Here is a 117,534-nt window from a genome sequence, read left to right as displayed (position 1 = left end):
GGCTCTTTTTCAGTGGTAGTAAAAACGAAACCCTGAAGCAAAGAAATCACCACGGAAGATGAACTAAACACAAAAAGTTATGTATTCACTTTACACTTGATTTCTAATCACTACTTTTTTGATCCAGTTTCCTAATTGTAAGTAATTTACGTTTTTCATTATTTTCCATACGTTTTGACAGTTCTCCGACTACAATTCTTTCATGCGCTTGTGTTGAAAGTTTGAGAAATTTGAGAATCCAGCGTAGCGCGATCAGTAGGAGGAATACAAACAACAGTGTCGTCGCTCGGCGGCCAGTGAAAGAAGTTGAATGTTCGAAAGGTTGTTGCCTGTACTTTTTGCCGCTGGCGCCAACTGTTAGCGTTTAAGGCCGCACGGGACGTCATCATAATCACCCTATTCATTCCAAGAAGCAAATCCCAAGAACCACTCCATATATCGATGTGAAAATGTATCACTATGACTCTATATATGTAGTGCACAACCCGATAAATTTTTAGCTTTATCGGTTCACTTAAACTCGAGATTTGCTTCCACAAAGTTTTGATGATAATTGTTAGAGTGAGACGAAAGATAGGGAAAATAACACGGTCTCCCGTGTCCCCTTAAGAACGAAATAAACAGTCGTTACCCTATTCACTCGGTTCATGGCCGCTTCTCTCCATCCTCGACTGCGACCCACGCTCTCTAGATCAATCCACCTAGCTCGCTGCGCCCCACGTCTTCTTCTTTCGACCGGATTCGTAGCGAACACCATCTTTACAGGGTTGTTGTCCGACATTTTTGCAACATGCCCTGCCCAGCGTATCCTTCCAGCTTTGGCCACTTTCTGGATACTGGGTTCGCCGTAGAGTTGGGCGAGCCCGTGGTTCATCCTACGCCGCCACACACAGTTTTCCTGCACACCGCCAAAGATTGTCCTTAGCACTCGGCGTTCGAAAACCCCAAGAGCTTGCAAGTCCTCCTCGAGCATAGTCCACGTCTCATGCTCATAGAGAACTACCGGTCTTTTGAGCGTTTTGTACATCGCGCATTTGGTGCGAGGGTGAATCTTTCTCGACTGCAGTTTCTTCTGAAGCCCTAGAAGGCACGACTTCCGCTGATGATGCGCCTTCGTATTTCCCGACTAACGTTGTCAGCCGTCAACAAGGATCCGAGGTAGACAAACTCGTCCACCACCTCGAAGGTATCCCCGTCTATCGTAACACTGCTTCCTAGGCGGGCCCTGTCGCGCTCAGTTTCGCCAACCAGCATGTACTTTGTTTTCGACGCATTCACCATTAGCCCGACTCTTGTTGCTTCGCGTTTAAGGCGGGTGAACAAATCTGCCACCGTTTCAAATTTTCTCCCAATAATATCCATGTCGTTTGCGAAGCAGACAAATTGTCTGGATCTCGCGAAATTCGTACCTCGACTGTTAAGTCCGGCTCTCCACATGACACCTTCAAAGGCAATATTGAACAGCAGGCACGAAAGTCCGTCGCCCTGTCGTAGTCCCCGCCGAGACTCGAACGAACTGGAGTGTTCGCCCGAGATCTTCACGCAGTTTTGCACACCGTCCATCGTTGCTCTAATCAATCTTGTGAGCTTCCCGGGAAAACTGTTCTCGTCCATGATCTTCCATAGCTCCACTGGTCAATACTGTCGTATGCCGCTTTGAAATCGATGAACAAATGGTGCGTAGGGACCTGGTACTCACGGCATTTCTGGAGGATTTGTCGTACGGAAAAGATCTGGTCCGTTGTCGAGCGGCCGTCGATAAAACCTGCTTGATAACTTCCCACGAACTCGTTTGCTATAGGTGATAGACGACGGAAGAGAATCTGAGATAGCACTTTGTAGGCGGCGTTTAGGATGGTAATTGCACGATAATTTTCACAAGCGGCCAACCTGTCCGGGCCCATCTTGATGAGTTTGGCTCCGATACCATCCTTACCAGCGGCCTTGTTGTTCTTGAGCTGTTGAATGGCATCCTTAACATCCCCCATCGTGGGAGCTGGTTGGTTTCCACTGTCCGCTGTGCTGACATAGCCATCGCCTTCGCTGTCCTGACCTTCTGTACCTGTGTTTTCTGCGCCATTCAGGTGTTCATCGTAGTGCTGCTTCCACCTTTCGATCACCTCGCGTCCGTCCGTCAAGATGCTCCCATCCTTATCCCGGCAAATTTCAGCTCGCAGCACGAAGCCTTTGCGGGAAGCGTTGAGCTTCTGATAGAACTTCCGCGTTTCTTAAGAACGGTACAGCAACTCCATTTCTTGGCATTCCACCTCTTCCAGGCGGCGCTTTTTGTCCCGGAATAAGCGGGTTTGCTGTTTCCGCTTTAGTCTGTATCGTTCCACGTTTTGTCGCGTATCATGCTGCAGCATTGCAGCCCGCGCTGCATTATTCCCCTCTAAAATCTCATGGCACTCTTCGTCAAACCAATCGTTTCTTGAGCTCCGTTCCACATATCCGAGAATGTTTTCGACAGCGTCGTTAATGGTTGCTTTGACTGTCCTCCAGCAGTCCTCAAGAGGGGCCCTATCGAGCTCGCCCTCATCCGGCAACGCTGCCTCAAGATGCTGCGCGTATGCATTGGCGACATCCGGTTGTTTCAATCGCGGTAGACTGTACCGAGGCGGGCGTCGGTACCGTACATCGTTGATGACGGATAGTTTTGAGAGCCGTAAAATGCATCTAACGAGTTATTTCTCAAAATTTGGAACTAGTTTCAAAAAAATATTCGGTGCCGGTTGTACGTAATGATAATCAGTATCACGCCTACCAAATATTTTTTTGATTAATGCTTTCATTTACGATAAATTGTTAGATGCATTTCCCCATACAAAATAAAACGGGAAAACTTCTGCTGATCAACTATGGACAAGGCAAAACAGGTAATCCATTAGCTCATAATCAATTGATTACTAAACTATTTTCCATTGGCATAATCATTTTGACCCTTTATTCTTGCGATACGCGTGATTTCACAACAAATTACCCACTAACAAAGAATCCGGAAGTGCACTCAGAAACACGGGTAGTCACAGAATTACTAAATATTAGTATTGTATGACTACTTCCTATCTGGCTCTCTTTCATTCTGCGGGGAATTTTATTCCTATTTGTCGATTCGCCTTGGTTGAAGCATCGCTAAGCTTCAACCCAGACGAAAAAACTCACAGCAGTATGAAAGAGAGGCAGACAGAAAATAGTCATTAATGCATAAACTTTAGTAATTCTGTAACTATTTTTATTTCTGAGTGTGTATAACCTATGGGCCTGTTCACAAATTTCACAACGCTGAAGGGGGTGAGTGGGTGTCCTCAAAATGTTACAGCTCATACAAAATTTGTAAAGCATTCATACAAAATGCGTTACAAGAGGGTGGGTGGGTATCAAAAATGACCATTTTTTGCGTTATGAAATTTGTGAATGAACCCTATGGAGCCAAACACAAATTTTACAATTTTATCACACTAATCGTGCATGAGCACTGACTGGATCTGTACATTTTCGAAGGAAACAAAGTTTATCATATTTTTCAATGCTCTCTGATCGTCTACAGAAATAAGTGTAATATGTGTGCTCCTTCTGTAACCGATGGTTTCATGATTTTGATTTGTGACTCCATCACAAATATAATAATATTACGCCTAAATGTGACTCTGGACTATGCTCAGCGTGAGAGACCAACTGTCTCTCACTCATACACTCCCAACCCCTTCCAGCGGTATCACTCACCAAAACTAGCAGTCTGTTCCCTGATAAAAAATACAATACAAAAACAGTATACCGTATTGTAACAGTACTATTCAATATATTGGAAATACAATACAGTATATTGTAAAATGACAATACATTTACAGTACAATATATTGTTTTGAACAGTTCACTGTATGGTATAAGAGATTTTTGCAATATAATGTATGGGTGGTTAAGTATCGTAACAATACAAATATAGATATTTTCTCATACAAACATTTTGAAAATTCAATACGATATATTGTTCATGTATTGTCTTGATTAGCAATTCGTGTATTGTTGTACAATACAAAAACAATTCAACGAACTGTATCATGGTTGCATTCGTCGTTACAGCTAATGTCAAGTGACTTCTAAAAAACTACTTATTTTTACTTTTGTAATATTTGATTTGATTCCTGCTTCTTCTTTTTGCCGTCAGACTGTGAACATGGTCGGCAAGCAGGTCTCGATTGCCTTTCGCATTGTCAGCTCAGTTTTCAATGGGCCGCGAATGGAACAACAACACGCATATCGGACCCGCCGTGACTAAAGCCGCTTGTTGAAGCGCTCATCGTCATCGTCACCGTAAACCTCATCGGGCGAGGAGGATTTCAACCAGAGCGCCGTCAAAATGTGTCCGTTTACGCGAATTCAACAATTCAATCGGGCCTTTCCAGGGCCAACAAATGTGTTTTAAAGAGTTATTTGTGTAATATTCCCTAATGTGTTTACCACATATTTGCTATAATCTCTTAATTCATCTCATAGCATCATACAACAACTGATTTATTACGAATAATTGACAAACGCTGCTGCAGTGCCGTTGGGATGAGTGCTCAACATTTCACAATGATTGTAAAAAAGTGACATTTCAAACAGCGTCTCTTTATGGGAATTTTATGGGAAAACTTCGATTACGAAAATTATTATATGTAACAAAACTGCACAGTCGACCCTGAATACGGCCTTACAGTTGAGGTTGAAATACGCGTATCTGTCAAAGAATACAAACTCAAGTGGAATTTAATGGTATAGTACTAAATTCGGTTTTATAATCTACTTCAAATTGCACAATTGTAATAATTTTGGCAATTGTAAAAATGGATCAGAAATTTACTTTCATAATAAATAAAACTAATGATTATCAATAGTTAAGTATTGAATATTTAGTAAATTTCAACCCTTCCAACAAATCATTCATTTCTCATGCATTAGCATTTTCTGAAGTTTTCAAATAATTCTCAGCCCAACACATCAATGGCACATACCCATTTCCCAGATTGGTCGATTAGAAAGAGGAGAACACGAAAGGGAGGAGCATCATTTGCTATTCTAAGGTTATAAAACATGCTTTCTTCGTCGGATTCGGTTTCATTCCATTTTCGCTTTCGAGCTGGTAAGAGCTCCTCCGAACCTGCTCAGCGAGGAGTACCTGCCAGAAGCCTTCTGAGCTGTAGATTTTTAAGTTGCCAATCTAGCGTCTGGTTTGTGACTGGGAGGGAGAAACCAATACAAAACTTATGTACGTCATAGTGAGCCGGAATTCCGCTGTCACGAAATGTCACTGTGAGCCCAGATCTCAAACATTGGACTAACATGGAAAAAGCGCGTAACTGATTAAAACACATTTTCGCATTTCATCAAAAGTGATACAAATCGAATGAAAATCAATTCATGCACACAATGCAGGTAATACCACGTGAGCACCTTTCAATCTGATTGAATATAAAGAATTGAAAAACGCATCGTTTTACTTGTTCCAATGAAAATTAATATTTAGTGCATAGAAAACTGTGGCCCTTTTTCCATGTTTGTCAGGAAAGATCGAAAGTACACAACAAAAGAAAACTAGCGATTTTCCCCAAGCCTGCCTTGATTGTTGTTGGCAAGCTGGAGTTATCTTGCAGTTCAAACAAACGTTGTTCTATATTTCGTGTGTAGTATCTGTGCCTCCCTTCCAGGTTTGTGAAATCGAACAAGATTCTTAGATTGGCTCGTGCTCCCAGAATTGGCCCTGCAGGAATCAGTGCGCTAACGCAAAATTTGTACGAGATGACTGAAGAAAATCAGCCAAAGCCGCCTGTAGAAGCGCTCATCGTCATCGCCACCGCAAACCTCATCGGGCGAGGACGATTTCAGCCTGTGCGCCGTCAAAATATGTCTGTGATACTTGAATCTAACAATTCAATCGGCCCTTTTCAAGGCCAACAAATGTGCACTAAAGAGTTAATTGTGTAATATTTCCTAATACCACATACTTGCTATAATCACTTAATTCTTCTCGTAAAATCATACAAAATCTGATATGTTATAAATAATTGCCAATAGGGGCCTTAGCGGAGTGGTTAGAGTCCGCGGCTACAAAGCAAAGTTTTTTGTTTTTCAATATTTTTGCTCTATATTTTCACAAGTTCTCAAAAAACTCTTCTAGTTCTAGGATCTGTGTCGATATTGATTATTGGTCATCTGGTTTTGAAGATATTCCAAAATTCCTTGGGGACCGACCCGTAACTAGAACCCCCCGTTAATTTCTCAGGCTACAGAATTTTAATCGTGTTCGGATATTCACTCTTCGGAACAATATATATTTATGAGAGTATGTTGTGAAAAATGAAGCAATTTGGTGCAGCCGTCTTAAAGTACACTGAGAACAGCGTTGCAGTTGAAAATACTATATTAGAGGGTTAAATTAAATACACAACGCCACTTGATTTGTGCAGACTAAATTTACATTTATTTCAAATATTTTATGCATTCAATTTTACCATGGTACCACTTCGATAGTAAAAATTACTATATCATGGTTAAAAACTTGCAGCTAGCCAAAATCGAACCGAGGATCTTGCGATTGTCAAGCGCGAACGCTTAAGCCCCACGCACAATGTGAGCGGCAGCGCGGTACAACGGCATAACGGCAAGCCCATCTTGAGCTACACTCTACTTGTCAAGTCAATGTTGAAAAAAATTTAGTAAACATGGGATTGATAAGTAAAGTGTAGATCAAGATGGGCTTGTCGTTATGCCGTTGTACAGCGCTGCCGCTCACATTGTGCTTGAGGCCTTACCGCTCGGCTATCGATGCGGTTGGATCGAGAGGGATCCAAAACGCAAATAAAAAGCGTTCTTGATAGCTCAATTGTGATTGAATAGTAAATTTAAAAACTTGTCCATGGTTCTCATTACTTCAACGCTTGTTTCAGTGTAATGAGCATTTAGGTTTCTGGAAGCACGCTGGTCAAATAAAGATCTTAAAAACTTCAAACAACATCATATCGTAATTTTCAGATATCTCCAAGAATACTGAACCGATTTGTATGATTTTTTCAGAGTAGCTCCTTATTACCTGGCATTATATAGCCCACATTTTATTTTTATTTTTTGATAAATTGATCAAAAACAAAATGGCCGCCAAAGACATTTTATATGGAGAATGTCGGTCCCCCAAGGAACATCGAAATATCTTTAAAACCAGATCACTAGAAGAGATGTTTGGGAACTTGTGAAAAAATGGTGCAAAAATATTGAAAAACAAAAAAGTTATGACGATTTGAATATTTATTTTGCGGTAAAAATTGAAGCAGCCGGTAGAGGGGTTAATAACTTTGGAAGTGCTCATTGAACACTAAGCTGAGAAGCAGGCTCTGTCACAGTGGGGACGTTATGCCAAGAAGATGAAGAAGAAGAAGAAATGACAATACGACAAATTGATTTTTACGGTGGCAATGACGATATCTATGACTGGAGCACTTCTCCGACCGGAGAGCTCCTCACTGTTCTTAAATTCACAAACCATTACATTCTGAATCAGAAATTTACTTTCATATCATATTTAACTAAAGGAAGATTGCAAATATGACAATAGGGCGATATTCAAAACTGAAAAGGCAATAGATGGCTCTTTTTCAATGGTAGTAAAAACGAAATCCTGAAGCAAAGAAAGCACCACGGAAGATGAACTAAACACAAAAAGTTATGTTTTCACTTTACACTTGATTTCTAATCACTACTTTTTTGATTCAGTTTTCTAATTGCGAGCAATTTACGATTTTCATTATTTTCCATACGTTTTGACAGCTCTCCGACTACCATTCTTCCATGCGCTTGTGTTGAAAGTTTGAGAAATTTGAGAATCCAGCGTAGCGCGATCAGTGAGAGGAATACAAACATCAGTGCCGCCGCTCGGCGGCCGGTAAGAGAAACTGAATGTTCGAAAGGTTGTTGTCTGCAATTTTTGCCGCTGGCGCCAACTGTTAGTGGTTATGAACGAAATAAACAGTCGTTACCCTATTGACTTAAATTCAAATGCAGCAAATCACATGGCGTAGTTAACGTCATGCGGTCGTGTCTTGTACACAACCCCCACTGATTTTTTCAGAAACGTTGCTGTTGAGCCCTTTTTAGCCCGCCCACGCAAACTATAAGAAAGATTGGTGTTAGCTCTACCTGATAGTGGTATTGGTGAGCGTGATCGAGTTGAATAATAATTAATAGCGTCTTGGAAAGCCAATGTTTACCAATGTCGATATGCCCTTTTGAAATGTTTGTCCAGAATTCAACAATGAGCCATTTTACGAGACGTTTCGGAACAGCTGATCGCCGCAACGGCGTCATTGACAGGAGACCTGGGATTAAATCCAGCGTGATTTTCAACAACGTCTCATCTTACCAAACGAGGACATGGAGAAAATGACAAAAATGAGATCCAAAAATGTTCGTTACTGCAACATTACACATAGTTATTGTATCAGCTACCTCTTTGTTACCCATATTGCACATAAAAAAGCACTTTTGTGATCAGAAATATTTTAATAATTTTTCTCCATTTAAGTTTTCGCCTGGATGAAAAGCTACGCTAGAAATGCGCACATAGTCATCAACCATCATCATCGCGAAAACTGACGACGATGATTGAAAAATCCCAGGTCTCCTGTCATTTGACCAGGCTTCGTAAAAAAATGGCTTATGAGCCGATTAGTCAGCCAGGTTATATCGATTGACCGAGGAAATCTGATGTTTGGTAGGTCAACTTGCTAGGATTTTACTTAAAATACCGATTTATCCACCTATTTAGTAGGATTACGTCGGCCCACCCTATTGAATCGGGTAATATTCGGTTGATCCCTGTGTCAATCTTCCATAAGCGTCGGTGCAACAGGCGACCGATATTTTTTTGTTGAACTGTCAAATGTTTAATGGGGCTCAACAGCGTCTTGTTAAGCCAATGTTTACCAACGTCGATGTGCCCTTTTGAAATGTTTGTCCGCGAAAATATTTGCTGTACCTCTTCATTGTAGATACGTTGGGTGCTTCGGTTTTGCTTGCGTGATGATGATGACACAAGAGTGTTTTGTTGTCATTCTGGTTGCAATTTCATCAAGTACAGAAATAAAACTGAATTTTGTGAATGTTGCGAAATAAGTGAAAAATAATATACATTTTGTTAAAATAATAGTCCCGAAACGTTTTACTGGCAGTAATATAGTGATAAAGTTCAGGTATGTCGTCGATTTATTGATTAAATGGCTATTTTAAGAGAATATTCCAAATTTAGGTGAGGGTATTTTTGGATAAAAAGATATTTTATAGTTTTTAAAGCCTTTTGGAAATGTTTTACCATAATTACATAATGATTTTTGCAGTTGAATACTTATAACGCCTAAGATTTAAGTTCTCAGTTGAATCCTCAAATGTTTGAATGATCGATGAAGCAGTAAAAACAATATCCCGAGCATCAATAAATATTCAAATGGTATTGGAATGCCAATGCCTGCTGTAGGATAATCAGTAGGGTAGGGTGTGGTTAGTGTTACCAAGAAAGGCTAACCGCATCGTGTTAAGAAGTGTGGGTTCGATTCCCGCTTCAGTCCGGAAAACTTTTCAGTCCGGGATACGGACTGTGCCACTGGGCGTTGCATGCTAGTCTGTTGTCCGTGTGGTGCTCCCTTCAAAGGACATAATCGTCCACTGGAAGCCTTAACGTGTAGGTGTCGTTTTTAAACAGGTACATGCCCCTCCCGTAAAAAAGTTTCGCAGCGTTGTAGAAATGATTCCAAGCAGTCGTCTTCCGATAAAAGTTTTTGTAATAAATACAATAGTAAAGCATGGGCTTCATTTACAATGAAGCTTGTCTATCGGACCCAAATTTTTACGCCAAGGAGTTATTTTTTTATATTTTTGTGTATTTCTATTGGTTGTTTATATTACGCGTTTCAAGAAAAAAATAGATTCCTGGAAAATCCAGCTTAGTTTTTTTGAAAATTTCTCATCAAATTCATCGTAGTCACCTCTGACTGTATTTATGTTAAATCTCCAATCTCTGAGCGGTTCCTGCCAATATGCCACAACAATACCTGTAGGGTGACTAGATGTTCAAATTAAAAAAGAACCCCGATGGTTTGCATGAGGTACCGTTCAAATTAACGGGGGTGTACGGTACCAATAGTTGCGGTAAAGTGTTCCTACACTGAGAACAGCATTGCGGTAAAAAATACCATGTTGATGGTTTAAAATAAATACACTGCACCACTTGATTTGTGCAGACTACGTTACACATTCATTTCAAACGAAAAGTGTAGTATTTTTTACCATGTCGTTGATATTCGAGACATCAGTCAAAATTACTATGCTACATGGTAATCTTGAGAACGCTTCCTAGTGGAGGATCCCATAAGAAAACAACGGATACCGCAAGTATAGGAACACAAATTAAAAATATACCGCAACTAAAGGAACAGTGTACCAATAGTGGAGGTATTATTTTTCACTGGCATGCCGTGGATTACTATGATGAAATTAGTTTTTTTTTTTACTTTCCGTTACAACATAAACATGTACATTAATTGCGTTTCTTGAATTAAGGCGGTTAAATGAAGTTCAATCGTGCTTAGTTCGTCCACTATTGGTACATCTACCCTACTGAACAAATATAAACCGTCATACCTACACTCCTTCCCAGCCCTTTCCCAGAAACAATTCCGGGCAATTCCCCAACGCTTTCACAAATTTGACAATATTCAAAGGTACAGGTTGGTATCCGCATGACTAAAGGGAAACTTCTGATTGGTTTTCATTGGCTTTTGTTATTCATCGATTCATAAGGCTTGACCAACTACCCACCATTGCCAAATTTAATTATTGCAATTAAAACCAAGCTCGATGCCAGCAAAAGGAATGCATTTATCAGTTCACGAGAGGAAACTTCAGCCATCCTAATGTTCACTTGTTGAGTCTGCAATTCCAATGCAATGCTTACTGTGGTTCATTTGTTCTATGCGGGGATTGCTCACTGTGCGTTATTTCCGCGGAGGAATCCAAATTTTTAAATTTCCCCGCAATACTTCTCAAAGATCTAATATGTAATCGTATTTACGTGTTAAAGAAGCCTCAATCCCTTTAAAATGAAGTGGACGTATTGCCCGGTTGGGGCGCATTATACCGATTTACCCTACTATTTATAGGAGTATAAATATTCATAATAATGTGTGATTGAATATAAACGACGTCTACTTTATGCCCTTAACTATTCGAATCAATAGTAAAACTACATTGCTTAAATGTTTATTTTCGACGGTTTTTTAGATACGTCAGATTATTCAGGGTGCCATTTCAAACGTTTTGATTTTGTTTTCTCAACGTACGAGAATTTTGAACAACCGGGAAAACGACGAGGTAATCTGGGAACTCGCAGACGGTCACCGTAAAAATTGCCTTCAACTAATTTTTGAAACTTAAAATTTGCTACCATACAATAAAGTTGAAAATTGTTAAAGCGATGTTCTTTCTTACTTAGACAGTCCTAATAAATAATGTCTATATTCACATATTTTGTCACAGTATAATATATTATGTCTTATTTATATTTTCAGAGGTTGGGGGAAAGCCCATATGGCATACATGTAGTAAATATAACGATCAATTTGCACTTTTAACTAAAAATAAAGGGATACGCGTCTAGATGATAACTTCGGATATCAAATATCGAATTTGAACCACGGCGAATAAATTCAATACTTATATTCCACTAAATTCGTAATACGTCCGATTGATTACGTTTGTTTGTTCCACTCGATATGCTGATGACTCAAGAGATGATGTGCTGTGCAACTGGGAGAGCTTGCAGGGATGTGTAGTGGATGGAATGGAAATAGATCAAGATGATATTCCTAGGGTTCGTTTAAATCAGGTCTGCCCAACGTACGGCCCGCGGGCCGCATCCGGCCCGCCACTTCATTTTGTGCGGCCCGCGAAGAACTTCAAGATTCTTCTTACATCTGGCCCCTTCACTGCTCTAGAAACTATAGAACTAGATGTTTGAACATTCCAAGGCGGATTATCAAAGCTTTAGATTCTTAAATTTTATTTCGAGAAATTTTATTTTGTGGATTATTTGCAAGTTTTTTATCCATGCAAATTCACTTTATTTCATAATTGGTTGAACATGTTCCATTTTAGAAAGTACCAAATTTTATGTGGAGTTAAAATGTGCGAGGAATCCTTAGTGAATTTATTACATAAATCTGAGTAGGACTGAGTTCTCCAGATTCTAGATCAGGATTTTATAATAATTTTAGAGAGTTGTTTTGCGGAATATTAAGGAAAATTTTCACAGAATCATGCACTGGACTATCGTAATATCCATGGCTTCAAATTTATAACATTATCTTCAATTTTATAAAACTAATCAGGTTTTCAAACAATAGTAGATGAGATTCTGGTAGAATCTTACGTAAATTTCTGATAGAATTCAGAGAACGATTCTTATAAAATCCTGGACAACGATCTTACAGAACTGTGCTGAATTTTCAAAGCAGGATATCACATTGCTCACCGAATTATCGAGATTATCACATAAGCAAGTATCTATTCAAATTTCTCCAAAAGATATTTTAATAAATTTTATTTCACATTGGATCGCTACATTAAAAAAAGTTTGGCCCGCCGTACAATATTGTTTCTGAGATTTGGCCCGCGGTTCAAAAAGGTTGGGCAGGCCTGGTTTAAATATTACGTAACGCAAAAATTGCCAATTTTAAACCCCATCCCTCCCCCACGTAACAGCTTTTGTATGGAAATTTTTTTTTTTTTGTCGGGGAATCTTCCCGGATGTATGCAAGCGACAGAAAATGGTGCTACTACCAAAGAAAGGCGGGGAAACCACCAGGTGACCCGTCGGCATCAGTTACTGCGCGGTTGTCACTCTGGGTGTGTAGAATGCGTTCAACAGCGCAAGCTGGGAAGCGATAGCCCACGCACTTTATCGCCTCATGGTACCGGTGCAGTTGTGTAAGCTATTTTGATGGTAGGATTCTACTGTATGACACAGAAGAGGGGAAGAAAAGCGTTTACCGCGAGAGTACCTCAAGGTTCAATCCTGGGCCCGATGTTAGGGAATGCGATGTACGATGACGTACTGGGGCTGCCCCTTCCGACGGGTGTTAAGATTTTTGGCATCGCCGACGATATCACCCTAGTGGCCTATGGCGAATCGATGGAGGAAGTAGAGTTGACAGCAGCGCACTCTATCTCCATAGTTGAGGAAAGGATGATGTCTAGGAAACTAGGACTGGCCCGTCACAAGACTGAGGTGGTGGTGGTCAACAACCGCAAGTCCGAGCAACGGGCGTTTATCCGCGTAGGTGATTGCACCAGAGTCCAAGCGATCCCTTAGGCATCGTAGGGTAATGATCAATGACAAGCTCAGCTTCGCTAGCCACGTTGAATATGCCTGTATAAGGGTATCTACCGCAATAGCGGCGCTTTCGAGGATGATGTCTAACAGCTCTGCTGTAATTGCCAGCAAACGCAAGCTACTGGCAAGCGTGGCGCTATCCATACTTAGGTATGAAGGACCAATTTGGTCAAAAGCACTAAGAACGAGCATAAACCTAAAGCGGTTGGAAAGCACGTACAAGATCATGTGCATACCGAACGGTATATAAACAGGCCGTGTGCATCATAGCCGGGATGACGCCCATCACCAAGGAAAATGTTCAATGCTTCAACCAAAGAGGTACCAGAGAAGTCCGTAACACGTGTAAGGAGGCAACGCTCAGAGGTTGGCAGCAGGAATGGGATAACTCCACTAAAGGTAGAAGAGTCCATCGGCAAATACCAATGTGTCAGATTGGTTTAAAGCAGTGTTTCCCAAACTTTTTTGGCTTTCGCCCCCTTGAGGTCAGCATATTTTGGAATCGCCCCCCTGATATTGACTTTACATTTTAGTTTTAAAAAACGGCTATACTGTATTGAGATTATGATCAATATTGTACCAAATTTTGACCAAGTATCAATGTTACAGATGGAGTATATTATATGTGATGAATATGTAAAACATTTTCGATTTTTATGCATATGATCGGTTTGAAACAGACAAAACTAGGGGACATTTTGGCTTTGACAAGTACTCGATCAATTCTGATCTTTTTGAAGATACATCCATACATATTTTCTTCGAAATGGGTAAGTTTAAATATTATAAGAAATAATTCAAGTATCTTGTTATTATGAATGCTTAGAGTACGTTTTCTAGAAATCACTAAGAAACACTTAGTCCGGTCTATGTCAAAAACAATCCCCGACTTGCATATCCATAGAAGAGTCGTGGAATAAGTATCATACTAAAATAACTTTTCAGTATCAGCAAATCTATCTATTCAATTCATTTTCTATCATCAAGGAAGCTTTCCAACATATCTCTTGCGACAATCGATAGTTATTAAAATGATCAATTGATTAGTGACTTTTAATTGCAAATTATCTTGCGTTCATTACTGTTTTCTAAATCAGTTTTCACTCAACGACGCCCATCGATATACTTTTGGTCGACTTCCTGCTTTACAAATCTTCTAAATATTTGTTAATGCTTTATTTTTAATAACCTGTTTATTCTGAAATTGTTGATATAAATTTCAGATTTTTTTCATATATGTTTGACGATTCTTAAAACTCTTTTTCATCCTTTCCAAAACATGAAAGATATATACGAAAAGCCAGAAAACCACTTCTTTTCCACTACAACATAACGACAAAATTGTGTGTGAAAAACCGCGACCTAATCCTAAAATTTCTCTTGGTTAGAGGTGTATCAAAAGAGAGAAGTGGAATTAATAATTCTTAAAATGTATAAGCGTATAAACATCCATTGGAATGAGGTCTTCTACAAATACTTAGTCGTTGCTTTAAATTTTTCACAAACTAGTACTTTCGCCCCCTTTCTGGATTATTCGCCCCCCAAATTTAGTTTTACAAATTTTCGCCCCCCTGGGCTTGAAAATCGCCCCCAGGGGGGCGAACCACTTTGAGAATCACTGGTTTAAAGAATCCATGGGGAAGTGAACTTCCACCTGAAATAGTTTCTGTCAGGACATGGTTACTATATGCAATACCTGCATAGGTTCGAGAACTCATAAACTTCTTCTTCTTCTTCTTATTTTTGACATAACGTCCTCACTGGGACAGAGCCTGCTTCTCAGCTTAGTGTTCTTATAAGCACTGCCACAGTTATTTACTGAGAGCTTTGCCAAAGTTGCCATTTTTGCATTCGTATATCGTGTGGCAAGGGGCCTTCCTTAGCCGAGTGGTTAGAGTCCGCGGCTACAAAGCAAAGCCATGCCACATATACGAATGCGAAAATGGCAACTTTGGCAAATAAAGCTCTCAGTTAATAACTGTGGAAGTGCTCATAAGAACACTACACTGAGTAGCCGGCTCTGTCCCAGTGGGGACGTTAATGCCAAGAAGAAGAAGATATTGTGTGGCAAGAACGATGATACTTTATGCCCAGGGAAGTCAACACGCAAAAAAATTGTGCGGTAAAAACTACCATTTTAGGGGGTTAACTTAAGCGCTCGCACCGGCAGTTTTCAGCAGACCAGAAATGCGCTTGATTTTACCATGTCTGTTGTCGAAATCAGATTGTTGTAAATTATTTCTGTCAAATATACCATTAATGTGGTGGGATGTACCGTAAACATAGTAAATTGGTCTGAAATTGCATGGTAGTTTCAAGAATGGGCGTAGTCAGCTAAAATAGTAATTTTTACTACAGATTTTTTTTCCGTGAAGGAAATTTCCATTACGAAAAGATCCTGGACCGACTGGGAATCGAACCCAGACACCTTCAGCATGGCTTTGCTTAGTATCCGCGGACTCTAACCACTCGGCTAAGGAAGGCCGCAGAATCAGAATCTCCTGTGTGCCCCAATTGTGCTGGTTTGGAGGAAGCAGGGGAACATGTCGTATTCGATTGCTCCCGTTTCATTGTTGTGAGAGATCGCATGCTCGCTACATGCGGAGAGGACACCTCCCCCGACAATATAATAGAAAGAATGTGTGCGGATACCGAGTGCTGGAATGCAGTAACTACGGCTGTCACTAACATTACGTTAGAATTGCAGCGCCTATGGCGTGCCGACCAAGAGTTTGCTGCAGATGATTAGCCCTGCCGAGGCTGGTCCCTTGCGACATTGTTTGTGTCGGCTAAGAGAAGCAGTTTGTGTTGTGTTGTGTTGTGCAATATGCACTGGCCCCTCCTCGAAGAAATACCCTAACGTGGTTCCGGCGAGATGAGAGTCTGAGGCCAAGGGTAATGTCGGTGCACTCTGTATACCACTTGAGCAATTCAGCGAGAATTGCAACGCATATCCAGGCAGGACAAAGTGAGTCATCATTCTTTCGTAGTGACAGCGAGGTAAGATGGAATCGGGAATAACTTTCCACCGGCTCACTGATTGGTTCCTCAATACGCAGAAATTCACAATTGCCCTTTGCACGGTGACGTCATCAGAAAACCGCTCTCTTTCCCTCCTCATGCGTGGTATGCACCTGAACCGTAAAGTGTCATTTTTACTTGCGGAATAATTGGCGATCAAAAGTGAGGTTAGGTTGCGAATGTTTTTCAAATTGAAATGAATATTTACGGTTTCCTGTGCCTCAAATTGCTAAAAATCTTGTCATTGTGATTGTGATTGTGGTGATTTTTCTCCCAAAGTTATCACTAGACATTTTAATTAAGATGCATTAATCCCTATTCTGGAAGAGCACCATCTACGCATTTTAGCTTTGCGTTAGATCACCAATGAGCCTCTGTACGTGCCATAAATTCTTTTGTTCTGATGACTTTTACTGTGCGCCGTGTGTTGGTGCTGTCTTGCTCTCTCTCACGGGCAACTTGAAAACAGGGCGCACAGTAAAAGTCAAACGTTTTATAGCATGCATAGGCTCATTGAGCAGCACATTTTTTCGTACCGAAAAGTGACAGCTCCATTTGATATGTACGGCAGGCGTTACCGACGTTATGAAATCAGCTCTACTACTCAGCAGCGTGCAGCTCAAGTAATTTCGGTAGCGGAATCATTCCTTGACCGTTCTTTCTTATCGTCCATTCAGCTTGCTTTCCTCCATCAGCAAACGTTTTGGTCATTTTGAACAGAATGATGGTCTACATAAACGAAAATTCATTTTTTGTCAATGAACAGCTCGGATTCCACAATGGACATTCGACCTTATTCAGCTTTTACGTGTAACATATTTGATTTCTTCCAACAAATCAGAATGCTATTCTACTGGTCTTACTCATCCAGACATAGAAAAAGCGTTCGACAGTGTTTGGCATGAAGGCTTGATTATATAATTAAAAAACTTTAATTTACAACATACGTCATTAGAATAATACAAAGTTATCTGTCAAATCGTCCACAGGCCTCTCCGCCAAAAGACGAAGCATGTGTGTCGTCTGTAGGAGATTGTAGAAAAGTGTGGATAGTTTATCTTCATACTTGCAAAAATTAAATTTCTCCTAATGCTTCGAAAACTCAACTTATAATATTCCCACATAAATCAAAAGTTCTCTATTTGAATCCTTCAAGTAGAAATTTTGTCACGATGAGAGGGATTCCAATAGATTGGTCAGATGAAGTTAAATATCTAGGGCTCATGCTAGATACAAGTTTAACTTAATTTAACAAATTTAACAAGCATCCCATTGAGGGCATTTAAGCCAAATGTAACAAATATATAAAACGTCTTTATCTACTCATTAACAGATACTCAAAACTTTGTCTTAAGAACAAGTTTTGATCTTTAAACAAATGTTGTATGCTGTACCAATATGAACTAGCTGTTGTAATACCAGGAAGAAAGCTCTGCAGAGGATTCAGAATATTTTTTTGAAAATGATTCTGGAGCTCCCTTCCAATGACTTATACAAAATATCCAATGTTCAAACATTGGAACGAATGGTCGGTGTTCAGACAGAGTAGACCAAGTGTTTTTTAAAGCTTGCAGAAAAACGTACCACAAGCATTCGAAATATCAAAATATATGCATTATTTGCTGTAATAATGGAATATATCTATTTGATGATAACTCTGTATTTAAATAGCATCATAAAAATCAGGATTGACGAAGTTCTCAAAGTATCTTTAGAACGCCAAAATATCTCCTAGTCCGGTCTGTATGAACACCGACCAAATGTCAACCAAAATTATTTATAAGTTTGGACAAAAAACGTTCCAATTTTCTATTGCCACGATTAATGCGTTATATATTTAGGTTAAAGTGGAACATCTCGGAATCCAAAGATGGTCGACAAAATGGTCGACTTGTACCCCTACTCACGATTTCAAGGGCACAAAACTGGAGAAATAGTTGGCAAACATTTCTGATCTTCTTATTTTAAGGTTTCTGCTAGTGCATAAAAGTAAAATAAAAAGAACATTGTTGTTGGATGCGTTCATCGCGAGATTTGTGCGTTTGAAGTTTCAGTGCAATCTTAAAAGTTGGTTCCAAACTGTTTCACCTTAAGATAGGTTAAGTTAATTTCGGGGGCCTTCCTTAGCCTAGTGATTAGAGTACGCGGCTTCAAAGCAAAACCATGCTGAAGGTGTCTGGGTTCGATTCCCGGTCGCAATGGAAATTTCCTTGACTTCCCTGAGCATAGTGTATCGACGTACCTGCCACACGATATACGAATGCGAAAATGGCAACTTAAGCAAAGAAAGCTCTCAATTAATAACTGTGGACGTGCTCATAAGAACACTAAGCTGAGAAGCTGGTTCTGTCCCAGTGAGGACGTTAATGCCAAGAAGAAGAAGAAGAAGGTTAAGTTAAGTTAAGTTAAGCATTGTATTTTCTTTTATAAGCAGGTGAAATCAACTCACCTGTAAAAGTTCTGAACTGCTGCGACAAATGAAATGTAATAAGTTGTTAACAAAATATTAATGAGTTTACCAAATTAGGATGATAGTGTTGTCTAACACAGAACCCCTAGATATAAGAAATGAATGTAACGTAAAATGACACTAATAAAAAAATGGAAAAACAACACTGGACATACACACATACACAGCACTAAGAATTATGAAATAGATCGTAAATTCTACCCAACATTTTTGGGATAGGTAAATATGTTACTATTTACATTTATTCTCGATAGGGTGACCATCTCCTGAAAACTCAAAATCAGGACATTTAAAAAAATTTACAACTCACGGTGCTTTGGCATTGGGGGTTTTTCTCGGCCGGTTTGTCTGAAACTTTGCAAGAAGAAGCATTTTAATACGATGCATGTTGTGGCCAAATATGAGGTCAGCAGCTTTCAAAAAAACCCACTGCCAAAGTGAATCAAACGTGCAAATAATAGGATCCTGCCTTACCTGTGCAAGTTCTGTTTTAGCTCAAATTCCAAATGTGACTCATATTCCCGATTCCCAATAGCATTTTCAAAGATTTTTTTCTCAATTTTTAATGTCGAGGACTTTTAATATAAATTCACGAGACACTTCTGATTAACAGGTATGAGTATACGAACAAATTCTTAAATATAACTAGGTAGTCTTTTGCTAAGACAATAAGAATCCTTTAGGAATCTGCCGAGGTTCTCAGAATATTAATTTAGATATCCCACGAAATCCTTCAGATTATTGCAGCAATTTACCGATAATTAAAAAAAAATGTGTCAGATCTAGATTTTGCTAGGTAATAACTAAGAATGTCAAAAACAGCCTAGTATATTTCATAGAGTCTAATAAAAGCTTAAATGAAATCCACCTAGAACCTTTTGGGAGATTTCTTCTTCTTCTTTCTGGCATTACGTCCCTATTGGGACAGAGCCTGCTTCTCAGCTTAGTGTTCTTATGAGCACTTCCACAGTTATTAACTGAGAGCTTATACTATGCCAATGACCATTTTTGCATGCGTATATCGTGTGGCAGGTGTCCGCGCACAGTGCGAACGTTGTATAGTTATATGTTTATGTTATTCCTATTTATCCTCACCCTTAATCCAACATCCCAAAATTCCACCCTACTAACCCCGAGTCGGCCACGGGTTTTTTGGCCCACCTCTCACTAACACATTTGTATCGTAATGGTCTGGATGCGCACTACCCACCCGAATGGCAATAAGTATGTATTGGCTGGCGGCTGATGAGCGATGAGCGGCGGCTAACCACATCAGCAGATGCGACGACCAACATCACCCGGACTGAGCGTGGAGGGAGACGAACATGTCGCAACATGTTTGTTACGTTCCACCGACCAATGACGACGAGGCATGAGCTGATTGGTGGGTGGCGAATCGAGGAATAGTATATAAGAAAATGAGTTTGTTCGCAGTGTATCAGTTTTCTTTTAACCATCGACGAATAAACATCGGTTAAGTTGCAAAGTGAAAAGTTTCTCTTTTATCTTGGACAGCCGAAATAAAAACAGCCTTTTTGAAGGCTTTTGAGTTGTTTTGGAATAATTCACCGAGTCGAGCTATCGTCAGCTGCTGTTCCCGCTGGCACTCTCTTCAGAGGAAGGAGTTGCCCATCCGTCAAGTGTCCGTGATCGGACATTTTTGGTCCATTCGAGCCGGATCCCCGAGCGATCCGCATCTGCGTGTCGTCAATCTGACGATTGAGACACCCGTACCGATACAGTCCGCTTACCTCTGTCGCCAATCTGACGATTGCGACAAAATTGTTGCTGTGACGATAGCCGACGGAGTCGTTGGAAAAAATATTCCTTGGTTGTCCGAGAGTGAATCGAACGAAGTGAACGAAAGTAAGTCGCGCGCGAGTGTGTCACAGTGCTTGTCCGATATTTTAACCCGCAAGTAAACCGCGCGCGAGTGATCCCGGCGTGATCGCCTAGTGATATTTCCTGGACGTGTCCGAACACGTTCTGTTGCGTGGTGCGAGGGAGCGCATCACAGTACCTGTGTGAAAAGTGAAAGTGAACCAGTTGTCCGAAAAGTTTTAACCCGCAAGTAAATCGCGCGCGTGTGGTACAGTGTATGTCCGATACTTTCAACCCGTATCAGTTCGCGCGCGAGTGCATCGAAATGCCATTGGATCGCACACCGTCGAAAAGTGATAAGCAAGGCACGATGCAGGACATTTCGACTCTGGTGTTTCATCGTGGACAGGCGAAGGCGCAGGTTACGAAGATTCGTAAGGCGTTGGATGGAATGGCTGGAGCTGGATCCGATCCTCCGAATATGGCTATGCTGGCTGTTTATTCAAAGAAACTGGATCGATTCTACGAGGAGTATCGCCAGTATCATGAGCAAATTATTGGTCTCATTTCCGACGAACGGATGGACGAGCAGATCGAAGCGTACGATTTGTTCGAAACGCAACACACTGAAACGTGTGCGTTGCTTGAAGCAATTGTGCAGTCTACTGCCACTCCAAATTATGCACAAGGGAATACACACCAGGCACAGGAACCTCCACGCATAATTGTACAGCAGCAGCCGTTGAAGGCACCGATTCCTTCCTTCGACGGGAAGCCAGAGAACTGGCCACGCTTTAAGGCCATGTTCCTAGATGTCATGCGAACATCAGCCGATTCGGACGCCATTAAGCTCTATCATTTGGACAGAGCTCTGGTCGGCACTGCTGCCGGGATAATTGATTCGCGCACGCTAAGCCAGAACAATTATGCCCATGCGTGGAAAATCTTGGAGGACCGATACGAGGACAAGCGTGTCATAGTGGACATCCACATCAATGGCCTGCTGGAACTGCCGAAGATGCATCGGGAGAACGCGAAGGACTTGAGAGCGCTCATCGACAAGGTCACTCAGCACGTTGATGGATTGAGTCTACTCGACGAAGAGATGACCGGATTCTCCGAACGCTTCGTGGTCAATCTTCTGGCAGCGGCATTAGACAAGGACACGAGGCTTCAATGGGAAGCTTCCATACCCCACAAGCAGCTGCCAAATTATAAAGATACAATCGATTTCCTGAGCAACCGCTGTGCTGTGCTGGAGCGCTGGGAAGGATCGTTGGCCAAGCCGGCCGCCACATCCAAGTCATCAGTTCCGGTGAAGTATCCTGGACATCAACAGAGGAACACGACATCGAAGTCTTGTGCTGTTACTACCAAGGACCGAACGTGTGAGCTGTGTGAATCCGGAAACCATCCGGGGTACAAGTGTGAAGCCTTCCGAGAGATGACAGTTGCTCAACGCCAAGCCAAGGTAAGAAGTATCAGAGCTTGCTTTAATTGCCTTAGGGTGGGTCATGTGAGTAGTGCGTGTTCTTCGTCGTATACTTGTTCGAAGTGTCAGGCAAAGCATCACACTCTTCTTCATCCTGACAAAAAGGTGTCGCAGCCCTCTCAGTTTGATTCGCAGTCAGCTTCGAAATTGGTTTCGCAGTCCTCTCAGTCTGACTCGTCGTCTACCTCGAAATCAGTTGTGCCAATCGCTAAAAACAAATGTAATTCCGTTGAACCTCAATCTACTCCAACAGTTTCATGTTCTATGAAGCAAGTTCCTCGTGTATGTACTAGCTTGTTAATGACAGCAAAGGTTCATGTGAAAGATGCGAATGGAAATCTGAAAACTTGTCGTGCATTTTTGGATTGTGGTTCTCAAGCTCATCTTGTGTCGAAAGGTTTGGTTAAATCGTTGAATCTGCCGTGTTTTTCCACCAAGGTTGATGTTGTCGGTGCCAATGGTCAGCAGTCTTCCATCTCCGAAATGGTCACGCTGGAATTGCGTTCATGTTACTCTGATTTCCAAGGTCAATTGCAGTGTCTGGTTGCTGGTAGAGTTGCAGGTTTAATGCCGTCCGTGCCTATCGATATTAAGCAATGGAATCTACCTCCTGGCCTGCCTCTTGCAGATCCGGATTTTCACATTCCAGGTGAAGTCGATTTGTTGATTGGGGTACAATTGTTTTTCTCGCTTATGATGCCGGGACAGTACAAGATAGCTGATAATCTTCCCATTCTACAAGAGACTCGTTTGGGATGGGTTGTCGCCGGTTCCTTTGAAGATGTTGATACCTCTCGTGTTGAACAGCATTGTTACACCGTAACTCTGCAGAATCTTGCTGATACTATGGAAAAGTTTTGGTCGGTTGAATCAGTGGACTCTTGTAACCTTCTGACCAGTGAAGAGCAATTATGTGAAGAAATTTTCTGCTCCACTACGCGTCGTGATCCAAATGGTCGCTATGTCGTTCAATTACCGTTGAAAGAATCCGTTCACCAGATGGAAAGTAATCGTTCTGTTGCCTTGCGTCGTTTTTTCATGTTGGAACAGCGGTTCCAGAAGGATTCTGATCTGAAAAGACTTTATGTTGATTTTATTAATGAATACAAAGATCTCCACCATTGTGAACTCATTGATGAATCTCAGGATCCTCCCAACCTTTTGAAGTATTATCTTCCACACCATGCGGTGTTGAAGCCAAGCAGCTCTTCAACGAAATTGAGAGTTGTTTTTGACGCTTCATCGAAGACAAAGGGCCCTTCGCTCAACGACTCACTCATGATCGGCCCAGTAATACAGAATGATCTCTTCTCGATAAATCTTCGCTTTCGCTCACATCGTTATGTGTTCTCTGCCGATATTAGTAAGATGTACAGGCAAATTCAAGTAGACCGTGCTCACACACCACTACTTCGAATTTTCTGGAGAGAGAATCCTACCGATCCGTTGCAAGTCCTTGAATTAACGACGGTGACGTACGGTACATCTGCTGCTCCATTCTTAGCTACGAGAGCTCTTCAACAGCTTGCCTTCGATGAATGTACTCGTTACCCGTATGCGGCTCAGATTGTGCTCGAAGATTTTTATGTTGATGATGTCCTGACGGGTGCTGAGACCGTAGAGGAGGCAATTCAACGTCGTGTTGAACTCACTGAACTCCTTAGCTGTGGAGGTTTTCCCATCCACAAATGGTGTTCGAATGAACCAACCATTTTGGATACGGTTCCGGAGAAAGACAGGGAGAAGTTTCTGTCATTCGAAGACTCTGATATAAACCAAGCTATCAAAACGCTTGGCCTACTTTGGGATCCAGCAGAGGATGTTTATCGCTTTCATTTGGATCTCCCAAGCCTCAACAGTTCTCCACCTACCAAACGTAACGTTTTGTCGCAGATAGCGAAAATTTTTGATCCTCTGGGACTAATTTCACCTGTTGTCGTATTTGCGAAAATCATCATGCAGCAAATTTGGATGAGCAAATTAAAGTGGGATGACGTTCTGGACGGTAAACTATTGCAAGCTTGGATTATGTTTCGGGACACGTTGAGTCATATACACGAAATCAAAATTCCTCGATATTTTGGTGCAGTGAATTCCACTCGTTATGAGATTCATGGATTTGCAGATGCGTCCAGTGTAGCATATGGAGCGTGTCTGTACATTCGAGTTGTTACTCAAGATGGAGTAAAACTGTCGCTCATTTGCAGTAAGTCAAGGGTTGTCCCCATCAAGGGATTGACAATTCCTCGATCTGAACTTTGTGCAGCCTTGCTACTCGTTCGTTTGTTTTTGAAGCTCCTTCCGGCTGTAAAGTTGGAGTTTCAGTCCATTCATTTTTGGTCGGACAGTCAAGTTGTCCTGGCATGGTTAAAGAAACCACTACCGCAACTGAATCTCTTCGTTCGTAATCGAGTATCAGAAATCGTTGAAGGTTCGTCTGATGCCGATTGGAATTACGTCAAATCTGCTGAAAACCCAGCTGATATCGTTAGTCGTGGTCAACCTCCTCAGTTGCTGGTTTCAAATGACCTCTGGTGGTATGGACCACAGTTTTTGCGTAATTCTACATATCGAATCGATGAGCCAGAGCTTATTTCCGATGACGAACTTCCTGAATGGAATCCAGTTGCCAACACCTATGCAATGTCTGTGCCGGAAAGTCTGCCAGTTATGACCGCTTTTGAGTCTTTTCGGAAACTGCAGCGTGTAATAGGATATGTGCGAAGGTTTGTAAGAAATGCAAGATCCGTCAAATCTCAGCGGATCACTTCTCGATATCTGACGATACAGGAAATACGTGAATCGATGAATGTGATAGTGAAGTATGTCCAAAAAAGCGAGTTTTCTGATGAAATCTGTCGTCTAATGTCGAATGAACCATTGCGTCGTCTTGGTAGTCTGGGTGTAATGTTAAAGGACGATATTTTGCGAGTTGGTGGAAGATTACGTAATGCCACTCTGCCGTTCGGTGCAAAGCACCAGATGTTGTTACCGGATAAAAATCCGATTGTCGAATCGTTGATCAGAACATTGCATAGAGAAATGTTGCACATTGGTCCGTCTGGTCTCATCGCGTTTATATGTCAAAGGTTTTGGTTGTTGAACGCCCGATCTGTAGTTCGAAAGATCGTCCGTAGTTGTGTAACATGTTTCCGTCATAGTCCGCAATTGCTGCAGCCTTCGATGGGTGATCTGCCAGAAGTTCGTGTTGTTCCATCTCCGCCGTTCGCCAAGTCCGGCGTTGACTTTGCCGGTCCTGTCTTCATTCGTCAAGGGGGTAGAAAGTCCACTCTGGTTAAGGCTTACATTTGCCTTTTTGTTTGTATGTCAACAAAGGCAATTCACCTCGAATTGGTTTCGGATTTATCTGCCGCGGCTTTCGTAGCAGCGCTTCATCGATTTGTCGCTAGGCGCGGTCTCGTCGAAGAGTTGTTTTCGGACAATGGGTCAAATTTCGTTGGCGCCAAGTCCGAGTTACACAGTTTGTACCAATTGTTCAAAAGTGATCAATTGCAAGGAAAGCTGAACGAATTTTGCCATGCCCGTGAAATCAAATGGAGCTTTATCCCTCCGCGTGCTCCGAACTTCGGAGGTTTGTGGGAGGCGGGTGTGAAGAGCACCAAAACGCATCTTAAGAAGGTACTCCGTGACGCTTCTCTGACTTTCGAAGAATATTACACCGTTCTAACTCAGATCGAAGCAATCCTCAACTCGAGGCCTCTGTTTTCCTCCTCATCCGACCCTAGTGAGCCTGAAGCAATCACTCCGGGGCATTTTCTTATCGGTCGTGAGTTAACGGCTATCCCAGAACCGACTTTGGAAGATACTAAAATCAACAGATTGAGTCGTTGGCAGCTCGTTCAGCAAATTCGCGATCATTTTTGGAAACGTTGGTCTCGGGAATATTTGAACACTCTTCAAACGCGGCAAAAATGGACGAAAGGATGTAAAAACGTTTCTCCAGGGATGGTTGTTTTGTTGAAGGAAGACAACATTCCGCCGCAATCGTGGAAGTTAGCTCGGATTGTTAACGTGTTTCCAGGGTCTGACTCCGTTGTTAGGGTTGCAGATGTCCAAACGGTTAACGGTGTTCTCCGTCGTCCAATTTCTAAACTCGCCCCTCTACCCATTGAACAAGATCTCCAATTGAATGCGTAGATTCTTTTCGCCCGGGGAGAATGTCCGCGCACAGTGCGAACGTTGTATAGTTATATGTTTACAACCCGGGAGCATCATGACAGCTGCAGTACAACGTCAATGTACCGAAAAATTTTGGTCCGTGGTACTGTCAAACTCAATGAAACCATGGAGTGTGCTCAAAATAGGGCGTAAACTAAAATTATGCTTGATGGACATAAAAATAGTTTTACATTTTTTGTTTGGCATTTGTAACATCATTATAAACGAGTGATCACCAAATAGCGATTCTCTAAAAGGATTTGTATGGTCATCGGGAAGATTTTGTATGGCCCACGAGCGAGTTTTGAATAGTGGTGTGATGTGGTCCGCATGCTGAAGGTGCTTATAGCAACCGTTCCTTTGTTTACGAAATTTTTTTTTGACCATTGCATTTGTCAATTCTAAAGCCCTCAGTACACTGTTTGTCAAGTGTGCAAATTTTTCCGCACGCATAAACCAACATGCAAACATCGGTCTCAACAATGACAAAACATCTGAAGTGTCAAGTGGGTATTGAAGTGATAGTTTATGCGTGTGGAAAAATTTGCACACTTGGCAAAGAGTGTACTGAGGGCTTAAGCAAGACAAATTTGTTTGGGATCGTTCAAATATTACGTAACACAACAAGGGGAGGTAAGGGATATTTTGTAGTGTTTCGGTCCATACAATAAATTGAAATTTTCCATATAACACCTGTTACTTCAGGGAGGAAGGGGGTTTAAATTGGCAAATTTCTTCGTTACGTAATATTTGAATCATTCCTTAGATATTGACGATAATCATTAATTTATGGGAAATTGACTGTAGTTATAAGCTTGAAATCAATCTGAGATCATATCAACTCGCAGTACATTTTCTTTTGCGGATTTGAACACTTTTTTCTCATACTCATCACCAGATGTCTAGGTTTCAATCAGATAAGCTTATTGGATGAAGTATCCCGCTTTTACAAACGCTAATATCACCAAAAATTAGCCCACTTTTACAAAAATGGATCTAGTGATCTGACGTTTGACTCGGGTCGCTTGAAAGACTTATCCACCGGTGCACTAAATTTACTCAGTCCAAGAATTTTGACACTTGACCGTAACACGTAACACGAAAGCATCTACGTGACCCGTTAAAGTGTCAACATTCTTTATCCCGTATAGGCCTGAGTGAAAGCAAAAATACTAAAACCCTTAACACTCAGCGAATAATTAACGGATTTAAATATTTTTTTGTCAGTATACTGGCCCACACATCTAAATTCTAGAAATGGCCGGAGAAACTCGATAATACTCCTGTTTGCCGGAGTTATTGCGATGGGTCACTGGGTCAAGTCGGGTAGAAAAAGGCGATTTTTTGGGACATTCTAAATAATCATTATTTATTTCCAATTACATTTATTTTATTTTGCATAAATTTAATAAGATCTGATATTCAACATAATAAATTAATAGTTTTGCACCATTTAGAGTGAACCAGATGCGGCCACTCGGGCTTAATGTCCTGAAGAACCGGCTCTAGATTTGTTAGGTATTAAACCGTTTCAAATCTCTAAAAAAAAAATAGATCGAACATAACAGTTCACTAAAATGCATTCCCATAAGCTTGACACAGATGTTAAGATACAAGTTGTGCACTTTATCAGGCATTATTAGGCATCCCGAGACCCGAAAATTGTCATTTGTAGGATCAATCAAATGCAGTTGACATAATTATTAAATTAAATCGATTATCAGAAGGTTTACGCTGATGCGTTTTTCTTAAAACTTTTCGATATAGTGGCCACATTATAGCCGATTCTAGAAATTATCTGTGAATTGAAATTTGCCTTCCTTCAGGGGCACAGAAGCACAAAACCCTTGTCACCCGACCTGGCCCAGAGATTCACCGCAATAACTCCAGCCACAGGAACATTCCCGAGATTCTTTGACCACTTTTATAAACTAGATATGTGTACGAGTATACTGCCAAAACATAATTGAAATCCGTTTAGTATTCACTGAGCGGTGAGAGTTTTAGTAATTTTTCTTTCACTCAGGCCTATACGGGTTAACCAAGTGAATTTATCACACCGGTGGATAAGTCAATTGACCGGACCAAAGCCAAATGTCAATATGTTGGATCCCTACCAGAAAGTAAGCTAACTTTTGGCAGGCATTACCGCTTTTAAAGAGCTGGATAGTTTATCCATTAGACTTATCCACGGTCTTCTTTTCATGTTGATTTTTTCCGATCTAAATATGTTTACATAAAATGACATCCACGCCAACACGAATGTTCACCGGATGAACAATGCGTGGATGAATGTGCAACGAAATCGTTTATTTTTCTGTATACATCGCCCGCAGTAAAAGTTTTCTTCACGCTGAAAATTGCAGCGTGACGTCATTGTATATTAGTTCATAGGCTTATTTTATTGAAACTTAGACCTCTGGTGGTGAGTATGAGAAAAAGTGTTCTAATCCGCATAGAAAAAAACTGCAAATAAATATAATATCACTTTTCGACTTGATTCGATCTCAAATAAAAAGATAAGGACACCGTCTTCAGCCATTTAGCTGTTTGGAACTTAACACTAGATAATGGATAAGGATGCTCCAGTGGCACAGTTGAAAAACATTCCTTACGAAAAGTTTCAATGGCTGAAGTGGAAATCGAACCCACACCCAATGACACGATGCGCTTAAATGCCTAACGACACTAACCGCACGGCCACGAGGCCCACAATATTTTATTTTATGTTACGGCCAGCGCTTTCTTTTGAGGGCATAAAAGCGATCCACAAATCAGTTAGGCTGTATTGTAAGTAATTTCTTATAGATTACTTTTCCGTAAATAAAGCAGTAACACGTCATTTAATCTTTTCACCGAACGAATTGGTACGCTCTTAAGTTCATTTGGTGCTTAAACTTGACGATTTCATTAAATTTATTTCCATTGGCAGACGAAAATATCAGACTCGCCCTTATTTCATTTCATTCCATTCGTTGTTTTGCACCCGTCAACAACGAAACAAAATTCTGATCTGCCATAGTGAAAAATTGTGCCGGCAGCGGTGGATGGCCCCATTGTTTACGTTGAAAGTAGGTACGTGAAAATTGCGTTATCTGTCACTTCGCGGGGGGGTTGTATGTTTATGTTATTCCTATTTATCCTCACCCTTAATCCAACATCCCAAAATTCCACCCTACTAACCCCGAGTCGGCCACGGGTTTTTTGGCCCACCTCTCACTAACACATTTGTATCGTAATGGTCTGGATGCGCACTACCCACCCGAATGGCAATAAGTATGTATTGGCTGGCGGCTGATGAGCGATGAGCGGCGGCTAACCACATCAGCAGATGCGACGACCAACATCACCCGGACTGAGCGTGGAGGGAGACGAACATGTCGCAACATGTTTGTTACGTTCCACCGACCAATGACGACGAGGCATGAGCTGATTGGTGGGTGGCGAATCGAGGAATAGTATATAAGAAAATGAGTTTGTTCGCAGTGTATCAGTTTTCTTTTAACCATCGACGAATAAACATCGGTTAAGTTGCAAAGTGAAAAGTTTCTCTTTTATCTTGGACAGCCGAAATAAAAACAGCCTTTTTGAAGGCTTTTGAGTTGTTTTGGAATAATTCACCGAGTCGAGCTATCGTCAGCTGCTGTTCCCGCTGGCACTCTCTTCAGAGGAAGGAGTTGCCCATCCGTCAAGTGTCCGTGATCGGACAGCAGGTACGTAGATACTCTATGCCCTGGGAAGTCGAGAAAATTTCCAACTCGAAAAGATCCTCGACCGGTGGGATTCGAACCCACGACCCTCAGCTTGGTCTTGCTGAATAGCTGCGCGTTTACCGCTACGGCTATCTGGGAGATTTATAAAACATAATAATGCCATTAAATAACGGTAGCATTCCTCGAATCGTGGTTATACAGAGAATATGGTGAGACTCTTTTTAAGAATTTCATAAAAAAGTTTCCGCTAAGTTTCCATAAAGGTCTCGTAAGAATGGCGCTAAGTCCTACAAAATATCAATCAAAGTTTTTGGATGAAATCCATCAAAGATTTTCTTTGGAATCCGACAGTTTTTTCTACACGATTCTCTGAAACATTCGTAAAGGATCTCACCAGAAACTTTGATTAGACATGGTGTGCAGCACGAGATGTTAAATGGAGAAAATCCCGATGCATCAACATATTGAAACGAACATAGGAAATACTGTGGTTGCTACTATCTGTGCTGAAAAAGCAGGACAAATCTTAAAATATGAAAAATAATCAGGACGCCTCAAAAGAAACTCAAAATCAGGACATGTCCTGCTAAATCAGGACGGATGGTAACCCTAATTCTCGATTACTCTCGTCCTTAGAGAAACCAAAGGTTATTTCTTATTTTCAATGTTAGTCTATAAATCAAAATAGATTTGTTGGACGAAACTTCTATATTGAGGATCTAGTAAATGTCATGTTTTTTTTCTTTCAGACAAACATTCATGTAGTGCTACCAGAAACAACAACCATATTTCGACGTGGATGTGATGCCTAATAGATTATTTGGTGGAACAGTTATTCAGATTTCAAAATGCAATCTACATCATCAGTTCCTTCGAAGGACCATTCTACGACAGCACCCCATCCAGCTCCAGTGATTCCCATCGAGAAACCTAAGAATGATTATTCATGCATAAGAGGGAAGACTGTTCTAGTCAGCCCAACTGAAGAGCAGTATGAGGCACTGGGCAAACGATTGGAAGAAAGGATCGCAGATAGTCGTGGCGAAACGGTCTATGAAATTGGAGTTGGAGAAGGTATTAATCTTATTTTTAATTCAACACAAATTATCAAATGACAGCAAATTACTCTACAAAATGACAACATTACTGATATTATTATTTTGCTTTTACATGAAATAACCTTATATGTGCGTATACAAAAGCCGTCCTTATGAATGTGAAATTTTATTTTAAAAACACCCTATGAGCAATTCTCGCTGAAGCCAGGCCGCCATCGGAACCCATCGTTAGATTTCCAATGCTATGTCACTGATCGCTAGTTTTTTTTTATAAAACAAGGGCGGTCGTTTCGGTTTTCTCAAATTGGTGGACCCCTCGTACGCCTATTTTTTTTCTCCTTAGAACACATAACAAACTTAGTGGCATCGTATAGAGAATTGATATAGCTTTCATTTGAAGCTTAAAAAATTTTGGCGATCATTTTAAATTTGGCCGCCAAATGAGAAAAATTGTTTTTTCACCATTAGCCGCTCGTTTTGAATTCTGTAAATTATTCCATTCAATTCCGCAATCTCAAAGCATGTGTAGCAACCTCTGAAGCTAACTGCCAGTAGCTTTGTAGTAAATGCTACATTTATTTATATCAACGCGTTATTTGTTGTATGTTCGAAAGGTGTAGAAAGGAAAATGACACAAACATGTTCCACTCGTGTTCCACATGTAGCGTTTATTACCGATAATGTAGTAAACTCAACTTTACTACATTTTATTCATACCGCCCAGTGAAAACAAACAGCGAGTGTTGGTTCGGTATTTTCGGATGCTGTCGTGCCGAGGCTGTACATTTGGAAAGCCTGCTCTACACATCCCGCAAAGACTTCATGCCGCGAGCTGAGATATGCATGGATAATGATAGAATCATCTCAACTGACAAATTTGAGGAGGTCGAAAGGTGGAAGCAGCATTTTTATGAACACCCTTCTTCTTGGCATTATGTCCTTACTGGGACAGTGCTTCTCAGCTTAGTGTTCAATGAGCACTTCCAGAGTTATCAACTAAAGCCAAATTTAATCGTGAAATTTCAACCTAACTATATCCTACACGAGAGTTCAAATCCATAGTATAGTGGATGAAAACACTGAAAAATAAAAAAAAAATCATTATTTTAATTTTATGCGAACATACCATTCACAAAACCGGTATTTTATATAACTTTGGAGAACTGTTGCTCAAACTTGTGACGTGCAGGAGCAATTCTGTAACAGGCAATGGATTCAGTAATCCCTATCATACTAGAGACACATGATTTGATCCTTGAGAAACGCAAAAATTTGGTTGCGCTATGCTATGGAAATGCTCATAGAACACAAAGTTTGGACGTAATGCCACGAAAAAGGAAAAAATACCTCAAATTCAAAGGGTGCTCAATAGTGTATTATGCTGTTTTATGTTTATACTTAAAATAGGGAAACGAGAAGCTCATTGTGCACCCTCTAATCTACTGGATATCGTTTTAGATGGCAGTGAGAGCGGACTAGATCAGGAAGAGTATGCGGCATCTTTGGCGACGTTACAATCTTTAGCTGCGATGCTCAACGCCGAATGCGTTGAGCTACGGACAAGAAAAGGCGAGAAAGGATTGACCGGTCAATATCTGGTTCGTACGAAAGTGGACGATGATGATTTCACTGAAATACGCGTCGCGGTGGTAGGAAATGTTGACGCTGGAAAATCAACGCTTCTTGGGGTACTGACGCATGGCGAACTAGACAACGGGCGAGGCTTCGCCAGACAACGGCTCTTTCGCCATAAACACGAAATTGAAAGCGGTAGAACTAGTTCCGTAGGAAACGACATTTTAGGATTTGACAGTGTGGGCAACGTGGTGAACAAACCTGATCATGGAACTCTGGATTGGGTGAAAATTTGTGAAAAATCCGCTAAAGTAATTACATTTATCGATCTTGCCGGTCACGAGCGATACCTTAAAACAACTGTGTTTGGAATGACTGGTCATGCCCCTGACTTTGGAATGTTGATGGTAAATGATGATATTTTTGATTTAGCGATTTTTCCCACTCTAATGAATCTTCTTTTCAGATTGGTGCCAATTCTGGAATAGTGGGAATGACTAAGGAACATTTGGGACTGGCATTGGCTCTCTCAGTACCGGTTTTCGTTGTCGTAACCAAAATCGACATGTGCCCGCCAAATGTGTTGCAAGAAAATTTGAAATTATTGTACAAAATTCTTAAATCGCAAGGGTGCCGAAAAGTGCCTGTCATGGTTAAAACTGCAGACGATGTCGTCCTCAGCGCAACAAATTTTGTATCCGAGCGGTTATGTCCGATTTTCCAAGTATCAAATGTTACAGGCGAAAATTTGGATTTACTGAAAATGTTTCTTAATCTACTGACGGTACGCACAACGGGAAACGACAACCTGCCAACCGAATTCCAAATCGACGATACTTACGCAGTACCGGTAAGTAAACTGAATTTCATATAATTGTTGACGTTCTTTGTAGTATCACTTTGAATAGAATATACTTGGGCTCGTATATTTTTCATGATTGTTTATTTTTGATCGGTTGAATTACAACAAATTTTACAAGATTTTTTTTGTGTTAAGTCCTAACTTGAAAAAAGATGGAATTTCAACACACTATACTCTCAGCATAGGCCACACTATATGCAAATGCACAGCTGGTGTACCTAATGACCAGCAAACTGTGGAAGTGTTCATAAAACAACTTAGCTGATAAGCAGGCTTGTCCCATTTCGTCGCCTCCAAGAAAGTGGCAATTCGAAGAACTTACTTGCAGCACAGCCACCTGGTACTTTTCCGGTATTATCAACGTCAGGATTCTGATCACTATCTGGTGATGGTTAAACTGCGCTTAAAACTATCCGTCATCAACAATGTTTGGTACCGGCTATTGACTATAGCTATTGCATAAGTTGTGGCTGCATCACCGGATGAAAGTACGCTTGATCAGAGTGCTGTGAGAGCAACCAGGCAGCATCAGGCACTTCCATGATTCATTTTGGCATGTGAGGTTTTTTCGGCTGAATTATATGATACTTTGCAATGAGGAGCATTTTAATACGACGCATATTGTGGTCAAATATGAGCTCAGTAGGTTTTAAAAAACCACTGACGAAGTAAATCAAAAGTTCCAAGAATAGGATCCGGCTCCTTACTTATGACGAAGTCGATGGAACGATCAGTTCTACGAAGAGTGCAAGCAGATTTTCGAGAAGAAGAATGCAGCACGGATGGTCGTGCTACAGCGTTGAACCCGACAGGTTGTAAACGAAACGAATACATTAGCAACGGCTAATTCGGGATAAAAACAGGTCTTCTGACGGAAGCGGAGTGCGAGGAAATGGGACAGCTGAGTCGAGCTCAAGAAACGCAGAAGTTGTATCAGAAACACATCCAGCAAAGACTTCATGCCGCGAGTTGAGATATAAATGGATGATGATAGAATAATCTCAACTGACAAATGTGAAGTGATCGAAAGGCGGAAGCAGCATTTCTATGAACACCTGAATGGTGCTAAAAGTGCAGGAAATGAGGGTCAAGACAACGAAGGAAATGTTCATGTCAGTACCGTCAGTACTGCGGACGATAAAAACCGACCAGCCTCAACTTTAAAGGAGGAGATTGCGAATAAAAGTGTGGGATTACATGGGATCAATTTGGTGCCTTCACCGCACTTATTCAGCATGAGATGACGATTAAGTGTTGTGAAGACACCAGATCGGTCCGATGTAATCCCACACTTCTATTTCCGATTTCGCACTTATAGGGGGACCAGTTAGCAATGCAATTTATAATATATAGTCAATTAGTTAGCTTCGTGTATCATACACTGTCAGGCTGAACATTTGGAAAGATTACAGACTTGTACATCCACCTAAAACGCGAGTAAGGCGTTTCGCTAGTAAGTGGAACCGAGCACGGCAAGGTTCATTTAGGAAGACATGTGACGATAGACGGGGATACGTTCGAGGTGAACAATGAGTTCGTCTACTATGGTTCATTATCATTGCTGACAACTTTTAATGGCTCCACCACCAAATCCACCATGTACAAAACGCTTAAAAGAGCCACAATTCTCTATGGGCATGAAATGAAGACTATGCTCGAGAAGGACCTGCCCGGTCTTGGGATTTTCGAACGCTCATCTTTGGCGTGCTGGACAACGGTGTGTGACGGAGATGGATGAAATACGAGCTCGCCAAACTCTACAGCGAACTCTGTATTACATGAACTTGCTGATACACTGTTATCTGTATAACGGATGTTCATTGAAATATAAGAATGATTTCAATACCTTTCTGTAATTAGAGTGTAGAGCGATTTTTTTTACTCTCCCAAGTGAATTGCTCTCTGGACTTCCGAAAAATGGGTGGCATATTTCTTTTCGACCGGGTGCAGTCAGTTCAATCGAAGATGGCGTCGCAACAAGCACTTCGCGAACGTGTTATACGTTTTTACGAACCCAACCAACTTGCCCCAGTGCCGTCTTATTGAGGATTTTGTCGGCTCCTTCAGTGCCTTAGTGTACACAAATAATTGGGGGGCAACGATACGAAGCAGTTGACCACGAGATGGACCGGAAGATGGACGTCAGTGCCATCCAGCGCTCTTGCGAGAGTGAGAGAGGCTGATCAGGACCACGATTGTATAACATTTTGCGGTAATCCACTTCGCGATGTACTATTTCGTGGTTTGTCATTTCGCGGTTTGGACCGAGATGTTTCATCTATCTTAACAGTGCAATTTGAAAGACTGCCTGTGTTCAAAAGAAGGGTAAATCACCGATGAAAATATTATTAGTAATGATGCCAACAATTTTCAGTGCAACTCGTAGGAAAAACCACACCGCGAAATGGTATAGACCGCGAAATAGTACTAACCACAAGTCGATAAACCGCAAAATGATACAAACCGCGTAATGATACACCGCGAAATGATTGACCGCGAAATAGTTTACCGCGAAATGTCGGACAACCCAGGACCACTTCTCCAATATTTATTGACGTTTTTTTTTTTTTTTTGAAGAGTAAACATTATCACCCCTATTCTTGTTTGAGCCTGATTTACTACTGAAAAGGAATCGATAAAGAAATTTCTTGCCAATTCCTTGCAAAAATTTTCTACAGCGACTTCCATTTGAACTAACATTTTTTGTCAACTGCGTACTGCGATCAGGAAAAAAGCGCATTCTTGATCGATTCCTTGCAGAAATTTTCCATGCATCGAGATAGGCCAAGAAATTACAGTCGAATTTCGTTCGTTGCACTATCTTTAAGTGGGCTACGTTTTAATTGGGCTCCCGTTAGTTGGGCTATAGCCCATCTAAAACGAAAGCAAACGTCATTTTCTGACATTAAACACAATTTATCAATGTTGGTAGCTCTGTTTTTCTTTTGTTCTATGTTATTTGACAGCTCGAAACTCAGCCCGATGAGTGAAAGTCTTTCACTAAGTGGGCTACAGGTTTAGTGCAACGAACGAAAGTTGACTGTACTTGTTAGCAGCGAAACAGGCTTTATCTAGGACAGGACATGACAGCTCAACGAAGACTGCCCCGTAGTTTTTCAGTCGATAACCTTGACGATGCAAAAGCCAGTGCTACCAGAATCCTTCTTAAGAAAATCTTGTGAAAAAATTCAAATATCAAGGCTCACAATTTGGTAGTTTCTTGCACGCTTCATTCATTCAATGCTAGCTTTTCATAAAATCAGGTTTATTTTTAAAACCGACTATATGTTTGGAGAAACGACACCATTTCCATTATTTTGCTCTCAATTAAGTATTCTGTATTTATTCTAGCCTTGTAGGAGCACATGCATTAAATTTAACATCACATATTATTAGTTTTGAAACAAAAAGATTTTATGAAAAAAGTTTAAATTTTTGGTGAAAACTCTAAGTTATGAACTAGCAACACGGCCTGGCTAGCAACAAAGTGCCCTGTTGCAACTCAACTCAACGATGTGAAAAAAGGCCTTTGCCAAAATGACCAATGAGAAAAGTGGTCTTTTTTGACAGTCAATTGGTTTCGTTTTTGTACTTTTACCTGACACGTCTTGTCTTAGGGCTTTATGTTCAAATACGAACGAGAACCGTTTTGCATTTCCTTTTACGCCAGCAAAATCAAGTGGGCCGTGATTTGAATGAATGGGATTTGATCGAAAGTTGGACCGTCGTAGACAAAAATAAGCGTGTATCACCGTGTATGTTTTAAATAAAAAATACTGAATTCGTTGAGAAAACATTTTTTTTTACTATATGACTGAAAAAAAAACATTTTTATTGAACACCCGTTAGATATTAATTGTATGAATGAAGGAAAATGTTTGATCAGCAGTCCAATAGCAGTCAAATATTTGACTCCTATATCAATATATTCATGTCCTCTTATGGGCTGCTTGACTAGATGTGAAACAAACACTCAGGCAATACTCAAACTTTTCTTTCCGCAGGGCGTCGGAACTGTTGTCTCAGGCATTACTCTGCAAGGTGTGGTCCACCTAAATGATATCCTTCTTTTGGGACCAAATCCACTAGGAGACTTCCAGCCGATCGCGATTAAGAGCATTCATCGTAAGCGAATGGTGGTTCGTGAAGTGCGAAGCGGGCAAACCGCCAGCTTTGCTTTGAAGAAAATCAAGCGATCCCAAATTCGCAAAGGCATGGTTTTGGTTAGTCCAGAAATTAATCCACAGGTATGTACTTTTAAAATATATATTTCAATTAGCTTCTATATTCATTAGTCAGGACTGCTGTTGTTTTATTTTTTCTTAATATAGTTACTTATTTATCGATGCATTGAATCATTACACCGACATTCGTGCAAGCGTTCCTGCCTTCCACATTGCCCTGCCCGCATTTCGCAACCGCTCTCAAAAAATGTATCAAACATAGAATCAATTTATTTATTTGTTTCCGATGCGACCATCGATTTAGTCGAACAGTCTGAGTAGTGTGTATGGCAGTAACGCATAACATTGCCAGGCGTGTTGTACCGTGAACGTACCATGATACCATATTTAACGCAGGACCAAACTTGACGCATTTTCTAATTATTTTATCATAAATTAATTCTAGGCTAGACTAGCACTCGACAATTAATTGATTAATCTTCATTTACATGTTATTGAAGGATTCCAAATCGTAAAAAAAAGTGTAATTTTGATTATTAATACAGTCAACCCTCCATGAGTCGATGTTCCATTACTCGATATCGACTCATGGAACCATACTAAATTCAGAAAATCATGGTTACTATGATGGTCCCCTCAAACAGCTTTCCAAGGAATACCTGTTCCATGACTCGATGGTCCCTTCAATATCGACTTATGGAGGTTTGACTGTAGGCAAAAAAAAACAAAATTTCTTTGAAAATGCATTCGACAAGTGCGTCAATTTTTGTCATTCCTTAGTGAATGTGCTAATTATTGTTGATCGATTTTCGTGAAAATATTTTGCTGTTTTACATCAGTATCATCAGTAACAGTCAGTAATATTCTTTAATTCAAGAATTGACGTCGAATTGTTTTTTAAGGGTTAAGAAAAAAATCCATCCGCAGGGTAACCCAATTCTTTATGCAATCAAATGTAAAGGTCCATCGGTACATTACGTAACGTTTTTAGAAAGGGTGGGAAGTTCAATAAAACACAACAATTCATAAAAAAAAATCCACGCTTTCTATACAAAAAAATTGGGAAAGGTGGAAAGGGGTTGAAAACGGTAAGATTTAGCGCGATTTATGCACGTCCCTATTGTTCAAGATCAAGGGAGCTTCAATAAATCAAGTCAGGAGGCAAGGTGTTGGTTTGATGGTTGGTTTAGTAAAATTTAATCTGAACCGTCTTCATATTGTTGAATAAGTATTCACGTGAACTGTGAATAGAGATTCTCAAATCGCTTAGTTATTCATACCCGGTTCCGGAAACCCGGAACATCCGAAAAGTAAGTTTCCATAGCAATTTTGTATATGTAATTCACATCGGTACTATTCGGTTGATGGATATTTTGGCATATTTTCTATCATAAGGAACCAATTAGAGGCGCACATCCCCTGAAAAAATCGGTCCATTATGGTCCATGCGGAACCGGTTCATGGAGTCCCGGAAAGTGGCCAATCTGGACAATTCGATGAAATTACTCAGATTTATACCCCCAAAACCAAATGAATTGTGCCTAATTCTTTACGATTTTTTATGTTTGGTTGTATTTTGCCAAAAGGATGAACGGATGGTTATTCTGGTCCTTTTGAAGCACCGAAATAGCCACCGGGAAACCCGTAATATGGGACCACAAAGTTTTAGCACCAAAAGAAGGCATGCGACGGCTTAATCTTCATGATTTTGAATACCTGTGACTCTCCTAGTTCAATTATAGATAAATGGCCATATTGGTTCTTCTGGACCACCGAAATAACTCAGGAATGACCACAGGAGATACCCGTAATGGGAGACATTTCAGTTTTTGTACCAAAACTAGGCATGCGACCGCTCAATCTTCATGATTTTGAATACCTGTGACTATTCTAGTTCAATTATTGAAGAATGGCCACTTTGGTTCTTCTAACCCACCGAAATAACTCATTTGGTACACAATTGATTTTTTTGATTGTCGAGGATTGTGATACTCGTATTTAAATACGTTGGACAGCGTGTCCACACTCCAAGGGTTCAGGTCACTAGACTGTGTCTTCGTTTATTTACCTAAGGTCTTAAATACTAGATTACATTTGTTCAGGTAACTGTTTATTGTGTATTGTTTGTGTTTATAAATAACGGTGCTCAAGAGCGGGTAGCTCTTGGCATTGGATGGATGGTTTGGGTTTTTTCTTGAGGCTGTCATAAACAAGCGGTTTATGGCGGTCGGGGTTTTTTGGTAGTTTGCAAAAAAATGGTTTGTTGCTGATGGCTTGGAAATTACTGACCTAAACGAGGTAATTAGTGCTTGCTAAAACTAATCAGTATTTATTGATGCTAAACAGTATTTATTACTCTACTTGGTATACTACACCTCCCCCCTTTAGGAGAATGGTGTAACCATTCGGAAAAAAGAAAATATAAGTCTTAATGTATCGGTAAAAGTATTTAACTAGCTTTTAAGCTTTTATTAATCTATTTTTATGGACTTTGGTAACTTTATTCGTTACAGTATGTTTGATGAAGCAATTTGGCTCTTCTAATTTTACAATTTCGTATGGACCTATATAAAAGGGATCTAGTTTCTTCCTGTTTTCGTTTGTGATGTATACTTTATCTCCTGCATTCAATGTGATGGGGTTTACATTTGTATTTGCTGTATTTTGCCTTTTGTGTTTATTTTTAATTAAATTGTTTCTTGCTATTTTGTTTGAATTTTGAAGTCTAAATTTTAGTTCTGCATCATATTGTTCGAAGTTATACATTGGTTCGACTTCTAAACTTAAGTTTTTAGACTCTTGCGGTAATCTTGCCTTTCTTCCAAAAATTAATTCATAAGGAGTATAACCATGTTCTGTGTGAGGTGTTGTATTAAATGAAAATTCATAGAATTTGACCCAATCATCCCAGTCTGTTTGATGAGCATTAGTAAAACATCTCAGATATTCGTTTAAACATCTGTGATTTCTTTCTAATGTTCCAATAGACTGTGGGTGATATGCGGTGGAAAAATTTTGTTTTATTTCTAGGAGTTTACAAATCCGTTCAAGAATCTCGTTGTTATATTCTGATCCTTGATCGGTTCTGAGCTCCAAGAATGTCCCATAAATCAAAATAAAATTGTATACCAATGCTCTAGCTAATACTGCTGCTTCTTTGGTTGGTACCGGTACTAGTACAATGTACTTGGTAAGGTTGCATTGTATTGTTAAAATATATCGGTTACCATTATTTGTTCTTGTCAGTGGTCCTGCAGTGTCCACTGAAAGTACTTCAAATGGTTTAGATGGAGTTGTAGTGACAACTTCTGGTTCCTTAGTGTGTCTTGTTATTTTGTTGATTTTGCATTTTTCACAATTTCTGACGAACTTGGATATTATATGTTTCATGTTTTTAAATTTGTAAATTTCTCTTAATTTCAAATAGAGCCGATGTTGGCCTACATGACCTCCCGTAGGTGTCATGTGATACTGTGATAAGATTTTAATAATTTCTTCTTCGTTCTCTATAAACGTCGGAGGTTTATAAAGAATTATCTCATACGTGGAAATGGCATTGTTTGCGATTTCCTTTAGTGTATGTAAAGAGATGAATTTGAAGATTTCGTTTTCCATTGACAATGCAAGCTTGTCTCTTTTGTAAAATTTCATATATTTCATTAATTCTAGAAGAGCAAACTCTAAGGCTTGACTTCCATTATCGCGCGTAAATTTTGTTGTAAATTGCTTGAGTATCTTTCTGCTGTTATGATTTAATAATATTATCGTTAATTGATTATGGTGCACTACACAATCAAGTTTTAAAAGTTTCTGGACCTCAGAAGGATTTTCAGTTTCACGCACAACCAGGTGATCAGTCTGTAAATGTGGTTCCACTAATTTTTGAGGTGTCACTTTATCTTGCCCTAAATTTTGTTTCTTAAACATGGATCTAGTATTTACAAATAAAATGGATAGTTGCTTAAGTTCTTCGGAGTTTAGGACAATTCGTGAAAGTGCATCTGCACCCACGTTTGCTTTTCCAGGAACGAATTCTATATCGAATTCAAATTCCTCCAAATCTAATCGTATTCTAGTCAGCTTAGATGTAGGTTTTTTCATATTAAATAAATAAACTAATGGACGATGGTCTGTACGGACCTTAAATCTTCGTCCATATAAATAAGGTCTAAAGTAATCGATTGCCCAATGAATGGCGGTTAATTCTTTTTCTATAATTGGTTTATTTCTTTCGCCTTTTGTAAAACTTTTACTGGCGTATGCTATGGGTAAGTCTCCTTCTTCGTAGCGTTGCGAGAGGATTGCTCCGCACGCCACGTCTGAAGCATCGGTAGTCACTATGAATTCTTTAGTGAAATCCGGGTATCGTAATATTTGGGGTGACATTAAATACATTTTTAGTTTATTGAACGCTTCGTGGTGTACTGAATTCCATTCAAATTTTGTGTCTTTTCGTAACAGATCATTCAGTGGTTTTGCTATGTTTGCAAAATTCGGGACGAATTTGCGGTAATAATTGCAGAAAGCTACAAATCGACGAACTTCGTCTGCATTCGTAGGCGTGGGAAAGTTTTCCACGGCTTTGAATTTGGAATCATCTGGAAGAATGCCATTGCTTGTTATTTTGTGACCGAGATAAGTCACTTCCGTTCGGAAAAAATTGCATTTGTTCGGGTTCAACTTGAGGTTGTAATATCTCAGTCGTTCGAATATTTTTCTCAAATTGTCAAAATGGTGATTGACAGAACATCCTACGACAACAATGTCGTCAATGTATACAAATGCGCATTCTGGCGTTAAGCCTGCCATTGCTATGTTCATCATCCGTTGGAAACTATTTGGACTAATATTCAGTCCAAACGGTAACCTTGTAAATTGGAAATGTCCGGATGCTGATGAAAAGGCTGTATATTTGCGAGAGTCTTCATCTAGTGTTATTTGATGAAAACCCGCCATCAAATCTAATGTACTGAAATACTTGGCTCTTCCCAATTGGTCAAGTATTGTGTCAATACGTGGAAGTGGAAATTTATCTGCTAAGACTTTTTTGTTTAACTGTCGGAAATCGACAACAAGTCTCCACTTTTTTGTATCATTGTCCGATTTCTTCGGAACTAATAAAATTGGTGAGTTGTATGATGAAATAGATGGTTCTATTATTTCATCATTCAACATTTTCTGAATTTGGGCTTCCATTTCGCCATTTTGTGAGTGTATATTTTTGTAGTTGGGGATATACACAGGGATTTTATCGTTAACATGTATACTTTGGCTGTAAAAATTGTTCGTGGGTAGTTTTTCATCGGGTAGACTGAATATATCTTGGAATTCTGTGATGAGCGCTTGGAGATTTTTCCTTGCAAATTGTGGTACTTTATCGAAATTTATTTGTGAGATAACTTCCTGTACTCTATCTGAGTTCTGCGTTTTACTCAAATGATTGTGTTTAATGGTCACATAATGATTTAACGGTTCAATTTTTGGTTTAAAATTTTGTATTAGTACTTCTTTCTCAGTAGTGTTAATGAATTTTACACATGGTGAATTTTGGGAGACTAAAGTGTTTCCACAAAAAACACCGGGAAGTATCTCTTGTGAATGCACTAAGGTATCCTCTGAGACATTGAAGTTTGGAATTTTTCGTACTACTTCGCACCTTGCTGGTATAAGTATTTTTCCGTTGTAGTTGTCTTCAATGGGAATCGATATTTCCGATTGTTGAAATTTGAAATTTAGCAGCCAATGCTCGTAGTCAATGGTGCACTTAAATGTTGTCAGGAAATCACGTCCGAGTATGCCATCGGTTGGAATGGGGAAGTTAGATTCTACTAACTGGAAATTGTGGTTAACTATTAATCCATTATTAAATTTTAGAGGCGTAATGGCTTCGGCTAATGTCTCTTTTACGCCATCGGTAATTCCGGTTATTCGATAGTTTTTGCTCCTGTCTACTACTTGGTGTGGTAGGAGTTTATCTACTTTCATGATTGATATATCTGCTCCACTATCGATTATAAATGAACATATTGAGTTGGTCATACCAACAAATACGTTTACGAAGTTTGCTGCACTTAGATTTAGTGCATATATTGTCCCAGATTGGCTTGGGATGCCAAATTCCCTAAAAAAGAGTTGTTGTTTGTTACAGGTTGAGATTGCGGGATTTGTGCAGAATTTGTAAATTGTTGTTGCATTTGTGGTTGATTTTGATCTGTTTCTATGTTTGTGGCATATATCCGACGGAAGGAGTTATGTCCGCCTCTGCCGTGATAATTGCGATTGGATTGTACGTTTTGTGGGTGATGTGAGGATCCATTACCTCTTTGATAATTTCTGCCAAAATTTTCCCTTTCTTGAGGTTGTTGGCGTCTAAAATCGTTATTTCGAAATTCACGTCTGTTATTGTTGTAATTATTGTTGTAGTTAGAATTGTAATTATCATTATAATTGTAATTGCCGTTAGAATTGTAATTACCTCGGCTCCGATTAGTGACACTCCGGTTCCTATTGAACTGCCGATTGGTATGAAAGTTTAATATTTGGGAGTTGTTAGTGTTGCTGTTTGCATTTTCAGCAACTTTCTGTATTGCCTGTTTCACGTCTGTGAAATTTCCGGCTTTTAAAATAATTCTGGTCTCGTGGTTGGTTACTCCGGTTGCGAGTGCATCTACGCCTGCTTTTGTAGCCATTTTCTTTGCTACGTTGTCGGGAACTCCGCTTGCTATGTAAGTCGCACGGAGTTGACTGCAGAGGGAATCGACATCATTACAAAGACTGTCGATATCCCCTTTTTGTTTTATTGTTTTTAGTTTTGCCAAAACACTTTCAGGTGTTACTATTTCTTCGCACCTTGACTTTACGTTGTCAATTAAAGCATCGATGGTTGTAAGATTGTCAGGCAGACCTAGTCTTGCCTTGCCAGTTAGTCTGGTACGTAAAAATTTTATTGCTGTTTGTAAATTTGTTCCGTCGACCGATTCTTTTAATAGATTGGCCGAGTCTATGAATGTATCTAGTCCATTGGGCGAACCATCATACGGCTGTACAATGGCGGTAGCCAATTTGATATCGAGAGGCATGGTGGTGGTAGTAACCGTTACGTTAACTTCTTGATTTTTGAGGCTCAATCGATTGCAAATAATTGCTGCTTTGGCTATTGCCTTAAATGTTGGTAGTATTTTGGATCTGTCTAGAATTGTGTGACATTCCTCAAATATTAACTTTAGTTTCTCGTAGTTTGTTACTTCAAGGTCCCAAACTTTTGGTGTTAGTCTATATTCGTATGACTTTAAAATGGTTTTGTACTCGTTACGAAAATCTTTTAATTTTTCGGATTTTTGTAAGATTCCTTGGAGAGTTCTAGCCCTGTTAATACTTTTCTTTAGGTTTTGGTGTTCCCTCTTTGTTTCTTCTTCAATATCTCTTAACCTATTCATTCAAGAGGCTTTTAATTTACTGAGTTTCTCGTTAGGCTAGTTTGCAATTATTATTATTGTCGTTTTTTTTTGTTATAATACTAATAGTTATTTAATCCGTTTAATAAAACATACCGTTTTCTGCCAGTTCCATCCGGGTTGCTCATTGCTCATTCCTCTGCTAGCTGGTTAAAACATGCCTGTTTCTGTTAGTCTCGTCTGGTTTGCTTATTGCTCGTTCTGCTGCTCGTTTGTGACATCTGCGATAATCGATCGATGCGCTGTCGCGATGATGATCTGCATTAATTTCCTGTTCGCACTTTGCTTCTTTCTTCTTTGTCTGTCATAGTATACTAGCGCAATTGCTAAACAAGCTAGTGCTATCACTATTATTACCGTTAGCACAAGCTCACTGTTAATGTTCGATTCAATTTCGTGCACTGTGGTCGTTTCGATCGAGGTGCTGCTCCACGATGTTGTTGGTATCGTCGTTGTCGTCGTTGTCGTCGTTGCAGAAATTGGCCAGCAGCCACTCATTCCACACACTATTTCGAACATTTGCGTATTTTACGGGTTTGGTCACTTTAAACTTTAGCCTGCCACTTCGTTTCCATATTGTTCATGCGGATTTCTTGTTGCATAGTGTTTTGTAACGATTTCTTCTGATATTTGTTGTATAGACGTAGGATCAGGTATCCAACAAGCACGACACTGATGGTAATGGCAACACCGACCATAATTCGGATTTCTGTTGTCGGTATTTCGACGGTGTTCGAAATGAAATTATCCGACGTGAACCATCCCATTGTGTTTGACTTTCTTTGCACACAAATCACTGGAGTTGGGAGTTTATTGTTGCGACGATAATTGTTCAAAGTCGTGATTTTCACTTCACTTCACTATTCCTCGAGCTGTGTTGAGAAGAGGCTCAAGTCACAGGTCGCCATTTGGTACACAATTGATTTTTTTGATTGTCGAGGATTGTGATACTCGTATTTAAATACGTTGGACAGCGTGTCCACACTCCAAGGGTTCAGGTCACTAGACTGTGTCTTCGTTTATTTACCTAAGGTCTTAAATACTAGATTACATTTGTTCAGGTAACTGTTTATTGTGTATTGTTTGTGTTTATAAATAACGGTGCTCAAGAGCGGGTAGCTCTTGGCATTGGATGGATGGTTTGGGTTTTTTCTTGAGGCTGTCATAAACAAGCGGTTTATGGCGGTCGGGGTTTTTTGGTAGTTTGCAAAAAAATGGTTTGTTGCTGATGGCTTGGAAATTACTGACCTAAACGAGGTAATTAGTGCTTGCTAAAACTAATCAGTATTTATTGATGCTAAACAGTATTTATTACTCTACTTGGTATACTACACTCAGGAATGGCCACCGGAGATACCCGTATTCAGAATTTTTATAGAGGACAATGGGCGAACTCTGGCAATTTTTCTTTGCAAAAGTAAGTTTTCCCATAGTAAATCCCATACGCATACAAACTTTGAACGACTGGCACGTAAATATAGTTTCACCGTTCGAGCTGAAATTTTGCACAGTTATGGGACCTAAATGTAATCCAAAAAGTGGACTGGAGCGAGAATCTAATTTTTTCATATAACCGTGTCTCAGGCTAGTGCACAAGTCCGCCATTGTGACCGTCATGTTTGGAGATTTCCAGATGTTTCCCCGTAAACACTCATGGTGTCAGTTCAATCTTCTAACGTAGGTATTAGGAAACGATTATAAGTTTATTAGAACACTCATACATTCTACTTGTTAAATAGTGTAACTATTGATAAACAACCAAAGAACTATTGATTTACGATCAAAACCTTTTTTATGGTTTCGATAAATTTTAACAATTTCCAACAAATTTTGTTCAAGCAAATCTTGTTTAGAGCATTTTTCCCATCCAAAACGTTGAAAGAAGTCGCGGCGGAAAGTAATTATTATTAAGTTTTTTTTACCGCAAGGCAACTTTGTCTGATGGAAGCAATAATTGAATAAATAAAACTATGTATATGCCTATTACAAATTATACTACAATTTTAGGCATGCTGGGAATTCGACTGTGAAATACTGGTTTTACACCATCCTACAACTATCTCCAGCAAATACGGGCGATGGTCAGCCATGGTACATTGCGGCAGTATTAGACAAACTGCTCAAATTCTTCAAATGTCTAAGGAATGTCTTCGGACAGGCGATAAAGCAGTCGTACGATTTAGATTCATTAAGAATCCAGAATACATGAAACCGGGCCAAAGAATGGTAAGATGTTTTGTTCAGTATGACTTCAAAGATATAGTATTAGTATGACTTTAAATCTCAAATCAATGCATTCCGTTGCAGGTTTTTCGAGAAGGCCGTACGAAAGCCGTAGGGAATGTGATTACTCCTCTGTACACGCCAGGTTCCGTTCAACAGCGGACAAAGCCGAACAAAATGCAAGGCCGTGGTGTAACCCAAGCTTCGCAGTCTAACGCTCCTAAACCGCTATCAAAGAGTACAAGTGATGGTGCTGCAGCACAATCGAGCCTGGCTGGCAATACTATGGTGTTGGACATCGGTACTGACAAGCGGAATAATCGTCCAAGTAATACACATAAAAAAATCCGCGGAATACCATCCACTGGTGGACATGATACTTCCCCATCGACTTCTCAACAAAGCTCAACGTTTTGTAATGATTCGATCCCCGTTGTGTCTAATTGATTTTGGTCTCAGCTAGATTCGATCTGAAGCAAATTGGCAAGAAATGGGTTTGTTTATATACCTATTACCTACGAAAAGAAATGTTCAAAAAGCATTTTACGTGAATTCGATTTGATTTTGTTTTTGTTTCGGAAGAAGAAGCAAGTTTATTAAAAATAATAAAAAATAAAAAATGATATCAAAGATAATGATTTTTGTTGCATTAATTTGTATCACAAGTATCGGTAGCAGTAGGTTGGAATTAGTATAGTGTCTATTTTTCATATTAAGTTGGACAATGATTTGTTCTTGTATTTCAAAATTTTTAATTGATGGCAATCATTCATATAATTATTATGGAAACTTAGACTGTACAATCCCTTCGAAGTTTGTATGAGGATTACTATGAAAAAAGCAAGCAATTCATTCAATCGGTCATAGTGTGTGCCCATTTACTCATGAGGGTCAGAGCAACGTTGATACTATTAGATACATTCGGTAGTTACTGCATTGGACCGTTTTTTAATCGGTCGCCTCAGTTATTGATTTTTTGTATTAGTTAAAAATCTTTGGCTATAATATTTTAGCGGAGCACGCAGGCATATGCGCATTAATACATAGTAGCCATAATTTGTGTGTGCTAGTGCTATCTTTCGCGCCAGATGCAACAACGTTGCCTGTTCAGAAGGTAAATGATTGTATATAAATTACTAACTAATAACTAATTTCGCTTTTGTTTTTAGGAACTGGGTCGGTGATCAACACATAAAAAAAGCCAACATTAAGCAAATTGTACTTCTGTCGACCTGAATCGGGTTGGGGTTGAAACTGTGATTCAGAACGGGTTTCGCCAGTCCCAACCTATCACTCAAAATAATCTAAACGTCAAGGCTACGTGAAAACATACGTAGTTTTTTTTTCCATGGCACTTTTCAGGTAACAGCTACGTGAATGGTGAGTGCCGGAACTCAATTCCACAAAGCTCGAGGTGACTAAGATTTTACGTAACAGCTACTTGATTGTTTCGATAGCTTTCATAGGCATGCAATAGTGGTTTAAATTTCTATTGGGTTTTCATTTCGTTTTACAGAAATTCAGGAAAATAAAGCAAAGCGATCGATCAATAGATCAAACACTACTAACGATCCGCGGCGCTTTTTCATTTCACTACGCGACCGACGCGGGACATGTTTGATCCTGCCCTCGTCACTCGCTCCCGCAGGAGCAAGCGTCAAGGTCGAATTTCGCAAAAGTTTTTACAAGTGCGATAAAAGTGCGCGAGTGCATCAAATCGAGTCTGTGTCTTTTATTTGCATTTTCGCACTTATGGAGCCGCATTTCGCAGTCCAGTAGTGAAAGAAATTCTCAACAATTTAAAAAGAAATGCACAAAACTGAAATGTTACAATTTCTACTCGATGTTAACCACCTGTACCAACTGTCAGAGGAAATTTTACAAAATTTGAGTGGCAATGAGCCACTCAGTGCCACTAATAAACAACGTCACCCTTACATGAAACGTAATTAGAAATCAGCTACGTGAAATTCACGTAGGCTTTATGCAACACTTCGGTGACTTATAAACAAGTTTTGGGTATGGCTAACGCAGCGGTTGGTGAGTCTTACCTTGGTCAGGTAAAATTGACTACATTGATATAAATTAGAACTTACGTTATGCTACGTTTGGATTATTTTGAGCGTAGGTTCAAAAACGAATTCAACATAAGACGTACGATTTGAATACGTTCTTCGGCTTAGTTTTAACTGACGATTTTATCTAACATTACCCGCGTTGCTCTAACCCTCAAGGATCGAATGAGCTGTGTGGAGCAAAAACGCTTGTTGCGTGTAATATACATTTTGTTTTCGCACGAAATCTTTCAACAACATCAACAACTTTCAAATCAAGTCGTCTGACATTATTTAATTCCTTTTATTAATTCCTTTTATCAAAAGCACATGACTCTCTGAGCGGCTTTTGGCTATTGAGCTATGTCTGGTTTGACCATAAAAAATATCAGGATGTTTATCATCAAATCTGTGACGCTGAGAACGGAAAAAGGAACACTTCGATGCAGTAACAAACGCAATTAAATATTTCTTTAGGAAAGTTTTTCAAATTATTTTTGTTTGTTGTTCCTCGTTCGCTGATTAGGTATACTTTGAGCTACATCGTAATATAAAAATAGTATTAATCGACTCAATAGTTGTTTTATAACAAACACTTTAACACATAACTTCCCTTAAGGTGAAACAGTTTGGAATCGACTTCTAAGATTGCACTGAAACTTCAAAGGCACAAATCTAGCGAAGAAGCATCCAACAACAGTCTACTTTTTATTTTGGCTTTGTGCACTAGCAGAAAGTTTAAAATAAGAAGATCAGAAACGTTTGTCAACTATTTCTCCAGTTCAGTGCCTTTAAAAACGTGAGTATGGGCACAAGTCGGCCATTGTGGCGGTCATCTTTGGATTCCGAGATGTTTCATCTTAAATGAGCGGAATCAGGTGCACTGATAGTACACTGCTTTTTTAGGCAACCGTTCGGTATGCGTTAGCTACTCTCAAGCACATAATCCTTGTGCTTATTTTAAATTCACATCCAGCGGCGGCGGTAACGCGCAGATAATATGCGCGCAATTCAATCACAACGTTAAACTTTAAGTAGGCTTTGATTTGTTCGTTCTTCTAGGACGCAAATGTTCTAAATTATAGAAATCTGGCACATTTGGTGATTTTTATTATTATTGCGACGGTATATCGACATTTTAAGATAATCGCATTCGGTGGCTTTTTCTTGCAAAGCACAATATGCTCCTATATGGTGAGCGACGGAATCAAGACCAATAGGCCTTTTCATGTGACAGGTCCGTCTATGCATTTGTTTACATCGGTGTAGGACCGGTGCATACACGAGGCTGTCATTTTCATAGAAGAACTGTCAAAGAGCTTCCCGATCAGCTGTTTTGGAACGTCATGTGAATAGGCTTATATTGTTCGGTTTACGTGGTGAGAGTGCGAAAAAAAATCGCGTCGGTAGTGTTCCTTCAACGTACCAGTACCCGCTCATGTTCCAGTAGCCCGCTCACGAGTTAAAAATGTAAGATAATTTGAGTAAATACGCAAAAGATTGTCCACAGTATAACTCAATTTGTCGATTTGAATCGTCTAGTAGCTATAGCTTTCATATTTACTTTGTTTAAGGCCCAAGTAAAAATGGTGAAAAAGTCAGAACTGAAAAGGCAGTTTTCTCTTTTTAAATAGACAAATCAAAGAAAATAAAAACACACAGCTCTTTTATTTGCCAAATAAAAAGGCTGTGTGTTCTTATTTTCATCAATTTATTGTTTTAAAAGGAGAAAACTGCATTTTCAGTTCTGACTTTTGAGCCATTTTTTCTTGCACCTTAAACTTATCTTTTTTCGGTGTGAGCGAGCTACTGGAACATGAGCGGATACTGGTACACTGATGGTATGGTCTTTCGACTCCATAGCATGCTCCTGTAGGATGAGAGACGGAATCAAGACCAATCGTGTTAGGTTCGCGTTGCACGAATGCGAAAAAAGAATCGCGTATCTCAGTTAGTCTGTATGCTTTAAGTAAAGTTGAACTGAAAGTGCATTGTGGCTGATCAATCGCGATTGAAAGATCAATTGGTGAGCTCGTTTCATGCTTTTGTTTCAAGTCTGTAAAATATGTATGATTCATTAATTCATTCATTTATTGGTATTACATTGATATTACAATAAAACAGCGACAACCTCGGCTACAGCTCACACTCGTCAGATCTTGCAGCACTTGGTCAGCCCATCGTGCCCGCTATGCTCCTCGCCTTCTTGTACCTGCCGGATCGGAAGCGAGTATCATTTTTGCAGGGTTGTTTTCCGGTATTCTTACAACATGCCCCGCTCAACGCATTCTTCCAGTTTTTGCTGCCTTCAAAGTTCGTCGTAGAGTGCAGCGAGCTCGTGGTTCATCGTGGGACGAATCTTTTTTTACCACAGATTCTTCTGGAGCCCATTGTAGACTCGACTTCAACAGATGTGGCGTCCCCGTATTTCAAGGCTAACATTGTTGTCCGCCGTCAGCAAGGATCCGAGGTAAATGAATTCATTTACCACCTCGAAGGTATCCCCGTCAATCATAACGCTGGTTCCTAGGCGAGCTCTGTCGCGTTCGGTTCGCTCGAAATCTTTACGCAGGTCTGCACACCGTCCATCGTCGCTCTAATCAGTCTTGTGAGCTTCCCGGGAAAGCTGTTCTCGTCCATGATTCTCCATAGCTCTATGCGGTCGATACTGTCGTATGCCGCTTTAAAATCAATGAACAAGTGATGCATAGAGACCTGATATTCCCGTCATTATTGGAGGATTTTCCGTACTGTGAAGATCTGGTCTGTCATCGAGCGGCCGATCACGAAACCGACTTGATAATTTCCCCCAAACTTATTTGCTATTGGTGATAGACTACGGAAGATGATCTGGGATAATACTTTGAAGGCGGCATTTAGGATACTGATCGATCGATAGTTCTCACATTCTAGCTTGTCGCCCTTTTTGTAGATAGGGCATATAACCCCTATCTTCCACTCCTCCGGTAGCTGTTCAGTCTCCCAGATTCTGACTATCAGCCGATGCAGACAAGCGACTAACTTCTCCGGGCCCATCTTAATGAGTTCTGCTCCGATATCATCCTTCTCAGCTGCCTTGTTATTCTTGAGATGTTGAACGGCATCCTTAACTTCCCTCAAAGTGAGAGCTGGTTAGTTGCTATTGTCCAACATTCTGACGTAGTCATTTCTTCCGCTGTCTTGAACCTCCGAGTCTGTGCTCTCAGCGCCATTCAAGTGTTTGTCGTAGTGCTGCTTCCACCTTTCGATCACCTCGCGTCCGTCCGACAAAATGTTCCCATCTTTATCCCTGCACATTTAGGCTCGCGGCACGAAGCCTCTGCGGGATGCGTTGAGTTTTTGATAGAACTTTCGCGTTTCTTGGGTGCGGTGCAACAGATCTATTTTTCACATTCCGTCTACTTCAGGCGGCGCTTTTTCTCCTGGAACAAACGGGTATGATGCTTCCACTTCTGTCTATAACGACCCACGTTCTGTCGAGTACCTTGTTGCAGCATTACTGCTCGCGCTGCGTTCTTATCCTCCAGAATCATTCTACACTCCTCGTCGAACCAATCGTTCCGTCGACTCCGTTCTACTTTCCCAACAAAGTTCTTGCCTGCGACGTTGATGGCTACTTTTATTGTACTCCAGTTTCGGCGAGCGAATCCTCTTCCGGCAAGGTTTGTTCCAGATACTGGGCGTATGCTGTGGCGACATCCGGCTACTTCTCGCTCAAGGTCATACCGAGGTGGGGGTCGGTACCGTAGGTTGTTGATAACGAAGAGTTTTCGGCGCAGCTTTACCATAACCAGGTAGTGGTCGGAGTCGATGTTACCGCCACGATAGGTCCTGACATCGATAATGTCAGAGAAATGCCGTCCATCAATCAAAACGTGATCGATTTGTGATTCTGTTTGCTGTGGTGTATCGGTACGGCAGGCTATGTTGGAAATAGGTGCTACGAATGGCCATATTATTGGAGGCGGCGAAATCAATCAGTCGAAGGCCGTTCCCGTTTGTCAGCCGGTGGACGCTGAACTTTCCAATCGTCGGTCTGAACTCATCCTCCTGGCCAACCTGAGCGTTTGAATCTCCTATGATGATCTCAATGTCGTGGCTTAGGCAGCGATCGTATTCACGTTCAAGCTGCGCGTAAAATGCATATTTATCATCATCAGTGCTTCCGGTGTGAGGGCTGTGCACGTTGATTATGCTAATGTTGAAGAATCGGTCCTTGATCCTCAACCTGCACATTCTTTCATTGATCGGTCACCACTCGACCTCGCGTTTTTGCATGTCGCCCATCACGATGAAAGCTGTTCCCAGCTCGTGTGTGTGTTGCCGCAGCTCTGGTAGCTGGTATGATTACCTCTAAACGTTCACACCATTGAACACTTCCAACAAACCTCCTGCTGTGCTACGATGCCGAATTCGCAGTCCTTCAATGCATTGGAGAGTATGCGGGTACTTCTGATGAAGTTGAGGGATTTTCAGTTCCACGTACCGAGTTTCCAATCGTTAGTCCCGTTACCCAAGTAACCAGTAAGCACGATATTGCGGCACGGTAACAGCATTACATGCGCATATACGGTAATCATTTGATGCTTGTCAGTTTTATATACGCATATAATGCTATTATAATGCCAGAAAAGGCGAAATAGCGTGCCATTATAATGCGAAGATATAACCGTGCTTCTCGGCATCACTAGTGCTGATATAAGACCACGTGAGAAACGTCAGTTGTTTTCGCCAGGTTTTTCGGGCGAATATTTTGTGCTTTCGCGTATGCGGCCAAGCAGCTGGTACACGAGGTAAATAAATAAATGAATGAAAACGGAAACCTCGAATAGTATGCAAAATGTAATAAAATGATTGAGATAGTACTTCTCCGTATCAGACTTATTCATTTTGGTGGTTTTCATCCTTTTGAGGACTTGAAATTGCCACATATTGATCCTTGTTTTATGATGATGAAATTCCTCATTTTGCGTCCCGAACCTGCGACACCTGTATTGTTGAGTTGTTGAAGTTCTGCTCCTTTGCTCCTTCGCCCACATAAGATGAATAGTATTGGAAAGAAAAGTGACCAATTTAAACCACCACTTTTCCCCGTCATAAAACCTGCAATTGTAGTAGTGAGAATACTTATGTTTGACTCCCTCTCACCACTATATGTAAACACAAAGCACGTGGTATATCTGTCAAAACACTGGATGACATTTAAACAGGCCCTGTATGCGAATATAGAGCCAATATAGTGCTTATTTAATGCCCGTATACATCAGGCTTAGAAGCATTAATGATGCTGTAATAGGGTTTCTATGCAGCGGAAGTGCTGTTATAAGGTGTGTAAGCATTTGTGGTGCTATTATAATGCATGTACGCATTTATGATGCTGATTAAGGGCTTATTATTAGTGCTTATGGTTACTTGGGTCATAAGCATGCTTATGTCTCACAAATAATTGTTTATCATGCAGATGTAAACATCAAACATCTCTCCCAGTAAACTTTGTGGAGATGCAGAGGTAAACACGGTCTCTAAATAGCAAAGGTTACACACTAACATTCCTTCCAACAATCCCACCTGTCTGCAAGGACGTGGTCGGCGCCGTTATTTACCCTATATAAATAGAGGCACTGAATTATGCACACTGAAGAAGATTATTGCAAATCCAAGCCCATCTTCTAGTTGACGTCTTATCTAGCAGACAGATAGAGGGTACAAGAAATACAACCAAAGCTATTGAGTGATTGGTGATTGAAGCCGGTGTTATTTTTCCGTTCCTTCGAAAAAGTACAAATTTAACGTGTCATAATGTGTGTACTATCCTTCATTTCCTTTATTGTGCATCCCGATAAAATTCAGAAAAAATAAATTTGCTCAATTTCCTCTTCTTTATCAACGAACTTAAGGTAACACACGATAGACTCATCGTGGCATCCATGAACAATCTATGTTCAAACTATCGTTGAAAAGAAAATATTTCTGTTTTATATCATATCGATCATTCGGTGATCTATCCCCGGATCATATGCTTGCTAACAACAGGCATGTTGATACACTTTCAGTTCATCTATGTCCGGTAGAAACGATATTACATCCCCAAAACTACAAAATTGATCATCATTTATGGATAGCAAACAGTTGCACCTTAAGCACCGCCAACACATTTTCAATCGGAAGGGTTTTGGCGCGCTCGAACTGACACATCCTCCGTTGTGGTGAAACTTCTTCCGTCGACGTGATGTTGGACAGTTTTCTAAAACAGTCGAGATAAAAGCCGAGCTGGCAGAGCAATGACAGTTAGTTCGTTCAAAACTTCGCTTCGGAAGTCCAACTGGCGAACTCCAGATTGGTGCTGCGAAGTCAATATGCTCCTGTGTGCGCGCTGTAATGTAATGTTTGTCTATTCCGAAAACGAAGATTTACAATTCAATACAGTACCAGATTTACGGCCTAACTGACAAATGTAAACAAATTGAGTTTTATTCACCTAACAGTTTATTTGATAAAGCAAAGTCCACCTCACAAGTGACCCCTAATTCATGCGGCTTTAAGCTTACCGTGCCTAAGAATGAATGGTTAGTGGGGTCTTAATAAAACCTAACCGCAAACGGAGCCTGTGGAGTATCAGGGCGCCCTCTACAGTATTATGTCCTTCCTGTGCTACCCGGAGCAATGGTGCAGGTGACCTTGTGTTTCTCCGAGATAATCGGCTGCCCTTCTTCAGTCTCAAGCCTGAGGCTAAATAAGGGTGGGATTATTAATACGTTGTAATTTAGTTTAAATTTTCACCTTTATGGTTTCGCATTATGCGTTTTACACAGTGTATTCTGTGCTTTTCGCCTTTGGCGACTTTTAAGAGATACCAATCTGGTTTTTTCGCTGCTGGTCTTTTTCGTGCTGAGATTTCGAAAAGCTTAATCCTGCCTAGTTTGGGCAGTGGCCCATTGTCTGATCATCGCTACATCTCTATGAACATATGAATGTAAATTCTCAGATTTTGCTTTTTTTTTATACTCCACAAAGTGGGAATTGGTTGTGACCAAATTCAATGGGTTCTCTCCGTCCATTGGATGTCCTAATGATTTGGATGTTTCCACTTCCGGTGAATTGGGACACAATTGTCCTTGCTTCGAGTGATCTAACAATTGCTTGTCACTTTGCTTATAGGAGATGTTCCTCACAACTCCCTTTGGGTTCATTCAAATATTACGTAACGCAAAATTTGCCAATTTTAGACCCTCCCCCACGTAACAGCTTTTGTATGAAAAATTTTAAATTTTTGTATGAACCGTAACACTATGTCAGACCCCCTCCCTCCCCCTGTTGCGTTACGTAATATTTGAACAATCCCTTTGCGGGACGAGTGGACGTCTGGCTATTTGTAAAGGAATATGTCAGATAGTCAGGCTGTTTTTAAAGCTCTTGCTTCGGCCAACTCAGGATCTAAGCTTGTTTTCGCATGTCGAACTCAATTTGAGAAACTGAATTCAGTGAGCTCTGTATACATTGTATGGGTCCTGGCTGTTCTTCCATTGCTGAGAATGAATTGGCTAATGAACTAGCTCGCAATGGAACATCGCATGACTTCATTGGCCCTCAGGCAGCTATTCCAATTTTGAAGTTCTGGGTGAAGCTTCAGAAATTCTTGGGCGGCAACTCAGCACAAGAAACAATATTGGAATAATTTTGAGTCATGTCGTCAAACAAAATTGTACATTACTGAGCCTTCCCCAAAGGTGGCTAAGTGTTTAACAAATCTGTAAAAGCAGAATTGCAGTCTCTTGGTTACAAGTTTGACTGGCCACTGCCGACTCAACTATCACATGGTAAATATTCAGCGTGCTGACTCATTTGTGTGTGATAGTTGTGACTCCGATTATGGAACTTCGTATCACCTGATATGTAACTGTTCAGTTTTTGCGCAAATGCTATTCCAATTACTTGGTAAACACTTTTAGTGAAACTGAATTCAGAAGCCTGAATCTTCAGGACATTCTGTTATTCTTAACCCGCTGTGGAAATGAGCTATAGGCTCTCTTTACTCTCATGCGTTTTGCAGTGCCCTTTTTAGGGCGCTATTCGAACCCATTGTGGTATGGAGCTACATGCTCTCATTTCGCTTATGCGATCTTCCCTCTTCAAAGAACTCCTATTTCCTCCCATCTTTCCCTTCCCTCTCCTCTCCCATCGGGTAGATGATGAAATAGGCTCAAATATGGCGATGGCACAAATCTCCCAAATGGCGGTGCCTCTGGAGCCGGCCTTCTGATACCTGATACCTGATACCAACCCGATTCAGGTGTGGACCTACCCAGTTCCTAAGAACGAGAACGACATATGAGTGTAGCCATTATCGACGCGCCAGTTCATTAAACAGTCAACGCTCCCTAAATCGATATTGAAGGAACAATCGAGTTACAGAACACAAAACTAGTTCACAAAGGCTTTGGAAAATTTAACGATCATTGACACACGAGCCATAATTTCATCCCATTTATCCGCCTGCATTCATACAACACGCATGACATTTATCGTTCGTGGAAGATAACTAGCTATGAACGAAAACAAGACAGACACACACCACCCACTGTTTGGCACCGATCACTTGTGTCAACACTTGTAACATTCGCTGAACCACTCTCATTCTGATCAAGAAACAGAGGCGAATATTTTCCATTTTCTGTGCTATGTTTGCAACCAAAGGGGTGTCATTGGTCCAATAGATCATAATTAGGTTGGTCAAGGCTGACAATATGAAAGTAATTAGCAATTTTATGCAAAACATAAATCATCCGAATGGCTCGATACTGTTGCAGTCTGTGAGAGTTGCTACTCTTGAACGCTCTCGTGCCACGTACCAAACGAGAGAGTAAATGTTTACACTCATAGGGCTCTCCGAATGCGATGTGCCACGAACTGTTATGGTTCGCGAGCTGTTACACTCTCTGAATATGGTTCAATCAGCTAATTTTTTTTTTTTTTTTTTTTTTTTTTTTTTTTTTTTTTTTTTTTTTTTTTTTTTTTTTTTTTTTTTTTTTTTTTTTTTTTATGGTGTACTCAGCTGGAGCTGTATGACAGCTTCGTTGTCTGTGCTGGACCCCGTAGTGCAAATTTTAACCTCTACTTTTGCCAATATTTAGACGGAATAACCTATGTTGCCCGCTTTAACACTATTTTGGATGAATATTGTGCAGAAGTAGTTTTATTAAATTGTTTTTGCTTCAGATTCCTTCCCGTAGTCATGTTTGTATAGTCATCCTTTAGTTCTGAGCAATCGGATTCTTGTTTACGCATGGAGAAGCGACATGAAAATATATGTTATTAATTAATGCATTTCTTGGAAATAACATACAGAGCTATGTTGTAGTAGTCTATGTTGACAAATTGTAGCACAGATGTCATCTCCAAGCATCTTTTGACAATGATAGACAGAAAATGTTAATTATACATAATGCGGTCGTATATCAAACGATAGCGATAGGGAGATCCTTTTTTCCCGAATGGAATGAAGGTTATTGAAGTGAAAAACATGAAATGTACTTCCATTTATACGCGAACAAGAACTATCTGAAGTGCCTCGTCATTGTACGTCATGTGTTCTCTAGTATTTTAGTCGTTTATGCTACTAGTCTGAAACGTGACGTGTTATACTATATGAATAAATTTCAAAATATGAATCAAGTGTTTGGTTTTAAATAGTCTTTAGCTTCCGAAGGTCGTACTGGAATGCTTATCAATACAATACTTTTCTAGGAGAGATGACTGTCTATGTTGCCATCTTGTAGTACCGTATCCAAGTTGTAGATAATTAATATGAGGAGAAGTATCAAATCTAAATGTACTGTAAATGTGTTTGGTGTGGTCATCGATGTGCTTTATGTTCGTCTTATTGTTATTGTTCTGAGGTCTTCTTAAAATGAGAATTCAATTGAATAATGTCTCAAGTTAGTTTACAGTTTGGATATACAAAGTTATTGGTACGGTATTATGAATATATAGGGGGGCTGAAATGATATACAATATGTGTTCGCTAAGAATTAAAAATGTTACTTACCCCTTGCTTAGTATACCCACCAACGCATATGGATCGTTTTTACCTCAGTTTGATGGTAATTCGATCCGTGTCCGTGCTGAACTATGTGCTTCGGCTCCTAACACGACGTTTGATACATACGACAGACCACTTGCTCCCTCGTGATGGTGTTGTTGTTAGTTGTTATACATGAAAAGAAAGAAAGAAAGAAAGTTATTAGTATTAGAATAAACAGGATTTAGTGAGTTTTCATTGAATTACATTTGACTAAATCGCTGATTATAGTCAACGACATCGGAAACTTTATGTGTTGACTGTTGATCTAGTTTTTCCTCAGTCCCGTTGGTCAGTATTGCTAAAGGTCCTTTTTTAACATGTTTATTAGTACTTGGACAAGTTGAGTATTTTAAGTTTACTACTTTTGTCATGTTGGTCAATAATGATTTTGATCAGTTTGTTTTATACAACTATTCATATTCAAATCTGGACTCGTCTGTTTTCATTTAGAATCGTCGTAAATACATTTCTATGTGTTAAAAACTATACTAGAAATAATAAAGAAATAGAAAGTCATTTTTTATTGTCCGGATCCACTTTTCGGTGACAAAATAAAGCTTCATCGCGCCTAAGCCCTATCTATTTATTATAATTTTGCGAGAATGAAGTTGTTGTAGTTTTATGATACCAACATAATAAATGTGGTTTTTTATTATGATTCTAATGAGAGAAGCATAACAAATTAACGTTTGTGTCACATTCTACTCGATGGATCCTCAGTCATTCTCCTCATTAGTCAATATTATAACCATTTAAACAAAATCTAACCTATCTGCATCAAAGCGTGGCTACGGCTCCTGTTACCCCGATGCCTGGTCACAGAATAATCGTTGGATCACATCCGTAAGATTGATGCATCTATGCCAGATGGTTGATGACGCGGCATTAAACAAATATTTCCTGATGTGATACCACCACGACTGGACATGTCTTTGGTTCCCATATAAGTGCTAATGGGGTAAGCCCACCCATCGCGGCAAGATTACACGTCCTAGGGGAGGGAATATGGTTCAATCGGCTTATTCGGATCAAAATCCAAACACTGGCAACTACGATCCAAGGGGCCATCGAGTTAGCCATGACAACCAACTTTTACTATGGTTCTCTAACTCGATATCGAGATTCGGAATATCGTGTAAGGGAGAGTTGCCTGTACCTATAAAATGCTAACCGTACCCACATTTGCCAGTTCTATATTTCACGCGGCCAATAGTTGACCTCTTTGTAAGCATATTGCAGCTAAACCATATAAATGATCAAAGACGTGTATTTTAAAATGGTTGTTAATGAAAACTGAGTGGCGTGTAACCAAAGACGAAAAAACCTTCATGCCTCTTGCAATTGTCTAAATTATTATGGCGCGTAAAATAATAATTCAACATCTAGAATGCTGTGAAAAGTGTACAGCGATCTAGGGGTCATTCAAAAATGACGTCCATCATTAGGGGGCGGGGGGGCCTTTTTTTTTTATGGTAGGGTACAAAAAAGCTTCAAAAGCCAGGCATGTTGTGTGTTGGCACGGTGTGGGACTCACGTTAGGCGTGCTTAACCACTAAAAAACTTTCCCTACTGCTCCTGTGCCTCGATCTCCCCCGGAACTACATCAGGCAACTTCATCGGGGGCGGGGGGGACAAAGGGGGCGGGGGGGTCTATGATAGTGTGACAGTACATGTGTTAAGTATTGGAAAAAGCGTGACAGAGGGGGGGGTCTGAAAATCCCGAAAAACGATGGACGTCATATTTGAATCCTCCCCTATCAAGCTTGGATACCAACACTGAGAAAAATCTACACGCCAAGGTCGTGTGTTTTACTTATTTGCGCAATGAGGAAAACCACATGACTTGAGTGTGGTAGCCATATGGATTTCGTCATTGACCTCACGGTATAATAACATGTGTATCAACATTAGGTTGTCATGTGAAACAAACATGAATGTCTAAATATTAAATCATGAAAACCAACTGATTTGCTTATTGAATTCGAAATGTAGTGGCTTTAGATAGTCATGTGTGATAGAACATGAATGTCATGAGACTGAAAGAAGAAATTTGATAGAAGAAATCTTGCTCCCCAAAATATGGATTCGAGGCTCCTCTGCTTGTTGCAAGCTCATTTGAATGTTTTTGACGTTAACTACGTCTTACGGCAATATACTGGGTGTCAATTGAAAATCTAAAATTTTGCGACCGTCACGAAATTTTGAAAGATTTTGAACGCTAATAACTCAGTCATTTATCTATAGATTTTAAAAATTTTCCCACCAATCGGTCGGAAATGTATACAGCAATTTTCTCGAATGGAGAAAACTATTGAATATCAACAATAAACTATTGAAAATTTGGAAAATGTCGACCCCTTTCTTACGCAACCAATCACGTGCAAGCAGTTTTCCACGCTTCTTTTGCGTTCCGCTTCGCACTATAAAAGCAGACCGATTCCTGCTTCTTCGCTCATTCTTCTTTTTGCCGTCAGACATTGAACATGGTCAGCGAGCAAGTCTCGAGTGCCTTTCGCATTCTCAGCTCAGTTTTCAATGGAACGCGAATGGAACAACAACACGCCGCCACGACTGAAGCCGCTTGTTGAAGCGCACATCGTCATCGCCACCGCAAAGCTCATCGGGCGAGGAGGATTTGTACCAGTGTGCCGTCAAAATGTGTCAGTGTTACGCAAATTCAACATTTCAATCGGCCCTTTCCAGAGCCAACAAATGTGTTTTAAAGAGTTGATTGTGTAATATTCCCTAATTTGTTCGAGATGGCTGAAGAAAATCGACCAAAGCCGCTTGTTGAAGCGCACATCGTCATCAGCACCAAAAATCTCACCGGGCAAGGAGGATTGCTACCAGTGCGCCGTCAAAATGTGTCCGTGTTACGCAAATTCAACAATTCAATCGGCACTTTTCAGAGCCAACAAATGTGTTTTAAAGAGTTGATTGTGTAATATTCTTTAATTTGTTCGAGATGGCTGAAGAAAATCGACCAAAGCCGCCAAAATGTGTCCGTGTTACGCAAATTCAACAATTCAATCGGCCCTTTCCGGAGCCAACAAAAGTTTTTTAAAGAGTTAATTGCGTAATATTCCCTAATGTGTTTACCACATACTTGCTATAGTTTCTTAATTCATCTCATAGCAGCATACAATAATTGATTTATTACGAATAATTGACAATGCGGCAATTTGAGGATGTTTCCGAGGACGCTGCTGCAGTGCCGTTGGGATGCAATAACAGCATAATGCTAATCTTGTAAATCCCTTACCCAGACATCAGTTTCATATAGCCTATTTCCCAGATAAGAAAACGAAGAATTTGAAAGGAGGAGCATCACCTGCTATTCTAAGGGTATAAAGCATCCCTTCTTCGTTGAATTCTGTTTCATTCTGTTTTCGCTTTCAAGCTGGCAAGAGCTCCTCCAAACCTGCTCAGCTCCTCGCTACCAGAGGCAAGCTGTTTGTACGAGATGGCTGAAGAAAATCGACCAAAGCCGCTTGTTGAAGCGCACATCGCCATCGGCACCGCAAATCTCATCGGACGAGGAGGATTACAACCAGTGCGCCGTCAAAGTGTGTCAGTGTTACGCAAATTCAACAATTCAATCGGCCCTTTTCAGAGCCAACAAATGTGTTTTAAAGAGTTGATTGTGTAATATTCCTTAATTTGTTCGAGATGGCTGAAGAAAATCGACTAAAGCCGCCGAAATGTGTCCGTGTTACGCAAATTCACCAATTCAATCGGCACTTTTCAGAGCCAAAAAATGTGTTTTAAAGAGTTGATTGTGTAATATTCCCAAATTTGTTCGAGATGGCTGAAGAAAATCGACCAAAGCCGCCAAAATGTGTCCGTGTTACGCAAATTCAACAATTCAATCGACCCTTTCCAGAGCCAACAAATGTGTTTTAAAGAGTTATTTGTGTAATATTCCCTAATGTGTTTACCACATACTTGCTATAATATCTTAATTCATCTCATAGCAGCATACAATAATTGATTTATTACGAATAATTGACAATACGGCAATTTGAGGATGTTTCCGAGGACGCTGCTGCTGTGCCGTTGAAATGCAATATATTGACGTTAACTACGTCTTACAGCAATATACTGGGTGTCTATTGAAAATCTAAAATGTTGCGACCGTTATGATATTATGTTAGAGTTTGAAGGAAGGCTGCAACTATGACAATCGACTAAAATTCAAATGCAGAAAATCACTTGGCGTAGTTAACGTCATGCGGTCGTGTCTTGTACACAACCTCCCCTGATTTTTTTTTTTCAAACAAGTGAGTCAGCAACAAGCGGGGCGCCGCAAATCCATAATTTGGGAAGCCCGGGATTAGCATATTTCATTTTATTCGAAGCTGAAAGCTAGGAAAATCTGTTAGTGGAATCCGATTTTTCTCTAACATCATACATTATATCCAACGCTGGAAGCAATGCATTTTATTTATAGAAAATTAGAATGAACTCCTCATATTCACTAATAGAAAGAAAAACGAATCCGCAAATTTTCCTCTAACACTTTCAGCTTCAGAATTTGCTTCTTCTCTTTGGAACATGATGATGACTGTCGTTCGACACGAGGTGCGACCGCAATTTAGTTCGCTATGGGTTGATCAGAGTGGATTTAGATAAGAGTGGCGTCAATGTCAAAATTGGAACAGCGGCGAACTGTCATTTCCATACAAATCCGCGTTCCAATCGAACAGGAGACCTGTCAAAACTGGAACTTGACGTCACTCTTGTTTACAGGCACTCTAGGGTTGATCACTAATAATTTAGAGATTTGGAACACGGAAATCGACAGCAAGCTCATCGATTTCAAATCGATCAACTTGAACATGATGATCATGACACAAGATAACCATAAGTTAAACACACTGAATCCGTGTTGGCTAATGATCTATGCACCCATAGGTTGACGCATACGAATTTGAAATGGGAAGCTTTAGGAACTTATGTGGAAAACTATGGAATTCATTTTGTCGGTTAATGAATTAATCCATGAAGCAAAACTAAAGAATTGAATGTGTAATACACACGAAGTTTGTAAGAAAATCACAACAAATCGACATAGACGTTCATGAATCGATCCATAATTTTAAACACACGGATCAAGCGTGTGGATTTTTTTCAGTGTGTCATGAGACTGAAAGAAGAAATTTGATAGAAGAAACCTTGCTACCCAAAATATGGATTCGAGGCTCCTCTGCTTGTCGCAAGCTCACTTGAATGTTTTTTTTTTTTTCAAACAAGTGAGTCAGCAACAAGCGGGGCGCCGCAAATCCATAATTTGGGAAGCCCGGGATTAGCATATTTCATTTTATTCGAAGCTGAAAGCTAGGAAAATCTGTTAGTGGAATCCGATTTTTCTCTAACACCATACATTATATCCAACGCTGGAAGTAATGCATTTTATTTATAGAAAATTAGAATGAACTCCTCATATTCACTCGGACATCTTTACTAATGGAAAGAAAAACGAATCCGCAAATTTTCCTCTAACACTTTCAGCTTCATAATTTGCTTCTTCTCTTTGGAACATGATGATGACTGTCGTTCGACACGAGGTCCATCCGCAATTTAGTTCGCTATGGGTTGATCACTACACTCAAAATAATCCAAACGTCATTGTTACGTGAAAACATACGTGATTTTTTTCCATCGCACTTTTCGCGTAGCTCTTACGTGAATCATAGGTAACCCAGAATGAACGCATGAACTTTTGAACTTTGTCCATTCCACCGGCGCTACACGTAAGAGCTACGTGGATTTTCCGGTAGCCTTTACGAAACGTTTCAATACAACCTAGATGGTTTCGCATTAAATTTAACCTTCGGGCTGTCGCGCTGTTGTACTTTGTACAACAGTTGTGATTTATATGCTATCATTTTGCAACAAAGATATCTATCGACACCAAACCAAAATGTATTCCTCAAGAATCTTCTTAAGAACAATACTTGACAGTTTTTGTTTACAGTATGACCCTTTTTAATACGGTAAAATCAACAAATGTACATGGAAGTCGCATAATAATGAACGCACTATGTACGGTTCGAGGAAACCACAGTTTGAAATCGTCATATCTCGAAATCCAGATAATATAGAAACTTGGGGTCTTTAGTAAAGTTTTTCTGGAGGTGAAGCGCTATCTGATGGTACCTCATTTAATTCGGAATTTGACCGCTAGGTGTCACTAGTGGGCATGTAAGTTTAACTTGTGTTTTGTAGATTTTTCAGGATCCTGACCATTTAGAAGGATGTCGTCTTCGGCAAAGTTGTTTAGTAAGTTAAGGACTATCCTTTTTCGAGCTAGTTGATTCAAAATGTTGCCACTAGGTGGCGCTAGTGAGCATGAAACTTTTGTTTGCAGATATCTCAGGAGCTTGACCACTTAGAAAGCTGGTGTCTTCGGCAAAGTAGTTTGGTAACTCAAGGGCTATCATTATTTGAGCCAAGAAATACAATATTTTGCCATCAGGCGACGCTAGTGAGCATGAAATTTTTGTTTTGCGGATACTGCAGGATCTTGACTTTTTAGACAGGCAACTTTGGCAAAGTTGTTCAGAAGCTCAGGGACTATCATTATTTTAATAAAACTCTAACTTTAAGGATTAAACAAAGAAAGAATTTGAGCTACTGAACAACTCTGCCGAAGACACCATCTTTCTAAGTGACCAGGCTCCTGAGATATTTTCGAAACAAATGTTTTATGCTCACTAGCGCCGCCTAGTGGCAACATTTTGAATCAACTAGCAAACAATGATAGTCCTTGAGTTATCGAACAACTTGGTCGAAGACGCCATCTTTCTAAGTGGTCAGGATCATGAGATCTGGGAAACAAAAGCTTAATGCTCACTAGCGCCGCCTAGTGGCAAAATCCCGAATTTCTTGGCTATAATAATGATAGCCCATAAGCTACTGATCAATTTTGCCGAAGACGTCATCTATCTAAGTGGTCAGACTCCTGAGATATTCGCAAAACCAAGGGTGTTGTACAAAGTACAACGCGCGACTACTCGCGTTACAAAAATTTGCGCGACGACCGAAAGGTTAACTGTAATAAAGACCAATCTAATTTCTAATAGGCTTTGGAAGAAAACTAATTCCCAATTGGAAAATGCAAACAAACTTAAAAGATTGTGATATTTTTATTGTCAATCTGAGCATTTTGATTCCTGTTTTCCCAATGTTGTGAGTTTCTTGTCGGTCTTGTTGTAGCCTTCGCGTGCTATAATTGATAGAGGTTATAAATCAGGTGTAAAATATGAAGTAATGCAATTTACCTTGAGATCAATCTAACACAGGGTTTAAAGCAGCAGTAGCTTCTGAAGTTCTTCTAAAATCAAGCGGGCGCCATCTTTTGAGCTCAACACCGAATGTATGTACAATATGCAGATGTCAAAATGAACCTAGGCACCTACGTGAATTTAACGTAAGAGCGATAGGTAACCTCAGTAAAAACTAACGAGTCACTTTTTGGTGGCTATGAATGATTTAGTGATCTTTATCTTAGTCAGGTGAAATGGAGGTAAAATGAACTTCGAATGATCTACGTGATTTTTCACGTAGCAATGACGTTTGGATTTTTTTGAGTGCACTCAAAATAATCCAAACGTTATTGTTACGTGAAAACATACGTGATTTTTTTCCATTGCACTTTTCACGTAGCTCCTACGCAAACCATAGGTAGCCCAGAATGAACGCATGAACTTTGGAAGTTCGTCCATCCCACCATCGCTAAACGTAAGAGCTACGTGGATTTTCCGGTAGCCTTTACGAAGCGTTTCAATAGGACCTAGATGGTTTTGCATTAAATTTAACTGTAATAAAGACCAATCTTATTTCTAATAGGCTTTGGAAGAAAACTAATTCCCAATTGGAGAATGTAAAGAAACTTAAAAGATTGTGATATTTTTATTGTCAATCTGAGCATTTTGAATCCTGTTTCCTCAATTTTGTGAGTTTGATCGGTCTTGTTGTAGTCTTCGCGTGCTATAATTGATAGAGGTTATAAATCACGTGTAAAATATGAAGTAATGCAGGGATTCTTCGGTATTCAAAGCATATTTACCTTGAAATCAATATTACACAGTGTTTAAAGCAGCAGCAGCTTCTGAAGTTCTTCACAAATCAAGCGGGCGCCATCTTAGGATTTGAGCTCAACACCGAATGTACGTACAATATGCAGATGTCAAAATGAACTTAGGCATCTACGTGAATTCCACGTAAGTGCGATAGGTAACCTCAGTAAACATTACCGAGTCACTATTTGGTGGTTATGAATGGTTTAGTGATCTTTATCTTAGTCAGGTGAAGTGGAGGTAAAATGAATTTGGAATGATCTACGCGATTTTACACGTAGCAATGACGTTTGGATTTTTTTGAGTGAAGTGTACTACTAAGGGATCGAATGTAGTAGGGGAAGAGCACAATTTTTTGACCCATCACTAATTTTCGACCCATTCATACACATCACAATATTATTGATAGCAAATGCTGAATATTTGTGCTGTATATTCAGCAATCGATCCAGCAAAACGAAATTTGCAGTCAGCAAACCAAATTCTCATAAAAATGACAGCTGGTTTACTGACCAGCCAGTACAGTACATTAAAACTTGCTGAATTATCAGCATTTGGTTATTCATTGCTGTAGTGGTGTTTCTTGCTGTTTTCCAGCAATTTCGTCAATTATTTCCACAATAAAAAATAATCAAAAATTTTCTGCGCTTTGGGAGGAAAGGGAAAAGTCCCGTTTGCCGTTCCGGTATTGTTATCATCCTAGGAATAAAAACTTGAGTATTTCATTTACAAGTACAACAATCCATTCCTTGTTGAGCTACCGTGCGAGACAGTCGATAGTTCTCGTGTGTCCGGGTTCACCCCCGTTTTTCCAAATCTTTGGTATTTCGACGCCTATTGCAAAGTGTTTTTAGTGCAGTGAAGAGCCTTAGTTCGGCTTGGAAGCGGAACACTTTTGGCGAAGCCATTGTGTTGCCGATTAATCGAGTTTTGCGCAAAAGTATTGAACGTTTTCGCCATTGCGTGGTTATTTTCCGATCACGTGTATCGTAGAAGACAGCTTGCACCTCGTCCCGTGTGCTACCTGAGTGATCATCGTTTGTGGTGTGCATATAGCGTGCACAGCGGTGCGCTCTCCACACCGACAGTGGTCACCATCGTTATCGACGCCTGTGTTGGTTGGTGGCAGGCAGTGAGAGACCAACCACACATACACCGTACCAGCGAACCAGGAACCAGACCGTCCTTTTTTGATCACGTGTATCATCGAAGGCAGCTCGCACCCCGTCCCGTGTGCTACCTGTGTACAGTGCAGAGTTCATCAGTGCGATCATCGTCTGTGGTGTGCGTATAGCGTGGACAGCGGAGATCAACCACACATCTACGCGTCCCAGCGAATGGTCGTACGTTACTTGCTACCTCTCCCCAAGCGTAGACGCCCATCGGTTACAGCATCGACGACGCCAGCGTGGATAGAGTAAAAGATAAGTACCTCTCGTTGTCCTTCTCCTCTTCACGTCTTTTTTGATTAGTTTTTACTGCGTGTGAAAGTTTTCCCTCTTCCCTCTCCCCTTTGTATGTTTTTTTTTTTTTTTTTTTTTTCAGTTTGATTCAATTTCCATTTCTGTGAATAGTGTTAGTTTGAGTTATTCGTGCGCCCTTTGCGGTGTTAAGCTACCGCAATGGGTGTAGATGATGATGGCGGGGTAACGTCGTATCCCCTCACTGAGTCTTCGAATGTGTTGAACCAACAAAATCCATGTGTGTCCCCTCAATCTGATGTGTCTCAAATGGACACCAATATTCTACCATCTCCGACGTCCCCTCGCCTCAAGGCCTACCCGCCCGACTCTGGTGGGCCTTTTGTTGTTTTCTTTCGATCCAAAGGCAAACGGTTGAACACTATTCAGATCAGTAAGGATCTGACTAAGCGATTCTCTTCCGTTGTCGCCATTGACACAGTGGGTTCTGGTAAGCTGCGCGTCACCGTCAGTGACCGTAAACAGGCCAATGAGATTGTGGCCTGTGAGCTCTTTACTCGTGAGTACCAAACTTATCTGCCAAGCCATCGGGTTGAGATTGCGGGAGTGGTCACCGAAGGCAGTATGACCTGCGAAGAATTGATGCAGGGTTGTGGTCGCTTCAAAAACCCTTCTCTCCCATCTGTCCCCATACTGGAATGCAAGCAATTGCATTCCGTATCCCTGGTGGGAGAAAAAAAGATCTATTCACATTCTGAATCCTTCTGTGTGACCTTTTCCGGATCTGCTTTGCCGAATTTTCTTGTAATCGGCAAACTTCGTTTACCTGTGCGGCTGTACGTACCGAAGGTAATGAATTGCACAAATTGCAAGCAGCTGGGCCATACTGCCCAGTATTGCTGCAATAAACCTCGCTGTGCTTCTTGCGGGGAGAGACATGTGGATGGTGCATGTAGTATACCGCCAAAATGCGTTTATTGCAACGAAACCACCACATGCCCTCGAAAACTGCCCAACGTACGTACGCCGGCAGCAACATCAGCGACGATCATTAGAGCAGCGCTCTCGGCGTAGTTTTGCCGAGATGTTGAAAAAGGCTGCTCCGTCTGCTGAATCCCAAAATATCTACTCTTCTCTGTCTCTTGATGATCAGGGCTCCGACTCTGAGGTTGGTGAAGGAATTTCCTTCGTTTTCAAGGGTTCATCGAGGAAGCGTGTGAGACTCCAGAGACCCACAAAAAAGCCTCGGAATCTGTCTAGCAGTGATGACCCACCAGCCATGAAAAATACTAAGCCTGTCGCGAAAGTCTCAAAGCTTTCACCTCCTGGATTCAAACTCCAAGAGGAAAGAGACTTTCCGCCACTACCGGGAAAATCTAAAATCCCAAATATTCCAAAATTTCAAACTGCTCAGCCAAAAGAAAGTTCGCATTCGGAGCCCCTAGGGCAACCTCAGGGCGTTCCAATGTTTACGCTTTCTGGCATTGTAGATATCATCCTTAATTTCTTCAATGCTTCTGACCCAGTGAAAAACATTGTCAAAGGATTGCTTCCATGTGTGACTCCTCTTTTGAACCAACTGGCTTCTAGAATGCCCCTCCTTGCAACGATCATATCTTTTGATGGATAAATTATCCACAGAGGTCGAAGATATGATTTCTGTTCTACACTGGAACTGTCGTAGTATTATGCCTAAATTAGATAGTTTTAAATTTTTAGTTAGTAATTTACAGTGCGATGTTTTTGCGTTATCAGAAACATGGCTAACACCTGATGTGACCCTTCCTTTCCATGATTTTAATATTATTCGCCTGGATCGATCCGACTCATATGGAGGAGTGCTTTTGGGGATCAAAAAGCATCACTCGTTCTACAGAGTCGATCTGCCGCCGATGTCAGGCATTGAAGTCGTTGCATGTCAGGTGACTATCCGAGGCAAAAGCCTCAGTGTCGCCTCCATATATCTTCCTCCGAGATCGGCGATATCTCGCAGAGATCTCTCTCACATCTGCTCTGTTATGCCTGAACCACGGTTGTTCACTGGGGATTTCAACTCCCACGGAACAGGCTGGGGGGAACTGTATGACGACCACCGATCAACGTTGATATATGACCTCTGCGACGACTTCAATATGACAATTCTCAACACTGGGGAAGTTACACGAGTGGCACCTCCAGCTCAAGATGGAAGTCCTAGGGATAGCCGTTTAGACCTCTCAATATGTTCAAGCTCGTTATCGCTGGATTGTTCATGGAGGGTAATCCAGGATCCCCATGGTAGCGATCACTTGACGATCGTAGTTTCAATTTCCAATGGAACACAACAGTCTTCATCCATCGATCTCGCCTACGACCTCACAAAGCACATAGACTGGGGAAAGTACGCGGAAACGATCATTGATGGAGAACAAGCGGTAGAAGTACTTCCTCCGTTGGAAGAGTATCGCTTTTTATCCGAGTTGATTCTCAACAGCGCTCTTCAAGCCCAACGCCGTCCTGTGCCTGGTCCGTCGGTTCGCAAGAAGCCTCCCAATCCGTGGTGGGATGAAGAGTGTAAGGCACTCTATCGCGAGAAATCCGCCGCGTTTAAAGACTTCCGGAAACGTGGTTCAATTGACAACTATGAGCGCTATTCTTCCCTTGAACGCAAGTTTAAAAGCTTGGTCAAAGCGAAGAAAAGCGGTTATTGGCGTCATTTTGTGGAAGGATTATCACGTGATACCTCGTTGAGAACGCTTTGGACCGTCGGAAGAAGAATGCGTAATACATCGTCGGTTAATGAAGATCGAGAGAGCTCTCCTCGGTGGATTATCGATTTCGCTAAGAAAGTTTGTCCGGATTCCGTTCCTGTTGATCGCGTGCGACGAGATATTCCGGTGGATAGGGACGCCATGGATAGACCTTTTTCGATGGTTGAATTCTCACTAGCTCTCCTTTCATGTAACAATTCCGCTCCAGGAATGGATCGAATCAAGTTCAATTTGCTTAAGGGCCTACCTGACGTCGCAAAGAGGCGCCTATTGAACTTGTTTAATCACTTTCTGGAGTGTAACATTGTTCCGGATGACTGGAGGCAGGTGAGAGTAATAGCCATCCAAAAACCCGGGAAACCCGCATCGAACTATAATTCGTACCGTCCAATTGCGATGTTGTCGTGTATTCGCAAGTTGTTAGAGAAGATGATTCTCTTTCGGCTGGATAAATGGGTTGAATCGAATGGCATGCTGTCAGATACACAGTTTGGTTTTCGCAGAGCCAAAGGAACGAACGACTGTCTTGCGCTGCTTTCTTCAGAAATTCAACTTGCCTTTGCCCAAAAGGAACAGATGGGTTCAGTGTTTTTGGATATTAAGGGTGCTTTTGACTCAGTTTGTGTTGATGTCCTTTCAGACAAACTCCACGCAAGTGGCCTTTCATCAGTTTTGAACAATTTTTTGTACAATTTGTTGTCCGAGAAGCATATGAGTTTTACTCATGGCAACTTGTCAGTTTCACGAATTAGCTACATGGGTCTCCCCCAGGGATCATGTCTGAGTCCCCTTCTTTATAATTTTTATGTGAGAGACATTGATGACTGTCTCATGGAAAATTGCTCGTTAAGACAGCTTGCAGACGACTGTGTTGTTTCTGTCACAGGACCAACAGCAGCCGAACTACAAGGACCCTTACAAGATACTCTGGACAATTTGTCTACTTGGGCCTTAAAGCTGGGTATCGAATTCTCTGCGGAGAAAACTGAGATGGTTGTCTTTTCAAAGAAACACAAACCTGCCAAGTTTCCGCTTACACTCATGGGTAAGACAATCACTCATAGCTTGTCTTCTAAATATCTCGGGGTCTGGTTCGACGCCAAATGCACCTGGGGGAAACACATTGTGTATCTGACACAGAAATGCCAAAAACGAATCAACTTCATGCGAACTATAACCGGAACATGGTGGGGAGCCCATCCGGAAGATCTGATCAAGCTGTACCAAACAACCATCTTGTCGGTCTTAGAGTACGGTAGCTTTTGCTTTCAATCCGCGGCGAAAACACATATGCTGAAGATACAGCGGATTCAGTACCGCTGTCTTCGCATCGCGCTAGGCTGCATGAACTCGACTCACACAATGAGTTTAGAGGTACTTGCAGGAGTACAGCCCCTGACAGATCGTTTCGCGGAGTTAACACTCAGGTTCCTCATCCGTTGTGAGGTTCTCAATCCATTGGTTATTGAAAACTACGAAAAGCTGCTTGAACATAGCCCTCAAACTCGTTTCATGAGTGTGTACTACTGGTACATGACGCTGGAGGTTAGCCCATCTTCGGTTAACACCAATCGTGACAACTTCCTAGAATTCGACTGTTCCTCTGTAGTATTTGATTTGTCCATGAAGCAAGATATCCATGGTATACCAGATCACTTTCGTTCAAAGTTTATCCCTCCCATGTTTGCAAGTAAATTCGGGCATGTCAGCGAGAGCCGACAGTTCTTCACTGATGGGTCAAAAATGGATGATATCACTGGTTTCGGTGTTTACAACGTTTCTCATAGCGCCTCCTTCATGCTTCAAAAACCATGCTCTGTATATGTTGCTGAACTAGCAGCTATACATTACACCTTAGAGTACATCAGTTCTCTCCCACCCGAGCACTTCTTCATTTTTTCCGACAGTTTAAGTTCTCTGGAAGCTGTTCGGTCAATGAAGCCGGTGAAGCACTCAGCGTACTTCCTGAATAGAATACGCCAGGCATTGAGTGCTTTGTCAATTCGCTCTTACACTATTACCCTAGCTTGGATCCCTTCGCATTGCTCCATTCCTGGCAATGAGAAAGCGGACTCTCTGGCTAAGGTAGGCGCTAAAGAAGGCGATGTTTACGAGCGTCAAATCGCCTTCGAAGAATTTTTTGCATTGGCCCGTCGGGAGACCTTGATCAGCTGGCAACAGAAATGGAGAGACGGAGAAATGGGTAGATGGCTGCATTCCATATTTCCACAGGTGTCGAAAAAGCCATGGTTTAAGGGGTTGGGCATGAGCCGTGATTTCATTCGTGTCATGTGTCGGCTTATGTCCAATCACTATTCGTTAAGCGCGCATACCCACCGTATTGGGCTCTCAGAAAGCAATCTCTGTGTTTGCGGCGTGGCTTACCAGGATATCGAACATGTTGTGTGGGGATGCGTTGAGCATCGTGGCGTCAGATCTGAGCTGACTGAAACTCTCCGGATCCGAGGAAAACAGCAGAAACCTGTCAGGGAAGTGTTGGCGGGCCTTGATTTAGAATATATGAATTTAATCCATCTGTTTTTGAAGCGTATCAATATCCGGGTTTGATTGTGTTCGTTCCCTGTCTTTCTTTTTCCCATTCAAATTGTCCTCTTCTCGTCGTGTCTCCCACAAACCGTTTCTGTTTAGTTTCATTACAGATCTGGACATCCTGTCCCTTCAAGCTTCATCAGCTTAGTAGTCTAAGTAGCTTAAGAAATTCCAAAAAATCCTTTCCTTCCCTGTTTCAAATGTATCCACTAACCTTAAAACTTCCGCAAACTAACATAGTTTTTAAAATAAGTTCAAATTTCAAAATGTAAATAATGTAAAAAAAAAAGAAAAGATTTCGGCTCTGTTATGCCCTACGGCGCCTGAGCCTGCCAAATAAACGAGATAAGTAAAAAAAAAAAAGTACAACAATTGCCGAAGGTAAGTAATTATGTTTAGGGATCGTCCACAAATTATGTCACGCTCCAATGGGGGTGTGGTGTTCAAGCTAATCGTGACAAGTCTTACAAAATTTTAGGAAGTCCTATATAAATGCGTCACAAGGGGGGGGGTCCAAAAAGATCAATGCAAATGCAAATCGTTATGATAAAACAAACGTCATTAAGCTCATGGAGCGGAGTGAAGTGAAAATGTGAAATATGACGCAGAATCGAAACTAAACAGCCAGAGAGGTATAAGAAGAAGTAAGATTTTTGATGTTACCCTACAGGTAACTAGAAATTAAAATTAAAAATGAAAAACGTTCAAATTAGGGGGAGTGTATGGTATGTTCTCAAGATTTTTGATCTTGAAGATCTTAAGTGAGCATTCGATTGGTTTTTGCCTTAATCATGTTATTTGGCATTCGGATAAACATAATACTTTCGGTTGTTAAGTTCAACTTACTTAAATTAACGATATTATGTCTAACATGTAAGTTATTGTAGAGAATTTAAAACGAAGACAAATGGTTCAGTAACATTATATGCCATCTCGTCTGTACTCTGGAAGCAGCCAGCTCTGATCATTATCAACTCCCTTAGTACAAACAATGAACAGTTCTTTATCGTTGCTTTGCAGTTGAGTACGTAGATATTCCATGGTTTGAATTTCCTTAAAGTTTTAAATGTTAGAATAGCTCTAGAATGTTTTTTTTTTTTTCTTTTCTAATACTTACGTCTCCTATAGCTTGTGGGGCATCTAGTTTCGAATCCAGATTCCAATATTGACCATTGATCTTCCGCACACTGATCCAATGCCTCCGTTGGATTGGCAGTCTAACAAATCCAATTTTGTAGTTTGATGGAACGTTCAGAATAAAACCAACTATTTTTGAGGTATCGATGCAACAAGGGTCCCTGAAATAATGTAAAATGGAATGAATTATCATGTTTCCAATGTTTAACGTGTTTATACTTTCTCTTATCGAACCAAACAGCTTCACAATCTTTCATGTGCAGTGCTGTTATAATAACATTTATATCATAATTTCCCAGGCCTAAAATCGATCTATAAATAAATAGGTTGTTATAGTTTTTAGTAAACAATACGTATTTATTCACTCACCTATGAGGATTTATGTAATCGTTTGGAGCTAAATTGCGACAAATTGTGTCCAGTTGAACTTTATTGTAACATTCTTTATCTGAAAATATATAATGGAAAATTTAGATAGGTACGTGTAGTTTTTTATATTGAAGCTTTTGTGTAGTATTGGACTGAGCTATCAATTTTTGAGGTATTTCCTATTTTGGTCTACACAATTTTGCCTTAAGAATGGGATAACTCGTTCACGGACGCACGGATCTATTGACTGCAAGATATTTGGTTCGTTTCCAGGTTGCCACAAAATTTGTTTTTTTTTTTCAGGTTGCCACAAAGTCGCTAATTGAGATCATGGCAGTCGGTGGTTCTAAAAATGCTTCCGGAAGCATTGCCTTCAAAAATCTTGATGTTTGATGCCCACATTGATATGGATCCGAACATGATCCTAATTGGTCACTTCCCTCAGGGCACTTGGATCCTTCTTTAGAGTGGTCAATACGTCTAATGATTCTAAATATGCTACCGGAAAGCATCATCTTCATGTTAGATGCTCATTTGGATATAGCTCCGGAATGAAAAACAAACATGACTGCTCATATTTTCCGGAACCTGTTTCACAAAAATTGTCATATTTCTAAAGATTTTCAATGTTTTTTTTCGTCTGCCTGCAAACTTCCTATTAGTTTTAGTTTCTAGGAAAATTGTAAACATCTATACAACTTTACACCGCACAAAAATACAACCGACAGAAAGAATGCCATTTAGACCTAGGAAAATCCGCAACTACTCCGGTGTCTAGTAGTCAATATGCATGGCCGAGCAAGTTCCTGAAACTAGTCCAAATTTGCAGTCGACTACTTCTGGATGCATCTGGATCATTTCATAATTTTTTTATAGAGATAAAAATATTGGAAATAGGTGAAAATTTTGCCTATTTTTCAATTACAGGGCTGGTAGCAGTTAAACAGCAAAATAATAGTGACTTTAGTGACCAAAATGATCAAAATAGTGACCAAAAAGTGACCAAATAGTGGCCAAATAGTGACCAAAAAGTGACTTCAAAACTACAAGTGTTGGTCATAAAAATGGCTAGAAATAAAATACGTTCTATGTGTATATAAACCAATCTACTGCCCATAACTGCATATGTATCACAATCGTCATTTTTGACAATTGGGTTGACAAAAATTACAGTTTTTTGTAGCTTGATCGAAAGAGCACATTTTTCTAAGTATGACACAATTTTATTGCACTTCTAAGGTATATGATAAACGATCCAAAAAGATTTCAATCCGTCGACGTTCCAGGCCACGGGAAATTGTGAAACTTTCAACGTAGATTCATAATATGTTAGAAACTGGATACCCCTTTCGTGTTAATACCGTGGAGAGTAAAATGTTCATACCGGGACAAAAAAAATCAGGGATTCAACAAATTTCGGGATTTTCCGTTTCCCGGGATAGTAGTTCTGAGAATCCCCGAGAATTTCGGGTTTCCCGAAATGTATGTAGAATTTGATAAAAACCACTAAACTTCAATAAAAAACAATGACATTTTTCTTATTAGATAAAATAAAAAACCATCATTGAAAAGAGTAATTATTTTAAAGATAAGACCAATGTACCAAGTAAGAAACATATTTTTATTTGTCTAGTTGCAAAGTTTTAAGGCAAAGTAGACCGTCATTGAAATTTGTACTGGGCATCGATGATTGTGGCTAATCCATCTCACGATTGCGAAATAAAGAAAACCGCTTGGTTTTGCACTTAGATAACTGAAAAAGTATCAGCATACTTTCTGAATGTAGGCGCAAGTAGTAATACTTTTTCGAATCAATATTACTTATGTTGACTGAGTTTTATCACTTTGAAATTGCGAGCTGCAAAATCAACATGGCATGCAAAATCAACGAATGACGGGCTACTTAGCTTTAATGCTTTTCTCTTCATCATTAGCCATTTTTGTAAGCATTCGATTAATAATTTTCAGTTATTAACTTTTAGCATGATATTCTACAATACCTTCAATTACCTTTAATTGTTTCTTTTGTTCTAAACTCATCAATTTGAAATGTCTGAAGCAAATTGCCTCAATATTATGACTTAATTTTTTACCATACTTCTATTGTCCTATGCGAATAGGAATCCAAGCAAACATGATACTGACATGTGTTTATGGGCAGTATAGAGGATTTGAAAAAAATATCACTAGCAAACCCATAATTAGTCATGCTAAGTTTTGATTTTTATTAAGGTGATTATAAAACGAAGCCAAACTTTGAATTTTCCAGTGCACAAGACGAAAGAATCTGACAGCAGTTCGCGTTGAAAACCAATCAAATTGTTTGCTTGCTGGTGGTGACCAATGGGATAGATTTTCAATGCGAAGCGCTATTTGGTTCTCAAGTCTCGTGCTCTTGAAAATTTGAGGTGTGGCTTCGTTCTATAATCACCTTAAGTTACATCAACAGAATACGAAAACCATATATGAAATATGATTTGTTATAGTTATTGGAAAGCTACATTATCTTTTTATTTCATTTAAAAACTTTGTGTTATTTGTAATTCCATTTCTATCAAAACACTAGTTTTATTGAACATTTTATAAATTCCGGGATCCCGGCACTTCCCGAGACAAGCCAAGATTTTTGTCCCGAATCCCGGGATGAACAAAATGGCCGGGAAATGAACACTCTAGTAGAGAGTCATCAAATGATAAACAGTTTCAGTCAACTTACTGTTATCTGTGAGTATGTTCTAGAAAAATTAAAAGTTGTTTTGTCACATTGCTACATGTAGCAACATAACCGTCACATTGATAAAATTCATGAGCCTCGTAATGTAGTAGAAAAGAAACTCCTACCAATATTATTTTCTGACTATTCACCCAATATTGGGTATGTGCTGTATAAAATTTCATCCAATACCCAAGAAACATTTGCCTGTTTTATAATCATTTATTAAGCAATTTTTCACAACTACATACTGAATAGTTGCTTTATTATATTACTTTGCAGCTGCTACGTACACATTGTTCAAGCAAATCTGGCGAAATTATTAGGCTACTTATCATTTAGTGATTGTTTCATTTTTCATTTTCATTTTCATTTTGCAGCGTTTGGTGGGGCAATGAGAGCGCAAGTCAGTCCAAAGCCGGGGTAAGGGATAGGTAATGGCCGTAATAGTCTATGCGGACCACTTGAACACCATCGGAAAGGATAAGAAGGGTTGGGGTAGGGTATAGGGAATGGAGAAGACTTGGCACAGTAATGCGATTAATGCTGCAAAATGTAAATGTGCTGAAAGCAATTTAATTTGAGTTTTTAAGTTTGATTTGACTTATTAAAATTCTAAATAGATCGGCCATTGTACAAGTAAGAAAGAATATGCTGATCGCTTTCTAGAAATTTTATAAACAACAAAATAATAACAATATGAGAGTGATGCTAAGGGCTGCTGATGGCACAATGCGACGCTTTAGGAGATTTTGATACTGATTGAACATTACTATACAGAGCGCAAATTAATCGATGGTAATAACTTTACAAACTTTATCTGTTTTTACACTGATTGACGATGCTGATTTATATAAAAATATTTTAAAAATATTTGATATTAGTTCATTTGTTTGTGTTATCTAGGTGTTAATAATGGAAAAATTTTACATACCCTTGATAAAATACTTCCCTGACCAGAAATATTATATTTTGAGCGCCCTTTTCGAAGCTATTCTATCCAGGTATCCATGTACTGCTTTCAATCCTGAAATTATTCTTATTGTGCATGCTCATGCATTATATCAGTGATGCTCATAATCATGCAACAGATAAGAAGGAGAGAAAAAGAGAATATAGGAACAGTGATTAGTAATGAGTTAATTATGTAGTTTTGTTAGAATTATAAACAATTAAACAGCAGTAATGAATAGCTTATAAAATTACTTTACAGCGTAGCTGAGCCTTTCGGAACATAAGACCGATGTATAAAAATAATTTGTTTCGAAATTGTCCGCGTGGTCTTCTAGTGCCCCTATTAGATAAGAATCAGTCATAGACATACATACCGAATGCTCGCCATGACCCTATGACCAACATTTGTATATGTATAGACTTAGCTGATGTGGCTTTTCGAATAGGTAGTTCTTTCACTCATTGATTGTCTTCAAAACCTTGTCAAGTATAGAAAATTAATTTTATTTCATTTATTACTACATTGAAGCTACATTGTACTTATTAAGTATTAGGTATTATCTTATGTTTTTATCACTATTGATATTATCAAGGCCAGAATTCCCAGTGAGTGAAGAATTTTATAGTACTAGAACACCATAGAAGATCGCTAAACATTACCTAATCATGGAACGGCTTTTTGTTCTATTATTTTAGGTAGATGCTATTGATCTCCCTTTGCTCCTATCCGCAACCCGGTGCACGCGCCCTGTTGGTTTTCGAAAACCTCGTAGAAGATTACAAACCGTCAATGGCATTCCCAATTACTACCCCACATTGCACATTCAAGGGTCTGATTGTGCTCCTAACCCACCCTCAGTCTGTAATCTTCTCGCCAGTTTGAAATTATATTTTCCCGAAGTGAAAGTAATTTTGATGAGTGATAGCGTAGTGCAGCCCAACTGCATAGTACAGTAGTTTAACCAGAATCTTTAGGTCAGAAGATGAAATCTAAATTTTGTAATAAAAAGGTTGCCATTGCTTTGAAATTTACCCAACATCTAATCAAAACTACTAACAACAGCGATCAATTATCAAAATTCATCGCTCCCTGGAAAATATAATCCCAAGCCCAGGGGGCTACTTATCATTTAGTGATTGTAATCATATATTGTAATGATGTTTATTCAGGTTTCACTCAGCCTGTTGATTTAACAACGCTAATTTAACAAACAACATTATTGCAGTTTAATTCAGCATCATGTTTAACAACATTTTAATTATTTCCATGTGAAACCTTTGTTCGGGCGTTGTTCACACAAATTTGGAGAAGTTATAAAGCGTGTCGTTGTATATTGACTTTATTCTAGAACTTCAAAATCGCTTTATAAGCATTTATCTTAGCTTTTATTCAACTGCCACAAAATTAATTGAAACCAAATAAATGACTAAAAATCGCTAACACCGTATGTATCAAATGCAGCGTACACTTTTACCATGAATTAATAACCACTTTCAATAATTACCCGGATACTGAATTCAAACTCGAGACCTTCCCATCGTCAGCAGTATACCTTGCCATCTGCGCCATCCTTGAATTCATGTATCAGTCTTCCAGTGCCCAATATAAACCTCTTGTAGTTGAACATTGATCATACTTGAGCTTCTGTTCAACAATGTCTAATCAACACGTGCTATGCTGATCAACAACTGAACAAGCGCATTACTTCTGCTGCTGTTCAGTACTGATGCAAGCTGAATTTAGTCGGCTATTTATAACGCACAGTGAGAAAATTTATGTCAATGCTGGTCAAAAATAATGTTTAATCACAAAGTAAAACAGTATGAAATGATTAATCAAATTTGATAATAAGTTTTAACATGTGAAAACTTTAATTTATTTTTCAACTAACTATAATAAAATTGATTTATTTCATATATAATATTTTTATTAGATTAATATTTTAATTATTTGTCGTACTTTTCCATATATTAAGCATTATAGAAATATGAAGTATATTTCAACCATTTGTATGTTAAATGTGCTCTTTTTGTTTTTCAAAATAATCCTACACTCAGGCAAATGGACTATCGATAAACCCCTTATGAAAATTCGCCACAAGAAATCGGATTGAAATTCATACATTTGCCTTATGAAACCGAAATTTGAAAACAAAAATAGTTTTCGCGGCAACCTGGAATCGAACCAAGAACCTTGCGATCGATAGGCTCGTGCGTACACCCCGCGCCTATCGACGCCTTGATGTGGGGTGATGCTGAAACGATACATAAAGCGTTCGTATTGCAATAATCGTTCCACCTTTCATCAGGCAAAATGTATGAAATTCGATAGTCCAGTTCGCTGCGTGTATATCAGAAGACTGATTCAAAATATTTTCTAAACATAATTAAATAATTGTATTGGGAAAACATCAGTTATTATTATATCCAATATGTTTTTATATATTAGTAAGTTAGTGACAAATTCGCCAAGGGCGAAAAGCCACTCAAATATATAAATAGATAAATAATAATAATATTAGTAAGTTGAACATTGTAACACATTAGGAATACAACGTAATTTTTAAATATTTTGTCCAATTTTCGAAAATCTGGCTATGGTGTGACCTCTTTTGTAAGGCTTCTTTGTTGCTGAACAATGCGTTTATTAATCGTTATTTTGGCCTTATTTGGATTAACTGTTCGGATAATATATCTATGTTGTATTAAGATTTTATAAAATACCTATTCAGCTTTAAATCATGTTCATGTTAAGCATGGAAACAGCTGAAGTGCGAAGCAACCAAAACGTTAGTTCGTCTCCTGTACATCTGTTCACACAATTATATTTGTTTGGTGGAATATTGGCTCTTTAATAGATGGAAAAATGACTTGTTCAACTCAGTAGTAAAACAATATTGATAAGTCGGCAGAGATTCTTTGGAGAAGTTTAATAAGTGTTGATTCTACTTTTATTCATTCCAATGACAAATGTTAAATTTGGATCTAAATAGCATCTTCTCAGCTCTTTTTAGGGTATTTTTTCAGCTGTCACCATTATTCAACAATAATTAAATATGTATGTTTATTTGTGACTCGGGATTGTTAGTTGGGTAACCACTTTATGTAATTATTGTTAAATTATTATGTATACTTCGATTGTCATTAAACATGTTATGGTTAGTATCTTTTTCCGATATCAATAACGTCGCAGATGATGATCACTACATTTGGAAAATTTAAATTATAATGTTTTTAATCCAATTCGAACTTTACCCTCGTTGATCCATAGTCGCCTAGATGTCTTAGATTTTATTTGAAAAAAATTTGAAACATTTGAAAATAACATAAAAAGACATGATATGTTTTACTTGAATAAAAGCATACTCATATACTGTTATTCGCATTGTTTTTAAGTTTTACGAATCATGCTGGTCAACATTTTAAGTATAAGACACTGAAACTTTTGTACGATTTGTTGTTAATCAAATGTTCAATATTTTACTAAACTGATGGCTACAACCTATAGAAGCTTTTAATCAGTCAATTGTTAAACTTCTTATGTGTTGTAGAATAAAAGCTACTATATTTGCATTTTTGGAGGTTTATTCAGCTCGTATTCAAAACACAAACTTCAAGTGGAATAACAGCTTTTTTATAAGCGGAAATTGATTTTATTCAATTAATGATTCAACTAAAAATGTGTTCAGCAATGGTTGCTGCTATGCAGCTTGTATTAAACACGTAAGTATCTTAAAAGCTACCAATTGTTCCTTGGGTATGCACTTTTGAGCCTCTGGTAATTTTTAGAAATTTTAGTTTCTTCTCATACTGCCATAAAATGTATGGTTTTCCATTTACTCAATGCCTACTTTGGTCGAATGTTACAAATATGGAGTAAACAAACTCCGGATACATTTTTTAGCAAAATTCCTGTTCATTAGCAACCTTACTGGCAAAAAATCATTGAAGATTTTGAAGTAGAGAAGCAAAATTAATTACTTGAAGCATTTCTTATCAAATCTGTGGAATAATTCGAGGGAAAATTTTTAGTAGTAGATAAAATTTTGGCGACAATCGTGAATGAATTTCAAACAAGTCTGAAAAAAATCCTGATAGAATTCAAACTCCAAAAGCTAAATTCGTGGCAGGATGTCTGTAAAATTGAACCATTTCTTCCAAATAAACAACAGTGCAGGCCCAAACGCAATGATAGCGGAACGGCAACGGAAAGCGGAACCGGTTCGCCAGCATGGATCCACCATCTCGACTGAGTTGTCAACGAATGAAAGTGAACTGACACTGAGTCGACAAGCATGTTATAGTTCATTCTAGCGAACCGGTTACGCTTCCGTTGCCATTCCGCTATCAATGCGTTTGGGCCTTAACTCCAAAACGCAACTAATTATTGACGAATTCGAGATAAACCGAATTAGAAAATTATTCCATTCATATTAAAATATCAAAATATAGATATTTTAATATGAACTGATCGTTTGAATAATTGAATTAGGTTTTGAAAACAATCATATCACTCAGTGGCGGCTCGTAATTACACGTTTTATCTGATCTACGACCCTGAAAATGACTAATTTGGCATATTTAGATTATAAAACAAACAGTAAACGCTAATTTGTTATTGTATGAACATGTGGATTTGATTATTTGGAATAGCCACTGATATCACTAGTAATTAATTATTATTGTTCAACAACGTTCAAGCATTCGTTAAAGAGACGTGTTTATGTATAGAAATAGTTTACCAAAGCCGTATGAAAAACAGTGTCAAGAGTTGATTCATGGATAAATGTATAGTTTATTTGTTGGAATTTCAAATACAATTTCTTAAATTATTAATAGTACTCGCTTGAGAAGTTCTGTACGAGTTTCTGACAAACTCTTTGAATTTTTGGTTGTTATTTCTAACCATCTCTGGCTTATTTTCCAGAGGAGTTTTGATGATGTTTGGAAAGGGTAACCTTCCTTTAACTTCATACTCATCAGATCACGAAAAAAGTGACTTTAGTGACCATTTTCGTGAAAAAAGTGACTTTAGTGACTTTTTGTTGAAAATAGTGACTTTTTAGTGACCAGGACGAAAAAAGTGACCAAGTCACTAAAAAGTGACTTGCTACCAGCCCTGCAATTATTTTACCTGCAGATTTCAGGTGCCCTGGGGGAAGTGGTCAATTAGGAACATGTTCGGAACCATATCAATATGGGCATCAAACTTCAATATTTTTTAATTTTGCTTCCGGAAGCATTTCCAGAACCGCCGGCTGCCATGAACATTGTATAGCAAATTTAAGCCGATGATTTTCGGAAGCATCACTTTCTAAAATCTTGATACCCATATTGATTCTGGACATGTTATGAATAAGGCACATCCTCCGGGTAGGATCCGGGTAGGATCCTGGTAGGATCCGGGTAGGATCCTGGTAGGATCCGGGTAGGATCCTGGTAGGATCCGGGTAGGATCCTGGTAGGATCCGGGTAGGATCCTGGTAGGATCCGGGTAGGATCCTGGTAGGATCCGGGTAGGATCCTGGTAGGATCCGGGTAGGATCCTGGTAGGATCCGGGTAGGATCCTGGTAGGATCCGGGTAGGATCCTGGTAGGATCCGGGTAGGATCCTGGTAGGATCCGGGTAGGATCCTGGTAGGATCCGGGTAGGATCCGGGTAGGATCCTGGTAGGATCCTGGTAGGATCCGGGTAGGATCCGGGTAGGATCCTGGTAGGATCCGGGTAGGATCCTGGTAGGATCCGGGTAGGATCCTGGTAGGATCCGGGTAGGATCCTGGTAGGATCCGGGTAGGATCCTGGTAGGATCCGGGTAGGATCCGGGTAGGATCCTGGTAGGATCCGGGTAGGATCCTGGTAGGATCCGGATAGGATCCTGGTAGGATCCGGGTAGGATCCTGGTAGGATCCGGGTAGGATCCTGGTAAGAAAGCCTGAGATAGTTGCTTATAAATTTCGTAACAAAAATATTTTCGATTATTTTTTATTTACATTATCAAACTCGTACCTATAACTAGATGTTTTATAAACTTCAGACAAACAGTAAAAATGTAATTTCCGACAAATAAAAATCGAAAATTCGATTTAATTAAATTAAAAAAAAATCATGTTTTTGAGTAGTTTTTGTTTTAAAACTGAGTCAAAACAATGTTTAATTAAATTTGTTGTATACATAGTTTGAAAACATCTAAATTAGCTTTGAAAGCTTGTTCTAGATTTGGATGAGTATGAGTCAAAGAGAGATGAACTTTTTGATAAAAAGAGGAAAAATAAAGAAAAAAACTATTTATAACTAAGACTTGTTTTGATTTTACATTAATTTGATATTCCACAAACTTTTCATAAATTTAATTTTGAAGACTATGATGCTAAGAGCTTTAAAATTGATCGGAACATATTTTATAACAAATTTGAGGCTTTCATATTTTATAACAAATTTGAGGCTTCCTTTTTTATGTGATTTGAATTCAGAAGAGCACACGAATTTTTGGTTTTGAGAACTTTTGAAGAATAAGCCGGGTAGCATCCTGATAGATTGATGAATATTTGTGAGTTCTCTTGGAGAACTGCCTTCAGCAATCTTTGAAGAATTTTTTGGAGTAATAACTGCAGAAACACCATAAGAATTACTTGAAAAATTTCCCGAAGAAACCCTCGAAGAATGTTCAGAACAATCCCTATGGGAATTACAAGAAGAATCAGCATTGGGTTGTTTAAGGATTCTTGAAGGTTTTTCTCAAGCATACCTAGTGAAATCGTTAGAGATGCAAGAGTTTCTTGCGTAATCTATACAAGAATTTCTGAAGGAATCCTTAGATGAGTTTCAATCATCATGAGAGAATCATCCGAAAAATTCTTTTAGCTTCTTTTCAAGCCATCAACGAAGGAACTCATAAGGAACCTGTGGGGATACGCGTGGAAATTTCTATGGAAATCTTGTAATCTTTAAGCATTTACGCCAGGATTTGCCGGTAAGATTCTTACGCGATTTTTTGTACAAATTCCATATGTATTATTAATGAGAGAATGGACATGCGGTTTCTCTTATGGTATTACGAGAAATTTGTCAAAAAATCTACAGTGTTCTTTTCAACTACCCTTGCCAACTGATATTTCAAAAGGAATTCCTTAAGAAGCCTTTTTTAGTATGATTTCTTAGAGGATTTCTTGAGAAATTTCCATAAAATAATAACAGTAAAAACAGTATCATAGATCTTCAAACAATTGCATTCAATACTTTCAACGTAATAAAGAAGGGGAAACTGTATTTCGCCAAGCATGTTGTTTTTTTTTTCAATTTATGCAAAACAGCAGGATCCGGGTAGGATCCGGGTAGGATCCTGGTAGGATCCGGGTAGGGTCCTGGTAAGATAGGGTGCCTGGAGAGCCGTGACGATTTCTCAAGGGACCGCAAAGCCCTTTTTAATCGAATAAGATTTTTCAGTTTTTTCATATGTATCTTCGAATATTTTGGTGAATATATACCTAAATTTTACCTCTCAAAACATTAATCATAAATCAAATGACAAACGAACATTTGAACAGCTACCATCAGAGCACCATTAGCCGCTAATTCGAATATTTTGGTGAATATATACCTAAATTCTGATTGTACCCCGTTTGGCATGAGGTCGTTTGGCATAAAGCCGTTTGGCATAAAGTCATTTGGCATAATGGCTGTTTGGCATAATGGTCATTTGGCATAATGGCCGTTTGGCATAATGATTGACTTAAAATAAATCTCGGAAACTTATTCTAACAGACTCAAGTCAAAAAAGTATACAAACTTACTTTATCGATTCTACGTGTTTCGTAGACGAAATTCTACACGTTGCGCTCTGAACCAACTCGATTTTTCACTTTTAAAACGTTTAATTTCCGGATTTACAAAACGACGAAAGTAAGATTCTCAACTTTTGCAACCTAACCACTACTTTCGCCGCCCCGCTGTATGGAGAGACAAAGTGACTTAACCACGAATCAAAACAAAACACTACTTGAGCCGATTTTACACTGGTAGAAAAACGTCGAAAGTAACTGAATAAATCGGCTTATCATTTTGTAATATTTTTTTTGTGGGAAATAACAGGAACTCCCTAGTTTTTGAACGCGAGCTTATTGTATGCAAAATTTAAGCGATGTACACGGCGAAAAAAATTTAAAAAGTTGATTAATTTTAATACAGTTTTAAAAGACAGGTTGTGATTCTTCTGAATTAATTTTCTCAAAACCATATGAAAGTTACTTACGTCGATTTGAAAAAGTAATAGAGAAATATCGGCATTTTTGAAGCTTTTACCTAGATCAACAACACCGAGCCCATAGCAAAAAATTTTGGTAGGTTCTAAAAAAGGTGTTCGTTCAGAAATTGTCCAAGCTAAGAATTTCAAAAATTGTTGAGACATTATAAAGCATTACTAAATAAAACTCATGACGGGTCTCTACGTATCAGCACATAGAGTATCCTTGAGCTTGTTGCGATATACATATTTGAAAACAGTAAATTGGCAAGGAAAGTTCGCAGTTATTCATCAAGGGAACGCTCATAGAATATTTCGCTGCAGATCAAGCACTGTCCCAGTTTGGACGTAACACTCGATGAAAATTACTTGATAAAAGAATGATTTTTTTTGCAAAATATCAAAAGCTCTAAGCCAAAGATCTATCAATGCGACTTAATGCAAAAATAGCCTTTATACGAGAGCAGATTATTTTTCGTTTAAAATATTTCAGACTCTAACGCAAAAAAAATCATTTCACAGCATAGCTCAAATGAACAACACATCTTCAAAAGAAAAAAAATGTGGGAAAACTTTTCAACGGTTCAATATAAATTCTAATTTTGGAAGTGTACATCAAAAACACCGTCTATTATCGAGAGAAGGGAAAATTTGTGAATGAAATAATATTTTTTCCAGCATATCTCGGAAGGAGATCGTGCGTTTGCCACAAAAAAGTATATGTTGCATATTGGCAGGTTCTAAAATAATTATCATTCTAACAACACATCTGGCAAGAATTGATAAAACAGCAAAATATAAAAATGGTTAACAATTAGCTTTACTAAATAATAAAAATTTAAAACAGTATATTTATATTTAGAACCGCCAATTTTTAAAAGAAGGCAAAATTTACAATTAAACCAATAGAAGAATGGACGCCAAAAATTATTGCGACAATGACTGGTTCCCCCGAAAAGTGGTGACGAGAAAGAACGATAAACAGTCAAAAGAAGGAAGTATTCTGTCATTCTCGGCTATACACATGTTGGCAAAAATGCTGAGGACGGTAAAACTCGAAAGAACCGCCAATTAAATAAAGAAGGGTGCATATCAGATGGTCAGTTCGTTCACCACCCTGAAATGTATAAAGTTACGACAATGCTAAACATATGAAAATGCTAAAAACTTTTCGGGGAAGTGGGCTAGTCGAGGAAACGGGATATTCGGGGAACTAGCGTACGGGGAAACGACATTCGGGGACCGATATTCGGGGAAAAGTAGCACAACCCATCAAAGTAACTGCAGTAATCGATTTCTCTTTTCGCTGATAATGTGAGCAGATCAATGTTATTGATTGCCGCCATTTTGTCAGTTGGAAACAAAAAAAAACTTATAAAATATAGCTCCAAAGAACAGCCAATGCATAAAAGAAGGAGAAATTCATTGAAATTTTAAATTAACAGTTTTCATACCTATAATTATGGTTACATCATGTTTAGGAAAAAAATAATAGAACAATTAAAAGAAGAGTAAATTTGAGCTAAATATATAAAAATCTTCAGTGCGAGAATTTGTTCCAAGAGTGAAACTCAAAAGAAGAATTAATATTTGAAAGAAGGGTAATTTCTGGATAAATAATAAAATACTATTGGCAATAACTTTCCTAATATGCCTGAATTTATTCAAGAGCGAATGATTGTTGAATAGAGTGCCATTTTGTTTCAATTGACTCCAAAACAAGCCTGGTGTCATCAGAAAGATTCAATAGAAACGTAAAAACGAAAATTGAGAAATTCTTGGTCTCAGACTCATTATGCCAAACGACTATTATGCCAAACGACTATTATGCCAAACGACCATTATGCCAAACGACTTTATGCCAAATGACCATTATGCCAAACGGCTTTATGCCAAACGACTTTATGCCAAATGACCTACCACCCTAAATTCTAACTCTCAAAAAATTAATCATAAATCAAATGACAAACGAACATTTGAACAGCTACCATCAGAGAACCATTAGCCGCTAATTGAGAGTCGGTAGGATCCGGGTAAGATCCTGGTAGGATCCGGGTAGGATCCTGGTAGGATCCGGGTAGGATCCGGGTAGAATCCGGGTAGGATCCTGGTTGGATCCGGGTAGGATCCTGGTTGGATCCGGGTAGGATCCTGGTTGGATCCGGGTAGGATCCTGGTAGGATCCGGGTAGGATCCTGGTAGGATCCGGGTAGGATCCTGGTAGGATCCGGGTAGGATCCTGGTAGGATCCTGGTAGGATCCGAGTAGGATCCTGGTAGGATCCGAGTAGGATCCTGGTAGGATCCGAGTAGGATCCTGGTAAGATCCGAGTAGGATCCTGGTAAGAAAGTCTGAGATAGTTGCTTATAAATTTCGTAACAAAAATATTTTCGATTATTTTTTATTTACATTATTAAACTCGTACCTATAAGGGATTGTTCAAATATTACGTAACGCAACAGGGGGAGGGAGGGGGTCTGACATAGTGTTACGGTTCATACAAAAATTTAAAAATTTCCATACAAAAGCTGTTACGTGGGGGAGGGAGGGGGTCTAAAATTGGCAAATTTTGCGTTACGTAATATTTGAATGAACCCTAACTAGATGTTTTATAAACTTCAGACAAACAGTAAAAATGTAATTTCCGACAAAAAAAAATCGAAAATTCGATTTAATTAAATTAAAAAAAAATCATGTTTTTGAGTAGTTTTTGTTTTAAAACTGAGTCAAAACAATGTTTAATTAAATTTGTTGTATACATAGTTTGAAAACATCTAAATTAGCTTTGAAAGCATGTTCAAAAATCTGGATTTGGATGAGTATGAGTCAAAGAGAGATGAACTTTTTGATAAAAAGAGGAAAAATAAAGAAAAAAAACTATTTATAACTAAGACTTGTTTTGATTTTACATTAATTTGATATTCCACAAACTTTTCATAAATTTAATTTTGAAGACTATGATGCTAAGAGCTTTAAAATTGATCGGAACACAACAAATTCATTAACACTTCACTGAAGGTCATATTTTATAACAAATTTGAGGCTTTCATATTTTATAACAAATTTGAGGCTTCCTTTTTTATGTGATTTGAATTCAGAAGAACGAATTTTTGGTTTTGAGAACTTTTGAAGAATAAGCCGGGTAGCATCCTGATAGATTGATGAATATTTGTGAGTTCTCTTGGAGAACTGCCTTCAGCAATCTTTGAAGAAGTTTTTGGAGTAACAACTGCAGAAACACCATAAGAATTACTTGAAAAATTTCCCGCAGAAACCCGCGAAGAATGTTCAGAACAATCCCTATGGGAATTACAAGAAGAATCAGCATTGGGTTGTTTAAGGATTCTTGAAGGTTTTTCTCAAGCATACCTAGTGAAATCGTTAGAGATGCAAGAGTTTCTTGCGTAATCTATACAAGAATTTCTGAAGGAATCCTTAGATGAGTTTCTAAATGTATTTTTGAGAAATTTTCTGGAAGAATCATCCGAAAAATTCGTTTAGCTTCTTTTCAAGCCATCAACGAAGGAGCTCATAAAGAACCTGTGGGGATACGCGTGGAAATTTCTATGGAAATCTTGTAATCTTTAAGCATTTACGCCAGGATTTGCCGGTAAGATTCTTACGCGATTTTTTGTACAAATTCCATATGTATTATTAATGAGAGAATGAACATGCGGTTTCTCTTATGGTATTACGAGAAATTTGTCAAAAAATCTACAGTGTTCTTTTCAACTACCCTTGCCAACTGATATTTAAAAAGGAATTCCTTAAGAAGCCTTTTTTAGTATGGTTTCTTAGAGGATTTCTTGAGAAATTTCCATAAAATAATAACAGTAAAAACAGTATCTTAGATCTTCAAACAATTGCATTAAATACTTTCAACGTAATAAAGAAGGGTAAACTGTATTTCGCCAAGCATGTTGTTTTTTTTTCAATTTATGCAAAACAGCAAACTTTGCTATAATATTAAAAATGAATATATTTTGAGATATTTAGTTTTGAAATTCTCACCTTCGTTATCCTTGCCAGATATTACAATGCCCGAAGAAAAAAATAACTCTAAAATTTTGATATTCTACCTTATATATTCATAATTTCGGTGGACAAAACTAAATCCGCTTGAAACTTAAAATTTCACTTTCAAAATCGCGCCAAATCCGCGAAGTCGTAACAAACATGCTTTCTAGTTTTTATGTATTTTGGTGAAAGAAGAGGGCGGTTATGGTATAAAACAATGAGTTCATACAAAATCACAATCTATTTTTTACCCTTCTTACAACCATAAGAAGGGTATAAACATCGCTTGAAAAACCGACTTTTGATCCGAGGGCCATGTCTCATATACCAATCGATAGAGCTCGACGAACTGAGCACATATCCGTGTGTGTGTATGTGCGTGTGTGTGTTACAAAAATGTCACTCAATTATCTCAGCCGTTTGTCAACCGATTTTTAGCTTTTAGCTCTAAATGAAAGCTACAACATTCCCATAGAACGCTATTAAATTTCATTGCGATCGGACATTTCGTTACAGAGTTATGATTCAAACAGTATCGTGAAGTACTAGAAAAAGCATACACACTAAGCTCTTACGGTGAATTTCACCGTAATCTCAACAGCTGAACAGTTCGGTGAAATAAAACACCGTAATTTCGTCGGAATTTTACGGATTCCGGTGAATTTTTACATAAAGTCATTTGGCATAATGGCTGTTTGGCATAATGGTCATTTGGCATAATGGCCGTTTGGCATAATGATTGACTTAAAATAAATCTCGGAAACTTATTCTAACAGACTCAAGTCAAAAAAGTATACAAACTTACTTTATCGATTCTACGTGTTTCGTAGACGAAATTCTACACGTTGCGCTCTGAACCAACTCGATTTTTCACTTTTAAAACGTTTAATTTCCGGATTTACAAAACGACGAAAGTAAGATTCTCAACTTTTGCAACCTAACCACTACTTTCGCCGCCCCGCTGTATGGAGAGACAAAGTGACTTAACCACGAATCAAAACAAAACACTACTTGAGCCGATTTTACACTGGTAGAAAAACGTCGAAAGTAACTGAATAAATCGGCTTATCATTTTGTAATATTTTTTTTGTGGGAAATAACAGGAACTCCCTAGTTTTTGAACGCGAGCTTATTGTATGCAAAATTTAAGCGATGTACACGGCGAAAAAAATTTAAAAAGTTGATTAATTTTAATACAGTTTTAAAAGACAGGTTGTGATTCTTCTGAATTAATTTTCTCAAAACCATATGAAAGTTACTTACGTCGATTTGAAAAAGTAATAGAGAAATATCGGCATTTTTGAAGCTTTTACCTAGATCAACAACACCGAGCCCATAGCAAAAAATTTTGGTAGGTTCTAAAAAAGGTGTTCGTTCAGAAATTGTCCAAGCTAAGAATTTCAAAAATTGTTGAGACATTATAAAGCATTACTAAATAAAACTCATGACGGGTCTCTACGTATCAGCACATAGAGTATCCTTGAGCTTGTTGCGATATACATATTTGAAAACAGTAAATTGGCAAGGAAAGTTCGCAGTTATTCATCAAGGGAACGCTCATAGAATATTTCGCTGCAGATCAAGCACTGTCCCAGTTTGGACGTAACACTCGATGAAAATTACTTGATAAAAGAATGATTTTTTTTGCAAAATATCAAAAGCTCTAAGCCAAAGATCTATCAATGCGACTTAATGCAAAAATAGCCTTTATACGAGAGCAGATTATTTTTCGTTTAAAATATTTCAGACTCTAACGCAAAAAAAAATCATTTCACAGCATAGCTCAAATGAACAACACATCTTCAAAAGAAAAAAAATGTGGGAAAACTTTTCAACGGTTCAATATAAATTCTAATTTTGGAAGTGTACATCAAAAACACCGTCTATTATCGAGAGAAGGGAAAATTTGTGAATGAAATAATATTTTTTCCAGCATATCTCGGAAGGAGATCGTGCGTTTGCCACAAAAAAGTATATGTTGCATATTGGCAGGTTCTAAAATAATTATCATTCTAACAACACATCTGGCAAGAATTGATAAAACAGCAAAATATAAAAATGGTTAACAATTAGCTTTACTAAATAATAAAAATTTAAAACAGTATATTTATATTTAGAACCGCCAATTTTTAAAAGAAGGCAAAATTTACAATTAAACCAATAGAAGAATGGACGCCAAAAATTATTGCGACAATGACTGGTTCCCCCGAAAAGTGGTGACGAGAAAGAACGATAAACAGTCAAAAGAAGGAAGTATTCTGTCATTCTCGGCTATACACATGTTGGCAAAAATGCTGAGGACGGTAAAACTCGAAAGAACCGCCAATTAAATAAAGAAGGGTGCATATCAGATGGTCAGTTCGTTCACCACCCTGAAATGTATAAAGTTACGACAATGCTAAACATATGAAAATGCTAAAAACTTTTCGGGGAAGTGGGCTAGTCGAGGAAACGGGATATTCGGGGAACTAGCGTACGGGGAAACGACATTCGGGGACCGATATTCGGGGAAAAGTAGCACAACCCATCAAAGTAACTGCAGTAATCGATTTCTCTTTTCGCTGATAATGTGAGCAGATCAATGTTATTGATTGCCGCCATTTTGTCAGTTGGAAACAAAAAAAAAACTTATAAAATATAGCTCCAAAGAACAGCCAATGCATAAAAGAAGGAGAAATTCATTGAAATTTTAAATTAACAGTTTTCCTACCTATAATTATGGTTACATCATGTTTAGGAAAAAAATAATAGAACAATTAAAAGAAGAGTAAATTTGAGCTAAATATATAAAAATCTTCAGTGCGAGAATTTGTTCCAAGAGTGAAACTCAAAAGAAGAATTAATATTTGAAAGAAGGGTAATTTCTGGATAAATAATAAAATACTATTGGCAATAACTTTCCTAATATGCCTGAATTTATTCAAGAGCGAATGATTGTTGAATAGAGTGCCATTTTGTTTCAATTGACTCCAAAACAAGCCTGGTGTCATCAGAAAGATTCAATAGAAACGTAAAAACGAAAATTGAGAAATTCTTGGTTTCAGACTCATTATGCCAAACGACTATTATGCCAAACGACCATTATGCCAAACGACTTTATGCCAAATGACCATTATGCCAAACGGCTTTATGCCAAACGACTTTATGCCAAATGACCTACCACCCTAAATTCTAACTCTCAAAAAATTAATCATAAATCAAATGACAAACGAACATTTGAACAGCTACCATCAGAGAACCATTAGCCGCTAATTGAGAGTCGGTAGGATCCGGGTAAGATCCTGGTAGGATCCGGGTAGGATCCTGGTAGGATCCGGGTAGGATCCGGGTAGAATCCGGGTAGGATCCTGGTTGGATCCGGGTAGGATCCTGGTTGGATCCGGGTAGGATCCTGGTTGGATCCGGGTAGGATCCTGGTAGGATCCGGGTAGGATCCTGGTAGGATCCGGGTAGGATCCTGGTAGGATCCGGGTAGGATCCTGGTAGGATCCGGGTAGGATCCTGGTAGGATCCTGGTAGGATCCGAGTAGGATCCTGGTAGGATCCGAGTAGGATCCTGGTAGGATCCGAGTAGGATCCTGGTAAGATCCGAGTAGGATCCTGGTAAGAAAGTCTGAGATAGTTGCTTATAAATTTCGTAACAAAAATATTTTCGATTATTTTTTATTTACATTATTAAACTCGTACCTATAAGGGATTGTTCAAATATTACGTAACGCAACAGGGGGAGGGAGTGGGTCTGACATAGTGTTACGGTTCATACAAAAATTTAAAAATTTCCATACAAAAGCTGTTACGTGGGGGAGGGAGGGGGTCTAAAATTGGCAAATTTTGCGTTACGTAATATTTGAATGAACCCTAACTAGATGTTTTATAAACTTCAGACAAACAGTAAAAATGTAATTTCCGACAAAAAAAATCGAAAATTCGATTTAATTAAATTAAAAAAAAATCATGTTTTTGAGTAGTTTTTGTTTTAAAACTGAGTCAAAACAATGTTTAATTAAATTTGTTGTATACATAGTTTGAAAACATCTAAATTAGCTTTGAAAGCATGTTCAAAAATCTGGATTTGGATGAGTATGAGTCAAAGAGAGATGAACTTTTTGATAAAAAGAGGAAAAATAAAGAAAAAAAACTATTTATAACTAAGACTTGTTTTGATTTTACATTAATTTGATATTCCACAAACTTTTCATAAATTTAATTTTGAAGACTATGATGCTAAGAGCTTTAAAATTGATCGGAACACAACAAATTCATTAACACTTCACTGAAGGTCATATTTTATAACAAATTTGAGGCTTTCATATTTTATAACAAATTTGAGGCTTCCTTTTTTATGTGATTTGAATTCAGAAGAACGAATTTTTGGTTTTGAGAACTTTTGAAGAATAAGCCGGGTAGCATCCTGATAGATTGATGAATATTTGTGAGTTCTCTTGGAGAACTGCCTTCAGCAATCTTTGAAGAAGTTTTTGGAGTAACAACTGCAGAAACACCATAAGAATTACTTGAAAAATTTCCCGCAGAAACCCGCGAAGAATGTTCAGAACAATCCCTATGGGAATTACAAGAAGAATCAGCATTGGGTTGTTTAAGGATTCTTGAAGGTTTTTCTCAAGCATACCTAGTGAAATCGTTAGAGATGCAAGAGTTTCTTGCGTAATCTATACAAGAATTTCTGAAGGAATCCTTAGATGAGTTTCTAAATGTATTTTTGAGAAATTTTCTGGAAGAATCATCCGAAAAATTCGTTTAGCTTCTTTTCAAGCCATCAACGAAGGAGCTCATAAAGAACCTGTGGGGATACGCGTGGAAATTTCTATGGAAATCTTGTAATCTTTAAGCATTTACGCCAGGATTTGCCGGTAAGATTCTTACGCGATTTTTTGTACAAATTCCATATGTATTATTAATGAGAGAATGAACATGCGGTTTCTCTTATGGTATTACGAGAAATTTGTCAAAAAATCTACAGTGTTCTTTTCAACTACCCTTGCCAACTGATATTTAAAAAGGAATTCCTTAAGAAGCCTTTTTTAGTATGGTTTCTTAGAGGATTTCTTGAGAAATTTCCATAAAATAATAACAGTAAAAACAGTATCTTAGATCTTCAAACAATTGCATTAAATACTTTCAACGTAATAAAGAAGGGTAAACTGTATTTCGCCAAGCATGTTGTTTTTTTTTTCAATTTATGCAAAACAGCAAACTTTGCTATAATATTAAAAATGAATATATTTTGAGATATTTAGTTTTGAAATTCTCACCTTCGTTATCCTTGCCAGATATTACAATGCCCGAAGAAAAAAATAACTCTAAAATTTTGATATTCTACCTTATATATTCATAATTTCGGTGGACAAAACTAAATCCGCTTGAAACTTAAAATTTCACTTTCAAAAACGCGCCGCGAAGTCGTAACAAACATGCTTTCTAGTTTTTATGTATTTTGGTGAAAGAAGAGGGCGGTTATGGTATAAAACAATGAGTTCATACAAAATCACAATCTATTTTTTACCCTTCTTACAACCATAAGAAGGGTATAAACATCGCTTGAAAAACCGACTTTTGATCCGAGGGCCATGTCTCATATACCAATCGATAGAGCTCGACGAACTGAGCACATATCCGTGTGTGTATGTGCGTGTGTGTGTTACAAAAATGTCACTCAATTATCTCAGCCGTTTGTCAACCGATTTTTAGCTTTTAGCTCTAAATGAAAGCTACAACATTCCCATAGAACGCTATTAAATTTCATTGCGATCGGACATTTCGTTACAGAGTTATGATTCAAACAGTATCGTGAAGTACTAGAAAAAGCATACACACTAAGCTCTTACGGTGAATTTCACCGTAATCTCAACAGCTGAACAGTTCGGTGAAATAAAACACCGTAATTTCGTCGGAATTTTACGGATTCCGGTGAATTTTTACCGAATACACCTGATTCTGTTTTTGCACGGATTTTTTTACACGGCCGTGCAAAAAAAGTTCCCATACATTTTTTTCCGCCAAAACCTTATTTTTGCATGAAATGTCGAGAAATGGTGTTACTTTTTTTGCACGGTTTTTGAAATTTTGAACTGAAAACTTTTTTGCACGGTACGCATCCCCCGTGCAAAAACAGAATCGGGTGTACTGTGAAAATTTATCGTACTCCGTTAATTTATTTCACCGAAACGTTCAGCTGTTGAGATTTCACAGGAATCCGTAAAATAATTGTAGTGTGATATTCTAATAGTTTCAACTGTCTGCATTTTGATCAATTTCTCAGCCATTTTTGAACCGATTCAAGTTCTTCTATCGGCTAATGGAAGCTCTAACATTCATTCATAACTCTTCAAATTTTCATTGAAATCGGATTACTAGTTACAGAGATATCAATAGAAGAATTTTGTAAAGTACTGGAAAAAAAAATAATAAGTTTATTCTAAGATATTAATTTTTTTACATTTTGATCAATTTCTCAGCTATTTTTAATCCGATTTAAACTCTTTTTTCATTGATTGTAAGCTTTGACATGATTCATAAACATTCTACAATCGAACGAAAAGATACAGAGATAAAAATCGATTTTTTTGTTCAAAAAAATTTCTAAAATTCCTCTTTTTACCCTTCTTACATCCATAATAAGGGTATAGAGATCAATTGAAAAACTGACTTTTGATCCGAGGCCAAGTTACATATACCAATCGATAGAGATACCAATCGAATGTATATGCGTGTGTGTGTCACAAAAATGTCACTCAATTATCTCAGCTGTTTTTCAACCGATTTTAACACTTTTAGCTTCAAAATATAGCTAGAACGCTATTAAATTTCATTGCGATCGGACTTTTCGTTACAGAGTTATGATTCAAACAGTAGGGGTACCGGGGGCAGTATGAATACCCCGGGCAGAATGGACACCCTCTGTATCTTTGCATATGCGAATAATTTTACACTTTAGATGCAAACAATATTTCAGTTGCCTGTCGGAAGGGTAAATTATCCACTAAAATTTCAGAAAAATTGTTTGAAACATTGATTTTAAAATTGAGCATGATTTCATTGGGTTCGAAAATTATAACATTCACACCTTACTAAATAAGATTTCAGGGGCAAATGACTGCAAGTTAACCGATAATGTAGCTCTTGATTGATTTAGGGTCTTGTACCAATAGCCGCATAGCTAAGAACAAATATCCGTATAAAATCGAAAAATAACGCTAACGTCATTATTTTTACATCATCTGAAAGCTTTTTATCTTGGTTTTGTGGGAAAAATATGAAAACTACGAAAACTCATATGTTTGTATTTATTATCGCTTGTGCCTATAGTAGCACTATTTTTAATTTCTGTTAGCACTAGCATCACGGCGTTAGCAAAATACTAATCAAAACCGTATTTTTACAAAACTTTTATATTTTTCCTACAAAGTGTGGATCAAAAGCTTTCGTTTGATGTAAAAAAAAGTTCGTGAGTAGTGCTACTATAGGAACAATAGGTTTACTATAGGCGCAAAGGAGCCATATTTTAAGCAAAACTAATTATTTCAATCATTTTTTGGACAAAATCAAGCTGTGTATCAATGGTACTTAAATAAATATCTCCTGACCTTCACATCAAAAAATATTTTGAAGAGATTTATAGCAAAACGGTACGGCCGCTAGTGCCACTAGTGCGACTATAGGGCACTGTCCACTAAGGGAACACTGACCCTATTTATACTATATTCAAAAATATAGATTTTTTTCTGCTACTTTAAGATATTAAAACACTTATATGAAAATTTCTTATACTGTTGGGCAATATGGACACCGGGTGACAAAATTGAGCTGACACATTAAAAACGCAAGAAATATAACTCAAAACACAAAATCATCTAATAATATTTAGCATTTAATGCAATGATTAAGATGCGGAACCACAAATCGGTTGAGAATAGCCAATTCTGGATTAAAACTAACCTGGAGGCAATATTGAAAGCATCTCTACGAAAAATGTCGTAAATTGGTTTTAATCATGTTTTCAGTGGTACAGTGATCTGTCACTATGGTTTCCTAAATATGTACTTCATTTTTCGAGGTTCTGGGAATGATCGCGGGTCAATTTTCCTATAAACGTTATTTATTTATTTATTTATTTATTGTCGTCAATCATGTTTGTAGACCGTTACAGAGAGTTTCTTATGCGCTAGTTACACTTCTACATTCAATTACCTAATTTTTCTTCTTAAGATATTGTGCGGAAGTATTGTTTTAGCTTCGCTTTGGACCAAGTTAAGTCGATTGAATTGTAATGTTTATTATAAGTAGTCATCATTTGGTTCATTGGCCCAAATTTTACATAATTAGTACGGTGATAGTTGATTGCAAATAGTTCTCGATGGCGTAAAGGTCTGGATGGTACATAAAAGTTTAATTTAGATAATAATTCTGGTGAATCAACTTTATGGGATACAATATCGTTTATAAATGAAATCATTGCATATTCACGACGCTCTCTTAGTGTTTGAATATTAATCAACATACATCTAGCTTTGTAAGATGGTAATGGAAATTCTGTCCAGCCTAATTTGCGAAGAGCATATAATAAAAATTGTTTTTGCACCGACTCTATCCTTTCATCGATCCTATAACATTTCCCCGAATACCATTACCCCGAAAACCATCACCCCGAAAGTCAATACCCCGAATGGTCAAGTACCCCGAAAACCAATACCCCGAAAACCATTACCCCGAATAGTCCGTTACCCCGAATACCATTTCCCCGAATGGACCATAATCCCGAATTTTCTTGGCACGAAAAATTGAAGATCCGACAAATTAAAGCCATATATCCATTTCATAGAATTTTGATTTTCATTTGAATTCATGTTCTTCATGTTATCAAAGATTTATTATTCTTTTAATCAACAGCTATTCTTCATGAGCCAAGTGAGAACCCAAATTTTACTCACAGGCGTGTACTTGATTTTGTGAGAATGATTATGTTCACAGCAATAAATCATTTTTCGAACTGATGATAATGCTGACATATTATTATTAGAGACCTTTCCCGCCCTCTTTCAAAAGCGTTATATTATTTGGTAATACATAATTATATTTTTATATTGCTGGAGGCAATGCGAGTTCAACATATTCTAAAATTTCATTAGACTATGGTTTAAAAAATGGCAGATGAAAATGTTAACTGATATTAAACTAACCACTATTTCAAAAGTACATCGCTAAAGAATAGCCTATGATAAAAGAAGAAAAAATCACTGTTGAAAGTGTCAATAATTATGATGCCAACAATCACTTTGCTAGTGCAACTTCCGAAAGAATAGCCGATAACTAAAAGAAGGACAAATCTCTTGTTGGAAATTGTAATACTGACAAAATGTAATACAGACAAGTAATGCAGGGACAAGATGTAATACAGACAAGTAATGCATTTTCATTTACTTTTTGAAGTCTCTGTCAACTTTAAATTTCGCTCAAGACAATTTTGTCAGTCGATTTTTTTTACCGCTATCGCTCAAACTTCAACTCAAACGGTACAACTCGAAAGAACAGCCTATAACTCAATGAAGAGAAAATCATTGATTAAAATTTTTACACTGCCATTATACAACCTCGAAAGAACAGCCGATGATTGAAAGAATAAAAAATCACTAATAGGAATAGTAGTAGTTACTAAGCCAAAAACTTTCAGGCTCAAATTCGCGAGCTTCCTTGCATCACTGATTTTCGGGGAAGTGTCGTATTAGGGAAACTTATTTTCGGGGTAATTTACCATTCGGGGTAATGGTTTTCGGGGTAATGTGTCATTCGGGGTAACGTTGCATTCGGGGTAATGGTTTTCGGGGTACTGGTTTTTGGGGAAATGGTTTTCGGGGTAATGGTATTCGGGGAAGTGTTGTAGGACCCCTTTCATCATGTACTGTTGAAAAAGGTGACCAAATTATGCTGCAATATTCAAGTATTGATCTAACATAGGCAATGAACAATGTTTTTATTGTGTATGGATCATTGAAGTTTTAATGAAGCCTAACATATTATTAGCTTTATTTATCATAGTGTTATAGTGATCAATGAAAGTAAGTTTTGAGTCTAAAATTATGCCTAAGTCTCTGATTCTATTACATTTTTCAACATTTTGATTGCCTAAAGTTATTGTTACATAAGGAATGTCTCTTTTCCTGTTAAAAGATATCAGGTTACATTTTTTTACATTCAGTTGTAGTAGGCTTTTCTGACACCACGTGTGGAAGATTTGTACTTCGTGTTTAAAAGTATGTATGTCCTGTGCAGTTTTTATTTCCAAATAAAGTTTCATATCGTCAGCATAGATTAATACTTTTATTTTGTCAAGAATAAACGACAGATCGTTCACAAACAGTATAAACAAAAGCGGACCTAAATGAGAGCCTTGTGGAACCCCTGAAGTGGCATGTATTGGAGTTGACTTTTTTCCTTTGAATTTCACTATTAGCTCGCGAGTGGTTAAATATGATTCAATCCATTTCAGCAATTTGGCTTCAATACCAATTTTTTGCAGTTTTAATATAAGCATGGGAATATCAACACGGTCAAATGCTTTACTAAAATCTGTGTATAAAGCTTCTACATGATTTCCATTTTCCATAGCACTCAATGAATAGTTTACAAATTCGAGCAAATTAGTGGCTGTCGATCGCCCTTTAAAAAAGCCATGCTGCGCTGTAGTTATTCTGTTTTTGATTTGGATGAATACTTTTTCATTTATGATGGCCTCAAAGAGCTTCGGGATGCACGAAATAAGGGCAATGCCACGATAGTTAATAATATCAGATTTTTTGCCAGATTTGAAAATGGGAACAAGGTATGAGCTTTTCCACATCTTTGGAAATACTCCAGACTCAAGTGACATATTAAAGAGCCAAAATAAGGGAGTAGTTAATTCAATTGCTAAAGTCTTCATGAAGATTAGTGGAACTCCATCCGGTCCATTTCCTTTGGTTGCATCCAAGTTTTTCAAACCATTCAATATTTCATGCACATTTATATGACTGATACCAACATCGTTAGGAAATTCAGGATGGAAATCGAAATATTCATGATCACGATCAGCTTCAGAGTATGTTGTGTAAACTTCTTGAAAAAAATTTGAAAATAAGTTGCATATATCTTGTGAGGTATGGCCAACCTTTTCATTAAAATACATTGTAGAAGGAAAGTTATTGGATTTTAGTTTAGATTTAACATAGTTGAAGAAATTCTTTGGACAGTTTTTGATTTCTTGCTCAGTTTTGGAGTTGTAGCTTTCATATGCCAATCGCATTGCTGAGTTGAGCTGTACGCTCATATTCAAATATACTTGTAAATTCTCTTGACTTTTATGCTTTTTGTGAATTTTATGTAGTTTCTGTTTACGATTCTTCAAATTTATTATTTCTTTATTGAACCAAACAGGATGTTTTGAAAAACCATTACACCTTCTTTTAATGATTGGTACTTCTTCTAATATTATTTTGAACAAACAGTTGTAGAAAACTTCTGTTGAATTATTTATATCATTTTTGCTTCTCAAAATCGATTGCCAGTTAATGTTATTTAATTTATTTCTAATGTTGTCATAGTTAGCTGAATTAAAGTCGAATACTTCCTCAAATTCATTGTCAATATAGAAATCTGTATTAGAAATAAACTGCGAAAATTCTATAGCCGTATGAAACACTTCATTTTTCCAAAGTGGAGTAAATGCCTCATTAACACAAAAGTCATCAGAGACGTTTGTCAGCAAGAGATCAAGATAACAGTTTTGTTGATTTTTTACATGATTGATTTGATTAAGACCTAAGTTTGCAATTTTGTTAAATATAAACTGTAGCAATTCACTTTCTCCAATGACTGGGAGTAATATATAATCACAGACAAACAGACGTAACACTTAGAACAAATCGCGATCAAAATCATAGTCACGAGGACATGTACGCCCAATGCTAAAATCGGTGTGTTTGGCCGACGAGCCAACAGATGGCGTTAGTGTGTAAACGTCAAACGCGAACAAAAACAATGCGAGCGCTGCGGGTGGCGGATTGGCCACCTACCATATTTTTGAATCAACCGTTAAAAAGGTGGTCGATGGACAATGATGAGAGTGTGACGTCTGTTTGTCTGTGATATAATCATTGTCCATATCTGGTATAAAATCAATGTTGCGTTGATTAAAATCACCGTAAATATGAATCTTAACTTCAGGGGGTAAACTAGACATAACATTTTCCGCTACACTAAAAAATTTATCGTATGTTTCTTTGCACGCATTGTTAGGAGGAAAGTATACGGAGACAAAAATATGTGTCTCGCCAGACAATTGCACTTTTGCCCACACGTGCTCAAATTCTTTAAATTTAGTGGTAACGATAATTTCAGAGTTCAATTTTGCTGAAACTGCGATTAAAACTCCGCCACCCGACTTTTTTTCAGACCATTGATAATCACGATCAGCTCTATAAACATTGTAATTATTTCCAAAAATTTCTTCACTCCGTATACTCTCATCCCAACTCGTTTCAGTTCCCAGAATAACAGAGTATGCGCAACCTGATACTTTACGATGAATTTCAGTCAAGGTGTCAATATTGCCGCATGGGGGTGTTCACTTTACCCCGCTAGCTTGATGGTGACTACCAAATATAAGCTTTTTTTCTAACCCTTTTTTTGAAAACAAAATATTTTTTCCAAATTATGCAACGATGTGTAACAAATGCTTAAGAACTCTAAAAAATATACTGCACATAAAAAAACAGTATAATATTCATGTCTTTACAGTCAAAATAGGCAAATTCTTTAGGGTGTCTATACTGCCCCGTGTCCCCCTATCGTGAAGTACTAGAAAAAGCATATTCTAATATTTTCAACTGTCTGCATTTTGATCAATTTCTCAGCCATTTTTGAACCGGTTCAAGTTCTTTTATCGGCTAATGAAAGCTCTGACATTCAATCATAAGCCTTCAAATTTTCATTAAAATCGGATTACTAGTTACAGAGATATCAATGGAAGAATTTTGTAAGGTACTGGATTTTTTTTTTCTAAAATTTTCAAGGACGTTCTCGCAAACCATTAAACTATTGGGGCAGATAGAACATAGTCATTCCCTGTCGAGCTTTCGGACGAGTCAGACGCATTGTTCCGTTTATCATCGCGCGATAATCTTTCCACAAGTGGAGTTTTTGTTTTTTCCTCACGCTGAGGTTTTTATTTTATATTCTTGCCATCCTGCTTGTGCAATAATTCGCAAGGTGATTCCTGCCGACGACGGGAAGCGAGCTGGCATTGGCGATGCCATTGCAGCATCGTTCATCTTTAACCAAAGACGATCATCGAAGTCCATCATCGTCATCATCTGGTCGCCAATAACAACAACGACGACGGCGACATAGACGAGTACGGCTGCTGTATTGGAAATTGGCGCAGCAACAAAAAAACTACCTACACCCCGAACGGATAGATAAGTAGTTTTACGGTGAGGCCATAGTAACGCGTCTGCGTCCGCGAACGCGATGCGATCAAAGGATTTCCTGATGTTGATATTCTGCTTTGCGGGCTCGCACATGCGGACGCGTCGCTCGACGCGTTTACTATGGCAGCGCCCTTACTCTTTATTGCTTTTCGCCTTATTGTTTTCCCATCCACCGTCTCACGTGATAGTTGTTTTCGGGTACATATCAGTGGTTGCCAACTTACGGCCCACGTTAGTAAGTTTAAAAAGTTTTTTTTTTTTTTTTTATTATTATTATTAATATTTGGATTGATTCATCAGTTATCATTATCATTACTACTAGTATCCTTCTTCTTTTTTTTTTTGTTTTGTTTTGTTTTGTAAATATTAGGTTAGTTGTTGATAGTTTTACTATTGTTTTTGGTTTCGGCTGTCCACTAGGGTGGTGCTAAGCCATCTCAATGGACGTAACCGATGACGGCGGGGGGGCGAAAAGGTTCGATATCTCTGATGATGATGTTGAATCAGTAGAATCTCCCTCATTTGAACTATTGAGTAAGCTCCAAGAATCGATGGATACGTCCGTCGAGGATAATGCAGTGCTTCCCTCCACCTCAGGGATGAACAATACTGGTCTGAAAATGCATTCTGTGGTTCCCCAAGCAATAAGTCTTCCTCATTCCCAGACAAATGGTTCTTCTAGCGCTTCTTCCACTGCGACCCCCCGCCTTAAAGCTTATCCGCCCGGATCTAAGGGTCCCTTTCTGGTTTTTTTTCGGCCCAAAGGCAAACCGTTAAACAAGCTTCAAATTCAGAAGGATCTGGCAAAGTCGTTTCGAGACATTGTCGAGGTGTCTTCGCCCAACCGTAATAAATTGCGGGTCACCGTCAGTGACCGCGAACAAGCAAATCGGATTGCTGGCTACGAGCTTTTTCTGAGGGAGTACCATGTCTACTTGCCTAGTCAAGAGATCGAGTGCTCAGGAGTAGTTACCGAACCGTTTTTGACATGTGAGGACATCAGATCTGGTACTGGAGGTTTTAAAAATCGTGCCGTTCCTCCAGTACAGATAATTGATGTCAAACAAATGAACCACGTGTCATCTGATGGCACCAAAAAACCTTCAAATTCGTTTCGAGTGACTTTTTCTGGGTCAGCCCTCCCGGACGTCCTCGTGATTGGGCTTCTTCGTTTACCTGTCCGTCTCTATAAACCGACGGTCATGCACTGCGAAAAATGCCAACAATTAGGGCACACCGCAACGTACTGCTGTAACAAACCTCGTTGCAGCAAGTGCGGAGAACAGCATGTGGAGGGCCCTTGTCCAAGCGAACCAAAATGTACATGCTGTGGACAAGCTCCACATGAACTAGTCGCATGCCCGAAGTTTATAGAGCGGGAGAAACACACAATTCGATCCTTGCAACAACGATCGAAGCGATCCTACGCAGAAATTCTGAAAAAGATCGCTCCGACCAATGATCCACCAGCCCAATCGAGTAACAGCAATAACCGCTTCACTTCCCTGCCTATTGAAGATCTGGGCTCTGGCACTGAGGATGGAGAAGAGTACACTGTCATTAACACAGGAACCAAGAGGAAGCGAGCCATTGCAAAGCGGCTCAAACAACGCCAGCATGATCCTCAAAACGTTTCTGTTGAACAGGTTCTCCAACCATCTCTGGTAAAATCAAGAAGGGACAGAAACTCTACTAACGCAGTACCTCCGGGTTTCAAATTCTCAGTTGGAGACTTTCCGTCACTTCCAGGAACATCCAAAACCCCGGATGCCCCCATTTTTTGCTCAGAAAACCAACAATCTTGTCACCAGAAAAGTCGACAAGAACAGGTCGACGCTTCCGGAAAAATGACTCTTTCTGGGTTAGTGGATATCATCTTCCAAATGTTCGAAGTCTCGCCCGCAATAAGGAACCTTATCAATATGATTCTTCCTTTGGTAAAACCTCTTCTGAAGCAACTGGCTTCAAATTGGCCAATTCTTGACTCGTTCATATCTTTCGATGGCTAATTTAACCAACGAGGTCGGGGATATGATCGAAGTGCTACAGTGGAATTGTAGAAGCATTTTAAAAAATATAGACGAGTTCAAATTTTTAGTTCACAGTACGCACTGTGACGTATTTGCCCTTTGTGAAACATGGCTAACTTCCGATAAAGATGTCCCTTTCCACGATTTTAATATTATTCGTCTAGATCGAGGGGATGGGTATGGAGGAGTGCTTTTAGGGATCAATAAACTCCACTCCTTTTATAGAATTGATTTCCCCCCGATGGTAGGCACTGAAGTAGTTGCTTGTCATGTTACTATACGAGGTAAAAGTTGCAGCATAGCCAGCGTGTACATACCACCTAATGTCAGAGTATCTCGCAGAGATCTTTTGGCCATATGCTGCGCTATGCCTGCACCATGGTTGATCCTAGGGGATTTCAATTCTCACGGTACAGCCTGGGGGTCACCGAGGGACGACAACCGCGCTTCCTTGATGACCTTTGTGACTACTTCAACTTGACAATTTTGAACTCGGGGGAAGCAACACGATTAAAACCTCCAGATCCTCCAAGCATGTTAGACCTCTCAATCTGTTCGAGTTCACTATCATTGGATTGCACGTGGAAAGTAATTCAAGATCCCCATGGTAGTGATCACTTGCCTATCAGAATTTCAGTTACCAATAATTCGAATCCAATTCGTCAGATAAACCGCCCGTATGATCTCACCAAGCACATTGACTGGGAAAAATACGCCGAGGTGGTCTCCGATGGCGAACAGTTAGTGGATGTCCTTCCTCCGATGGAAGAATGTCAATTTCTCTCCGGGTTAATTATTGAGAGTGCTCTTCAAGCCCAGCGTCGCCCTTTTCCAGGATCTGCAGTACGAAGCCGGCCACCCACTCGGTGGTGGGACGACGAGTGTACTAAGGTCTATCGCGATAAATCCGCCGCGTTCAAAGAATTTCGCAAACGCGGTACACTAGAAAATTACGACCGGTTTACCAAGCTCGAGCGAAAATTTAAAAGCCTTGTAAAGGCGAAAAAACGCGGATATTGGCGTAATTTTGTTAACGGGCTATCGCGCGAAACGTCAATGAGAACACTTTGGACCGTCGGGAAAAGAATGCGGAACGCTTCAAAAGTTAATGAGGATCGCGAAAGCTCTCCTCGGTGGATCTTCGACTTCGCCAAGAAGGTCTGCCCGGATTCCGTTCCAACCCAACAAATCATTCGCGACACGCAAACCAACAGAAACGAGATGGATGCACCATTTACGATGGTTGAATTTTCACTTGCTCTCCTCTCATGTAACAACTCTGCCCCAGGCATGGATGGAATTAAATTCAGCATGCTTAAAAACCTCCCAGACGTCATGTAGAGGCGCATGCTGAATCTTTTCAATCGATTCTTGGAGGGCAACATTGTTCCGGATGACTGGAGACAAGTGAGAGTAATAGCCATCCAAAAACCCGGTAAACCCGCGTCGGATTATAACTCGTATCGACCTATCGCGATGTTATCATGCATTCGAAAGCTATTAGAGAAAATGATTCTCTTTCGGCTTGACAAATGGGTTGAATCGAATGGCCTTCTATCAGATACGCAATTTGGTTTCCGCAGAGGTAAGGGAACAAGCGACTGTCTAGCGTTGCTTTCTACAGAAATCCAACTGGCCTATGCTCAAAAGGAACAAATGGGTTCAGTATTCTTGGACATTAAAGGGGCTTTGATTCAGTTAATGTAGACGTCCTTTCAGACAAACTCCACGAGTGTGGTCTTTCCCCAATTTTAAATAACTACTTGCATAACTTGTTGTCTGAGAAACGTATGAGCTTTTCTCACGGAACCTCAACAACTTCACGAATTAGTTACATGGGTCTCCCCCAGGGCTCATGCCTAAGCCCCCTTCTTTACAATTTCTATGTCAGAGACATCGATGACTGTCTCGTGGAAAATTGCTCGTTAAGACAGCTTGCAGATGATGCCGTTGTTTCCGTAACAGGACCAGGGGCGGATGATCTGCAAAGACCACTGCAAGATACTTTAGACAATTTGTCTACTTGGGCTGTAAAGCTGGGTATCGAATTCTCTCCGGAGAAAACTGAGTTAGTTGTCTTTTCTAGGAAGCGTGACCCAGTAGAGATCAAGCTTCAATTCATGGGTAAGGAACTCACTCAAGGCCTTTCGCACATGTATCTAGGGGTCTGGTTCGACTCCAAATGCACCTGGGGAAAGCACATCAAGTATCTGCATCAGAAGTGCCAGCAACGAATCAATTTCATGCGTACACTCACAGGAACATGGTGGGGAGCTCATCCGGAAGATCTGATAAAGCTATATCGTACAACAATACTCTCGGTCCTCGAATACGGTAGCTTTTGCTTCCAATCCGCCGCGAAAACTCACATCTTGAAGCTGCAGCGTGTTCAGTATCGCTGTATTCGAATCGCTTTAGGATGCATGAACTCAACTCATACAATGAGTTTAGAAGTATTAGCAGGAGTTCTCCCATTATCAGATCGTTTCGCGGAATTGTCGCTCCGGTTCCTCATCCGCTGTGAAGTGTTAAACCCATTGGTAATTGAAAACTTTGAAAAGCTAATCGAACGAAATCCTCAAACAAAATTCATGACACTGTACTACCGGTACATGACTCTGGAGATTAATCCTTCCTCGAATGTATCCCACGGTTGTTGCTTCCCAGTATTCTCCAGTTCAACTGTAGCTTTTGATCTGACCATGAAGCGAGAAATCCATGGAATTCCAGATCCACTCCGCTCGGAGTATATACCATTAATTTTCACAGACAAGTTTGGCCAAGTCAGCAGCGACAGAACGTTTTACACAGACGGGTCAAAAATAAATGATTCCACTGGTTTTGGTGTATTTAATGAATTTCATAGCGCCGCCCATTAACTTCAGAATCCTTGTTCCGTATATGTTGCTGAATTAGCGGCAATACACTACGCATTAGAGCGAATTGCCTCTCTTCCCTCTGATCAATACTTCATTTTCACGGATAGTCTTAGCTCCATCGAGGCTATTCGTTCAATGAGGCCGGTAAAGCACTCGTCGTATTTCTTACGGGAAATACGATCCATTTTGAGTGCTATATCGAATCACAAAATCACCTTGGTTTGGGTCCCTTCTCATTGCTCGATTCCGGGCAATGAGAAAGCGGACTCACTCGCCAAGGTGGGCGCTATGGAAGGTGATATTTACGAACGGCGTATTACCTTCAATGAATTTTTCACAATTGCTCGTCAGCAAGCCATGATCAGTTGGCAACAAAAATGGAATGAAGGGGATATGGGCAGGTGGTTACATTCTATTCTCCCACAGGTATCGAATAGACCGTGGTTTAAGGGGTTGGACATGAGCCGAGATTTTATCAAGGTAATGTGTCGTCTGATGTCCAATCACTACTCCCTGGGCTCACACTTTTATCGAATAGGGCTCGCAGACAGCAATCGTTGTAGTTGCGGCGCAGGCTACCAAGACATCAATCATATTGTTTGGTACTGTCCAGAATACGAAATTGCCAGAACCAATTTATGTGCATCCCTCAGGGCCCAAGGAAAACCAGATAAGGAAGACATTAGAGATGTGTTGGGTAGGTTAGATTTCGATTACATGTTCCTCCTCTTCAAATTTTTGAAGAAAATCGATGTTTTTGTTTGATTACCCTGTCTGTCGTTCCACTTGTCCGCCTCGTTCCCCTTGAAACCATTTTGTTGTATCGTTACAGGTCGTTTAAGTCCGCCCCATGATTGACGAACAGCATCATACCGCCACTTTGCTGCTATCTGTGATCAATCAAACCCTTAAATCCCATCCTTTCCCCAAAGATAATTGTATTCCCTAACCTCGACCAAACCGCGAGTTTTACGGTTCCCCAAAACTAACATAGATGTTTAAGAAGCAAACAGATTTTGTAAACCAAATCAAATGAATTCGGCTCCGTTATGCCTGTCGGCGCATGAGCCTACCAAATAAACGAATAAGTAAAAAAAAAAAAAAAAGAACATAGTCACAACATTCTTAAGTTTAGTTATACTGGTACAAGGTTCCAAGTGAATGATGAATAATAATCAAACCTATATGGAAATGTAAGAAGGGTTCAGTCTCACCATCGGTGGATTAAGTCAGGTTTTTTTATATTGATTCGGTCAAATTATTGACAAAAAAAAACTGTTCTAATGTTATACTAAATCCTTCTGTTCCAGGGAACACATGATCCATACATAATACTACTTAAAAAAAAGTCGTATGAGACAAACGTACGGATATGGACGGACAATATTAGGCAATATTTTACATGTTAGGTCGAACATTGGTGCTTTTCCCCTGGACGTTCGCACTTACCTTGGAATAAATTGTTCAGCGCGTGAAGAGCACACAACTCTTTAATTTGTTTTTCATGGTATACGGTTGATGCTCCCATTTTACACACATTTGCTTGGAAGTTGCTGAAAAACAATATTGAATCAAATTTTAATGTTATTTAATGGTGTCAACTAAATAAAACTTTAGCGATGAGAAGAGCAACGCAATAAAGTTTTATTTGAATTGGACACCGCACTTAAAGCTGCAAGAACGAAGAAACTGAGTTTCTCTTGCTGTAATTCACTACATACCATTTTTTCATACAAATTTTAGGCAATATTGTGCATTCAGATTAACTTAAGACCGAAGTTCATAAGAGAAATAAAATATCACCGAAAGTTCGCCGAAGTTCGGCGTCGGCATTCTACCGAAGTGCTACGCCGACAAGGGCAATCCTTATGCGTCGGCGAGGCACCAAATTAGAATGCCGACGCCGAACTTCGCCGAAGTTTTGACTGCCGAACTTCTAATTGTCACTCGAATTGTCAATATATCCCAAGAATGTGGTTTTATTTACTGTATATTCGGTATATTCACGATTATGATTCTCAATTCGATATGGACCAATAGGTCTGTGCCACAATAAGGGAGAGAAAAAAATTATGATTCTCCACAATGTTGTTGTTTATGAACCAAAATGTTGACAAGACGAGATGTGAATAAGCTTTGGATATTGTTCTGTCAACAGCAAGGTGAGCATACGTCTTACACACGGAAAATCAAAAGCAAGGGTGACGAAATAAAAATTCTTGACAAACATTTCAAAAGGGCACATCGACATTGGTAAACATTGGCTTTGCAAGACGCTGTTGAGCCCAATTCAACTCGATCACGTTCACTAATACCACTATTAGAAAAAGCTAATATCACTCTTTCTTATAATGGTGTTAGTTTGGGGCGGGCTGAAGAGGGCTCAACAGTATTGCGGCGCTCATTTTAAATCCACATCCAGCGGGGGCGGTAACGCGCAGAAGATATGCGCGCAATTCAAACGCAACGTCAAAACTCAAGTAGGCTTGGATTTTTTCGTTCTTCAAGGACGCAAATGTTTCAAATTTAATAAATCTGAAACATTCGGTGATTTTTATTATCACTGCGACGGTATATCGACATTTTCATATAAACGCATTACGTGGATTTATCTTGCAGAGCACAATAACGTTTCTGAAAAAAAGGCTCAAGAACTATTGGGCCCTTTTCAAATGTTTGTCCAGAATTACTTTTTTTTTTCACGGAGAACAAAAAAAAAATATTGTGCATCCCGATAAAATTCAGAAAGAGAACTTCGCTCCATTTCCTCTTCTTTATCAACGAACTTAAGGTGAAAAACGAAAAACTCATCGTGGCATCCTTGAACAATCTATGTTCAAAGAAAATATTTCTGTTTTATATCATACAGTGGGGATTCGCTCGTTGGGGATCCGTTACATGGAATGACTCGATTGTTGGATGTTCGCTGGTTGGAAAATTTTCCAACTAAAAAGCATTAAAAAGTCACCAGAAAATGTCAAATTGACTTTGACGTCTGAGTACCGTCGCTTTGCAATCTCCATATATAGAACAAATGCGTATGCATATGTGCGTTTCGTGACGATTTGCTCTCCAGATGCGTTAAGGGCTCATTCATTTATTTCATAACGCTGAAAATGACCATTTTTGACACCCGCCCACCCCTTCGTAACGCTTTTTGTATGAATATTCTACAAATTTTGTATGAGCCGTAACATCGTGGAGACACCCACCCACCAGGTCCGTCCCACTCGGGCTCAGATTTGGTACCACTTCTAGTACTGCATTTGGTCCCTCGGTAGTGCAAAAGGTACCCAAGTTTGACAGATCGCAGTACACTTTGCACGGCATTCTAGATTACCTTATGAGCCATAAAATTTTGGACAACTGCAAGGGACAGGGAGGTCTTTAATGTGTCTTTGCACCCACCCCCTTCAGCGCTATGAAATTTACGAATAAACCCTAGTGTGGAGCACTTCACCAGTTGTCAGTCGTTCCAACTAGCGGGTTGGACTCGCTAGATGGAAGGCAGTCGTGCTCCAACCAGGGTGACATTTTAGTGCTTTCTAGTTGGAATATTTTCCAACCAGCGAACATCCAACCACCGAATCATTCCATGTAGCGGAGCTTCAACGAGCGACTGTAATGACTGTAAAGCGTATTGTAATTGAATGTCGAGGCAACATTATTCTTGATTGAATATAAAATTCAATAACAATTTAATATCTTGCAACATAATACTGTACTGGATTTTAATGGTTCTATACCTTATAATTTTGGTCAATTTCTTATTTTCGTGTGAAACAACTGTTACTTTTTTCTATGAAGCTTGTCTGACAGATGTAAACAAAACAAGTTTAAAAAAAGCAAGAACTCCTGTGTGAAAAATTGTTTTGTAAATAAAATTCATTTTAACTGTATTTTTTAAAGGACGAATTGAACAAGGTTTTCACCGCGCACAATTTTTTTGCCTGTATAGCATAAAAATTTTGGTTGTTTCAAACTATTGCGAATCTTTACTTAAATCCGCAGACTGTCCAACAAGTTGAGCGCCGGTGGCCAATGCGCCGAGTTGTGCGCCATCCAAAAAGTAAATAAAGAAATGTCAAAATATCTTGCCGAGGAAGTGAATCAATTTTAGGGCTCGAGTCCTAAAATGGAGAGCAATCATATGTTTTGTATCGCTAAAACAATTATGAATCATAATTGTTTTAGCGATACAAAACATATGGAACAAAATTGTTCGTACCTTCTTGTGTTCAAGTTGCAAGCGATTGAAATCGTTTTGACCGACCTACAACTCGGCGCATAATCGATCGGCGCGCAACTTATGTGGCGGTCTGCGGTTTTGAGAAAAGATTCGCAAAGTGCCCAACTAGTAGGGAGTCGATGCCGGTTATGGACCCTTTGCGTATTATGGACCCCCTACAGAAAAACATAAAATTAACACTCAAAGCAACTTTATTTCTATGGAAATCCACCGGGGGAACTTCAATTACATTGTTAGTCAGCAGTTTCAGGCAAAATATTTGGTTTGAGACGCATAAATACAGCTATTTGAACAGTTTTGTAAATGAAACCACACAAGAGGGTCCATAATACGCATTTCCAGGTGGGTCCATAATAGGCTCGTCGGCAGCGAGCCGGATTACATGGGAATCAAATGGAGGGTCCATAATACGCAACGTCAAATTTGTAAACAATCCTATTATGGACCCCGGGAGGGTCCATAATAGGCATTCGGACAACAGTTTTTTAAATGCATATTTCGCTGGAAAAATCGAATGGTTTTGTATGTTTCATAGACGTACTATGAAGTAAAGACATTGAATTTGTTGTTAGGCTCCACAAAACGTATATGCGTCTGAGATATCATTGCGGAAAAGCGTCTAGAAATAATTTCGGCTACTAAGGGGTCCATTACTAGCATTGAAACCCTAGTGTGCATTCAGATTAACTTTAGACCGAAATTCATAAAAGAAATGAAATATCACCGAAAGTACGCCGAAGTTCGGCGTCGGCAAAGGCAATCCTTAGGTGTCGGCCAGGGTAGACGCGTCACGCGAAGCGACGCGAAAATCCTTTGGAGTTTGACATTTCATTATTGATAATTGTTATTCCTTCCCAGGCAATTTTCGCATCGCTTCGCGTGACGCGTCTACCCTGGCCGACACCTTATGCGTCGGCGAAGCACCAAATTAGAATGCCGACGCCGAACTTCGCCGAAGTTTTGACTGCCGAGCTTCGCCGAAGTTTTGACTGCCGAACTTCTAATTGTCACTTGAATTGACAATACCAGACCATGGCGCGTAAGGGATCGTTCAAATATTACGTAACGCAACAGGGGGAGGGAGGGGGTCTTACACAGTGTTACGGTCCATACAAAAATTTAAAATTGTCCATACAAAAGCTGTTACGTGGGGGAGGGAGGGGGTCTAAAATTGACATATTTTGCGTTACGTGATATTTTAATGAACCCTAACATTCGAAGTAAAGAGGAAGGGTTCGTTCATTTACAGTCAACTTTCGTTCGTTGCACTAAACCTGTAGCCCGATTAGTGAAAGACTTTCACTAATCGGGCTGAGTTTTGAGCTGTCAAATAATATAGAACAAAAGAAAAACAGAGCTACCAACATTGATAAATTGCGTCTCATGTCAGAAAATGACGTTTGCCTTCGTTTTAGGTGGCGTTTTAGGCTATAGCCCAACTAACGGGAGCCCAATTAAAACGTAGCCCACTTAAAGATAGTGCAACGAACGAAATTCGACTGTATTTCATAACGCTGAAATTGACCATTTTGGACACCCACCCACCCCATTGTAACGCTTTTTGTATGAATGTTATTCAACTTTTGTATGGGCCGTAACATCGCTAGGACACCCACCCACCCCCTCTAGCGTTATGAAATTTGTGAATGGGCCCGAAGTGATCGAAATCAAGGTATCTAGAAGGGAGGTAGTCCAATGTGTCAGATTTCCCATCCTGCCATTTTGAAATGCCAAGTGACAGCTGGCGAGTTTGTTTCGGTTGTTTGGAGATCAAATGCATGGCGTGACATTCTATAAAAGTAGGTGTAGAATGTTTCTTTTACACCCACATCTGTGTGGTATACGCGGCAAAGTATCTGAATTTACTTTACTGTGTAATGCACTGATAGTGAGAATGACTTAACTTACGAGATAAAGTTACAAGAATACAACCGTCATCGTCAGACGGCGACACCTCTCTTTCATCGGTAGACCATCGGTGGTGGGTTGCTCTCACCCGCTGCACTAATCGAAATTTCCACATTTCCATGCATTACATGCAATTGTAAACCAATTTTTTAAGTAATCTGCTTTTTTTAACACAAAACACCGGAATACTATTACGGTTGTTAGGAAAATTTTCCAGTTTGCGGTAGCCGCAGAGTTCTACCGCAGGCTTCGAAATCATCCCATCATAGTGGTTTCTGCGCTCGTGTACATACACGTTACATGCCACCAACACTACTTTAAGAATGCTGGTTGAAAATATAAACAAAGATCAGCTGTTTCCAGCAAAATCAAACGGCAGTATTTTCAACCAGCAAATTTGCGCACGTGTTCGTGACACCGCTCGGCAAGAGCTCAATTGAAGCAAAAATTCAATCATAGTATGCTTGAAAGAGAAAACGCTATGAAAAATAGCAACAAACAACAATCATCAAGACGGTATCCAAGGTATCATTGAAGCCTACTGATGATTTACCAGTGCAAATCAGTGATGTGACAGCTGCGGTAGCTTTTCGTTGAACCAAAGACAAATTAAAGACCCCGATGTCCCTTGCAGTTGCCCAAAATTTTATGGCTCATAAGGTAATCTAGAATGCCGTTCAAAGTGTACTGCGATCTGTCAAACTTGGGTACCTTTTGCACTACCGAGGGACCAAATGCAGTACTAGAAGTGGTACCCAATCTGAGCCCGAGTGCGACGGACCTGGTTGAACCGTAAAACGGAAAGTTTTCCCTAAAATTGCAATACATTAAAGACGAAAATTTGATTCGCGACAAAATGCTGGAGAAAATTTTCACTTCACTGTGTTTATGTTTGTTGGAGTAAACATTCCCTAACAACCCAATAGAAACGGTTGAGTACACAAACCCGCCAGCTAGCCAACATGCCAGCTGTCACTTCCACCTTCCCCGCAGCTAACCACACCGCGCACCCACTGACTGCTAAGATCGGTAAACCTGTCATAATAATCTTGATCGAAATGCTAAAAATACTCGAGAAGCTCAATGGACTTATCCACGGTCTTCTTTTATTGTCGACTTTCTTTTTCTTTTCCGCTGTAAATGCGGGCCATGTT

The 117,534-nt window shown here is 39.2% G+C and overlaps 2 protein-coding genes across 3 annotated transcripts; one reads left to right on the top strand and one right to left on the bottom strand.

Moving 5' to 3' along the window:
- The first annotated feature begins 9,047 nt into the window (after window positions 1–9,047).
- LOC5572038 (GTP-binding protein 1) lies at window positions 9,048–48,092 on the top strand. Its single transcript, XM_001660095.2, has 7 exons — window positions 9,048–9,221; window positions 30,860–31,184; window positions 32,627–33,150; window positions 33,210–33,593; window positions 37,610–37,852; window positions 47,251–47,469; window positions 47,551–48,092. Exons 2-7 carry the CDS (start codon window positions 30,959–30,961, stop codon window positions 47,911–47,913), a joined length of 1,959 nt encoding a protein of 652 aa, XP_001660145.2. The 5' UTR covers window positions 9,048–9,221; window positions 30,860–30,958; the 3' UTR covers window positions 47,914–48,092.
- Window positions 48,093–75,234: 27,142 nt separating this feature from the next.
- Window positions 75,235–112,336, bottom strand: LOC5572037 (josephin-like protein). 2 transcript variants are annotated; one of them, XM_021844219.1, is made up of 7 exons: window positions 112,211–112,336; window positions 111,945–111,989; window positions 111,673–111,776; window positions 75,910–75,988; window positions 75,760–75,852; window positions 75,521–75,701; window positions 75,235–75,456 (listed from the first exon to the last, which is right to left on the bottom strand). In XM_021844219.1, the coding sequence occupies exons 2-7, from the start codon at window positions 111,953–111,955 to the stop codon at window positions 75,325–75,327; spliced, it is 600 nt and encodes a 199-aa protein (XP_021699911.1). In that variant the 5' UTR covers window positions 111,956–111,989; window positions 112,211–112,336; the 3' UTR covers window positions 75,235–75,324. The 2 variants fall into 2 exon arrangements, with proteins under 2 accessions (XP_021699911.1, XP_021699912.1); XM_021844220.1 differs by lacking the exon at window positions 112,211–112,336 and having other exon boundaries at window positions 111,945–111,997.
- Window positions 112,337–117,534: the final 5,198 nt, after the last annotated feature.

Source organism: Aedes aegypti, chromosome 2 (genome assembly GCF_002204515.2).
Source record: "Aedes aegypti strain LVP_AGWG chromosome 2, AaegL5.0 Primary Assembly, whole genome shotgun sequence".
Classification (NCBI taxonomy): domain Eukaryota; kingdom Metazoa; phylum Arthropoda; class Insecta; order Diptera; family Culicidae; genus Aedes; species Aedes aegypti.
Note: the sequence above shows the minus strand (reverse complement) of the source record. Positions and strands in the feature narration are given on the sequence as shown.

Excerpts from the sequence above, each read along its gene's own strand:
- LOC5572038 (XM_001660095.2), top strand. The coding sequence starts at position 30,959 with ATGCAATCTACATCATCAGTTCCTTCGAAGGACCATTCTACGACAGCA. Across the intron at positions 33,151-33,209 it reads CTGACTTTGGAATGTTGATG|ATTGGTGCCAATTCTGGAAT; the intron begins GTAAATGATGAT and ends TCTTCTTTTCAG. Across the intron at positions 47,470-47,550 it reads TGAAACCGGGCCAAAGAATG|GTTTTTCGAGAAGGCCGTAC; the intron begins GTAAGATGTTTT and ends ATTCCGTTGCAG.
- LOC5572037 (XM_021844219.1), bottom strand. Across the intron at positions 75,989-111,672 it reads GCTGAACAATTTATTCCAAG|ATAAAGAATGTTACAATAAA; the intron begins GTAAGTGCGAAC and ends ATATATTTTCAG. Across the intron at positions 75,853-75,909 it reads GATTACATAAATCCTCATAG|ATCGATTTTAGGCCTGGGAA; the intron begins GTGAGTGAATAA and ends ATTTATTTATAG.